This window comes from Tasmannia lanceolata, unplaced genomic scaffold, assembly GCF_043159265.1.
Source record: "Tasmannia lanceolata isolate RefF3 unplaced genomic scaffold, GAP_Taslan_0.1 ptg000018l, whole genome shotgun sequence".
Taxonomy (NCBI): domain Eukaryota; kingdom Viridiplantae; phylum Streptophyta; class Magnoliopsida; order Canellales; family Winteraceae; genus Tasmannia; species Tasmannia lanceolata.
Genome location: NW_027518695.1, coordinates 11,515,237 through 11,649,129, shown reverse-complemented (window position 1 = coordinate 11,649,129; position 133,893 = coordinate 11,515,237). Strand labels below are relative to the sequence as shown.

At 39.3% G+C, this 133,893-nt stretch overlaps 5 protein-coding genes, 2 long non-coding RNA genes and 5 pseudogenes across 12 annotated transcripts; 6 read left to right on the top strand and 6 right to left on the bottom strand.

Moving 5' to 3' along the window:
* Positions 1 to 9,340: 9,340 nt before the first annotated feature.
* Positions 9,341 to 11,143, bottom strand: LOC143850052 (L-type lectin-domain containing receptor kinase IV.1 pseudogene; annotated as a pseudogene).
* A 2,405-nt stretch (positions 11,144 to 13,548) lies between these two features.
* On the bottom strand, positions 13,549 to 18,421 carry LOC143849509 (uncharacterized). The gene is made up of 2 exons (XR_013235687.1): positions 18,224 to 18,421; positions 13,549 to 13,918 (listed from the first exon to the last, which is right to left on the bottom strand). It is a non-coding gene; the product is annotated as an uncharacterized LOC143849509 (long non-coding RNA).
* A 5,051-nt stretch (positions 18,422 to 23,472) lies between these two features.
* LOC143851026 (uncharacterized) lies at positions 23,473 to 24,211 on the bottom strand. Its single transcript, XR_013236170.1, has 2 exons — positions 23,740 to 24,211; positions 23,473 to 23,627 (listed from the first exon to the last, which is right to left on the bottom strand). It is a non-coding gene; the product is annotated as an uncharacterized LOC143851026 (long non-coding RNA).
* A 2,952-nt stretch (positions 24,212 to 27,163) lies between these two features.
* LOC143851047 (L-type lectin-domain containing receptor kinase IV.1 pseudogene) lies at positions 27,164 to 31,384 on the top strand (annotated as a pseudogene). Its single transcript, XR_013236193.1, has 2 exons — positions 27,164 to 27,281; positions 29,329 to 31,384. The product of XR_013236193.1 is annotated as an L-type lectin-domain containing receptor kinase IV.1 pseudogene (transcript).
* A 4,453-nt stretch (positions 31,385 to 35,837) lies between these two features.
* Positions 35,838 to 38,680, top strand: LOC143850477 (L-type lectin-domain containing receptor kinase SIT2 pseudogene; annotated as a pseudogene).
* A 14,673-nt stretch (positions 38,681 to 53,353) lies between these two features.
* Positions 53,354 to 55,659, bottom strand: LOC143851104 (L-type lectin-domain containing receptor kinase IV.1 pseudogene; annotated as a pseudogene).
* Positions 55,660 to 58,566: 2,907 nt separating this feature from the next.
* Positions 58,567 to 60,817, top strand: LOC143851001 (L-type lectin-domain containing receptor kinase SIT2 pseudogene; annotated as a pseudogene).
* A 3,331-nt stretch (positions 60,818 to 64,148) lies between these two features.
* On the top strand, positions 64,149 to 84,242 carry LOC143851002 (ankyrin repeat domain-containing protein 2B-like). The gene is made up of 8 exons (XM_077360316.1): positions 64,149 to 64,369; positions 71,680 to 71,831; positions 76,452 to 76,661; positions 76,760 to 76,908; positions 77,015 to 77,186; positions 79,009 to 79,101; positions 83,736 to 83,875; positions 83,961 to 84,242. The coding sequence occupies exons 1-8, from the start codon at positions 64,354 to 64,356 to the stop codon at positions 84,058 to 84,060; spliced, it is 1,032 nt and encodes a 343-aa protein (XP_077216431.1). The 5' UTR covers positions 64,149 to 64,353; the 3' UTR covers positions 84,061 to 84,242.
* A 2,805-nt stretch (positions 84,243 to 87,047) lies between these two features.
* LOC143851834 (uncharacterized) lies at positions 87,048 to 103,643 on the top strand. Of its 4 annotated transcripts, XM_077361328.1 has the most exons (5): positions 87,048 to 87,862; positions 88,272 to 89,159; positions 94,465 to 95,556; positions 100,473 to 102,583; positions 102,710 to 103,643. In XM_077361328.1, exons 1-5 carry the CDS (start codon positions 87,703 to 87,705, stop codon positions 103,442 to 103,444), a joined length of 4,986 nt encoding a protein of 1,661 aa, XP_077217443.1. In that variant the 5' UTR covers positions 87,048 to 87,702; the 3' UTR covers positions 103,445 to 103,643. The 4 variants fall into 4 exon arrangements, with proteins under 4 accessions (XP_077217443.1, XP_077217441.1, XP_077217442.1 ...); XM_077361326.1 differs by having other exon boundaries at positions 87,050 to 87,862; positions 100,476 to 103,643; XM_077361327.1 differs by having other exon boundaries at positions 87,051 to 87,862; positions 88,286 to 89,159; positions 100,473 to 103,643.
* A 197-nt stretch (positions 103,644 to 103,840) lies between these two features.
* LOC143851837 (methylenetetrahydrofolate reductase (NADH) 1-like) lies at positions 103,841 to 112,176 on the top strand. Of its 2 annotated transcripts, XM_077361330.1 has the most exons (12): positions 103,851 to 104,372; positions 104,814 to 104,996; positions 105,422 to 105,482; positions 105,581 to 105,663; positions 106,702 to 106,875; positions 107,434 to 107,607; positions 107,714 to 107,814; positions 107,925 to 108,036; positions 109,801 to 109,881; positions 109,994 to 110,171; positions 110,615 to 110,949; positions 111,638 to 112,176. In XM_077361330.1, the coding sequence occupies exons 1-12, from the start codon at positions 103,980 to 103,982 to the stop codon at positions 111,719 to 111,721; spliced, it is 1,959 nt and encodes a 652-aa protein (XP_077217445.1). In that variant the 5' UTR covers positions 103,851 to 103,979; the 3' UTR covers positions 111,722 to 112,176. The 2 variants fall into 2 exon arrangements, with proteins under 2 accessions (XP_077217447.1, XP_077217445.1); XM_077361332.1 differs by lacking the exon at positions 104,814 to 104,996 and having other exon boundaries at positions 103,841 to 104,372.
* Positions 112,177 to 113,569: 1,393 nt separating this feature from the next.
* LOC143850051 (uncharacterized) lies at positions 113,570 to 113,983 on the bottom strand. The gene has a single exon (XM_077359373.1). It carries the CDS (start codon positions 113,981 to 113,983, stop codon positions 113,570 to 113,572), a length of 414 nt encoding a protein of 137 aa, XP_077215488.1.
* Positions 113,984 to 114,537: 554 nt separating this feature from the next.
* On the bottom strand, positions 114,538 to 124,244 carry LOC143851836 (leucine-rich repeat receptor protein kinase HPCA1-like). Its single transcript, XM_077361329.1, has 19 exons — positions 123,879 to 124,244; positions 121,853 to 121,976; positions 121,672 to 121,743; positions 120,950 to 121,021; positions 120,746 to 120,817; positions 120,477 to 120,638; positions 120,256 to 120,330; positions 120,104 to 120,175; positions 119,937 to 120,008; positions 119,781 to 119,849; positions 118,467 to 118,541; positions 118,305 to 118,376; positions 118,070 to 118,204; positions 117,487 to 117,947; positions 117,253 to 117,402; positions 116,670 to 116,809; positions 116,359 to 116,578; positions 116,023 to 116,258; positions 114,538 to 115,215 (listed from the first exon to the last, which is right to left on the bottom strand). Exons 1-19 carry the CDS (start codon positions 123,967 to 123,969, stop codon positions 114,712 to 114,714), a joined length of 2,874 nt encoding a protein of 957 aa, XP_077217444.1. The 5' UTR covers positions 123,970 to 124,244; the 3' UTR covers positions 114,538 to 114,711.
* Between the last annotated feature and the right edge of the window lie 9,649 nt (positions 124,245 to 133,893).

Here is a 133,893-nt window from a genome sequence, read left to right as displayed (position 1 = left end):
TGATGTATAACGCCAGCACACCCAGCATTATACAAAGTATGTTCATTGCTCATCGGCTGCTGTAGAACACCAGCACACCCAGTGTCTACGGCTGCAGCTCCGGCGCATAGCTCGGAAATAGATACAACGGTTCCCATCTGGTACGCGTCATATCTATTCCCTGAGGCCAATAATGAAAATGATGAAAGAAATAAAGAATATGACAATGTATGATGTGCGATGTGTGAATCCCTTGTTTTATTTACGCGCCTACTTGGTGCCCCTGGATTTCTAACGATAAAGTTCCCATTTAACTCGATTTTGGCCCAAATTTCCTCAAAATTAGTAACAATGGCATTTTTACAGAGTTAGGCAATGTTTCAAGAAATCCCCAGCAGAGTCGCCAGTCTGTGGAACCAGATCCGGGACGGGCGTGGAGGGACGTGCCCCCACGCGAGTCTCAGGAGATCGTCCACGTGAAGGAGAGCCCCACCAAGGAACTCTCGAAAGAGTGCCCCTCACAGCATGAGCGGCGATGTAAAGTGAGATACCTCTCGATTCGGGGACTAGCCCAGATTCGAGGCGTACCTTAAACAAAGAAGAGTCGCCATCCAAGGAAGTGGGCCCTGGATCCCATGCTGTGCTCTGTTGCAACGGATAACCAGAGATATAAAATAGGGTTCGTGCCTGATGACGAATGGGGAAGGGATTAGGCGCCCCCAATTCGCCCAAGTGCTAGCACCTGGTCTCTTATGCCATTTATTATTAATTTTGAAGAGTTTTGGGCGAAAATCATGCGAAATGGGAACGAATATCTCCGAGATAACGTCTAGCTAATCATGCATGTCTCGGAGATGAATAAGAAGCACACACAAAAGAAATGAAAGATATGTCGCCTAAGAATAGCTAGGTTATGAGTGTCATGCCTAATTGGTGTCTAAGTTCTGGTGGACAAGCACATGCATGTTACAGCTAAAGGTATAGGATCTGTACATAAAAATAAGAGAAACACAACAAAATACATAACACAAATAAACTATATATATAACAGGAAAACAAATCCTAACTCTAATGCAAGACTTGACTCGGACCAAGATGGCCGTCCATCTTAGCTGCTCTACGTATCCCGGCCTCGGGAAGAATCGGAGTCAACGTAGTTCAATGCCCTATTCTAAACTACGATGCCTAAAACTCTAGGACCGCTATCCTAGACTCGATCCACTAGACTCGACTGATTTTTAAAGCTTTTTGTGCGATTGCTTAAATTCAAGTGGATTGTAATTTTTAGGACTCTATATGCCCTAACTAATGCAAGTTGATTAGCCTTAGGCTAATGCAGGTGGGCCCTACATCCTATGTGTACCTAGGCTGTGCATTCTAAGGAAAACCATGGGTTGACTATATGCTTCCTAGTCTAGCCATCGATTCGACTAAATGTCTAACCGATCAACTTGAGGCCTCCTAACTCTAGGGACACTCACACGACAGGACACACCATATCAATACAAATCAGGACCGACTCCTAACTCTAAAACACCCTAAATATCTAGGACAGACTCCTAACTCTAGGGGAAGATCTTTTTGAAAAGGTTTTGAAGTTTTTTGTATTTTGAGAATATTTGAAATGTTTATTTTTAAAGGTTTGGCTGGACCTGGGATGTGGATCCCAAGCTGCACTACGTACCCTGTTGAAAGGGATCAAGCCAACGTAGTTCGGACATAATTCCTAACTACTCTGCACATGACTCAAGATTTTTTGAGATTTTTGATTTTTCAGATGTTTTTGAATTTTTAAGTGTTTTTGAAATGTTTTTGTTGTTTTCAAGTATTTTTGAAATGTTTTTGTTGTTTTTTGACACCAGAGAATAAAATCCTATCATCATACGGGTAGGGAGACTTCTGGAATCCCGCAAAGGTTGGACCGCATCCTATGCTTTGCGGGGGAACGAACAGGAAAATAACTCGGCAAGGGTTGGACAACATCCTATACCTTGCAGGAGCGGGTAAAGATCACGACTTGATGAGAGGATGGACAGAATCCTAACCCCTATGATGATAGAAAAAATTCCTGGACTGACTGAAGGACTGACTCTCAAACTGGAAATTCTAAAAAAAGATATGCTAATGAGACAAGGCATGTCTCTTAAAGAGATGGAGGACAATTATGACCAATGAAACAAAGTTGTCTCCAAACGGGTTGAATTTTATCACATGAGACATAGCCTGTCTCCCTGAGGATAAGCTTTTCTACGAAACAAAGCATGTCTCTCTAAAAGAATGTGACTTTGCTTACCTGAGACATAGCTTGTCTCCCTAAATTGGGGCTCTAAATGACAACGTTTAAGGGTTTCCAAAAGACTGGGCAAGTCTTGAAACAAATGAGGGGAGGTCTACTCGGACTAAGAGAGTCCCCTAAGGATGGGCTTGGGCTAACGCCTTCATCGCCCTTGCAAGGATAAAAAGATTAGGCAACTGACAGACCAAGTTGGTCTTCAACTGTAAAAAGGATTTTATAAAATGAGGCTCAATGGAATTTAAAAGGTCTAGACATGATTTAGAAGTGATTCTAGAAGTTTAGATGTCTAGGTTGACATATAAAACGGGTTCCACTCATTTAGGATAAAAATATATATATATGTATATATATTGAAAGCACTATGCACAACATGCAATTTTCGCAAATAAGGCTCTAAAATATAAAGTGAATGATGAAAATTGATCAATATATGATTTGTGACTTGATAGCATGCTCATCATATCCCAATACAAGCATTAGAATCAATATAGGCTCAAACAATCTAAAAAAAAAAGAAAAGGTGAAATTTTCACCCAACATGTAATTTTCACCACAAATGGTCAAAAATACCAAACAAATCATGGGAATGATTCAATATATGATTTAAAACTTGCTACCAGGCTCTAAACATCCAAAACAATCATTAAAATTGAATTGAGCTCAAGTTATTCATGATTTTCAAGAAATAGCACAATTATGACATATAGTGTGAAAAATGCAACTTTGCACTGACTTTTAGACCCCCCAAACATCAAAACCATCAAAAACTCTACTGATCAAAATTGTAGATCTCAGCATAAGAAACATTCTCTCAGTTGACCATTTCGCTTGGATCTGGCCAGAAGCGGCCGGAAAATGGCCTCTTCCGATCCATCGCCATTAAAAGACATATTAGCACTTTTACTGAAAGTTCGGGCTCAGTTTTGACACTTAAAACATCGTTTCTGGAAACATTCACTCATTGACAAAGTATTAGAAAATCTTGTGAAGAACACTTTTTCTTTGTATGATTTCGGACGAAACAGACCTGGAATAGCCTAAAAATGGCCCACAAGCTGATGTTGCAGAAATGACAGTTTTTTCAGAAAGTCCGAAGCTTGTAAGTATTTTTTGACATATTAAAAAGCCTTTATGGAAACATTTGCTCAAGAAGACAGTTTTAGGAAATATTATAGCGAACACTTTTCCAGCTGACAATTTCGAACAATTCTGAGCAAAAGCACCCCAAAAATTACTCGACATGATAATTTCTAAAAAACTTGGACCGAAAACATCATTATGAACTGAAAACTTTAAACGAGCATAACTCTCTCGTCTTTTGGCGAAATTTGGGCCGCCATATGTCGAACTGACCGGCTCGCCGAGATCTACAAGATTGAAATGTATATTTTTGAAAGTTTTGAGCATTTGAGGTCAAAAACTGAAAAATTCGGAACTGGACAGTGTAAGGATCACCATACCTAGGAGAATACACACATACACTCACTCACACTCACATACACACACGCACACGCACACACACACACACATGTATACGCATAGACCTATGTTCACAGACATACACAACTCACTCACACACACAGACATACATACATCAGCCACTGAGAAAAATGAATTGCTAAATGCATGCAAAACCATTCCACAATTCTCAATTAAAGGCAAAGCATGAGACCCGAAACTCATTTGACAACACCGTGGAAATCACAAAGTGAATCACTCAAGGACAAGCACAATATAATTTTCTAGATGGACCAACCTTGATTTTGATTTTCAGTTCAAGCACAATGGAAAGGAGATACAATACTTGTCAGTTTAAGATAATGAAGATGAAGCATAATGAAGACGAGCCATAACATGTTAAGACAGGGGCTGAAATGTGCTTAAAAATGTGACTGAAATGTGCTTAGGAATGTGCATAAAACCGAGGCTGAACTATGGGACAGATTCGTGCCAAAACTGGGATTGAAACACGGAATGAATTTATGCCAAAACAGGGGCAGCAACATGGACTGAACTGGGGACAGAATTTGTGCTAAAACAGGGGTGAATTGTGAACAGATTTTTGTGCTAAACATGGCTGAATATAGGGACAGATTTGTGCTAAAACTGGGGCAGCAACAAGGACTGGACCATGGACAGAAACGTACCTGAAACAGGGGCAGCAATGAGGAGTGGACCATGGACAGAAACATACCTGAAACCGGGGCAGCAATGGGGCTGAAATGGGGACAGAATCGGTGTTGAAACAGGGGCAGCAGTGGGGCTGACATGGGGGTTTCTGAAAAATGGAGGTGGGTTTGGGAGTGGCTGTCGGAGATGGGGGTGGTGATGGGGGTTTGGATGGTGGAAGATAGAGGGGATAGAATGGGGGGAGATGGTGGCTTGGATTTCGGTGGGTTGGTGGCCGGGAGTGGGTTTGGCCTCGCCGGATTCCGGCTGGCCGTGGTGGTGGAGAGGGTGAAGATGGGGGTGGCAGCTCGGTGGAGGAGGATGGACGGCTGTGGAGGTGGATGATGGTGGAGGTGGAATTGCAGAGGTGTTGGCGAAATGGGTTTGGAGAGGGTGGTGGTTCGGTGGTGTTTTTTTTGTTTTTTTTTTATGGGTTTTGATGTGGTGGCTGTGGAGGAGGGTGGTTTGGGTTTTGGGTTTGGAGGGAGGTGAGGGTGGAGATGGAGGAGGATTTTCGAAGTGGTGGGTGGTGGTGGCTGGAGGTGGTGGTGGCTGGTGGAGAGAAAAAAATAAATAAGACGAAGGAGGTGGTCGGTGGTGGTGGAAAAAAAATGGGTTTTGATGTGGTGGCTGTGGAGGATGGTGGTTTGGGTTTTGGGTTTGGAGGGAGGTGAGGGTGGAGATGGAGGAGGATTTTCGAAGTGGTGGGTGGTGGTGGCTGGTGGAGAGAAAAACAGAAATAAGACGAAGGAGGTGGTCGGTGGTGGTGGAAAAATAATGGGTTTCGGTAGAGGGTTTTGTAGGGAGGGAGATGGAGGTGGGGATTGTGGGTGAAAGGGGAAGATGGAGGTGGAGATTGAAAGGTGGCCGGTGGTGGTGGCTCAAGATAGGCTTGCCGGATTCCGGCAAGCTCGCCGGAGAAGATGGTGGTGACTTCTTTTTTTTTTTTTTTTTTTTTGAAATGGGTTTTGCTGATGGAGGCTAGGGTTCGAGTTTGCAGAGGTGGAGGTGGCTAGCAATGGTGGTGCGGGTGGAGGAGGAAATGGTGGTGCGGGTGGAGGAGGAAGATGGAGAGGTTGTGGACTTGCCGGATTCCGGCAAGCTCGCCGGAGAAGGCGGCGGCTGTGGTTTTTTTTTTTTCTTTCTTTTTTTTCTTTTCTTGAAAATGGATGAGCTCCTCCTCTTTCATGCAAGAACTCCCCTTTGCTATATACTTAGGGTTAAAACCCTAAGTCTAATCCTAGCCATCTATGTGGTATCTTCCCTTCCTTGGGTGATCCCCACCCTTGATCTACTCCTTTGCCTTCACAAACCCTAGAAAATCTCTTTCTCACCTCATCCTATCCACACCTTTTTCCTTGTTGATCCTATGGCTTAGACTCATTGCTTCTCAAGCAAGCAATGTGAACATCCAAGAATACCCTCAAAGATGGGTTGATTTCCCCTTTGCCCAAACCCCTATTTTGGAGAATGACATGCTTGGCCCCCCCTTTTTTGCTCTAGACAGCCCCATCTAGTGTATTTTAGCTACTCTATCTTTACAGGGGGTGGCTCGGGTAGAAACAGGGGGCGGAATAAAAATCTTTTTTTTTTCTTTTTTTTTTGATTGGCCTATGATAAGCCAGTATTGGCACACCCATGCCCTGCTAATTCATACTCCCTTTTACATTTCTTTAAACTACGCCCGGCTCGAGCTCGAGACACGGGTTGGGATTTTGTTCAAACATTGGAGGGTCAAGGTACAGTCAAAATGGGGTGTCTACACTCTCAAAACGGATGACACCCTCATAGCATAGCACGAGTGGCGATATAAAAAGAAATAGATATGTCTTGATTCGGAGCCAAGGCTCGAAACCTAGACATACCTAAAATAAACTCAGAGTCGCCATCCATGGATACGCCATGGAACCCCAAAATCAAATCCTCTGTGCAATGGATAACCAGAAATATATATGGGTTTGTGCCTGATTACGAATGGTGAAGGTCCGAAGAGCACCCCCAATTCGCCCTAGTGCGAACACTTGGTCTCTTATGCCATTTTTTATTAACTCCAAAGAAGTTTGGGTAAAAATCATGTGAAATTGGAACAAATATCTCCGAGTGAACGTCTACCTAATCATGCATGACTAGGGGATGAAGTAATAAGGACACATAAAGTAAGATAAAAGATGTGTCGCCTAATGACAACTAGATTGTGAGTGACATGCCTAACTGGTGTCTAAGTTCTAGTGGACATACACATGCAAGCTACAGCTAAAGGTATAGGATCAGTACAAGAAAGTAAGAAAACACATCAAAACATACAATAACAACACAACAAATCCTAAGACCCTAAACCATTTAGCCCAAGTTCTCGGATGGTCTGGTATTCATCCAAAGAAGCCTACGCATCCCCGCCTCCGCAAGAATCAGAGCAATGTAGTTCTTCGCGCCTATTCTAAGCTATGATGCCTAAGACACCTAGACCTCTATCCTAGACTTGATCTAAAAGACCGGACCAGTTATTAAAGTTTCTTGTATGATTATTTAAATTTCAGTGAATTGTGGATTTTAGGACACCCTATATGCCCTAACTAAATGCAGATTAGCCCTAAGCTAATGCAGGTGGTTCCTACAACCTATGTGTAACTAGGCTGTGTTTCCTAAGGAAAACAATGGGATCAATGACCGACCAATACAAGCATAATTTCTGCACTTTTTGGATTTGCGACAGAACTCGTGATCAATCTTTATCATCATTCTCGTTTCATTCTCAGATGGATCTTGATCTTGGTTTTTGAAAGAGGAAATTTCAAAGGGTAAACTTATCATGTATTGGTTTACCCTTTAATTAATTTCTATTGTTCTAATGTGCAGGGTAAACGTACGAAGTATTTGATTTCCAGCATTCCACTGACCACACATTGTAGGGCGTAAATGTATCTTTTCTAAACAGCCCATTTAACACCAATTAGATCAAAGGGCTAGAATCATAATCTCAAAAAGCTTTTTTCACGACAACTTATCTGTGATGGAGACCACTAAAAGAATGGTTTAGATCTCAGAATAATTAAGTCCCACTATATGATCCATTTTATAGCAATATTTAAGACCATTTGAGTAGTTTTGCACATAATTCTTCGGTTTCCAATTAATTCCACCTGATAACCAAATGGAGCATTAGGTTTGATATCTCATAAAGATTATTCATTTACATTATCTGTAGAGATGAACCACTAAGCCAAGGTGAAAAAAGTCAAGACTTGCTCCCAATGGCTTAACAGCCCAATTTCTTCATTGACTAATGAGGACCTTTATTGACTCCATTGAAGGGAAAAGGTCATCCATACACCTTTATGGTAGTCCTCAATGAATAAACTATCACAAACTAAAAAAGACACTGAATACTTTAACCATGTTAACTGCTTGCTAATAAAATTCAGTACTGAAATGAGAAAACAGTGCAATACTAATGACAATCTAACCATGATAAACCGCTTGCTAATAAAATTCATCCTGAAATGAGAAAATCATGCAATACAAATTAAAATCAAGAACGAAAGGGGACAGACGTAATAAAAGAAAAACACTGGAATACTGCTATTTTTATTAGCACGTCGAGGATACTAAACAAAACTTTACCTATGCTCCTGGCATATGTAAAGTTTACATACTGCTATTCTTATTAGCAGTATAAAAAAAAATGTAAAGTTTACATACTGCTATTTTTATTAGCACATCCGAGGATACTAAAGAAAACGTTACATATCCAACCAAAAGGAAGGGATATCACCTTCCAACAGAATTTTTGAATTTTTTTGAATATATATTGATACAACAGGTACATCTACAACGTAAAGTCAGGCAAGCATCTGGGGGGATTCTAAGCTGAAATTTCGACACCCGAGAAAGTAATTTGTTGCACTGATTCTTTGCGTAACAACTTGGCAAATCTGGGGTTAGGAGGTTGGAGTTGGAGTGGTTTGACTTCCTTCCTCCTTGAGAATTGTATTGTTTTTTGTTTTTTTGTTTTGTTTTCTTGTAATTTTGGTTGTGGTCCATCTCGGCCATTTTCCTTTTTTAATGAACTCATCCTGCCATTTCAAAAAAAAAAACCAACAACTTGGCAAATCTGGTCTACAAGAAATGAAGTTCCAAATTCCAATTAGGCCCTGTTTGTTTTGGATTTTGATAACCGATTGTGAGATCCGATTATTAGACTCTAAATCTAAATGTAATTTTGAGTCCAATAATGAGTTTGCCACTCACAATCGGTTGTCAAACAGGGCCTAAAGCATCCAAGCATAAAATTACTCAAAAAATCACAAAAAGGATTGCTAAGATTGCCACTAATTTCCAACAAAATTGGGTGAAATAACCCAAGTTATATTCTTTCATATTTAGCAAATTTGGAGTTATCATTTAGGCACCGACCCCCAAGCTAATCCAAGTCAATTGGATGCTTCTCCCTCTTGGTTTATATATACTGAACATTGATAGAGCATACAATGTTCACTCGAACATGTCTGAATGCGGTAGAATTATCAAATCCAGACTGTTGATTTCTTCATTGGATACTCTTTCATGGCATAAAATCTCTACTTAGGTTGTGGAGATATTGGTTATCTTTCATGGCATAAAACTGGTGAAGAATCGTTTCCCTTGCTGTCCCATTTGGACTGACAATGACTCCTAGAAAATAAAAAGAACCCTAGATCAACTGCATTCCCTACCAAATAAACCCAACATCGACGAATAAAACCTAAAAATAGTACTAGATAGCAAAACCATGATTTCTTCAAATTGTAAGAAAGAAGAATCACAGGTTAACAAGCTTCCAACCTTCTTAGGAGCTTCAATTTTGTGTGGGGCTGAGAAAATGTACAAGAGTCATATAAGTTCTTGCCATGTATGTATTCAACGGCCTCTGGAAAGGAGTGACTCGACCGTTGATGAAGTGGCCACAGACATATTGTCCGGAGAACGTTTACTCTGGCCTTGTGATAAAACACTACTATTCAAACCATCCGAAGAAAGTTCAAACAGAGTAAAACCGTTTAAAATCTGCATTACTTGTCGCATGCTTGGCCTAGCCTCTGCCATGGGGTGAGAGCAACGCAACCCGAGCTTCAACACCAACTCCATTTCCTCCACTACATAATCATTTTCCAATTTTGGATCACTCGCTTCTAGTATCGCCCCTGTCCTCCACGACTGTGACACCCAATCAACCAGAGTAGGCTGCTCTGTTGATGCTCGAAGTGCTATAGGCCTCCTTCCACAGGCAACCTCAAGCATTAAAACCCCACAATACGGTGGGGTTTGAGGATCGGTGCCATGATCATATAATCTTGCTAAGCCAAAATCGCCTAATCTTCCATTAAAATCACTATCTAGCAAAACATTGCTAGCTTTGACATCCCTATGAAGCACAACCTGCTCCCATTCTTCGTGTAAGTACAAAAGCCCTGAAGCCACTCCTCTAATGATCCGAAATCTCTGATCCCAATTGAGCAGCGTCTTGGGTTGGTAGAAGAGGAATTTGTCTAGACTTCCATTAGGCATGAAGTCATAGACCAAGAGAAGCTCTCCTTTACGACGACAATAGCCAAGTAGCTGTGTCAAATTCCGGTGCCGGAGTCGACCGAGGCTCACAATTTCGGCGACAAACTCTTTCATTCCTTGTTTAGAATCATGAGAAACTCTCTTCACTGCAACTTCAATTTCAGAATTGGGTAAGATACCTTTGTACACCCTACCAAAACCTCCAATCCCCAAACACTCTCTGTCTTGAAACCCCTTTGTGGCCGTGAATAAGTCCCTGTAGGTGAATCTGTGAGGCCCGTATTCGTGCTCCCAATCTTCTAATAATTCTGCAAATTTGATCTTCCACCGAACTATAAGAATGACCGTAGAGATGGCCGTTAACACTAGAAAAACCAAAATTAAAGGCAATCCAATTGTCAAAACTTTCGATTTCTCTTTAGGACCAGTACGAGGAAGCGAGGGAAGGCGAGAGAGATGAAGGGCTGGAGCGTCTCCATTCATCTTAAAACTCCATCCCAGAACATAATGAGATTGCATAAGTGTCCCTGTGGATGAAGAGAAACCCACATACATGGAATCTAAGATGATTGATGAAAGATCAATGTTCAAAGACAAGAGTGGCAAGCTGGGTTTAGCTATATCAATCGGTGATAGTGTTACATTAAATTGCTTTTCCAAATCATTATATTCTACCCAAACTAGCATCACTTTTCCACTTGAAAGGCTAATGTTATTAACTCCACCATTAGAAAAATAAGCTGCAGGGGAGGATTTTGTAGACACTAGGCTGTTAATATCAATTCCAACATGGTTGCCATTTATATCCAGGACATCTAAATTTTGTAGTGTGTCGAGCTCAACAGCAATAATATGACTTGAAGAATCACCGTTGTTGGTAAAATTGAAGAGGCCTAAGTATTGAGCAGATAGAGAAGTGGGGATATTCCCAGAAGGAGAGATGAAAAAAGAAATTCCATGACCGTTTGTATGAGCATACTTGGGTACGATTGCAAAGGCAAAAACTGTAGAGAAAGAGAGTGCGTTACCGTTGGAAGTGTTCTTGAAATGAAGAGGAATGGAGTGGAAAGCATGGGCCTTGTCCTGTAGGCTTGTGTTGTTGGTCAGCCTCAAGAGGCCATTGGGCATGATCTCAGCTATGCCCTCCAAGCTCATGTTAGCATTAAGAAATCCATTATAAGTGAATGAAACGTCCTCCTGATTAGAGAGTCCTACCTTCAGAAGGAGAAACAATAACAGAATCCTGAACAACATAGTTGGAATCTGAATGTAACATCAAACACCTTTGCAATTTAAGAAGAAAACATTGTGACCAAGTTGTTGAATGAGGCCTACAGCAGGTCCACCGACGAACACCAAAAATAGGAAATTCACTCTTGAATGGGACCCATGTGGAAGGCACCAATCGTGTATCATACGTTTTCTTCAGTCAAACTAGTATGAGAAAAACGTTTTTGGAATGGGAACTGATATCCCCCCGCGCCCCTCGGGATTTTATCGGGCGGCATTTTTGGAATGCATGTTACATTAAACTTGCATGAGAAAGACCATCAAGAATGCTCTCTCTCTCTCTCTCTCTCTCTCTCTCTCTCTCTCTCTCTCTCTCTCTCTCTCTCTCTCTCTCTCTCTCTCTCTCTCTCTCTCTCTCTCTCTCTCTCTCTCTCTCTCTCTGAACGGGTCCATCTGATCACGGGCCACTAACGGTGTCAATTTTGGCTCGGGCTCGGGCTCGGAAGCTCGCTCGAGCTCGGCTCGAAAAAAGCTCGGCTCGTTAAGGGCTCGTTAAGCTTAACGAGCCGAGCCCGAGTTAAGCCAGGCTCGGCTCGGCTCGTTAAGAATTTAATATATTTATATATATATATATATATATATATACACTAAAAGGGTTGTCTAGGGAGTGAAAGGGGGAGGCAAAATATGTCACTTCTTTTTTGGAACCCCATTTGTTACGTGGACCACCCCCTAGTGTAAAAAGAGTAGTAAAAAAACACTAAATAGGGCTGTCCAGGGAAGATGAGGGGTGTAAAATTAATATAATTCGAGCTCGATAAGGCTCGTGAGCCTGGCCGAGCCGAGCCTGGTTTGAGCCCGAGCCCACCTTTTGAGCTTAACGAGCCGAGCCGAGCCTGGCCAAGCTCGGCTCGGCTCGGCTCGTTTACACCCCTACGGGCCACAACATAAACAAATCTGGCCAAAACCCGAAACTAATATTTTATTTGAAATTTCGGTCGAAAGACCGAAATTTTGGTGAAATATTAAATTAATATTAAAAAAAACAGATTTTTTGGGTCAAATTTCGGAAAAACCAAAATTTCGGCCGAAATAAATGACTGTTTCGGTTTTAATCGATTTCGGTGTCGGTCTACACCGAAATCCGAAATTTAAAACCATGAACATAAATAGGTTGTGCCCCAAAAATCATTTCCATTGGATAATCCCAGCCTTCCGATCTATAGAGGTTTCCATAATATATAGTTCCTCTCCAGATCGGAGAGCTAGGATCATCCTATTGAAAAGATATTTTTTTATCACAACGTATTTTTCTTTTTTCCAGTAGTTAACCTAATTTTCTTGTGACCCATCAAAATGGACAGTCTGGATCATCCTATAGTGGATGCCATACACTTACTTTTTGACCACTTAATTCAAAAAGATTTTGAAATTACCAGTCATGTTCTAACCTTTAACCAATTCCATCAAACCTGAAACTTGAACCCCATCATTTGCTACAATTTTTCATATTCACCTTTTCTCTACTCTACGAATCTTGAAACTTGGCATCACAATTCGGAGGTTGCTTCTTCCTCTTCCTTTCTCTCTCTTTTCCTTTCTTTACTTAAACTTCGTCCTCCTTTTCTCCGAGAAACGGAGTAGTGAGGGGTTGTTCTTTCTGGCCATGATTGGCTTCCCTAAGTTCATCCAGTGGGTTATCGAAATGCAGAATTGGAAATTCTAGAAAATGGATGGATGTGAACCAAATTATGGAAAAACAAAATACAGAAAGAAAAAACTCAAAACAATTAAATAGTATTTTCCTTAATTTACTTTTCCGAATATCCAAACATGCCCTATATAATCTAATGGGGTTATTATGGAATGGATTGGGTGTGAGGCTTTTTATTAGTTTTGGAAAAATTGTGATGGTTGGACACTTGAAGGAGATAAATCAGTTAAGATATCTTTCCTTTTTTTTTCATTGCTTGGATGCCTAAATATAGGAACAAATTTTTGATGTATCTAAAGAAGCCCTAATGTCATTGGTAAAACAATTTTATTATTTAAAGGCCTCTTTCAATAGTGTTCGAAATTATTTGTATATAGTTTTATGGGAAGTGCCATATTCGCCCTCTAGTGTTTTTGTGAGTTATGACTACCCTTTTACACTTGAGTGGCCTTGCTTAATTAGGCATATTTCATTGCAGAATCCAAAGACTTTCATCGAGATACACTCATTTCTGGTGTAGAAAGCTTATTTGGTTTGGTTTTACAATTACCTGAGCAAATTGTGACAAACAAGAGTAATTTTATATAAAGCGCAGTATCATGTTCAAAACAAGGTGGAAAAAGAACAAGCCAAGGAAATTAACATTAAACAACTTCAATAATACAGACACAATAATAGGATGGCAATAGTAATCCATACAAACCAAATACTATGATTATAAAGAAAAAATTAACCTATTCCAGGAGGGTAATTGACCTTGCCGGAGTAATCCACGTGTATTCGGACGCGCTGTATGTTATAGTCAAAGCTAATACTATAGTCAGGCGGAACCACCTCAGTGCGAGCATTTGGCATATCTTCTCTAATCCTTTTCTCTGCTTCTTCTACGGTGAGCCCCACAACTTCCGGCCATGACTTTTTTGAAGCTGTGTTCACTTTAATTAAATTTGCATTTTTTCCTGCATCTACGCCATTGGGCACCGATGCTGCGCTAGCAAGAAAAGTGTTGTATAAGATCCAATGAAAAGTTCAGTAATCTGAAAAGTTCTTAAGGTGTAGATGGGGAACCTGTCCAGGCTATGCTAGCTGCAAGGAGATAGCATGATTAATGATCGAGGACAATAGTGCCAACAATATATGAAACTACGACATTGATTACTTTTTGGTTTTCCTACATAGTAAGGAAAGTGATGCGGACAAAATGATCGAGAACGTGCGGCGTGAGATAAGTCCCATATTCTTCAATTTCTATTTTCGTCATCTAGAAAATACTTTCGTAGGGGCCAATCCTAGCAATCCAAAAGTTCTCAAAGAACTTCTAAAGGTAAATTTTCATTCAATAACTCAAGGAGGTCCATTATTATAATGATTTGATAACATGCATTTATAAGAAAATAAACTCTAAAAGCTAACTTAAAACATAAGCAACTAATCTCAACCATCCATCTAAACTAACTTAAATAAAAGCTAAAACTTGACTAAAATAAAATTCCCTGGTAAAAATATATTACCTTCCTATAACGATCATAACTTCCTCAAACTATATCCAAATCACGTGATATTTGGCTCGTTAGATAGGTAATCAAAAAATCTTTCCAATGATACCAAAATCAAGTCAAACAAACACAATTCGATACTTAAAATGTAAGACACAAATAAGACTGAAAATAAAAATTGAAGAATAATGAACTTGTTTCACGCCGCACGTGATGAACGGCTACGATTAGTTTTTTTTTTTTTTGGTGGGTAAGATTAGTTGCTTAGGTTCATGTTAGCTTTGAGGTTTTCTTTTGTTATAAATACGTGTTATCAAATCATTGTAATGGACTTCCTTGAGTTATTGAATGGAACTTTGCCTTTAGGCTTTTGAGCTCTTTGAGAACTTTTGGATTGCTAAGATTAACACTTGCTGGAGTATTTTCTCTACTTCAACTTGAACGAAGTAAATCTCAATCCTTTCAGCGGCGCTCAAATTCCCTACAACAGTGATCAAAGGGTCATTTTCTTTTTTATTTTTATCTACTTTGCCTCCATTGCTATGCAACAAGATCCCTCAAAATTTTAGACTACATCAGTTGGGATCAGAACATATACTTTCCTTGAGTTAAAAAAGTAGTTTGTTAGCAATGTTTACGTGGATTCGAGATGGCTACAAATTATATCCGAGAGTTGTTGAATGTCAAAATTGGTAGGTAATATAGAACTTAAAATCATTTTTATTATTACTTAGAGCATGAAATCATAAAATGAGAGTCACCACCAATATATGATGAATATTAAGATGGTGGATATTTAATCTTTGCTAAAATTTCAAATGTGAATCGTTGACTTTTGATGGTGGCAAAGTGATCAATGATTCACTTGAAGCGATGGTTGACGTGCTTTGTAAAATAATAGATGAAGAACGAAAAGAAATTGGATCTGACAGCACATAGGTGGGCCAACAGAAATTGAAAAGATAGGTCGATGGAAAAAAAATTACATCTATTTTTTAATCACTTTCTATCCATCCATTTTTATTATATCCTATGTTGAATCCTACAATGGATATTCATGGCTTCATGTCTGTTCAAGATCAAAATGAATTATCCCTTCGTCTTGGAGATTATGAAGCAGTGTTTGATCCTTGAGAGTTTCATTTGATGAATGGTCTTCGATACTTCAAAACTTGAGGACAAGTTTTTGAACCAAAGGAGGTTGATGCATATGAGAATGATAAAGAACATGTGGCGTGAAAGTAAGATTTGAATCTTATTTGTGGCTTACGTTTTAGGGATTAAATCGTATCTGTTTGACTTGATTTTGGTATGATAAGTAAGATTTGTTTATTACCTATCTAATGAGTGTAAGAATGTTTTATGAAAACTACTTTGTTAATTGTATTTCCTTGGTTTTAGAACTATGAAAACTGATTGAAACAGGTTTATGGATGTGAATAAACAAGTTTTCGAAATATGTTTTGACCCCGATGATGAATCACCTGTGAAATTTCAATGAACTAGTTTTGTACTGTCAGTCTTGGTATGGAGTGTTGGACTACCAGTAACGTTGACTTCTAGCGAGGATTTTGTACCCACACCTTCTAGTGGGGAGGGACACTAGCCGTGATCACGTAGACCATGGTTGAAATTAGATTGCTCACAACAGACGTTGGGCCATCCTTAGCCGCCCGTGTGTTCCGGGCTAGCCGTCAACCATGCGTAGCGGGCCAGCGGTATTGATTTGCTAATGTGGATGTTGATATTGATTAGTGTGCGCCTTTTAGACTTGCGAGTCTGTGCGAACGTGTGTTCGCTTTGGGTACACTACTTGCTGATAGGGTGTGATATTGGCCTCAGAGAAGACTGGCGAATAATTAGTAATGTACTGATCGATTTCAAGTTCTAATGATTCTACATTTTTCAAATGATAGAAGATGTATTGATTGATTTCGATTTCCGATGATTATCTATTTTGAAATGATAGAAATAACTTGAAATGTATTTCATTTTGAACTTAATCTCGTCAGATAAATTTGCGAAACTGATTTTTATTTTGCTGATTATCGAACAAATTTTATTATCAATGCATGTTCATATTACTTTATTTCAAGTAATTCCTTCGAACTTCTATTTGATAAATGATCTCAAGCACGTTTAGCACGTTACCCAAATTATATACATTATTTTCATGTTAGCTGATCAAGCCGTTGGGATTCGTATTGGGATTTTGTGCTCATGATGTGGTTAACAATTTTTAGATCAAGAGGAACATTAGGTGATCCGTCGTGGAGTTAGCGGTGCACATTAGGAGATTGGTGATTAGGCGAGGATTGTTCCCAGTTTAAACCTTCTAGTTCTTTATTTCATTTCCGGTCATAGACTTATCATTCCTTATTAAGAACTTAGCTTAGTTGGAATATTATCAGAACCCTTTATTTTGTTTAGAATCAATGACAGCTCTATTTATGTTGGTTTTAATTAATAAGTTTCCCGTAGAGTACATTTATGGGTAGTGACTTGTGGAGAATAATTTTATAGATTAATTATGGTTTAATTCATGTTACCCTTTTAGCTGCTCTGCATATTTATTGTACAGGCGGTTGTTCGATTGTCATCCTTGCGTGCCCGCAAGGTTGAGCTACAGGTGGGCAGCACGCTGTCACGTGTGATGGGCCGGGGATCTTGGGTTCGGGGCGTGACAACATCCAAAGAGTGTGATCATGGGCTTATTAGATAGGTAATGAAAAAGCTTTCTAATGATACCAAAATCAAGTGCATGATTTGATGAATAAATCGTAAGCTACAAATAAAATGACGAAAATAGAAATTGAAGAATATGGGACTTGTTTCCCGTCTTTGCCTTTAGGCTTTTGAGTTATTTGAGTACTTTTGGATTGCTAGAATTAGACCTTGTAGGACTATATTCTACTTTGCCTCCGCTACTAGGCAATGAGATTCCTTGGATTTTTTGACTGCAACAGAAAAGCTTTATTAAAATGTCATAGAAAACAAGATCACACAGGGAACATATATTGCCTCACATATTGGTTGAGAAGAAAGGGAAAGGGTTAAGAAGGAAGGGAAAGGGTTGCAATTTGCAGGTTTTAGGTTCTCATTGTAATACTTGTTTTGTGTTTTCTCATAATGATAGAATGTGTTCTGGCCTGTGGACGTAGGCATCCTAACCGAACCACGTGAAATCTTGGTACTTGCATCTTGTGGTTTGTCTGTTTCAACTATTCTGTTTCTCTGCGTACAATCGAATCAGATTTTGCTTGATGGATTTCTCAACAATATTTTTTTTAGGGGTGATCCAAGACCTTCAATATGGGCACAGATTACAAGGACCCCTGTTGGGATCAAGATATAACTCACCCTTAAAAGCTAGCCGTTAAGGGGAGGGTGCGCAGGCCCTTATAAGCCAATCCAAGATGTGGGATCTTTTGCTTTTGCGTGGAACCCCCAACAGCCCCCCCATATGACAAAGTATTAGAATTGTTTGTAGGATTATAACTTGAGACATAAATATAAAACTATTCATTGCGGTAAAATAACATAAGAAACAGATGCCAAGCAATGGATCAAATTTTAAATTCAGATGGTTTGTTGTGTATATTGGTCACACCATATTTAGATGTAGCATATGGTGTGGATCTGACTCATCACTTCATCTCAATCGATTAGGTGCATCAGGTTCTCCTTTTTTATCTAAGCATTGGTATTGAATTCTCTTATGCTGTATTTTTTCAGCCATGACAAGAAAGAAAATAGAGATAGAAGAGGGGAGAACAAAGAACGAAAGGAACTTACTCTGTTGGTTTGGTTGCACTTGGGGGACATCCGTATGCTTGTTTTTCTCAGCCATGATATGAAAGAAAAAGAATAAGAAGACCAGGGAGAAGAAGGGTGAGAGATTGCAGATACCCTCGTGTCCTTTCAACTATATATCAATCTCTTTATCAGTTTTGGGGTTCCCAAAGTCGCCCTTAAAACCTTGTTAAGATTATAGACTCTTCCATGTGCAACAAGAAAGGTCGTTGGCTTCTAGATGCTGTCGTCCATAAGTAGACAAAGTCCTCTATCAAGAGGTAGTGTCGTTTCTAAAGCTAGAAGAAATCCCCATTTCTTTATGAGAATGACTAGGTATTTACCAGACCATATGTATTCATCTTGAATTCTTGACTTCTTCAGCTTGCTAGGGACCATTGCAGAAGGCATTTCTCAGGCCCGCTGTTGCATGAGATCAGCCGTGTAGGCTTACTTTTCGATAGATTTTGTCTTATTCATATAATTCATATGAGGTGGCTGCTCTCTCATGCAACAGCCGGCACGCGAAATGCTGTCTGGATTGGTCCCTAGCAAATCCTCATCTTTTTAAACAATACTTCAAGGGTGTATAGAATTTGATAATCCAATAACGAGTTTTTATACAGTGGAGGGCTGACCATGCAAGTGCAGAAAAGAAAATATAGGGTCCCACAATATTAGATGTTTTTTTTTTAAAGATGACAAATATTTTCATTGATACTATGAAAGGTACATTGGGGACCTGAGGACAATATTAGATGATTTAAACCACTGTATTAGATGATTTAAACCATTCATTTTTATATGGACCTTGTAGAAAATGCTTGAGAAGACAGATGTACTAGGTGCATCCAGGTGGATATATGTGATTGGTTCCATTGATTCCACCTATCACCATAAATGTGGCCCACCCCAACCATGTGGATTTTGTTCACTGCGTTTTATAACATCAATGGTCTAGATTGCACATATAAGTCTTGTGGGGCCCAAAGATTTGCGTTTAATTTTGAGTCCAATAATCAGTTTTGGACTCACAATCGGTTCTCAAAATCCAACGGCCCTATTCGTTTGAGAATCTCACCATCAGTTGTCATAATCTCAAACTAGCAGGCCAAACAGGGCCTTGGATGTCAGATCATCAGTTGTAATAGCTAAAAGTTATGAAAATTTCATGCCTCAGGTATATTTCATTGCAGAATCCGAAGATTTTCATCGAGATACACTCATCTTTGGTGCAGAAAACTATTTTGGTTTGTTACTACAATTCCTTGAGCTATTGTGACAAACAAGAGTGCTCTAAAATAAGATGCGTTGCATGTTCAAAACGAGGTCCGAAAAGAACAGGCCAAACAAATCAACACTAAACTACTATAATAATACAAACGAAATAATCTGATGGCAATACAAATCCATACAAACCAGAAAGTATGATTACCCTAAAAACTTTAACCGATTCTGGGAGGCCTAGAGACCTTGCCAGAGGCATCCACGTATATTCGGACGCGCTGTCGGTTATAGTCCATAGTAACAAAACTGTCTTGTGGAACCACATGAATGAGAGCGATTTGCATATTTTCTTTAATCCTTCTCTCTGCTTCTTCTGCGGTGAGCCCAACAACTTCCGGCCACGATGTTTTTGGAGCTCTAGTCACTTCAATTAAATTTGCATTTTCTCCTCCATCTACTCCATTGGACACCAACGCTGTCATAGAAAGAAAAGTGTTGTGTCAGGTCTAATCTGAAGAATTTTTTAAGGAGGAGGTGAGATACCTGTCCATGGTCAAAAAAAGAAATGATATATGAAATGAATGGTTGCAATTAGGTGAACTGCTCTTCCTTTTCTACGACTGTACATCTTATAGTAGTTAGTGGAATAGAGTATCCACACCTTCAGAGTCTGAGGATCATATACAATCTGACTTCAAAGACAGATGGACAATACAGGCAACTATATGGAATGAGGATGTAATTGTATATTGTTTTCCTTATACAATAAGAAAACAAGATTACACAGGGGACAGATATTTCCTCGCATATATGGACTACCTAGACACTCCGCCCTTAGCAAGATGATCAGCCACAAATATTAAACGAGGATGTACTTGTTTCAGTCATTGTTATAAATGAATTTTGGAATTTAACTAGAATTGTGTCCTTTTAGCAATTCAATGTTTTAACCGATCATGTAAACTCTTATCGAGCGAATTATGCCTAGGTTGTCTAGATTACAAAAAAAAAAAAAGGATGAACCAGAACTAGTCGAGTGCTACTGGTAAATACCTTGATCTAACTTGAACTGGCCGATCCTAAGAAAAGCAGTGTCGGGATAAAGACTAATGGCTGAAGAAGGTTTCAGGGTGATATGAGAAATATTTGCAACAAGATCCAAAATGCATGTTTCACATTGATGAGTGGGTGTCTTTTCTGTTTGTTAGATGAATAGAAATTTATTAAAAGGAGTACCGAAATGATACAGCTACAGAGACAGAAGGAAATGGGCAAGTAGAGGTATTCTAAATAAATATTGACAAAAACCTTCATATTGTAATCAATGAAACAACCAATTCTTGGAGGGATGAAAAATTTTCCAATTCCTGTAGTTGTTTGATATTTGTCATCAGAGATTGAAGAGAATAACATTGTTTTGTTGTTAATGGCTCTGAATGTTAAAGGTCAATCTTTAACAGAAGGCAGCTACATGGTTGGATTCATGGCTACTGGAGTGGGTAATACTTTGCTTTTCAATCAGATATATGGCTACAAAATTAAACACTAATTCAGATCGGCTCGTGTTAAATCACGCAAAATAGCGAAAATACTTTAAGTGTGAAGTGTTTATAAACTCCTTCAATCTATCATATGGGACAATTAACAACTTCTCTGTATTCAAGACAACTAAATTCGACAGCAGTACATTCAAATGTACCTTCATGTGGAAGATAAAAAAAGGATATCGTTTGATGGATTCACTCATTCTCGAGTCAATTTTCACATAAATTAGCATAGAAAGTTGTGTAAGAATTTGAATATGTCCGAGGGAGCCTGCTTCTACTAGTTTGCGAGTAGGAGGTTACCAGGCTCGATCCAAGATCAGGGTTTTCTTATGGTAAAGATGTTATTGTAAGTTGCAAACTGAGAGATTACATTCATTCATTCTTAAAGATCGGAATAGAGATATTAATGAGAAATACCGTTACAATTTTCCTAGAAGCCCAAGATCTAAGTTGTAGTATATATGCATATACATATACATATACATGCCATATAGATATAATCAATGAATAAATTAAACGGATCAGATGTCTCATGATCAAGATCAAAACCATGATTTCTCTACTTGCTCTACTCCTTGCCAAGATCCGAATCTTCTCAAGATTTTATCCCAATAGATTTGAATTAGTAGCTTCCTCAGATGCATTCCACGATGGACGATGGAAATTACGTTCAATGTATTATCAGTCCCTTATATGAAACTCCTTTGCAAAAACAAGATCCTTAGAGAGGAGAAAAATTCTTCCAGGAGAAGAGAGGAGTGAAATACTTTTAACCCTTATTCCATTTTATAGAACCCATCTTTTTTCTTTTTCTTTTAAATAAAAACATCAAGGAATCTCGATTACCAATATATGAAGAGAGAAAGTTTAAGTAAGGGGAGAACTAATTGAGGAGCATCTTCAGATGGCGATCCTATGGATAAAATCGTAGGGGAAGTACAAAGGTAGATGGACCATCCAAAGAAGATCCAATGCCTCAAGAGACTGAAGAAGCTTCTTAGGTAAAATGTGCTATCACATGTGCTGTTACATGACTTGAGGTAGTTTAATTAGTTACATATTCAGTTGTAAAAGGGCTGAGTATATAAAGCCCTTTCCCGCTCTTTTCTTTAGTTTTTGAATTGATTTTGATGAGATTTAAATTGGAAAAAACAGATTTGAGATCTGGATGGATTTCTTGTGGACGGAACACTTCGGCCAGAAAGATTTTCTGCTGAGATTTCTCTTGAGAAAGAGAGTTGTTCGCATTGGAGATTACTATTCTCTTATTCACTTTATAATTTCCTTGTTTTTTGCAAGGAATTTGATTTGTCTCATAGGATTTTGCTTCTCCTCACAAATCCATTCGAAATTTAATTCAAGAAGCTCCGTGAGAGATTCAAATTTCCACAAGTTCTTTTCTCATCGCTATTTTTGATTGAAGGTTGGATTTCCTAGAAATTTTTGTATGGAATTTCCATTATACTCATTAGTTCTATAAGTCTAACTCATAATTATCACTTCTTTTATCAGTTTTGGTAATGAAATTTCTTGGAGTTCAATTGAATTTGACAAAAAATCAGCAGAACTCGTAATCTTGGTTTGCACACCTGAGAATTGCACAAACTGAGAACTAGATCTAAGTTCCAGGATAGTTTCTTCGTAGATTTGAATGCAGGCAACTCATTATACTATTTTGGATTTGAATTTCATGAGATTTATGAGAATTTGATGAGTGTTAGCCTCGGATCTCACCAAACCGAGAGTTAGTGAACTCTGCATAGCAGATTTCTGCTACAACACTTGCCAATTTTCACTACTTTGAAGCCATTCTCAGATCTACATTAATCTTTGTTTCACCTGAGTATTAAAGTGAAAATCATACTAGAACTGAAGGAGATCAAGCAACTCTCAGATCTTGAAGTTTTTAACTGATAATTTGTCATACAATTCATTCTTAGCCTAGAGCTAGTTAAAGGCCTGAGAATTGGTTTCCAAGTCTCTGTTACAACCAGAATTACTAGTTCTTGAAGGTGTTTCCTACTTTCCGTTGAATGTTTGAATTGGTTCTCTCTAGATATTGGAATTTTTGGTCCAGATTTATATTAGTAACTCACGAAAATTTCTCTATCGAAATCCTTCAGTAGGCCTGAGAATTGTGAATGCTCAAGTTTATTGTTGCCAGTTTTTAATGTTAACCGAGAGCTACCTATGACCTGATAATTGTGGTGAATTTGAGTTTTCTCTCATTGAAACTTCAATTAGACTGTTAGTGATTTCTCTTGAGAATTAGTTAGGTCTGGCTTTGAGTTTTGGTGCCCATAGCTTTAACCTAGAGCTACGTTGTGACTAAGAATAAGTGAATTCCTGCTTGTTTTCAAATCCACTACTAGTTGGAAAAAGTGCAGAAAGTTCAGTACTCTGAACTTGAGTAAAAATTGGACATTTGTGATTCAATTTGGAAATGTTTTCACAAGGAATTCACCAGCCTTATTTCCATTTTTAGAGTAATGATCTCTGACAGTTCCTAGTTGCTTCTCTATGAATGAACATGCTTCAATAAACTGTCATATATTTTGCATCTACCAACTCTTCTGAAACAGTGCGAACCATTTCTGCCTACCTCAACCAACAACACTTCCGGTGTTCCGCACCTGCATCAAAAGTGGTATCAGATCTTTCAAAAAAGTTTCTTAGCTTTGTCATCTTGGCCGGGAATAATTCAGTGACATTGGGCAGAGACATTTCAGACTTGTTGTGATTTACCTTCTATTGAGAAGAGAAGTTCAGATTTTGTGTGCTGGCTAAGTTTGCTTTCATATTAGCTTCTCAGTGCATTTGGGAAAGCAATTGAGTTTGAACCCATGACATCTACATCGATACATGGAATGTGAATTGTGCGCATCTTACATAGATTTTGCAACAGTGGCAAGAAGAAAGTGACAGTAGACAGGATGTCATGATGGTTGGGATACAGAATTTGATTCAGAAAGTTGATAGGCTAAATCTTCCGCAAAATAATCCGGTTCTAGAATTAAAATACCTACAAATGGAACTTGAAGAGCCGACGATTAGATCATAGACAGGTAAAGAGGGAAGAACCAAGAACCTCGATTATAGATACAGATTACAAAGAACATGATACCCGAGAGCACAAAGGATTATAATTGTTCGTAGAATTAGAATTCAAGATATAAATAATAAATGTACAAACTACCTATATCCATAGGGGTAAAATAACTTAAGAAAGAAATGCCAAGAAATGCATCAAAATTTAAATTCTGAAGATTTGATGTGTATATTGATTGCTCACACCATATTTAAATGTAGCATAACCCAATTGATTTGGTGCTTCAGGTTCTCTTTTCTGACATAACCGCATGTCATTGTTTTTAAGCATTGCACTTGAATACTAGGAGAACAAAGGGAACTTACGCTGTTGGTTCGGTTGCACTTGGGGGACATCGGTTTGCTTGCTCTCCTCAGCCATCATATGAAAGAAGACAAATAACAAGAGCAGGGATAAGAAGATGAAGGATCGAGAGATTGCGGATACCTTCATCTCCTTTCGACTATATATCAATCTCCTTTTCAGTTTCGATGTTCCCAGAGCTGTGCTTAAAAGTTAAAACCGTATTAAAGAGTATTATCTCTTCCATGTGGCAACAAGAACCTAGTCTGGCTTCTGGATGCTGCCGTCCATTAGCAGACAAGATGTCAATCAAGGGTGGGGTCATTTCCAAGGCTAGAAGAGAACCAAACTGCCTGGAAATTATATATTCGCCCATTTTATCTGTTTGTCAACAGTTCCCTCCGGTGTAAAATAGGGATGATTATATCACTTTCAGGCGGTGATAAATTCACCCCCTTCTAAGATAACTTCACCCACTGTACTGGTTGGAAAGCTACAGCCGGTACAACACTAAGTCCAACCTTGTCTCTCTTCCCAAACATGAACATTTGGTGGGGCATAACATTTGAATTGTTTAGATCTTGAACAAGGTAGGCTTCACCTGTACTTACTCTCTCTCTCTCTAGAGTCATCGTGACACAACTAGTAGTCTCGATCGAGAGCCATCTCTCTTTCAGAATCAGGCTCTCCAAGATGATGATCCATGAGATGTCTGAGGAGAAGCGGAAGATTAACAACTGTTCCTATACATTTGTTGTGGGCAATCTGATGTACGCATTGATGTGTAATAAGCCGGATGTGTCTCACTCTGTAAGGATCAATAGATATTGGTTTGACCCTGGTCGTGAGCATTGGATGGTGGTGAAGCATATTTCTATGTACCTTAAGGAGAACTGGGCATTGGTTCTTGGTCTTTGGTGGAAATGATTGGATCAGAGTCTTACTTTAGTGACATGAAAGGGTTTCGTGTTTGATCTAGCTAAAGGAACAGTGAGTCGAATCCCACGATTGAGGCGGCATGACGAACTCGGGTTTATTCTCCATGTTGAAAGGCCCTTCACTAAGTTGTATAACTATTTTGGGGCAAAAGTGCAAATAAAGGAACTAAGATCTCACCCGAAGTTGAAGCACGTCCTTCAGTAATATCATGGGAAATGTGAGATCATAAAAAGAAAAGATGTAGCCATCACAGTAGCTTCAGCAGATAACGTGGTTGATCCATTGACCAAAGCTCGCGGAAGATATTTGGGAAACATCTGGAGGGCATGGGTCTTAGATATGTACATAATTGGCTTTGAGTGCAAGTGGGAGATTGTTAAAGTGTATGCCCTAAAAGCCAATCGTATTGAAACTTCAATTTATTGGTACATGACATTTATTAGGTATTTATTGGAGTGTATGATGTGCTTCCATACACATGTTTATCCTTAGGCAGCATCGTAGGGTTGATCATGTACATAGAGATTATGTGGCAGGGAGATATGACCATCTGATCCAATCACTACACCCATTCCACCTACTTAGGGTCAACTACCCCAGAGATCGAGATAGGCCACTTTAATGCGTGTATGGTGGCAAGATCGATACATGTTGTGTACAGGTACGAGATGTCCAATCTTAACCCAATGGTCATATCTCCCTGCCACATAATCTCTATATTCATGACAGATCCTACGATGCTACCTGAGAATAAAAGTGTGTCTAAAGCACATCACACACTCCAATAAATACTCAATAGATGTCATGAATGAATAAATTATCATTAATTACTACTTTCAATGACCGGATTTTATGGCATACATAGCACACCCTCATCTTGAAACACCACCTAAAGGCGCTGATGTGAGTCGGTCTCTTCAGCTTCCACATGAGATAAGCAAAGCAGACAAGTGCCCACCATACATTTGGGACGGTTTGCCCCAAATTAACCCTGTAGACCTTACAAACCTCTAAGAAGAATAGAGGGAGGGAAACCCACATTTGAGCACGTCATCATATATAGCCAAACCATTACTTTCTTCATGCTCCTCGACCGAGTCTGACAAATAAAAAGAGCCCCCCTCCCACCACATGAGACTATTTGGTCCCAATAGGGACTTTTGCTGAAGGTCGCGAGTCCATCAGATTTCATTTTCCCCACCTTTAACCTTTTTTTTTATCCTCGCCGGACGCAGCAGGCCACTCCGGTCAGTCATTGTCGAAAAGACATCGCCTGATGCACCGAGTCTACTTCTTCGACCTGTACCAATCAAAGAAGTGGATGCATTATGTAGGGTTTAAAATCTAACAACTGGCCAGATGGCGACATGTGGCATTGGACCTTCAGAAGCGCAAAGCCCTAGATCTCCACACATAGAGAGATATTCTCAATGTCAAGACCCGTGGCCGGATGCAGTCACTTGGCCCCCCGTCGTCCCCCTGAGGGAAAGCAGGCCCTCAGCCGGCTAGGACCCTATTATCTCCAACCTAGTGCTTGACCCTCAGCAGGGGAGAGCCCATCACCATCATCCAACATATTGTCTACATAATCACAAGCACGCCGGGTCATCATCACCTGCCCGTACACTGATAGTGCAACGCTACCGAGGGCCATACGGGACCTCTCATTGCATGCCAACTCACTAGCGCAGGCTGCTTCTCAGGGACCGCCACCTATTCAAGGAAAGCACATTGCCAGTACTTCACAATCACCCTCATTCCTTGTACCAGCCACTGCTAATAGCCATATCACGTTCCAAAAGTCTCCAATCACCCTCCCCTAATGTTCGCGATGCGCAAGGTGTCAGCACCTTTTTACCAACGATTAACACCACACCACACCACGTCGCCAGCACATCACTCCCCGGAAAAAAGAAACCTCCGTCTATAAAAGGGAACTCTCCACTCCAAACCCAAGGTAATGCACAAATCCCAGTACTAAGTTCTCATTATGTTTGCCTCCTATATAACCTGAGTGTCTAAGGGTTCTCCTGAATTTCCAAACCACGGGTGCCCCTAACTGTTTGGCCGTTAGGGTCACAGGTCGGAGCCAACCTTCTTGCAGTCGAGGCTGAATAGAATGTGGGACCTATACAGCCGGGCCATTCACTCACTTGGCCAGATTTGAGCAGCAGCGTTACCGATCCACTTTCTTGTGGTGCCCACAGCCAAATGGGAAACCGAGGAAGAACAAACGGCTAGACCTGTTCCTTACGTGAGAGAGAGCATTATCTATTGTCTTTCTCATCCAATTGCCATAGAAGACTTTGCGTTCCAAAAACGTCATGCCATCCAACTGCCGTAGAAGACCGGCATTTCAAAGCCCGCATTCGCAGCTATTTTAATCGTCTACCCAGGAAAAAATGGTGGGAGCTGGGAAGTGATATATTCGTCCCTTTCTTTTACTTGAGACAGCCCCCTCTAGTGTATTCATTACTACTCTCTTACACTATAAGGGGCTATCCCAACAAAAAAATGGGGGCGAGTGTATTATTTTCCGAACATAGGCTCCTCGATTCATGTCTTCAAGATGGGTCCCATTCACATTGACCTTAGGCCCTTTATTTTCTTTTGTTTGATGGGTGCAGCATCATTGAATATCTGGCTGCACCCCTGCAGACAATTAAATTAACATCACATGTGTTCTTCTTTAATAAGCAGCGGCCACGTCAACGTCTATCTCTCTCCCTAGTTTACATGATACAGAAACCAAGGTCTTTGAGTTTACATTGAGATTCAAACCATGTTTTCCAGGATCCTATTATTGTTTCTCCTCATGAACTTAGGACTCTCTAATCAGGACAAAGATGCGTGCATTCACCTACAATGGATTTCTAAATGCTAACATGAGCCTCGAGGGCATAGCAATGATTAGGGGTGGACATGGTTCCGGTTCGAACCGAGGAACTGAACCGAACCGGCACATTTGGTTCGGTTCGGTTCCATTTCTATATGGTTCGGTTCCGGTTCCAAAATCCAGGAACCGGTGAAAATTCGGTTCGGTTCTGGGTTTGGGATCCCGGAACCGAGAATCGAACCGAGAACCGAGTTGGTTTAATGAGGGCCTGTTTGCTTTGGATATTAGGGCCTGATTATTTCCCAAATTTCTAGTTCATGGCTTCATGCATTGCCAAAATTTGTGCAAGATTATCCCACCTGTTTGTACTTCTTCATACTTCATATAAGTTTTGCATTGCCCAAATTTGTGCCTGTTACTGTTACTGTTAGTGCTTGTAATTCATATATAAACAGGGCCATTGGTGAAGGTTGGATAAACCCAGAACCGAACCGAACCGATTATATATGGTTCTGGTTCGGTTCGGCTCCACAGATATATGGTTCGATTCTGGTTCCAATTTCAGGGAACCGATTATACATGGTTCGGTTCTGGGTTTAGCCCAAAACCGAACCGAACCGAACCATGTCCACCCCTAGCAATGATCATGCCCAACGGCCATAGAAGATTTTTTTCGACATCTCATCCAACCACCGCAGAAGACCGGCATTTCAAAAACCCGCATTCTCGGCTCTCACTCTAGAAAACATAGGGGGAAGTGAAATATTCGCCACTTTCTTTTACTTTTGATAGCCTCCTCTGGTGTATTTCTGATTACTCTTTCACACTAGAAGGGGCTATCCCAATTAAATACTGGGGACGAATGTATTAGCTTTCCAAACATAAGCTCCTTGATGAGTCCCTTTCACATTGGCCTTAGGACCTTTATTTTCGTTGTTTGTGGGTGCGGCGTCACTCAATATTTGGGTGGGTGCGCCCCTCACGACAACAAAAATGGCATCATTTGTTTTCTTCTTTAATAAGCACCCGCCACGTCAACGTCCATCTCTCTCCCTAGTTTACATGATACAGAGGTTGTGACTAGAAAAGCTAAGGTCCTTGAGTTTCCATTTAGAGATTCCAACTATGTTTTCTAGGATCTTATTATTGTTTCTCCTCATGAACTTAGGACTCTCTATTCAGGAGAACGGTGCATTCACCTATAACGGATTTCTAAATGCTAACATGAGCCTGGAGGGCATAGCAGAGATCATGCCCAATGGCCTCTTGAGGCTCACCAACTACACAACTCTTCCCGACAAAGCCCATGCTTTTCATTCGATTCCCTTTCAATTCAAGAACAATTCCAACGGTAACGCTCTCTCATTCTCTACAGTTTTTGCCTTTGCAAGTGTCCCCAAATATGCTCATACAAATGGTCACGGAATGGCTTTTTATATCTCTCCTTCGGGGGCTCTCCCCACTTCTCTATCTGCTCAATATTTAGGCCTTTTCAATTTGACCGATAACGGTGATTCTTCCAATCATGTTGTTGCCGTTGAGCTTGACACACTCCAAAACTCAGAATTCGGGGATATAAATGGCAACCATGTTGGAATTGATATTAACAGCCTAAGGTCCACACAATCCTCCCCTACAGCTTATTTTTCTAATGGTGGTGTTAATAACATTAGCCTTTCAAGTGGAAAAGTGATGCTAGTTTGGGTAGAATATAGTGGTTTGAACAAGCAATTAAATGTAACAATATCTCCCATAGAAATATCTAAGCCTAGCCTGCCACTGTTGTCTTTGAACATTGATCTTTCATCAATCATCTTAGATTCTATGTATGTGGGGTTCTCTTCTGGCACGGGGACACTTATAGCATCTCATTATGTTTTGGGATGGAGCTTTAGTATGAACGGGGTCACGCAAGCCCTTGACCTGTCTCGTCTCCCGTCACTTCCTCGGACAGGTCCTAAAGACAAATCAAAGGTTTTGACAATTGGGTTGCCTTTAATTTCTGTTTTTTTAGCACTGACAACCATCTCTAGCATCATTTTTATAGTTAGAAGGAAGATCAAATTTGCAGAATTAGTAGAAGATTGGGAGCGTGAATATGGGCCTCACAGATTCTCCTACAAGGACTTATTCGTGGCCACAAAGGGCTTTCGAGACAAAGAATGTTTAGGAATTGGGGGTTTTGGTAGGGTGTACAAAGGCATATTACCAAACTCCGAAATTGAAGTTGCAGTGAAGAGAGTCTCTCATGATTCTACACAAGGAATGCAAGAGTTTGTAGCCGAAATTGTGAGCCTTGGCCGGCTCAGGCACCGGAACTTGGTACGACTACTTGGCTATTGCCGGCGTAAAGGAGAGCTTCTCTTGGTCTATGACTTCATGCCTAATGGGAGTCTTGACAAGTTCCTCTTCGACCAAACTAAGATTCCTCTCAATTGGGGCCAAAGATTTCGAATTATTAAAGGAGTGGTTTCAGGGCTTTTGTACTTGCACGAAGAATGGGAGCAGGTTGTGCTACATAGGGATGTCAAAGCAAGCAATGTTTTGCTAGATGGTGAATTCAATGGAAGATTAGGCGATTTTGGCTTAGCAAGATTATACGATCATGGGGCCAATCCTCGAACTACCCGTGTTGTGGGGACCCCAGGTTATATTGCTCCAGAGCTTTCTAGAACTGGAAAGGCAAGTACAAAAACTGATGTGTTCTCATTTGGGGCTTTTATGCTTGAAGTTGCCTGTGGAAGGAGGCCGATATCACTTCGAGCAGCCCCAGAGCAGCCTACATTGGTGGATTGGGTGTCACAATTGTGGAGAAAAGGCGCAATACTAGAGGCAAGTGATCCAAAATTGGGAAATGATTATGTGGTGGAAGAAATGGAGTTGGTGTTGAAACTTGGCTTGCTTTGCTCGCACCCCATGCCAGAGGCTAGGCCAAGCATTCGACAAGTAATGCAGATCTTAAATGGATTTAGTCTGTTTGAACTTTCCGCTGATGGTTTGACTGGTAGTGTTTTATTACGAGAGCAGAGCAAAAGTTCTTTCGGTCATGGCTTGCCATATCCTTCTTCGGATGATACCGTTGTGGCAACATCATCGATGGTAGAGTCACTCCTTACTAGTGGCCGCTGAATACTTACGTGGAATAAATAGTATATTATTCGTGTGCATTTCCTTTGCCCCACACAAAGTAAAGCTTTTAAATTTAGTGAAGGTTGCCACCCGCATCATTTTTTATTTTTTTTTGTGTGTGTAGAAAAACCCACAGAGGAGCAAGGCTAGAATATTGTGCAATTAATAATTCCATTAACTCCAAAATTAGTTAACTCAAACCAACATTCAATTTCCAATAAAAGAGTAAATAGTCTGACTAATTATTAGATTCATCTCACCCCCTCGATAAATTTAATACAAGAAGGTCTGCAAATGAAGAGTAAATAGTCAGACTAACACAGAAGGTCTGCAAATGAAGCTGCGGATAGTTTGGCTATAGAGGGTGTTACGCGGGAGGCAATGAGCATTTGTACAAGAACGGAGGCCACGGGGATTGGAATTACATGAACTATTTGTATTGATTTGGACTCTTGTGTACTACTACTGAACCAATGTTTGTATGGGCCATGGGTCACCCGGGGACAACTTGTCCCCTGTTTCCTTCGCTACTTAATATAAGTTAATTTTCAAAAAAAAATTAATAGAAAATAAAATACCAAAACAAGGTTACTCCATCTATCAGAACTACTCACTGAATCCTAAGGAAAATAGTAACGAACTACAACTCAACTGTCCCTGTCCGTCCGCAGAGAAACTCAACCTACGCAAGGTTAGTACTAGGGATCTGTAAAAATGTAACAACGGAGGGAGCTAATGCTCAGTATGTCATATGGGGATCCTTAGCAAGTCTAGGCATTCCATAAAAAAATTGGGAGGCCAATGCATTGTTACCATGATGAATAACCAATATGTAAACGATAAAATTCAAATGATGTATAAATAAGTGAGCAATAGCAAGACATCAGAACCCTTATTTTCCATAGCTGGTAAAACAAGCTCTAACACATTCAGCAATGATCGTGCAATGAAAACCACATTACTGGTACATGTGCCAATAGCCTGTCATCGAAATCTCCAGTTTTCAAAAACCAGGAACATCAAAACGTATGATGCATTATCTTTGTTCCTTCAGGACCACCTCGGTTCTGTTTTTACATATATATATATATATTCTGTTGCCCATTTCAAAAAAAAAAAAACATATGATGCAACCCATTAATAACTATGCAGAGGAATATCTCATGTACCTAAGTTGTTAGTCTTATGAACCCCCTACTTGTATGGTCCCCGGTTTTCAGGAGGAATTTCTTTGATAGGGAGTTAGAGTCGGTATCCCGTTTTCTTGAGCTTCTTGATGGGTGTTACATTAAGAGGAATGGTGTGGATAAAAGAATATGGACTGCGGAATCTTCAGGTATCTTCTCTGTCAAATCTTTCTATTTTCTCTTGGTGCCTGGTGATGTATCCTCTATATCAGCCAAGGTATGGAAATTTCATTGTCCGCCTAGTGTTTGTATCTTCGGTTGGGCAGTATGTCGCGATCGGATTCAAACGATTAACTTTCTACGAAAGCGTGGTATGTTGCTCATTGACCATTGCCCTCTATGCTTGAATGAGGGGGAATCTGTGGGTCATCTTTTCATGCATTGTTCCTTCACTCGTCAGCTATGGAGTCTCATACTTTCGAGGTTTGGTATTGCTTGGGTCTTTCCATCATCTATTCCGAATTTGGTAGATCAATGGGGTTTTGTGCCTTGGAGGAAGAAAGGAAAAATATTATGGAATATTTGTTTGCTTGCGACGTGGTGGGTGATTTGGAAAGAGAGAAACTCTCGTGTTTTTGAAGGGATAGCCAAATCTCCGTATTGGCTTTACATAAAAATCATTGCACTATCAATATCTTGGGCGAGATGTCTTTCGGCTTTCCGTTTTGTTTCGGCTTATGACCTTTGGGAGGGGTGGAAGGAAGTTTGTTTTAGTTCGGATAATAGGCCTCGGATTGCTCAACGGTGGGAGACTCCTCCTTGTGGAATGCTTAAAATGAATTTTGATGGTTCGAGTCTTGGAAACCCGGGACCGGCCGGGGTTGGAGGTGTGTTTCGCAATGATTGTGGTGGAGTTGTGTGGGCTTATTCTGGCCCTCTTGGAATATGTGATGCTTCGGAGGCCGAAATAAAGGCGGCTTATCAAGGTATCAAAAGAATTGATAGAGAGAACATGGACAAAACTATTGTGGAGGGTGATTCTCTCAATGTGATTCGGTGGTTAAGTAGGGCGGTGTTGCCTCCATGGAGATTCTATTCTATTTTTGATGAAATAGAGGATTTAATCTCGGGTTCGAGTATTGTGTTTAATCATGTGCGGAGGTCCGCTAATGGAGAGGCGGATGGTTTGGCTAGGGGTGGAGTTAGTCGTTCGGAATTGGAATGGTTTGATTTTCTCCCTCCGTGAGTATTATTTTGTAATTTTTCTTTCTTTTTCTTGTTTCCTGTATTCTCGGGTGTGGTCCATCTCGGTCCCCCCCCCCCCCCCCCCCTGTTCTTTTTATGATATTTTTCACCATTTCAAAAAAAAAAAATGAACCCCCTACTTTAACTGGCGGTGTGAGAGGCTCCCTATAGAAGTTGCCATTCCTACATTTCTTATCTTTCATCCTCTTTTCCCAGTAGCTAGGAATACCGAAGTATCAAACATTTGCTATCTTTCAACCATTTTACCCTTTAATTGAGAACATTGAAATATCAAATATGGAAAACCACTGCAGATCACCGGTGGACTGGTCATCGGTATCGGAGGCACGTACTTCTCAGGATGCAAGTCAACAGGACCAACGTTTTACCTGCCATTGGCGGGAGTAGTTCATACTCCAGCCTTATGAGATACAGTCCCCAAACAGATGACTTTCCTTTCCATTCATTACGTAAACCCCATGGGGTAAGCCGGTGTGAAAGTAAATTCCATGCATGACACAGCATGATGATCAAAACCATAATTTCCACGCATAATGCAGGGTGACAATACAAATCCCATCCGTAAGCAGCATGATAGGAATTCCCATGGATAATGCAATATGTTAAAGAACCCAATCATAACATAGCATGAACAATACAGTCATTTTGCTAGCCGAAAGACAATTGAGCATTCAAATTCATCACGAACAAGATCAATAATTTCCAAGCCTCATGCATCTTTACAAGTGAAAGTCCAGGAAAACACGAAAGCGGGCATGCCAGACCCTAGTTCTTTAAATACAGGGATCCTACACTATCAACTTGGTTTTCAAGAATTCACGACTATCAACACCAAAAACATTTGTTCCAAATCTCATTCACAAGAAATCCAATATAACTTTGGTTATTTCTAAGAAATAAATCCTAAAGATCCGTCATAGATTGATTGAAGACAGATGCATATGCACTCTGTTTATGGACAAAAAATTCATCGATCTTAGTTCATTAATCATCTATCCAGAATGCTTCTAAAAAAAAAAAAGAAAAAAAAAAGAAAGGAAAACAACATCCAATATAAGTCATTCCATATCCTTTGCTCCCATTTCTATATGAGAATGGGAACAAAAAATTAGGGAAAAATTCACCCAAACAACAATGATCTATTCAAGTTTCCGGCCTCTATAGATTGGAGGGATAGGATCATCCTATGGAAATGACTTTTTTGGGCACAACCTATAACATTGAGGCCCAAGAGAAATTTTATCGGGTGGCCATGCAAACACGTGATTTTTAAAAAGTACGGTACGGCCAACTCCATATGATGATCCAAACCGTCCATTTGTTGGGGCACAAAGGAAATAGGTTGTGCCCCAAAAATCAATTACATAGGATGATCTCAACCCTCTGATCTATAGAAGATTCATTAAATGATTTTTGGGTAACAACTTATCTGCATTGTGGCCCAACAAATGGATAGTTTGGATCATCGTATGGAGCGGGTCGTACCGTACTTTTTAAAAGTCACGTGCTTGCACAGCCACCCATGATATAATTTCTCGTGCCCCAACGAATGGACGGTTTGGATCATCTTATCTTATGGTGTGGGTCGTACTGTATTTAGACGCGGCAAAAAAGTGACCCGGACCTACGGGTCCACCCTGCCCACCCGTACGGGCAAGGTCTGGCCGTCTGGGTCACTGAATCACTGACGCGTAGAAATTTCACCCGGCCTGAACGGGTCACATCGAAATTGAACCGGGCCGGGTGGACCTGGGGGTGCCCGTAAAAACCAAAACGATCAAAGATTTTATATGCCAGTAAAAACCAAGCTGATCAAGATTTCCTGATTATAATATTGAAAAGTCTGATAGAGTAGAGATATAGGATGGGACAGCAATCAGGAAAACACTTCACCTCTCAGTCTCTCTCATTATGGCTTCTGTACAAACTGTACAAAATGGGTGCAGAACCAGATGCCTTGTGTGGGTGGAGTTCTTTTTTCCTGCTACTGAATCACTCTATCTTCCTCGCCTTCTCCATCTACTTTGCGTCTGTCTTTCTTCACAATGTTCTTCACATCTTTCAAAACTTCAACTTTTGATTTTTTCTTTTTTTTTTGTCCTTATTTTTTTTAGTTCGTCCCATGTGAGGTAGGCATAGGAGTTGAAGGTTTGTTTGTTTTCTTTTTTTCCCTAATTTTTTTGTTCGCCCAAAACCAAAAAAACACAAAAAATTAAAAAAAAGGGTGTCTCGTTGGTCGACCAGGCCCGCATGGGCAGGGTGCGGGTGCAAGAATCGTGACGTGACCTGTAAATTTTCCACCGTCATTTTTACGTCGCCCGTTTGACTCCCCTTTGCCAGTCTAACTGTATTTATTGCAAAAATAGAGGTAGGTTTGTATCAATCAATCGTATAGTTTCCCCAAAAAGGAAAATCTAATAAAAAATAAGCGGCTGCTCGTAGTGAAAGAGAGAGCATTTTCGATTATCTTTCTCATCCAGCCGCCATAGAAGACCTGCGTTCCAAAAAACGTCATCACATCCCACTGCCCGCCGTAGGAGACCTGCATTTCTAAACCCACATTCTCTGACTACTTTCTTCGTTTGTGGCCTGTGGGTGGGGAGTGGTTCGACCCACCTGAGAATAAAAGTGAAGTCACATGTTTTCTTCTTTAACGTCTGTATCCCTCTCTCCCATTTACATGATATAGAGACTGTGAGACTAAAAGGAACTAGGTTCCAACTATGTTTTCCAAGATTCTATTATTAGTTCTCCTGATGAAGTTAGGACCCTCTAATCAGGAGGATAATTCATTCACCTATAATGGATTTCTAAATGCCAGCATGACCTTGGAGGGCATAGCCGAGATCATGCCCAATGGCCTCTTGAGTCTCACCAACGATACAACCCTTCCCGACAAAGCCCATGCTTTTCATCCGATTCCGCTTCATTTCAAGAACACTTCCAATGGTAATGCTCTCTCATTCTCTACAATTTTTGCCTTTGCAATCGTCCCCAAGTATGCTAATACAAACGGTCACGGAATGACTTTTTACATCTCTCCTTCGGGGACTCTCCCCACTGCTTTATCTGCTCAATACTTAGGCCTTTTCAATTTGAGTGATAACGGTGATTCTTCAAATCATGTTGTTGCTGTTGAGCTTGACACAGCCCCTAACTCAGAATTCGGGGATATAAATGGTAACCATGTGGGAATTGATATTAACAGCCTAAGGTCTACAGAATCCTCCCCTACAGCTTATTTTTCTAATGCTGGGGTTAATAACATTAGCCTTTCAAGTGGAAAAGTTATGCTAGTTTGGGTAGAATATAGTGGTTTGGACAAGCAATTAAATGTAACAATATCTCCTATAGACATATCTAAGCCTAGCCTGCCACTGTTGTCTTTGAACATTGATCTTTCATCAATCATTTTAGATTCCATGTACGTGGGGTTCTCTTCTGGCACGGGAACACTTATAGCATCTCATTATGTTTTGGGATGGAGCTTTAAGATGAACGGAGATGCGCAACCCCTTGATCTGTCTCATCTTCCATCACTTCCTAGGACAGGTCCTAAAGAGAAATCGAAGGTTTTGACAATTGGGTTGCCTTTAATTTCGGCTTTTTTAGCGTTAACGGTGATCTCTAGTGTTGTTTTTATAGTTAGAAGGAAGATGAAATTTGCAGAATTGTTAGAAGATTGGGAGCGTGAATACGGGCCTCACAGATTTTCCTACAGGGACTTATACGCAGCCACGAAGGGCTTTCGAGACGGAGAATGTTTGGGGATTGGAGGTTTTGGTAGGGTGTACAAAGGCATATTACCAAACTCTGAAATTCAAGTTGCAGTGAAGAAAGTCTCACATGATTCTACACAAGGAATGCGAGAGTTTGTTGCGGAAATTGTGACCCTTGGCCGGCTCCGGCACCGGAACTTGGTACAGCTACTAGGCTATTGCCGTCGCAAAGGAGAGCTTCTCTTGGTCTATGACTTCATGCCTAATGGGAGTCTAGACAAGCTCCTCTTCGATCAAAACAAGATGCTTCTCAATTGGGGCCAAAGATTTCGAATCCTAAAAGGAGTAGCTTCAGGGCTTTTGTACTTGCACGAAGAATGGGAGCAGGTTGTGCTCCATAGAGATGTCAAAGCTAGCAATGTTTTGCTAGATGGTGAATTCAATGGAAGATTAGGCGATTTTGGCTTAGCGAGATTATACGATCATGGGACCGATCCTCGAACGACCCGTATTGTGGGGACCCCGGGTTATATAGCTCCAGAGCTTTCTAGAACTGGCAAGGCAACTACAAAAACTGATGTGTTCTCATTTGGGGCTTTTATGCTTGAGGTTGCATGTGGAAGGAGGCCTTTATCACTTCGAGCGGCCCCAGAGCAGCCTACACTGGTAGATTGGGTGTCACAGTCGTGGAGAAAAGGGGCGATCCTAGAGGCGAGTGATCCAAAATTGGGGACTGATTATGTGGTGGAGGAAATGGAGTTGGTGTTGAAACTTGGCCTTCTTTGCTCGCACCCCATGGCAGAGGCTAGGCCAAGCATGCGACAAGTAATGCAGATTTTAAACGGTTTTACAATGTTTGAACTTTCGTCTGATGGTTTGAATGGTAGTGTTTTATCACGAGGGCAGAGCAAAAATTCTTTCGATCATGGCTTGCCATATCCTTCTTCGGAAGATACGTTTGTGGCTACATCATCTATGTTAGAGTCACTCCTTTCTAGTGGCCGCTGACTGCATACAAGAGAATAACTTGTGTATGAGTAAAGTACATTTCTTGAATGGTAGAGAGACGCATTATATGTTTTATGTGTAGAATCATACAAATTTCTTGAATTCTAGCTGCAAATGCAAGGGCTGCAAGGGCATGTTAAACACTTGCACATGTCCTACATTTCCCTTGATGAGGGTACACCATATTTAGAGGCTGTGATTTGGTAAATTACCAAATCACCTCCCAACATTACTTCTTTCATATTATATATCTTCCCCTTTATGTTGTGTATTTTCCTTTTTAATTGGCAGTTGCCTCTTCATATAAAGATGTAAATGGGTGGTATAGCAACAAGGACGAAAGCAAATTCATTACCCTGGATGTAGGCAAAATTGCTGAACCACGCATCGGTTTGAGTTCTCCTTTCGTCTTCCTTTTGTTTCTTTTTTTCATTGATTCAACTTTACTTGGTATCAGAGCCTACCATGGATCACTGATTTGTTTTGTTCATCAAGTTGTTGTGGACCTTTCATTGAGTTTCAGCATTTGCTTTCGAATTCTTTGTACCCCATCACCAGTAAGTTTTATTTTATCATACTCTCTCATCCGCTTCCCATTTTTACGGCTAGATTGTATTTGCCCGCGGATTCATTCACCGTGGCAAGTGAATCAAATGGACCCGATTCCAACTCTCCATATTATTTACATCCTTCCAACAGCCTCGACGTCATAATCTTTTCCCAACTCTTAAATGGCAATGACTATCCCACTTGGTGTCGTCCCATGAGAATAGTCCTTTCGGTTAAAAATAAATTGTGATTTCTTTATGGCACTCAGCTCAGTGGGAACAATATGGTTCTTTCTTGGTTGCTCAATTCTGTCTCTTCGGTCATTGCCAATAGTGTCATTTATGCCGAAACAGCCAAAGAGGTTTGGGATGATCTGGAAGCAAGATTCTCCCAAGGAAACCCTCTGAGGGTTTTTCAAAACAAGTGCTCCATATGTGCTCATTTTCAAGGCCAATCATCAATTACAATATATTTTACCAAACTGAAATCTCTTTGGGATGAGCTCACCTCTTATACCACCATTCCAGATTGGACATGTGGTGCCTCAGAGACACTCTTAGAGTACCAACAACAGGAACATGTTTACCAATTTTTGATGGGCCTGAATGAATCGTATGCTGCTCTTCCCAGTTAGCAAAGTTTATTCTCCTATCCTTCAAGAAAAAAGAAGTAAAGAGAGCTTCATATCACAACCCCTATGCAGTCGGATGCTACAACACTTGTCGTGGCCAAAGACGGTTCTGTGGGTACCCAGAATGCTAATACATTGAATAGGGGACGAAGCCGTGCCCGATGTGATCATTGCAAGCAAGTGGTAAGCATGAAGGCTAGATGTTATAAATTAATTGGTTAGCCACCAAGAGGAGCCAATGCTGCCTCTACCTCTATTGAAAACACCAAGGGAAATAAAGATATTGCATCATCATTTTTCCTCATTACTCCTCAGCATATGGCTGAAGATTACACACGGCTACTATCTATGCTCCTCAGCCTATAGTTAATCTCACACGTATGTCTTCGTGTTGTTCAATTTTATCATCATCATCATCTTATAGGGTAATTGATACTAGTGCATCAGATCACATCACTTTTTCCACTCAATCATTCTCCAGTATTAATACCATCCCCACAAATAAGCTTATTAGTCTCCCAAATAGTTTATTCTTTCTCCCACACTATTCTTGACAGTGTTTTGTGTCTTCCTGCATTTGCCTTCAATCTTATATCTGTCAGTAAGCTCACAATGACTTTAAATTGTGCTGTTATATTTTTTTTGGAATTCTGTGTCTTTCAAGACCTTGCCATGAAGAAGATGATTCGACTCGATAAGGAACATGGCGGACTTTACCATTATTGTCACGCTTCCAAGCCACACATACACATACATATTCACAACACAAGGCTTAATGGTGCGACAGCGCCGTACACCTGCAAAGCAAGCTTCACAAGCGTACAAGACTAGCAAAGCAAGTATCAAAAACCACCTGCAATAATCTAAATAATCAAATTTAAATGTTTTACATTCATCCAATGATCATATCTCAATTTCTTTCCAAATCTCTCATCCAACCCAATATCCCATAAATCAAAGTAACAGAATCAAATAACACAGTCTCAATAATCTTAACAATACTCATTGTCTAAATAATGCAAAGCACTAAAATAACAAAATAAAAAATCAGGGTCACTCCTGCGCCTCCATGCCCGTTCCATGAGGATCAAACTCTGAAATGATAATATAATCACAGCCAACTGAAAAGCTCAGTACATAATAACGCACTACAAAAGTGAGATCATTGCATGCTACAAAAGAAGGGGGTTCACAACCATAGGAAAGGTACAAGTCATAAGTGAAATGATTAACACAAGTTCAATATTGAGGAGTAAGGTTCATAAAGACACAGGTCAAAGTGTCACAACTAAAGAGTCACACTGTTTGAAAGATCGAAGGCCAATAATGAATAAAGTAGACACAAGCTACACAAGAGCAATAGCTTAGAAGCAAAGTTCATAAAAGATGTCTCATAATGTCACAACAAAGGGAGTTACAGGTTCTGAGGGTCACAAAAGAAAAACTCATATAGGTACGATAACACCCCGAGATCATCGGCTTAGTCCAAAAAGCAAGTTATTGTAACCCCGACTGCCAACGGGTCCAAAAAGCGAGTTATTGACCGCCCACGGTGTCAGAACTAGTTCCTAGGTTCATATACCTGTCGACGGGGCCAACGTTTATCCCCCATTGGCGGAATCATAGTTTTTATGTTCATATATAGGCCAAAGCCTGTGCCCCTCCGACGGGGTCTTTTTCTGAGTTCATATAATCTAAGCCTCTCAATAGGTGTTCAAAGTTCACACATTTCGAAAAAAGGTGTTCAAAGTTCACATTGTCCAAAAGGAAGTGTTCACAGTTCAAAGTGAGTGTTTCACATAAGTTCCAAAGTGGATTCATATAGAGAGAATGTCTGATAGCTCAAAGATTCATATAGTTAGAAAAACTGAAAGGGGTTTCACAAATCCAAATTATTCCATCTGAAATATGTACTAGATAACAGGGTTCAATAGAGTTCATATGACATTCAAATATAGTAATTCACATGGGTTTTTCATAAGATTAATCAAGGGGTACACTTTGACTCCGGCTAAAAAGGGAAAGGTTTTTTTCAAATCCAAGTTTGACTCTGAATCCTTAGATCCTTAGCGCAAGCGCTAAGTAAGCAAGTCAATGTAGATGGTCACACAGTGGTCAAAGTTCATAAGTATGAAGGAATCACAAATGGGTTTTCATAAAAGTTTCATATATTGGGAAAAGCATTCAATGTCAGTCTCTTTGTCTTAAGATTCAATAGATTTCAGACAATAAAGGAATTAGCATGCAAGACCCAAGTTAAGTCTAAAGCTTATCAATGGCTCCAAAGATTCAGAGAGTTTGGGATTCACAAGCAACAATGGCATAGTGTTCGAAAGGTAAATCGCAACACTAAAGTAGTACGAAATTACGTACCCTAAAATCGAACTACTTCCCTTTTTATAATCACCTACAATCAAAAGTAAGAATATTTCCATGAGTCTTATCGCTACTTTCACTCCCATTAAACACATGCATATTCCTACTAACATGAGACACCCTTTGGTGCTTCTTCGGAAAAAAATCAGCAAACCGTCCTAGGGTTCTTCTTAGTATTTTGGGATTATCATCATTATAAAGTTTTCAAAACCCCTTGGAACTATTTTTAACAGAAAGCACTCATTCCCGGCATGTCCGTAGAGTACAAGAGTGTCGAAAACGGACAAGAAACGAATATGTTATGAATTTTTGAAGTTTTGGAGAAATTATCGCGCCAGACGTCCGGGAATCTACTGTTGCCAAACCTGGACGTCCGCCATTTTTCCGGACGTCCGCCATTTTTCCGGACGTCCGCCCCATGCGCGGACGCAGATTTCTCTGAAACGCGATTTTTCACGATTTTTACACTAAAACAGCCATAACTCCTTCGTTTGACATCCGATTTGCGCGAGGTTGGATCTGTTGGATTCGTATCGACAAGAGGAATCCATAGAACCCAATTTCAAGCTCTAAAATTCTCAAATCTAATTACCATATTTAATCTAAGCTTTTAGGACATAACCCAAACCTAGATTCTTAGAATTTCAAAACTAAATTCTTAGTTTCATAGTGATCCATAAATCTATACATAAATTCTTATATGATTCTTTACATCAAACCTAACAATCTAAATTATAATAACAAGTCTAATTAGATCCTCGTTTTAGGGTTCTTTTTATTCATCTAATCAATAAAGATCATAAGTCTTACCTCGATCCGAGATCTCTCTTTCCAAATCGCATTCTTCTTCTTCTTCTTCTGCACGCAAATCTCTTCCTACGTCTGGAGCAAATGGTTTAGGGTTTCTTAATGGTTGTGAAATTCTCCTTAAGAGGTTATTTATAGGCTTTCTAAAGAGGTCCTAATTCTAATTAAATTCTTAATGACCGAAATACCCTTGATTAAAAAGGGGGGGCGAATTTTAAAGGAAGGGGTAAATTCGAGTATTTACAATTAGGGTAAATTACATTTACACCCGCTCTAGTTTCTGACACATCCGCTTCAACCCCTATAGTTTAAAACGTGACAAAGACATCCCCTCTAATTTTTTGGGTTTTTTTCACTGGACAGTGCAAACGACGCGCGTGAAATGACTCATTTGCCCTCTGTTTTAAGTCGACTGAAAATGAAGAAAACAACAGTTGGGTTTTTTATCTTTGGGTTTTTACTCGGCGGAACTAGGGTTTTCACTGTGTGGAAGACAAACGACGATTTCCTGTCATCTTCAACCTTGGAACCATCGATTCGAGGGTTTCTAAAACATTCGTCTTCTCCAAGCGTTTCAGGTTTGGAAGATTTCTGTCTTTTAATGTCGATTTGTGGGAATATTGTAGAAAATGATTGGTAGGTGTTAAAATATTTTACAAACCCTTTTGTCTCTAAATATTTTATGAAGTTTTAAAGGCTTGATTCCAAAGTTCCCACTTAAAACAAAGTTTCTGTGATTTTTTAATGAAAAATTGTCGGGTTAGGTGTTCTTTCGATGTAAACTGTAATATTAGTTAGGGTTTATGAGTATTTTATTAGTTTTTGTGGAATGTCAAATTTGTTTGTGAAGAAACGCTATGTTGTGGTCCCAATTTGTGAGAAAGATGTCATTTTGCCCCTTTTTTAGGGCTTTTTGTGCTATCTGTCTTGCATATGGTGTTACTGTGGTCCCACTTAGATTGTTGTGGTATCTGTGTTGCATATTTGTGTTCACATTAAGCATGTTGGGTTCCCCCACTGGAGATTCAGTGTTTTTTTTGCTTTGAAAGTAGGGTGCATATGTTGTGGTCCCCCCTGGAGAATCCATGTATTTTGGATTGAAAATAGGGGTCTGCCACTGCAGATGTGCAAATGTTGTGGTCCCCCCACTGGAAATTCTATGATTTATGCTTTGAAAGAGGGTCTCCCTCTGCGCAATGAGTGAATGTTGTGGTCCCCCCTTTGCAAAGTTAATGTTTTTTGCTTTCTAATTAGGGGTCTAACAGTGCAATTGGGTATATATTGTGCTCTCCCACTGTAAGGGAGTGTATGTTGTGCTCCCCCTTTGCAAAGTCAATGCTTTTGCTTTAAAATTAGGGTTGTCCCCATGCAAATTAGTATATGTAGTGGTCCCCTACTGGAAATGATTATATGTTGATTTGAAATGATTATATGATGCTTTGAAATTGTCCCCTTCTATCACTATTGAGTCAAATGCAATGCGTATATGTTGTCCCTTTCAGTGTATTTTAACTTTGTTCTTTACCTTTTATATGACAGTGATGGCCCCTGGGTATCTCACTTTCGAGGTGCATCATGGTGGAAAATTTGACAGTAAAAAGAGGGGGTATAAAGGGGGACCTGTGAAGCACATCGATGACATCGACCCAGATTTGTTTTCATTGTTTGAAATGCAAGACATGGTGGGAGAGATAGTTGGTGTTCCTATCCATTTGTTTATGTACCATAGGGTCCCAGGGAGAGGTAAGCATTGCGGTTTTCGAATGATTGATTCAGACAGAGATGTCCTAGAAATGATAGACCTTCATAAAGGGAAGTCTACAATTCAGATATATCTTGACACTCCCCCATTGCCAGCAAGTGTAGCTGATGTCTTGGGAGGGACATCACAAGGACATGTTCTGGGAGGTGATGGAGGTTTGCATGGGCAAGTTGTGGCCCCCATGCCAACAGGTGGTAGCACCTCAATTCCAACAGGTGGTAGCACTTCCATTCCAACAGGTGGTAGTGAGAGGCATGGTGAAGCTGTCGATGATGAAGAGCAAACCCCCCTTCCAACAGGTGGTAGCACCTCCATTCCAATAGGTGGTAGCTCCTCCATTCCAACAGGTGGTAGTGAGAGGCATGGTGAAGCTGTCGATGATGAAGAGCACACCCCCATTCCATCAGATAGTAGTGATGAACATTGTGAGGATTTTGAAGACTCTGATTCAGAGGATGAAGATTTTGTTGCCTCTAGAATGTCAGATTACAGTGGGAGTAGTTGTGGACTAGGCAGTGAGTCTGATTATGTCGATGAATCTGCTGATATTTTGGGAGGAGCTGAATTTGTGGGAGATGATGTACATGAAGAGGAAGATGTGGTTGGGGCATGTGCAGAGGAGGTTATACCTGATGATCCTCTGTGGTCAAATGCATGTGAAGATGAGGAAGATGAGTATTACCTTAGAAGTCCAATATCTTCTTCAGATGAAAGAGAACCCAAGATAGAGTTCAATGAGCATGTGGACATGGAGAAGCTATTGTTGGCCGTGAGGATGATTTTCAGCTCCCACAAAGTGTTTAGAGCTGCATTGAAAGAGTATGCAATTCAGTATGGATTTGACTACATGTATGTCAAGAATGAGCCTTCCAGAGTTACTGCAGAATGCAAGAGCAAATGTAGTTGGAGAATACATACATCTCATATGCAACAGGGAGAAGGATTTCAAATAAAAACTTTCAATTCCATTCATAAGTGCCCTAGATCATGTAACAACCACCATGTTTCTTCTACTTGGTTGTCGTCAAAATATCTTGAGAAGATCAGGGATGATCCCAAATGAAATGTTCATGCAATACGGAAGAGTTTTAAGAGAGATTTCAAGGTTGATGTACCTAAGTCAAAGATTTATAGGGCCAAGAGGAAGGCTTTAGAATGCATTGAAGGAGGGTATGTTGAGCAATATGCTAGAATTTGGGACTACTGTGATCTTGTCAGGGTTAAAAACCCAGGTTGCTGTTTGAAGTTGAAGGTTGAGAGGCCTACTTTGGATGTGTTTCCAACCTTTCAAAGGCTATATATCAGTCTCCATGCTATGAGGTCGGGATTCTTGGCCGGTTGTAGGCCTTTTATAGGCTTGGATGGCTGTCATTTAAGTGCAGTTGGGAATGATGCAAATGATCAGATGTTCCCAATAGCCTATGCAATAATGGAGGCTGAATTGAAAGTGTCATGGACTTGGTTTCTGAAAACACTCCTCAATGACATTGGTCAAATTGAGACTCATGGTTGGACCTTCATTTCTGACAGACAGAAGGTATACATCATTTACTTACAGTTTCAAGTGTTTATATGGTAATGTAGTTGTCTTTTAATTCTAGAATTCTATAATTGTACCTATCACCTTGTTATTGCAGGGATTGGTTGAAACTTTTGAAGATATCTTGCTAAATGCGGACCACAAGTTTTGTGTCAGGCATATGTATAGCAACTTTAAGGCGGAGTTTAAGGGTAAGATTTTGAAGGATACTATGTGGGCAGCAGCATATGCTAGCACTCCGATTGAATTTCAGAGGCACATGGCAGAGATGGAGAAGCTTGATAAGCAAGTTCATGCATATCTTACGAAAATTCATCCTACATTGTGGTCAAGATCAGCATTTAGCCCTAGGCCAAAATGCAATCTTCTAGTGAACAACCTGTCGGATACATTCAATGCCTTTATTCTACCTGCTAGGGACAAGCCCATTCTAACGATGTTGGAAACCATAAGAAGGCTTCTTATGGGGAGATTCCAGAAGCAGAGATCGGATATGGAGAGTTATGGGGGACCTATCTGCCCGAAAATACAAGAGAAGTTGGAGAAGGCAAAGGTTGCGGCTTGTGATTGCCATGTCGAATGGTCTGGTGTGGAGGAGTATGAGGTCCAAAGGTATGGAAAGCAATATGTTGTTAACTTAGGGCAAAAGACTTGTGGATGTAGGAGTTGGGACTTGAGTGGTATCTCATGCATGCATGCTATTGCAGCCATCTTCTACCAGCATGAGACTGTAGAGAAATATGTCGACCCCTGCTACCAAAAAGATGCCTTCCAGATGAGTTACAAAGAACTGATTCACCCCATGCTTAGTATGGAGCAGTGGCCATCTTTAAACATGGACCCGGTCCTCCCACCTCCAATAAGAAGGCCCCCAGGAAGGCCAAAGAAGCTGAGGAGGAGGAGGGATGCAGATGAACCCAGAAGACCTACAAATCCATTCAAGTTAGTAAGAAAGCATGGGTCACCTCGCAAATTAAGTGCACCTGGTGCTACTAGTAGTACTTCTGATGTTGGAAGTACTTCTGTACCTTATTTTGGGACCCAACAGTCTTCAGCTCCAGGTGGGAAGTGATGTTTGGATTCTCTTCATAGATGTCTTCAGCTCCAGGTGGAGGGTTTTTGATGGGCATGCTTACTTTCAAGTTGAAGATGGCCAATGTTTTGGAAGTTTATTGCAGGGATTAGTTATGTTATGTTAACAATGTTATGTAAACACTATTTTTTCTATGTTCTTCATGAATACTTGGGGGGTCAATACAGAATGTTGCTTGTTCATGACTGTTTGTGGGCCGACTGGTTGTCTTCTTCTTGCATGTTGAGGGTTTTGGGTTTTTGTAATGAACAGGTGTAATTTGACATTGGTTTCAGATGGTATACGTTTCTTTGTAATGCAAATGACAGACATGTATTTCTCCATGGCTTGTATTAAATGAACAGGTGGTCTATACTTCTATTGAATGAACAAGTGATCTATGCTTGTATTGAATGGATATTTTTCCATGGGTTGTATTAAATGAACAGGTGCTCTATGCTTGTATTGAATGGAATTTGCTTCATGCTTATATTCAATCAACATGTGCTCTATGCTTGTAATGAATGGGATCTGCTTCATGCTTGTATTCAATGAACATATTCTACATGCTTGTATTCAATGAACATGTGCTACATGCTTGTATTGAATGAACAGGTGCTCTGCAGCAGAATCATTGAATGAACAGGTGCTTCATGCTTGTATTGAATGAACAGGTGCTTCATGTTTCTATTCAATGAACATGTGCTTCATGCTTGTATTCAATGGACAGGTGCTTCAAATGGGTTGTATTCAATGAACAGGTGCTCTATGCTTCTATTGAATGGTATCTGCTTCTTATGGTTTGTATGGAATGGCATAGGGTTCAGATGGGTTGTAATGCTTACCGTACAATTCACATGTGTTATATTGAATGGCAATGGTTGAGGTGGTATATGGTTTGTCTTCTTATATGGTCTAGGTCTGTCTTCTTATATGGTTCAGATGGGTTGAGATGGTATATGCTATGGTAATTGAACATGGTAATTCAACTTGGTAATTCAAAATGGTAGTTCAACATGGTAATTCAACCAGCTCATTCAACCTGATAATTGAACATGGTAATTCACAGTGGTTATTGAAGGTGCTGGCAATTGATGTTGATTACATTCAATCATTATTAATGTTGGTTGAATTCCTTTCATAGTTGGTAAGTCAACATGGTAATTGAACCTAGTAATTCAGACCAACCATTATGAAGTATTCAGACCTCCCAATTAAGAAGTAAAAACCGAAATTAGACCAAGCATCTTGATAAGAAATAGATTAAAATCCACTTTCATTTCTTTAACACATTTCCTACATAGATAGAGTTAGATTAGAAGTCTTTCAAAACATCATTTCAATACAGACAAATCCATGGGTATTACATTTCTTCCCACTCACAATCACATTCCAATAAACTACACCCACTAAGAAAACAGCACATAGAAGAGCAGCACCCCATGACATGGCAAGTAAGGTCCGCAAAATCTTTTCTCTGCGACGATACTTGTCGACTTCAGCGTCCAACCTTTCAAGCTCCGCCAGCACATTTGAGAACTTCTGTATAACCTTCAGTACGATAGCACTTCCTCGAACACATATCGGTGGATCCACCCATTCGAAAAAACCACAAGAAGCATCCATCTGAAATCATACAAGCTCATTTAGAGTTACCCCATAATTCATATCCAAAGTATGACTATTCACAAAAGATTGCTCACCTCATACCCAGAACACCCCAAAAACCTTCGCCCGAAGTTAGTGCTAGTCCATGATGTCCTTAGTGGCGCTCGTTATCCACAATGGCATGGTATGAAGGCAGAACCTTGTGAGTGCTTACCACTCAAAGAGGAACCAGCTGATGCCATCTACCTAGGCCAAAAAATTACCCAACTGTCATTTTTTCCAAATTAGGCAAACCCTTATAATGCACTTATAAGGGTTTCTTACTTGTAAATTAACCAACATTAACAGTAGAGTTTCTATTAATAAAACTCATTCCAAACCCTAACTTACAAGGGTTTTTGACAAATAAATCACAGCCACAAATCAAATATTAGAAAACCCCCAGAACTCAAATACAAAAAAAAAAACCCCACAAATCAAACACAAGAAAACCCCCAACAAATCACAGCCAAGTAAACAACAAACATTAGGATTTTTTAAAAAGTAACATTAGGTTTACAGAACAACAAAAAATATATTGGATAAAATGACAAACTTTTCTGCCTCAAATAGTAACAAATTTCACCACACAGACGTGATTAACAGTATATTACTTCGTTTGCACAAAGGGAAATGATGAAATACATAGATGTAGTATAAAATCACAAAACATACCTGTAAACACGTGGGAGGTGTGTCCAGACAAAAACCCTTACCCTTCGAAGTTCCCTCTTCCACAACGAAGCTCTGTTTTAGATATTAAAAAAAAAAAACGGTATGTAAATGCCTTATACAAAGAGAACACAATACGGGGGTATTTTGGTCCATAAAATATCAACCTTGGTTACTTTCTGTGGTTCCGTCGGGTTAACGTAACGGCCAGTTGAGGGAAGGGGTATACTTATAACAAAACGAAACTAGACGGGATGTCTTTGTCACGTTTTAAACTATAGGGGTTGAAGTGGATGTGTCAGAAACTAGAGGGGGTGTAAATGTAATTTACCCTTACAATTATCATCCTACTTCTGATTTTATTGTTTGGCTGCACAACATTGCACTCCTATTGACCTATGGCACTGGCGTTTAGGACATCCCCTCCATGATTAAGCTTTTATATTTATCAAAAGCTTTTGATGAACTGTCAAGTTGTTGTTCTTCTTCGTGTCTTGTTTGTCCTCTTGCTAAGCACAGATGTTTGCCCTTTCCTCATGAAAATAATAGATGTTCCTTAATTCATGTTGATATATTTGGGATGATTTTTCAATCACTTCGCTATCGGATGCTCATTGTTTTTTACTATTGTGGATGATTTTTCTCGTTGCCCCTGGTATTTTTTTGAAGAAAAATAAATCTAACACTCAACCCCTGTTGATTTTTTTATTCTTTTTTTGTTATTCTAAAGAGAATTGGGAAACAACAAAGAGAATCATACTTACTCATTGACCTCTCCCATCTGGCAAAGTTCCGATCGCTTGCAAATGGGTTTATAAAATCAAATATCATATAAGTGACTCCATTGAGAGAACAATGCTTTCTTCGTGGCTAAGAGCTACAGTCAACAAGAGGGCCTTGACTACCATGAGATTTTTGCTCCCGTCACCAAATTAATTATTGTCCATTGCTTGCTTGCCCTTACTGCTGTCAAAACAATGGCCACTATAACAACTTGATGATGTTAATAATACATTTTTACATGAAGAATTTTATATGACTCTTCCACCAAGTTTTCGTAGCATGGGGGAGCATTTGGTTTGTCGTTTGCACTAATCCCTTATGGCCTCAAACAAGCCTCGCGAAACTGGTTTAAAAATTCTCTTTCGGCCCTTCAATATGCTGATTTTAAACAATCTGCAGCTGACCACTCCCTATTTACATCCACGGATGGCTCCACCACTACGGTCGTCCCACAGGTAACAAAAGCACAGCCATTCAAGCTCTCAAGAACTTTCTCAACGATCGGTTCCAAAATATTTCTTAGGCATTGATGGTGCTTGTTCAAAAAAAAAGGATATAGGCGTGGGCTTTCTTGGTCCCCCCAGCCACATACATTCCACCCGTTTCTCCAAAGTCAGGATTGGTTTGCTATTTGGCTTCCAAAAATCAATAGACTGGGTCAATCCTTCATGATGAGAGAAGCACAAAAAAATTGTCTAATTACCGTCCTATACCGTCGTCTTAAACAAACAAACAAAAAAGAAGATGAAGAATTATCCGTCCTGAGATCTGAGAGATTGATCAAAAGTCATCAATTTAGTCTGTTCTAATAATTCTTTGGTTCACCAATTCAAAACACATGCTCTACTTGATTTACAGACCAAAGATGGTTTCCACAACCTGAATCGGTTGATTATATATATAGGCTATAAATGGGGATAGTCAATATGATCTCACCTGGATTTCTTCATTAATATCATTTAAATTTTAAAAAATCATTGATATGATTTCATTAAGATTAAAATAATATGATCTTTTAACATTAAAATTTTTAAGAAGATCTGATTGCACATATAGTAAAGAAAGAGACCCACGAGCAAGAGGATCAGGTATTAAGAAGATCAAATGCTCAGCGTTGAATATTGCTTTTTCAATACTATTTACACCCGTTTTTTTTTTTTAATTAGGATGTAGGTCTTGTGAGTAATGGAGAGGCACATAGCTGAAGCTGTGATGCCAATTAATGATACACCCGTATATTACAATGATCAATGTTTCTTCTTCAGTCGGTTCCCAAATCAGCAATTCTAGGGAAAAGGAAAAAATCGGTAAAATTAGGTACTAAATCATAAGAAAAAGTAAAAATCAGCAATATTAGGTTCACATGTAAAAATATAAAATCATCAACAGTAGGCCCTGAATAATATACAACTCAACTCAACAAAGCCTTTGTCTCAAACTAGTTGGGGTCGACTAATGAATCCTTTAGAAAATTTTCATGAAGAAGGTGAATTCATCTAACCTGCACAAATTGACTAAGTCTAATCTTGACAGTAGTTGAGTTTAGGGCTGCAACGAGCCGAACATTGGGGGGTTCATGCTCGGCTCGCTTAGTTTGAGGCTCGGCTCATGTTCGTGATGAGCTTTTTTTTGGGGCTCGTGTTCGGTTCCCCCAAAATTCAACAAAGCTCGAGCTCAGATCGGCTCGGCTCGTTTAGTAAACGAACGAGCCCGAGCCGAGCTCTTAATGAGCCGACCCGAGCCAGGCTCGAGCTTGGTTGGGTTCAGGTTCAGCTTGTTTAGTAAACACATCAAATAAATACCATATATATATATATATATATATATATATATATATATATATATATATATATATATATATAAGAAAACGGTTCCTACACATATGTGTAGAGAGTTCTCTACACACTAGCTTAAAATACAGTGGGGGCCCACATTGTTTGGGTGATCCAAGCCATCCATTTTAAAGGCCCTCACATAGATAGGGTGTCTACAAAAAATCAGATCCATAGGATCATCCCAACCCTACGATTTGTGGAGGTAAAATGGATGTCTTTAAACCTTCACAAATTAGTCCATTCTTTGCCTCCACAATTCGAATGGTTAGGATGATCCTATGGATCTGATTTTTTGTGGACACCCTATCTATGTGAGGGCCTTAAAAATGGATGGTTTGGATCACCCAAACAATGTGGGCCCCCATTGTATTTTAAGCTAGTGTGTAGAGAACTTATCTACACATATGTGTAGGAACCGTTTTCTATATATATATATATATATATATAATGAACATAATCCGAGCTTTAAAGCTCGGCTCGGCTTTATGAACCGAGCCTAAAATGTTCACAAGCTTGTCCAAGCCGAACTATACAAAGCTCGAGTTCGGCTCGTTTATTTGACGAGCCTAATTTTTTGGCTCGGGTTCGGCTCGTTTAGTAAACAAACAAGCCCAAGCCAAGCTTTTAATGAGCCGAACCCAAACATGTTCGTGATCCAGCTCGGTTCATTTGGCCCTAGTTGAGTTCGTCTACCTGGATCAATCCTCACACTAGGCCCTGAATAATATACAAGAAGAAAAAATCGACAATAAATCGGGCCTAACGAGAAAAAATTGTGTTGAATCCATAAAAATATTTAAATTACCAATTATCAGGTTGAATCGTCAAGAAATTAAGTTGAATTGCTATAAGTCGGGTTAAATCAGCAAAAATTAGGTCGAACTGAAGAAGAAGAAAAGATTCAAATCCTTAAAAAACAGATTAAAATGTCAAGAAATAAGGTTGAACTGTAATAATTGCTGAAATCAAACAAAATAGTGATTCAACTCGAATTTTACCGATCTGATCCAATTTTTTGGAAATCCAACTCATATTTTTTTTCTTCAACCGCTTTGGACGACTCAATAAGAATTTTTTTTCTAATTTTCTCCTTTTACATATGATTTTTTGCCAATTCAAGCGGATTGTTTCCGACTCAATCCGATTTTTAATCTTTTCTGTCGTATTTTTGCTAGATCAACCCGATTTGAAATGATTCACAACAACTTTTGACAGTATCAAATGAATCTGAATAGTTTCTGATTGTTTGGAGTCTTGACTGTATATAGATAGAAGGTTTCCAAAGTGTGTAACATGCGTTTGAAGACCTTCCACCTACAGCTAGCATTCATGTACAAATTTATATCATTCAACACAAAAAATATCTAATGAAGCTTTACAAGCTTCCACACAAAAAATAGACATTCTCTACAATCAGGAGCTTTATTCTGTGTGGGTCAGAAAAAAATGTACACTACTCAAATGTAAGTATTCTGTTGTATGCAATCAACGGCCACAAGAAAGGACTGACTCTACCATTGATGAAGTGGCCACAAACTTATCGTCCGGAGAAGGATATAACAAGCCATTATCTAAAGAACTTTTGCTCTGCACTCGTGATAAAACACTTCCTTTCAAATCACCCCATGAAAGTTCAAGTAGAGTAAAACCATTTAAAATCTGCGTTACTTGTTGCATGCTTGGTCTAGCCTGTGACAATGGGTGCGAGCAGAGCAAGCCGAGTTTCAACACCAATTCCATTTCCTCCACTACATAATCATTTTCCAATTTTGGATCACTTGCCTCTAAAATCGCCTCTTTTCTCCACGACTCTGACACCCAATCCACCAATGTCGGTTGCTCCGTTGATGCTTGAACTGCTATAGGCCTCCTTCCACAAGCAACCTCAAGCATAAAAACCCCAAATGAGAACACATCAGTTCTTGTGGTTGCCTTGCCAGTTCTAGAGAGCTCTGGTGCAATATAACCTGGGGTACCCACAATACGGGTAATTCGAGGATCGGACCCATGATCGTATAATCTTGCTAAGCCAAAATCGCCTAATCTTCCGTTGAATTCGGCATCAAGCAAAACATTGCTAGCTTTGACATCCCTATGAAGCACAACCTGCTCCCATTCTTCATGCAAGTACAGAAGCCCTGATGCTACACCTTTAAGGATTCGAAATCTTTGATTCCAATTGAGCAGCATCTTGGGTTGATCGAAGAGGAACTTGTCAAGACTCCTATTATGCATGAAGTCATAGACCAAGAGAAGCTCTCCTTTACAACGGCAATAGCCAAGTAGCTGTACCAAGTTACGATGCCGGAGACGACCCAGGCTCACAATTTCTGCAACAAACTCCTGTATTCCTTGTGTAGAATCATGAGAGACTCTCTTCACTGCAACTTCAATTTCAGAGTTGGGTAAAATGCCTTTGTACACCTTACCAAAACCTCCAATCCCCAAACACTCTCTGTCTCCAAAGCCCTTTGTGGCAGCAAATAAGTCCCTGTACGAGAATCTGTGAGGCCCGTATTCTTGCTCCCAATCTTCTAATAACTCTGCAGATTTGTTCTTCCTTCTACTCATAAGAATGACAGTAGAGATTGCCGCCAATGCTAAAAAAGCTGAAATTAAAGGCAACCCAATTGTCAAAACCTTGGACTTCTGTTTAAGATCAGTCCGAGGAATCAAGGGAAAGCGAGAGAGATCAAGGGGTTGAGAGTCTCCGTTCATCTTAAAGCTCCAACCTAGAACATAATGAGATTCTTCAAGCACTCCCGTGGATGAAGAGAAGCCAACATACATGGAATCTAGAAAGATTGACGAAAGATCAATGTTCAAAGACAAGAGTGGCAAGCTGGGCTTAGGTACGTCTATCGGCGATATTGTTACATTTAATTGGTTTTCCAAACCATTATATTCTACCCAAACTTGCATTACTTTTCCACTTGAAAGGCTAATGTTATTAAGCCCACCATTTCCATTAGAAAAATAAGCTGCAGGGGAGGATTTTGTAGACCTTAAGCTGTTAATATCAATCCCTACATGGTTGTCATTGATATCATAGAATTCTATGTTTGGGGCTGTGTCAAGCTCAACAGCAACAACATGATTTGATGGATCCCCGTTGCTTGTCACATTGAAGAGGCCCAGAAATTGAGAATCTCGAGCGGTGGGGAGAGACCCAGAAGGAGAGATGACAAAGGCCATTCCATGACCACGTGTATCAGAATGCTTGGGAACGATTGCAAAGGCAAAAACTGTAGAGAATGAGAGAGCGTTACCGTTGGAAGTGTTCTTGAAATGAAGAGGAATGGAGTGGAAAGCATGTCCCTTCTTCTTGACGTTTGTATCGTTGGTGAGCCTCAATAGGCCGTTGGGCATGATCTCGGCTATGCCCTCCAGGCTCATGTTAGCATTTAGGAATCCATTGTATGTGAATGAAACGCCCTCCTGATTAGAGGGTCCTAACTTCATAAGGAGAAACAATAATAGAATCCTTGAAAACATAGTAGGAATCTCAAAGTAACATCAAACACCTTTGCTTTTCTTGTATTACATTCTCCACACATCGATACTGAATGCCGCCTGTAAAAGGTCTACTGACGAGCAACGAAAATAAATGAAGTCATCCTTCATGGGACCCATCTTGAAGGCACTGATGAAGTAGCACATGTTTTTCTTCAGTTTGACTAGTCACCTTGGCTTATTCCAGGGAAGGACGGATCAGAAGTCGTTTTTGAAATGCAGGTCTTACACGGCAGTAGACCTGGCAAACGGGTGGGTCGGGTCGGGTTACCCGCGTGTCACACAGGTGCGGGTCAAAATGACCCGTATTCCTACAGGTTAGCAACCAAGTGACCCGACCCAGTGTGGGTGGGTTGGGTCGACCTGCGGGTTACCTGCATTTTTTGCCAAAACAGTGTTTTTTTTTGGGCAGTGATAAATTCACCGCCTTCTTTGTATTAATTCACCTCCTAATTATCAAAATGGACGGTACAGCCTACACCATAGGATGATCCAAACCGTCCGTTTGATGGGCCACAACGTAAATAGATTGTTCCCCAAAAATCATTCTCGTCGGAGGGTTAGAATCATCTTATGGCAATGATTTTTCGACAAAACCTATTTACATCATGGCCCATCAAATGCACGGTTTGGATCATCCTATGGTGTAGGCTGTACCGTCCATTTTGAAAAATATTCATGCTTAGTAATGCCCTCTTTTTAAATAAAAATATTTAAAAATCCGAAAACCCTGGGGTTGCCCGTGGGTTGACCCGACCCGACCCATGTTTTTGCGGGTTGGGTGACCCGTGGTTCGATTTTGGCGGGTCATTAAAACCCCGACCCGTGCCCGCAAATTTGCGGGTGGGTTGGGTCGACCCGCGGGCACGAGTAGTTTTTGCCAGGTCTACTCGGCAGTTGCAATCCCGGCCCCATGAAGAATTCTAAGGACATTTTTGGTTGTACAACATGGAGACTTTTCCTAGCAAAGTTGGGGCTCTAATAATTATGCTCGTTAAGTTCAGGGAAATGACATCACCACTACACTATTTTGATGATCGCACTCTCACTTTATTAAAAAGTATGGTATTTTGATGATCTCACTCACTTTATTAAAATGTACGGTATGGCCCGCACCATTGGATGATCCAAACCGCTATTAGATGGGCCACAGCCTAAATAGGTTGTGCCCCAAAAATCATTTACCTAGGTTGATCCTAACCCTCCCATCTATAGAGTGAGGAGTTTGGATCAACCTATGGTGCTGGGCCATACCGTACTTTTTAACGAAGTGAGGAGTGCCATCATGCATCTAAATACAGTAGTGGTGATGTCATTTCCCTAAGTTTATGATTTACTTATATCATATTGGGTAGACTAAGAACCAACATTTTTCCACTGGTGATAATTTATATTCTTTTGTTTTCTTGGCATGCAAGCTAGAATCGACCTCAAGGTTTAGAAACAAAGCCTCAACCATTGAGTTACAGGCCCAAATATATTCTCTTATTTCTACTACTTATTAGGGAAAACTACTATAACCCCCCTGCATGAAAAAGTATCTATAAGAATGCCCTAAAAAATTTCTTAATTACCAATATTATTGACATCTACCTTTAATTTAGCTTTTAATTTTTTTCTTTACCAAATTCATCCTTGATTCAAGATAAAGTTACTTTTGATGGGTTGAGCCATCAACTGTGCCTTGCATTGGCATGGGGCCCACCATTTTACTCCATGTTTTGATGGGTAGTGTACCATCAACTCTCCTCAAACCCATGCATCAAGGGGGGCTAACCATTTTACTTCATGTTTTGATGTGGTGGTCTCATATCTCCACCCGTCCATGAATTAGGTGGGGCCCACCATTTTACACCTCATGTTTTGATTGCGTGGGGCCTTCTATTTTACACTTATGCATAGCATGGGCCAAGAATGTTAATTGTTGGAAAGTTGCCTTATTTCCCACCCACCGTAGGTGGCTTGGGTGGGAAGGCAAGAGGCAAAGATAGAAATCCTCTTATTTGGATTTCTTGGAAACAACTAAAAAGAGGAAGTGACTTTCTTCTTTGGAGGGTGGAAAAATCAAGAGAGGGAAAGAGAGAAAGAGAAAAAGAAAAAGAGAAGTGAAGAGAGATAGACAAAGGGAGAATAAGAAGAATAGAGGGTTTTCTATCTGGGTTTTCTTCTTGGCATTCTATTGGGTTTCTCTCGGGGTTTTCTCTCAGGTTTTCTCTTAGGTACGATCTTAGGTTTGAGAAGCAAGGAAAGGGTTGCGGGTTTGTGATTAATCCATTTTAATCCTTGTATATTGGTTTTTCTCATATTGAAAGATCGTGTTTCTCGCCCGTGGAGTAGGCTTTGCTGAGCCAGGTAAAATCTTGGTGTTCATCTTATGGCTTGATTTGCTTGTTTATTTTACTTTTCCGTTATATTTGTGCATGATCGGATCGGATTGTCCGACGGATTTTCTCAACACTAATAAACTTAAGCATTAATCAATAATCATTTAAGTGAGGCTTTTCAACAAAATTTTCCAATCATTTTTCACATTGTTTGAGAATTTTACAAATGTTTTGAATTATTTTTATCAAAACATGTGTAAAATTCCTTTCCCAATGCACACTTGTTAACAAAACCCAACTTTATTTATTATTAAGGCCATTGGTAGCTAAAAAATTTAAAATTATTTAACGCAGTGGACATAAGTGTTCATGATTAAGAAAATTTTATGGGTATTCTGGTAGATTATTTATGATGTAGGGGTTTTTAGTAGTTTTACCAAAATAAACTAAAAGGCAGCGTCAAAGCCCTTCTATTGATACAAAAGTCCTCAAATTTGATTATTTCCACGAAACTGTTCTCCTTCGTTACAATAATAATGAGCGCGGTCCCCCAAAGTTGATAACTTTTGCTTGAGTGCGATCACCTTTGAAATTCTTCATTAATATCTTATAAAATAAAATAAATAGTCAATGATAAGATTTCGTCTGCGGACTGCGTTCTTCATTAATATTATTTAAAATCAAAATTTTTGAGAAGATTATACTGCACAGTGGCGGCTGAATTCGCGAGGGTCCCGCCCTGGATTTCTTTGCAGAGATTATAGTGGGAAAGAAACCAAAGTATTTTGAGGCTAATATTCAGAGATTTCCACCATGATTGTAAAGATTTTGCTTCTGTTTCTCCTTATTATTGAATTGGGAGCCTCCAGGGATGAAGATGGTTTTACCTACAATGGATTTCTGGGTGCTAACATGATTGTGGACGGCACGGCCGAGATCATGTCCAATGGCCTCTTAAAGCTTACCAACAAGACAGAGATGCGAAAAGGTCATGCCTTCTACTCTATCCCTTTTCACTTCAAGAACTCTTCCAAAAGTAATTTTCTTTCTTTCTCTACTGTTTTCGTCTGTGGAATTGTCCCTGTGTATCCTGATAGGTCTGGCCATGGTTTGGCCTTCACCATTTCCCCTTCCTTTTCGCTCTCTAACGCTGCAGCTGCCCAATTTCTGGGCCTATTCAATTTGAGCAACATTGGAAATTCATCGAATCATATATTCGCAGTGGAGCTCGATACGATCTTAAACCCCGAATTCGGAGAGACCAATGACAACCATGTGGGAATCGATGTCAATAGCTTGAACTCTTCGATGTCCTCTCCGGCGGCTTATTACACAAATGGGGCAGATGGGTTTAAGAACATTAGTCTTAAAAGTGAAAAATTGATTCAGGTTTGGGTGGAATATGATGGGATTGAAAAGCAAATTAATGTAACATTATCGCCGATCAACGTGTCTAAACCCAATCTTCCTCTTTTGTCTATGGATGTTGATCTTTCGCCGATCATCTTAGACTCCATGTATGTTGGCTTTTCTTCGTCTACCGGTACAATTGTATCGTCACATTATGTTCTCGGATGGAGCTTTAAGATGAACGGGGAAGCCCCAGCTTTGGATCTCTCTAGCCTTCCTTCACTCCCTCATACAGGAGCGAAAAAGTCGTCTAGAATTTTGACAATTGGGTTGCCCTTAATTGGGGTGGTGTTAGTACTAACCACCATCTTAGTAGGTGTTAAACTAAGAAGGAAGAGGAAATTTGCAGAAATACGTGAAGATTGGGAGCTCGAATACGGGCCTCACAGGTTCTCATATGAGGATCTTTTTCGAGCCACCAACGGATTCACCGACAAACAACTATTGGGAAGGGGAGGTTTCGGTCAGGTTTATAGAGGTGTCTTACCATCAACCAAAAATGAAGTCGCGGTGAAGAGAGTCTCTCATGAATCGAAACAAGGGATGCGAGAGTTTGTGGCAGAGATTGTATGCCTTGGTCAGCTCCGGCACCGAAACTTGGTGCAGCTCCTTGGGTATTGCCGGCGTAAAGGAGAGCTACTTTTGGTCTACGACTTCATGCCCAATGGAAGTCTTGACAAATTCCTCTTTGATGAACCAGAAACAACGCTTAATTGGAACCAAAGGTTCCAAATAATCAAAGGAGTAGCTTCTGGGATAATATATTTGCATGAAAAAAGCGAGCAAGTCGTCCTTCACAGAGACATCAAAGCTAGCAATATATTAATAGACCGCGAGATGAATGGAAGATTAGGCGATTTTGGCCTCGCAAGGTTATATAATCATGGTTCGGATCCTGGAACTACGCACGTAGTTGGAACTCTGGGTTATATCGCACCGGAGCTCACACAAACAGGCAAAGCGACGATGAAAACCGATGTGTTCGCCTTTGGGGCTTTCATGCTTGAGGTTACTTGTGGGAGGAGGCCGATTGAGCTTCGAATATTGTTAGAGGAGCCAGTTCTAGTGGATTGGGTAATGCAATGCTGGAGAAGAGGGGTGATTAGTGAGGCAAGGGATCCAAAATTGGGGTCTGAATTTGTGGAGGAGGAAATTGAGCTGGTGTTGAAGATTGGTTTGCTTTGCTCGCACCCGGAGTCAGTGGCCCGACCGAGCATGCAGCAAGTGATGCAATTTTTGGAGGGTGATGCTCCTTTGCCTGAAGTTTGTGTAGATAATTTCAGTGGTACTATCTTAGCAATAGGACAAGAAGGAGGTTCTCCTGAGGTTGGCATCAATGGCATGTCATATTACTCTTTAGAAGAAAGTTTGCTTGTAAATTCGTCATCCTCGGTAAATAGTTGATCTATTTCTCCATGACATTAAGATTATTGTTTTCGTTACGTTAACAATAATGTATGTACCTGACTGTTAATGCCAACCCTTTTTCGTCAAGTTCTTTTAAGTTATTTTTAGGGATTTATTTTCTTAGTCCTCAGGCCTTTGTGTTGCCTCTTTCTTGTTGGAAATTTTCAAATTAAAAAAAAAAGATTTTTGAAAATAAAAAGATTTTATTTTGGGAAAATGGATGTTTTGAAAGAGATGTAGAAAAAGGCTTACGGAAGACTAAGAGCACGCTCTGGCTACCATAGAATTTTTTCCCCTGGAATATTAGCTATTTATTCAGAGGTGAGGGGAGGGTGGGAGAATGATAGATAAGAGAGGGCTGAGTGACGAGAGGGTAAGAAAAACTTGAAACCAGGACCCCAGTCAAAATATGATCAACCTTTTCTTGGTTTTTAAGCCACTACGCTCAATCATGCCCTCTCAAGTCTCTCCTTCTCCCCCCCCCCCCCCCCCCCCTATTCCTCTCTCACCACTATAGGAGAAACCAATTTACCGTAAAAGAAATTCCCGGTTGCCAGACATGGACTAAAAAGTGGAGAGGCAGTATCCCTCTACTTTTCTCTCTTTATTTGAAATTAAAAAGTTTTGCAAATGGCGAGACCGCGGGATGGTGCCTGCAAGTGGCGTGGGATGTAGAGTGCTAGTGACACTGTTTGGCACACTTTGCACTTGGATTGTTACTTCAACCAACAATCAAATCACAATCTGGTGTGATTTAACGGTCAAATAAGTAGCCCACATGATGAGGTGTCACCAAAAAGGTGCAATTCAATGTGAAAGGCAATAAGAAGGCCTATAAATAGACCAAAAACTCACCATTTGCAGTTTATTCCGAAAAATCCAAGTAGGACTACCAACGTCTGAATTTTTTAAGCCGTCTTCCTCTTATCTATAGTTTTCTTTTTTTTTGAAAAGGGCAACAGAATATATATATATATATATATATATATATATATATATATATATATATATATATATGTAAAAACAGAACCGAGGTGGTCCTGAAGGAACCGAGGTGGTCCTATCTATAGTTTTCTGAACTCTTTTTATTGTTTTATCTCTGGTTATATGTTTATCACAGAAACAGATACCAATATCTCACTGACTTGCCAAATCCAAGTCTGTTTTTGTTAGCATTTTCGTCAACATTTGCATCATTCCACTCGTTGGGTGGTAAATGTTGCCCCATCTGGTTTTCATGTAGAAAAAAGAGAAGAAATATAATAAAATTTAACAATAGGATTCCACCTAATAGTTGCACATAGTTATGATTTTGATTGGTTTTGGAATGTGGGTACCATATAGCAGTGGAATAGGGGTCTCATCCCAATAGTTGGAAGCATTGAGGTAACAATTCTGGTGAAGGAATTCTTTCTCGTGATGAATTTGTGGGCACATTTTTTTCACCACGGGTAGAGCTTTTGTTCACATCTTTATTTTTTTTGGACAGGCAAAAGGAAGGTTGTGGCATCTGAATAGGGCCGTTGGTAGCAATTTGTCTAGTGGCATTCTTTTCTTGATGAATCGGTGGATGCTCTCGACTCGCCCTTGGTGGAGCTCTTCCTCACATCGAGGGGCGGAGGCAGATATAGCATGAGGGGGGCCATGGCCCCCCCAATGACTAGCATAGTCCCTTTTATTTGCATGGCTGTACATGCATGATTGGCTAGTTTAGGGGGCATGGCCCCCCAATGACCAATGCTTAGCAGGTGTAAATTAGTCCGGCCCCCCAAGTGTAAATTCCTGGCTCCGCCCCTGCTCACATCGTTCTTCTCTAATAGAGATCCCACCTAGATTCGTTTGATGAAGTAAATTTATAAAGTTAGCAAACAAGAATGTAGGAAGGAGAGCAGAAAGCAAGAGTTCAAATGTTGATAGAATTTATAAAGCAAAACCTGATTGCTGAGAACTTCTCCCGATGTTCCCATCCATTCTAAAACCAAAATTCTGCAAATGGGAATATCCAAGTATGGGAATTATCAAACTGAACTCAGATGCGTCTCTTACTGATAAAATCGCCGGGATTGGGGATATACTTCGAGATTGTCAAAGCAATATAATAGGATTCTATTCCATGAATACTCAACTTGCTCCCATACACTTGCTGGAAATGGAAGCCATTCACCAAGGTCTGCTTCTTGCAAATCTCAAGAATGTCACAAAGATATGGGTTGAATCAGATTCAATGCTGGTTGTTAAATTCATAACTGGAGAGTTTGAATGCCCATGGCGTGCTCGACCCTTATGGGCAGAAATTAGAGGCCTCCTCAACGCCTTCATTCACTGGAAAGTTTCTCACACATGGAGGGAAGCCAATGAAGCTGCTGATTACTTGTCTAAAACCGATTGCTCATGTAAAGGGATGGATATTAGTTTGGTAGCCATTAATCCTCTTGATCTCTTAGATATTGTGTCTAAGGATTCCAATGCAGACCCTTCATACTCGATTGTAATTTTTATTCCTTTAAAATTCTAGTAGGGGTCTTGCCTGACCCAGTTCGCCCACCAAAAAAAAATGAGGAACCGACTAGAGAGAACCTTCTCTAGTCTGCGGGCCAAAAACACAGTGGACCCACGTTGTTTGGATGATCCAAAGCATTTATTTGATAGGCCCTGACATATGTAGGGTGTGCCCAAAAAACAACTCCATATGATCATCCTAGCCCTTCGATTTGTGGAGCTAAAAAATGGACAGATTTGTGTAGTTTTATAGCCGTCCATTTTAACCTCCACAAATTGTAAAGTTGGGATGATCCTATGGAGCTGATTTTTTGGGCACACCCTATCTATGTAAGGAGATTATCATTTCCCTATTTTTATTAGGTTTGTTATGGTTGATGCTATGAGAAATTCCTAGGAGATTTTTCCATATAATTTTCCTAGCAACAAAGAACCCTAAAAACTGAAGAAAAATGTACCCATTGAACTTCCTCTTCAAATTTAAAGAAAACAAGAGGTGATGCTAGATGCGCTTCCAAGTTCCAAGTAGGTTGGATTTCGGTTTGTGTTCATCATGTGGGAGAAGAGAAAGGGTGTTTCGGAAATTATTCAATTTTTTTTTTTTTTTGATTGGGTAAATTATTCATTTAATTCCAACATTTTAAGAAAAAAGTGATTTATAATGATTAACTAGAGGATGTTTTCCAAAGTAAAATGATATCAGCCCAAAAAGGTATCACAAACCCATTTGAAAAGAAAAGACAAGCTCAGTAAGTGCAATTATCAAAACATGGTCGTGCTGATATCATTTCCGTCTATAAAATAGGGACTTTCTGGTTAAAAATCTCACACAGTCACACACCCCTCATTTTTATTTGATTACTTTGGCCCCATACGTGTGGCTCTTAAACTTTCGCCCCATACACCTCTCTCCCGATCTTATCCGTGGCATTACATAATTCGTCGGTATTACTCGCTCTACAAATATCAAGCAGGGTAGCGGCTAAAGAGCGTCTCGGGTTTAGGCGATAGGAAAATACTTTCCCAGACGGATCTAGGGTTTGTCTGATTGGAAAATCTCTTGATTTTCCTTTTCTTTTCCTAAAAGGTTACCTGTAGTTCTCGATTTCAAGCAATCATGTCTGGAAATCAAGGTGAGTTTTTCTTTTCTTTTCTTACTGAAGAAAATATTGATTTAGCTTAAGATCTGCAGAAACGAATCGGATTTTGTGAGTTGTTTTTGGGTTCTGTTAATTTTGCTTATTTTACTTTGAAAAGATATCGATTTTAGGGATTTTATTGCCATTGAAAGAAGTACTGACACTATTTTTGGATTAATTTTGTTTCTCTGGTCTCTGGACAATTTACCACCATATAGAAACTCCTCTACTATGACTTGTGTTATTGAGAGAGGCCTTGATAATAATAAGAATTCATGATGCCTCAATTAATTTCTGGGTGCTAATAACACTTTTTAGTATCAGTTTAGATGATTTCCTGTGGCTCTTGGGCGTGATGAAAATGTAGTCGTAGATGGTGAACCTGCCTCTCTTACCGAGGCACGGATCTATCTACGATTTATAATATGTGTGTGTGTGGAGAGAGAGAGAGAGAGAGAGAGAGAGAGAGAGAGAGAGAGAGAGAGAGAGAGAGAGAGAGAGCTTTAAAACCCTAAACTAAAAACTTCTCACTTTTGACAAGAACCCCACTTAAATCTCCCTACAAAACCCTGTTAATAGTATTGTGAACAATTACTTTAATAATGTGTGGCAGTGTGGTGTGCCCTTTTTTACTCTAGTTCACTTAATTTACTTAAGTGTAACTTGAAGAAAATACGTATTATACCCCTATGACTTAAAACCATCCGTGTCGAACGATCCTACATTGAATTGAGCCTCATCTACATCACAATTTCTCTCACCAACATTCCCCACAACTCTTTTCTTTTTTCTCATACTACCTGCCCATTTCTTGGTTAGAAACAGTTGGTTTTTTATACCTCTTTCGCTCATGCTTTGGCTCCAATCCCTGGTCAAAATCTGGGTTGCGAGCAAAATCTGTACTGATTCAGTTTCTGAATGTATCTATTTATTATCTTATATTGTTTGGGATTGCAACCTAGGTTCTTGAAAACTTGGATATGTAATACCCGGCCCCTTGATAGGGAAGCTTTTCTAAAAAGAGTGTCGCTATCAAAATTAAAGTATGAGTAAATTTTTTTATAGGCTGCCTTTATCATAAGAGGCTACGATTGTATTTTGTATGTTTAATTTTGAATCTAATAATTAGTTTAGACACAAAATAATTCCCAAAATCTATAATAAACAGTGGCTTAGCTTTTCTATTATAAGTTAGGAAAACAATTACTAATGAGGTGTTGGAAATATGGCTTGCGTTGCTAGGTTCCCCATGAACCCGATGGGGGCTATCTATGTAATTATCCAGAACTGAACCTGACTTTCTCCTCTCAGAGCCCCCTTCCCCAAATCAATGTTTGAGACAGAACGTATCCAACTATATGTAAGAATTATGGTGATTGCAGCTAAAGATTAATTTTAATGAATCTTAATTGGCTTTGATTTGTAAACAAATTCTAAATCTTGATAGCTAGAGTTCATGTGCAGATTCTTTAAGAAGTTACTTGTTTTAGAAATTATCCTAGTTAAGAAGTTATATGGTTTAAATGCCAACTTTTTTTTAATGCTTTTAGTAAGGATCTCATCTAGCCACTAATTCAAGGATATATGACGTCCATCATTAGTCCATTAGTTTTTAGGTAAAATCGTGTAAAGGTGTGTCATTACCAAAATGACAGTTGTTTTAGAATTGTTTACAAGCATAATCTGGGCATCCAAAGTATGGGAGGAAGTGATCTGAACCTCTAGGATTCTTTCCTAATTTTTAGGAGTTTCAAAATCACATTTATGTTGTCTTCTTTTGGTTCCTTATTCTTAGGAAATTGGGTCGTTGAGAAGAATGGGAGAGAGATCCCATTTGATAAGTTTTGACACATCCTTTAGGAAGTTGGGATTCTACGAGATTGGTGCTAGTCGTGGGTTAGTAGGAGGGATTAGTTGAGTTAATTTAGGAGTAGAACCGTCCCAATCATGATCCTATTTTAGAAAGTCATTGCTTAAGAATTATTAAAAATTCTATTGGATAAAGGTGTCTCTTGATTTGCTTTGGGAAATTTTATTAGAATAGGCCAATCACAACCTCATTACGATATTGCTCATCAAATGGACGGTTGGATCAGCATATGGTGTAAGCCGTACAATAGTAGTTTTGAGAACTACTAAACTATAGGGGTTTTCACCATATAAAATCTTATATGGAGAGAGATGGGTATGTATAGAAATCAATATCCATGTGGCCCCATTGTGTCTGTTGTGATGAGTTTAATTGTTGGGTATTAAATTCCAGTTACATAGATGGGTCAGCCAACATGGTTGTTTACATTAGGATGATCAACAAGTTATAGATTGTTGGGTTAAGTAGATAAGAGGAGGTTTCTATTTCTGATTTGATGGGCTAAAGAATTATGCCCTGCAAATTCCATTGTGATAAGTCAGTTAGAATATTTTCATAAAATTTGCCGGTGGATGAGCCAATGATAGCTCATTTTTCCAAACCGTTCACTTGCATGCCATTAATTGAGTGATGGGATTTTCTCCACCAGCCCAACCGAATAAAGGGTCTGGATAATTCTAATGTCAATTGTGGGTTGGATCAAGCTTCTCATATGATACTATTTAAACACCTCTTGTGACACGATTCATTCTCTTTTTGTGGGACCCTCAAAGCCCAGATTTTATAGAAGTCTATTCCTATATCTTCTCTTAGTGGGCGGGGGTTGTTTTAACGGATCGCTTGCCATTGGCTATGAGGTGGAAGCGTGCTTCTTATCATTCAAAGAAAAAAATTCCAAATTTGAAAGAAAACGAGATCACCTGTAACTATTGGAAAGAAGAAAACAAAAAACTACTGTTGATAAAAAAAGGGAGAATAAGAAGAAGGAGAAGAGGTAGGTGAAAATTCACGTTTTATGTCCTTGAATTACATGAAGGTTATTTTTCTATATCATTAAAGTTATTTTTTTTATCATTTTAAAAGCCTGTTAGTAATATCTATATAAGCCCTTTTTCGTGTTATGATAAAACGAAGTAGATTGGATTTAATCTTAAGTTGAAGTTATTAGGTTGATCTTTGGTATTTGCTTCTTGTATAAAAAAAAGAAGAAGAAGAGGGGATAATGGGTCAAGAGAAATATGTAATATTATATTATATAGTAAATTTAGGGTACTTGTATTGTAGTAGCTTTCCACAGTTGGTAAGGCAATGTGTGTTACCCCATCATCAAAACATGATATAGCCAACATCAATAGCCTGAATTCACAAGTCATATGTAAAATCTTATTTAGATGTTAAATAGCTTGTTAATATCAAATACCTATATCTAGTATCTCAAAGAAAAAGGATATGAAGAAGAAAAGGTTTCCCTCACACACCTTCAATTGTTGCCAAAGTGTACGTACTCAATAGGGACATGTTTGTCATTCATTAAAAGATGGGTTCACTTTTATTAAAAAAAAAGAAAAGAAAAGAGAAAAGAAAAGCTATAGAAGTCTATCCATACATGGAAGCACAAAATGATAGAACTTTTTCCAAGTTAACTGATGAATTAATGATGGATCAAAAGAAAATGGGAGAAAATGGGAGTAATACGATATTATATATAATCATGTGGGAAAGGACATGCTATCCTAAAAATAAAATCCTGCACTTGAATAACTATTGTTAGAACATGGAATAAGAACGATCCTCAACTCTAAGATAGGCTATTTTAGTCCACCGCATTAATTTTGATATTGACATGCATATGTAGTAGTTGATAAAATGCGATTTTTATTTTATTTGATCCGCCCATAAAGTTGGACATTTTATTTTGATCCCTTTATTTTAATGTTGAAGCATATGATTAAAAGAATGATAAGGGGTGTATGTAATGTGGGTTTTGGCCTTGCATCATGGGTCTTCAAGAACATCACACATAGTTTTGCAAATCAAGATCCTATGTATATGTCATATTTTAACATTTTTGCAAAACAAGAAAGAAATGTTTTAAGAGCTATTAGCACTATGGAATGCCGTATAGCTATGAAAAGGGCAGGTTCATTCCGCGTCCTTAGGGTGGAACCCTTAAACCAAGTATATGAGGGCCTGCGCAGTGTCCGCCTAAGTCGCTTCCGGTAAATTGGCTGGACTAGGCACCCCCTTTCGCACACCGGTAAATCGGGTGGACTGGGTATGTTATGATGATGATGATGATATGTTTATGACCTTCTCGTACCACTGTCTTGATGGGCCTTAGGCGTGGATATTATGAGGGGTGGGTATTGGCATTCATACCTTTCTCGACTAAGCCCATCTCGTCTATGTGCACAACTTTAAGATGAGATATTCAAATGATGCGTTTTTGCATAAGTTTACTTTCCTAAAAAAATGGTTTTATTCCATGTATGGATCATGTTATTTTAAAGTGAAAATGATAAAAGAAGACCCACTTTAAGATATGATGTAGTAATGTTATACCATGTTTTAATAAGTAGTAATATATGTTAATGTTATGGAGAAAATGAATTAAAGTATATATTATCACTGTTCTTTTCATGGTTTTAGATGATATAGAACTTTCTTTTCCCTACTGAGTTTCTGTGGTTGAAACTTACACCAAAAATAAAAATTTCAGATATGGATACTTGTAAAATTCAAAAGGACCCACGGAGAGGATGTGAACTAGCGAAGAAGCGACGCCTTAGTAATTTTTGGTTTAGTTTCCCTTTATTCATTGTTTTAAATTTCTACTTCCATGTTCTGTAAGTCTTAAATTATTTTATTCAATGGTTGAGATTACTTTTATGTTGGTTTTTACTTTATATATATATATATATATATATATATATATATATATATATATTATGAGAATAGAGTTCCTAAGGTGTCACCTCATATAGCTTATATGAGGTGGCGCTCACAAAACATAAGGGGCCCACATTTTTGGGGTGATCCAAACCACTCATTTGAAAGGCCCTTAGATGGATATGGTGCCTACAAAAAATCAGGTCCATAGGATCATCCTAACCCTTCCATTTGTGGAGGTTAAAAATAGGCAAATTTATGGAGGTTTATACCCATCCATTTCAACCTCCACAAATGGACGGGTTAGGATGATCCTATGAAGTTCATTTTTTGGGCACACCCTATCTATGTGAGGGCCTATCAAATGAATGCTTTGGATCATCCAAACAAAGTAGGCCCCTTATGTTTTTAAGCGCCACCTCATATAAGCTATATGAGGTGACACCTTAGGAACTCTATTCTCATATATTATATGTATACTGATGTCTTTTAGCTAACGGGCCGTGTTTCGGGACTCCGAAATCCGGGTTGTTACAGGATATGCTATAAATAAATTTGCTTTCGAATGGAAACACTTAGTTCAAAAGGCCCACCTTGAAATTTGTCACTGTTGTGTTTGTTCAAAAGGGATTGTGACCTTGGAACTAAAGATATTAAAGTGTTAAACTCTACTATATTGGAAAAATGGTGGCGGAGACTCTCCATTAATAAAGGACTCTAAGGAAAGACTTGTAAATTAAATTTTAATAGAAGGAAGGCCTTGTTGGGTTATGTGGGTAGAACTCTTCTTGCTCATCTACATAGAATAACGTAAAGGAGGTGCTTTCTCTTCTTATTAAGGGATTTTAATTCAAGAATCAAGATATAGGATGGGAAAAGTATCTTGTTTTAGTTAGATGAATGGTGTGTAGATATTTCTTTTGTGTGAGGTTCCCCAAAGGCAGTGAACTTGAAGGTTCTTGCCGAGGATTACCTCCATGGTTTTGATGGGTTGATCAAAGCCTATGATTTATCAGGAGAGCTCTCAGTTAAATCATATTACTTTAAGAGTTTACCTAGAAGAGATCTCTGTAATTTTCCATTTATTTGGGAATCCAATAGTCTCCACGCGCTATAGATTTTTTATAACAAGTGTTTTGTGGATACAATTTAATAGAGGAATCTACAATTAATGATTGGACTGGGGTTTGCATGCAGGGAATATGCCAAACCAAGCAGAGAAATAGCTACATGATCAAACTAATGAGAACTTCTGAAGAAAATTTACCATTGAAAAAACCTTGAAGAAAAGTTTGATGTTGCTTAAATGGATTGATAAACTATAGGAACATACGTTAAACACTTCACGCTAACGTAGACGCTTGAATGTGCCATCCTCATCTTTAGTTTCAACCATAGTTACCGGATTCGTCGTCCGCCCTCCGACCCGCGATCCGAGATCGCACAATCCCAAGCATGGTCGCTAGCAACCTGGATTGTCAAAAATGACGACCCGCAGTGACCCGCTGGAGAGAAAGAGAGAGATGCATATAGACTAAGGGAGAGATGGAGAGAGAGCTAGAAATTTTATATATTTTGGATTGGATTAGAACTAGAGCTTTCTTTTTGAAAAAAATGTATGGCATACATGAGGTTTTTTTTAATTTTGTTTATTAGATGGATGTTGTATGGACTATGGAAGGATATTCATATATTCCAATGAGAACTTTCTTTATGAAAAAAATATGTATGACATACATGAGGTTTTTATATTTTGTGTATTAAATGTATGTAGTATGTACTATGGAATAATATTATTGTAAATATATATGAAATTATATATATGTGTGTGTATGTGCGCGCGCGTGAGTCCGAATTAGCGCTCCAAACCAAGGTTGCCAGAGCGGGAATCGAAAGCGGGAATCAAAGCGGGAATCGAAGGCTCCCAGGGAGGAATCCTGCTTCCTTGCTCCAAACTGACTTGCGACCCCGAATAGCAAACCAACACAGCATACCTCATCATACCCTGTACCGGGCTACCATCGTACCGTACCCCGTACCATGTACCGGAATGAACCGTGTTCCAAGTAATCAAATATTTGTTACTCTCATTATGTAGAATAGGAAGTTCAACTATTAGCCCGACCTTTCTTTAGATATTTTTCTGTAATTGTCCTTTTGGTTGGGCGAAGGGGTGGTGGGTTTGTCTCTTGGTAGTCATGTGTGTAGAGTTAGGCATTTTCATTATTTAAGTAGAAAGAGACTATTATTGTGCATTAGTAAGTTCTACTCCCAGTTATTTATGCACATTTTGGCTATTTTCTTGTTGGTCAGAATCTAATTTCTGTTCATGCATTTTTTATGTTGATGCAAAGAATTGTATTCTTTGGATGGTTCATTTGTTGTATTTTCATTATTATTTTTGTATAAGAAGGGTCAAGGATTCTGTTAATGCATTTTTTATGTTGATGCAAAGAAAGAAATGCTTTGGATGGTTCATCCGTATTTTCATTATTATTTTTTATTTTTGAATTATCTTCTTAACAATATATCATTTGTCTTTCAGATGAGAAGTCATCTTCAACGGAGAACAAGAGTTCCAAAACCGAGGCATCTTCTGTTGACCCACAGACAGGACGAAGAAGGGCTGCCTCCGGGGCAGGACCAGGGTTTCCTGCAAATCCTTTTGACTTTTCTGCCATGTCTGGTCTGCTCAATGTATTCCTCTCCCCCCCCCCCCCCAACCACCCTTCTCTCAACATTATAAACTATTAGAATATTAACATTGTAATTATTTGGTTAAAAATGTTTATCTGACTTTGCATGAGTAATGTAAATCAAGATTCATTCATGTCAAACCTTATTAGGTACATTCTCATTAGTGGTTTTTCTGATTAAGTAATGGCATCATTGCATCTTTTGCAGCATATCAGCTCTAAGTCATCGTGAAATTCATATGACATATGAAACATATTTTTATCCTCGTTGTTGAATGATTTATAAATACTTAAATACTGCAGTATTGTATAATTTGACCTCAATGTCTATTTTGGTGTTGAAACATCAGGGATGTCTTTATCTTTTTTCATTTATTGGTTCTTCGACTTCGTGGAAAATGCATCATTTTTTTTTTTTGTAATAATAACAAATTATATTTATGAAAACACAATTATTTCAGCCTATTGATAACTAGAGTCTTCGATGGTGTTGCAAAAACTCTACATTTTTGTTTATTAAAGTAATTGCTCTCTCAACCGCTTGGGTGAAGGTTACTCCGCCAGTTAGATTCGTTTCCGCCTATGAATTATGGGAAGGGTGGAGAGTGGTGTGTTCTAGTGGAGAGGTTAGAAGAATTGTGGTGCAAGAATGGGCTCCCACCGAACACGGTTTCTTAAATCTTAACTTTGACGGATCAAGTTTGGGGAATCCGGGTCCGGCCGGAATTGGAGGTTTCTTGAGGGATGAGAATGGAGATGTTCTATGGGCTTTTGCGGGGCCTATTGGAGTGGCGGACTCCTCGGAGGCTGAGGTGAGAGCAGTTCATCAAGGCATAAAGCTGATAGCTAGAGATCATCAGGTTAATGTGATCGTAGAAGGGGACTCTTTAAATGTCATCTGTTGGCTAAAGGTCTCTTTGAATCAATCATGGAGGTTTGATCGGTTTTTTTACGAGATCCTCGATTGGTTGGGGTCCTCACCATTGATTTTCCATCACGTTCGCAGATTGGCCAATTTAGTTGCCGATGCTCCTGCTAGAGATGTTGTATTCATGGACGAATTAGCGCTGTTTGATTCTCTTCCACCTTAATGTTTTGCTTTGTTAGTTTTCAAATATGTCTGTCTAATTTCTCATCTCTGTGTAATTCGACCACCTCGGTCTTTTCTTCTCAATAAAATCGCTATTATAAAAAAAAAATGTTTAAGTGGCGCAAATAAACAATTAGCTCGTCAGTAAGTACCGTTGGTTGGTTCTTTGACTTTGTGGAAAATGCATCATTTGTTTTCTAATAATAGCGAATTTTCTTTACGAAAACACAATTATTTCAACCTACTTATAATTATTTGATTTGTTATGTTTAAGTGGCTCAAATAAACAATTAGCTCGCTAGTAAGAACCATTGGCCTCACCATTCCCTAAGCACTATTGGCCTTGCCATTTCGTTTCTGGTTAACACGTCCACCTTTCAATTAGCCCACCAATGCACATGATGAGAGGACACTTGAAGCATGGCTTGTAATAATTTAGATTATGAGATTTTATGCCTAATGTGTGATTTTCTCCCCACTTGATTATTTGTATAATTTTGGGATTCTTTAATTAGGGGATTTCCTTAAAAGACAAGCTCCTAATTAGTATGTTAAGGACAAAGTTAAGATGAGAGTTTCCTATTTGTAGTCTAAATTTAGCATTCCCAGTCAAGTAATTAGGATTAGTTTAGGCCCTACTATGTCCACGGCATCCTTCCTCCTCGCCTTAAGCCTCTCGAGCAAGCCAGAAACCAACCTGCTGCCTTTCAATCATCGCAAAACTCTATTCTCCCCCCCAGTAACCTTATTTGTTCCACAAGAACCAGAACCAATCCCTACCCGTTGCCTAAGCTTAATCCATTTGCCTATCTGCCCAGAACCTTTAAACTCTATTATCCTTACTCGTTGTATCACATATAGTCCATACTTTTGACCCTCACATCCCATGAGTCATTATAGTCTTACAGCTTGTCTTGATCCACCTTAAACCCTGTTTTTTTAACCCCGCTGTACCAGAATTATACTAAATCTGTTATAGATTCGTCTGCTGCAGATTTAGATCCAGACCCCAACTCAACTCGACTCAACTCAACTAAGCCTTTGTCCCAAACTAGTTGGGATCGACTAAGATTTAGATCCAGACCTATTCAGTTTAATTACAAACCTGTTAGAGATTTTGAAAATTATGTCCCGCATTAAGTGTCCAGATTCTCCGTTCTGTCCTTGATAATACTTCCGTCACAGGTTTATTGCCTATCTGACTTGTTCATAGACCTGTTCAAGAACTAATTTCTTTCAACCTGAAATGGATTTTGAAATTTGTGTGTTAAAACAGTCCTTGACTGCGAAGTGTTCCTTGTTCAAAACCATCCCACCCGTCCTTTTTTTTTCAACGGAGGCCATTTCGGAATATTCATTATTATCGCCCATAATTTATTTAATGCTGATGCTGATATATAAACATGCTGCTTATATCTGTAACAATTCGATTTTTACCGTAACAGCCCTGAAACTTTCAGATTACAGCCCCTTTATCTGATATCAAACCTACATATGTGAGATCATATATTGATATCGAACCTACTTTCAGATTACATTCCTCCTCCCATCATGAATAACACTGTTGTCAAACTTCCATGGTCTACCCCTCTCTGCTGGGCATATCATTTCAGTCAATGCTTTATACTGTTTTTTCCTTGTTTGTGCTGTTGCCGGACAATCTTAAGTGGATTATAGGTTTATAATTATAACTATTCAATACAATTCGCCAAGATAGGGAGTGTGCTATAGTTATATTGGACGTAAGTGTGGACTGTGCATTGGAGTTTCTACCTGATCAGCTGAATGTAGGCATAGTTGTCAAACTCGTTTGACTTGTACGAGTCGACTCGCGAGTCGAGTAGTCGGATCCATTTCGAGTTGACTCGGAAAGTTGACTTGATAGTGTTGGAAACTCTTACGAGTTGTGTAGTGACTCGTACGAGTCACCTTGACTCAACTCGAAATGGGCCAACTCGTACGAGTGATGCCATAGTTGTAAATTTATTCTTGGTTCTCTTATCTTCTCCTTTCCTCTTCTTAATAAATACATGTAAAGTCATTTAAGTAAATGTCTTTACTATTTTATTGTCCATTTAAAACCCTAGTTGTAAATTTCTACTTGGTTCCCTTCTCCACCTTTCCTCTTCTTAGTATTTACATGTAAGATTTACATGTAAATAAGGGAATACCCTCCATTTGAATGTATTAAAAATAGTTTCAAGCCCAAAATCTAAAAGGATAAAAAGTCAACTTTCCAGCTTTAGTACAAAATTCGAAAAAACGGGTCGGGTCAAAATCTTAACTTCCAAATGATGGGTATATTTCCAGTTTTAAAAATTCATAAATTCTATCATGTCCAAACATTATTAAATCCCAAAAGTCCGATAAAAAAATCTCATAATTTGGTCTCTAAAAACTATTCATCTTGTTAGACGCTGGTCAACACAAGCATTTCAGCTGATAGTGATTTCCTTTTACGTAAATGTTGTATCTTCTACATATTTGGTTCGTTTAATTGTTATATTTTTCTAACAATTTCTAATTTTTTCATATTTTATAAACTTTAAGTTTAAGCTTGTAAAATCTAGAATTTTACAAAGGAAGTGATATCAGCATAACCATGGATCAATAATTGCGCAGACTCATCTTATCTTCTCTGTTTTAATTGTCTTGTGAGAACTTATTCGAACTTGTAATAGCCTTTTGATACCTCTTTAAAAGCTAAAGACAAGATGACTTAGTGAAAATATCAAACATGGTTGTGCTGATATCATTTCCCTTTTACAAATTACAAATTTACAAGGGAAATGTTATCAGCACAACTATATTTTGATATTTGATACCTCTTTAAAAGCTAAAGACAAGATGACTTAGTGAAAATATCAAACATGGTTGTGCTGATATCATTTCCCTTTTACAAATTACAAATTTACAAGGGAAATGTTATCAGCACAACTATATTTTGATATTTCCACAAACCCAGCTATCTTTTTCTTCTTTAATTGGCTCCTGAGAGCTTTTTGGTAAATGTAATAACCTTTTCACAGCTCTTTTATGTGTTTCATGCCTCCATCTTTTCATATATAATATAATTATATTTTTTCAACTAAATTTTTGTTCTTGTCAAAAAACTCTTACGAGTCACGAGTAAGAAAATTAAGAAATCGAGCCACGAGTTGAGTCACGGGTTGACAACCATGAATGTAGGAAAAACTACCAAGCAGGTTCTTAAATTGTGATATTATGAATATCTTCCAAGGACACAAGTATCATATTTATTACTTATTTTTCTGAAGTATGAGAACCGCACCTACAACATTGGCATTCATGGATAGTATCGTCTTCAGAATAAGCGGTAATAATTTTCATATCTATATTATCAACTCTTTTCTGCACACACTGATCATCACAATCTTGTACTTTTGGTAGTTCTCTGGGCTCGTAACTGGGATTATGTTTTCAATTTATCTACCTTCTAATTTTTTGTAATATTCTATTTCTTAAACATATTGGATAATATACTTATATGAAAACTTTTCATAAACATAGGACCCTACCATAAAGGAATTAGCGGAACAAATAGCAAAAGATCCTGCATTTAACCAGATGGCCGAGCAGCTCCAAAGGGGTGTTCAAGGTGCAGGCCAAGATGGTATCCCTGAGTTGGATACACAGCAATATCTCTCTACAATGCAACAGGTCATGCAAAATCCTCAATTCATGACCATGGCTGAGCGCCTTGGCAATGCTCTTATACAGGTATTAATGTTCTTTCAGTTAGACATTCCTGTACTACATATAATGAAAGGATTATATAGATTTATGTTTCATGGGAATTTATTCTCGTGTTCTTACAGGATCCTTCCATGTCTGCCGTTCTAGAGAATTTCACTAATCCATCCCACAAAGAGGAGCTTGAAGAACGAATGGCACGCGTCAAGGAAGATCCATCTCTAAAGCCTATTCTAGATGAGATTGAGAGTGGGGGCCCATCTGCAATGATGAGGTTCAGGATACTATTATAGTATTGGATTATTGCCCTCATAACATTTTAAATGTCGCCCTTAAAAATGCACTCTTTAGTTTTTTCACTTCCCTTTCTTTGGATTTAGGTACTGGAATGATCCTGAGGTTTTACAAAAGTTAGGCCAGGCTATGGGCCTTCCTACTTCAGGGGAGGCAGCAACTTCAACTGAACTTTCTGGACCAGAAGAAGCAGAAGAAGAAACTGGGTATGAGGATGAATCTACTGTTCATCACACTGCCAGTGTTGGTGATGTGGAGGTATACTTTTTGTTCCTTATGTTTTGAACTTTGCACTATGCATTAATTTGCTCCCTTTGTTCAAAACAAATTTTGGCATCGACCATTGAGCTATGTGGCAAGGAGGATACTCTTCTTTCGAAAAATAAATTGACATGGTGGAAAGTATGAGTGAATGACAGCAGACACCCAACACTTGTTGGGGTGGTTATTTGAATCAAAGATTGAATGTATCTCATTTTTTGTCTTCTGTAGATAATATAATATGTACATTGTTTTGATGAATTTTTCATTTTTTTTTTCCTTCTGGAGATAATATAATATGTACATTATTTTGATGAATTTCTATTTAAATAAATTTATGAATTTCTATTTAAATAAATTTAATTGTTTTCTTTTATTCTTTTCTGTTATTAGCTAATATCGCAGAATAACATATCTTCTAACGCTAATGACATAACTGTATGGATATCTCAGCATGTCAGATTATATGGTTGCAAACTTCCCTCAGATTATATGGTTGCAAACTTTCAAAAAAAAATACTGAAGAAAATAAGGTAGAGATTATCTAGGAAGAAATAATTGCTTATTCTAAAGGCAAAGAATGCCCTGTATGTAGTCGAGAAAATCCCTCTTCAAGGTGAACACGATAGAAAGTAGTAGCCATGCCATTAGTAATAATGCCTACTGCGTTAACATTTCCCCAGATAATGGTAGGAGCTGAACTGTAGGGGTATAAAGTAGTAACAAATTTTCTGTTAATTTTCCATTTCTAATTGGAGTTTATTGCTATTTCATTGGGAATACTATCATGTATTATTTTGTGCTGCTTTGGTAAGTTCAACTCTTTGTCAAGCCGATGGTTCATTTGTGTAGGTAGTGTCTGGATATAGCAATTTCAAATAACTGTTACTTGAAAAGACGCAATTTGAGTGGCAACTTTTAAGTGTATGATGTAACTTTGCCCATTAATGGCCTAATTTAGTTGCAATTATTTTTTTTAGGAAAGGAAGGAGAATATGAAAATGTTGAGAAGACTAATTACTTTGGTTTTTAACAGAAAAAATTGAGGGGCATTTTGTCCATTTTTCTTTCTCCTTTCTGTTTTTTTTTGTTCGAAGGCCCATTTCAACCCTAATCTTCTCCAACCGAATTCCCAGTGACAACCCATTCTTCTGTTTGGAATGAATCCTAGATAAATCGCCAATACAGGTTGAAGTTCATTAATTCTTCACCTTGAAGTCCTGATTGGTGTTAAACTGCATTTCATTACTCAACTTTATCAATCGCCTTGATATTGCGGTCATGATCCAATAGACTCGTACGTTTATTGTAATGTGGGTGTACATCCATATGCACTCTTAAGTATTATCTTCCAATTTTCTCAGTAATTCGAAACTTTGTGGTGTTTGGATTCTGTGTTCTTTGTTCGAAGACCCGTCGTAACCCTCATTTTCTCCAACCAAATTTCCAGCAATATGGGATAATTTATCAATAAGATAAAGTCTCGTGCATTATTCCCTTTCCCCGATTGATATTAAATTGGATTGCGGTAGCCAAATTTGTCAAGCACCTTAATATTTCTGTCATGATCTATTAGATTCATACCTAAATTGCAGTTTGGGTGTACATCTGCATGCACCATAAAGTACTATCTCTCCCAAAATTTTCTAAGTATTAGGAAACTTTGAACATCTATCTTTCTTTTTCTTTTCTGTGATGAGACATGTCAGCTTGTGTATGAAATTTGTGTTATTTATATCTTGATATAGTTCGAATCTGATTGTCTACCTTTGTTCTCTACACAAAGCTTCTAAAGTTCATTTACATGTGCCTTAATTAGGGTCTGAAGAATACACTGGGTTCTGGAGCAGACAAGGATGAAAAAGATTCAGAGGGAAGGACTGCATTGCATTTTGCATGCGGTTATGGTGAGGTATGGTTTTTTTTTTTCTGGGAGAAAAAATAACTATTATTTCTGCAAACTATCATATCTTCTTGGATAAAATGGTTTTTTCACGCAATGTAGCAACCAAGGTTTTAAATTTCGACCGAAATCTGAAATTTCGGATTTCGGTCAGCACCGAACGCAAAATCATGAATACCCAAAATGATACTTTATTTCGGCTGAAATTTTGAAATTTCGGCGAAATTTCAATCAATTTCGGCCAAAATTTCGATTGAAATATCCGAAAGCACTTCGCTCTTAGCAATGATTGCAAAACCCTAAGTCTTAGGATACGTGGAAGACGTGTAGAGACACGTAGAGAGAAAGGGGATACGTGGAAGAGGCGTAGAGAGTAGTTACGCGTGTTTGAGAGAGAGAATCTTCCTACCTTCCTTTGCCAAAACCCACAAAATCCTCCCATCCCCTAAAATTTCTCTGCAAATAACGCAATCCCCCGAAGCTGAAATTCTATGTGGAGAGAGAGATGAGAGAGAGAAAGGTTAGACGATTTATAGAAATCCCGGATTTTGTGGTAATTTCAGAATTTCAGCCGAAAAATCTCTGATTTATTTAATTATTTAATATTTTTCGTTCGAAATTTCATATTAAATATATTATTAAATTAATTGGCATGTTAGATTTCGACCGAAATTACGGTTTCGGTGAGGACCGAAATGCATTCCAAAACCGAAATTTAAAACCTTGCTAGCAACAAGGCTTTGTATATATGTAATGTAGTTATGTACCAAACTGGGAAATATTCATGGTTGCAATGTAGAATTACATTCAATCAGTCAAAACTAGTTCACTATCTACAATTAGATGTCTCAAATACATAATCTAATTCTGAATACATCTTTTGAGTAAACTATCTAATGTTCTACCCTAAGAGACCTAGATCTAGATATTTTGACAATTGTAGTCGGAGCTCACAATATCTGGTGAAAGAGGAGAACACATATGAGGAAACATAGTTGGGAAAGGACCGCTTTGATGCAATAGGAAAGTATGATTTGTTTTCATACATTCTCATAACGTGCTTGACCCTCTTCAATTATTTCCTATAGGCTCTCATCTTTCTTTGAATAAATTTTAAGGAATAGTAGAATATCTCGACAATTCCATGAGTGAACTTTCAACATTTGCTTTTGCCAGGATCTTCAAGATAGAGATTGAAGAGAGTAAAACAAAACTATAGAACATTTACTTTTACTATAGAACATTGCTTTTGCGAGGATCTTCAAGCTACATATGAGGAAACCGTTGTGTGTCGAGGCGGGAGAGTCGGTTGACCATATATTTATTCATTGCAGAGTAGCTAGAGAGGTTTGGGGTGGCATATTGTCAAGATTTGGGATAGAGTGGGTGTTCCCGGCGATTATTAAAGAGCTGTTTGAAGGATGGACTTTGACTCCTTGGGAAGAAAAAAAGAAAGGTCCTTTGGTCACTCTCTTTTCTTGCAGTTTTGTGGGTGCTATGGAAAGAGAGAAATGACAGAGTATTTGAAGGTGTGGCAAAGTCTTTCTATTTTCTCTTCACAAAAGTTATTGCTTTAACCATTGCCTGGCCAAATCCATTCCTCTTTTCTGCTTTGGTTCGGCGTTTGAGTTATGGGAGGGATGGAAGGTGGTATGCAATAGTATGGAGTCCGGGCCACTAGTTATCTAGAAGTGGCATCCCCTCCCACCAAATGGAATGTTGAAACTTAATTTTGATGGGTCGAGTGTCGAAAACCCGGGACCCTCTGGCATTAGGGGTGTTCTAAGAGATTCAAGGGGGGAGGTCTCTTGGGCTTTTTCAGGACCGATTGGGGTAGTGGATGCTAGTGAGGTGGAGGTTAGGGCTGCTCATAAAAGAATCACCTCTGTGCATAGAAATAGCCTAGACCGATTGATAGTGGAGGGTGATTCTCTCACTGTCATACGATGGCTCAAGGGCTCTTTTGTTCCCCTATCCCCACCAAATGGAATGTTGAAACTTAATTTTGATGGGTCGAGTGTCGAAAACCCGGGACCCTCTGGCATTAGGGGTGTTCTAAGAGATTCAAGGGGGGGGGGGGTCTCTTGGGCTTTTTCAGGACCGATTGGGGTAGTGGATGCTAGTGAGGTGGAGGTTAGGACTGCTCATAAAAGAATCGCCTCTGTGGATAGAAATAGCCTAGACCGATTGATAGTGGAGGGTGATTCTCTCATTGTCATATGATGGCTCAAGGGCTCTTTTGTTCCCCTATGGAGGTTTGCTCATCTGTTTGATGAGATCAGAGATAGAGTGGAGTGCTCCTTGGTTACCTTTGGTCATGTTAGAAGATCAACAAATGGGATTGCAGGCTAGCCAGGGAAGGATTAAATAGTCAGGACCTTCAAATGTTTGATTTCTTGCCCCCATAGGATGGTTGTTTGTTTGTTTTGTCTCTTTATTTTTGTTCATTTTTCTCTTTTCTATATTTGGGTGGACCTCCTCGGTTCTCCTTTTTTTATTAATGAAATGCTTGTCATTAAAAAAAAAACAAAAAACAATAGCCATAGTTGCAAATGTTATTATCTTCAGGTGCAGTGTGGCTCTCATGTCTGTAAATGGTTGTTAACCCTTTTATCATTCATAGCCTTTGGTCCCTATAACACTGGAATAACTCTCAAAATTTAACTCCAAAATTAACCTCAACACAAACAAAAGGTTCATTAGAATACCTACATTAAATATGCTACAACACTTGAGTTGGGTACCCAAACACACGCATTCGTGCATTCCTATTACAAATACAGCTATGAATTTGCACTTGGAGACCTTTTCCATTCAGTTACTATTTGGGTTATAAGACCGATATTAGTTTGAAATTGAAACATAAAATAGCTCATCCGAAGTAAGACACCACTGAGAAACACGCTATGTATTTATGGAGTCTGAGGATGTACACAATCACTGTCGGGATCAATCCTAATGATCATTTTCGTACTTTGTACAACCGTGACCTACTCCCCCCATCAAACTCACAACTCACCTTTGTCTTGTGCTTATGATCCTTTATAGACCCTTTGCACCGATCACCTAGATAACCCTGCCAGCTCTTCCAATCCAATGGTTTTACCTAAAGCAAGAGGCATCAAAGTCTGTTCTTCCCATCTGTGATTGCCAGCCCCTTAGCCTCGGCTACGCTTCACCCATTCGGTCAATTTTCCGCTCAAACCCTTTCATCTGCACTAGAGCCCTATTAAAGAGCTCTTGCTGACCTACCCGACACTTTGGATGGTTGCCTCACATGGGACACTGAGAAGAGAAGCACAATGAAATGAAAACAAGGGCATTCTGCTAATACAAATAGAAAGTGAAGCACCATTCCGCCTCTTTATTTTTCTGACCTTAACCAGTGGGGTGCTGGAATGGAAGTGCATATACAATCAAGCATCTCAAATGCAGTTTTTTCAGAGTTCTTCTGATCAACAAGCCTCCCTCTTTGGTTTTACATCTCCTTTGTTTGATTTACAATTTTGAGAACATGCATTTGGTATTATAGGTTCTGCTTGACCATAGTTTGTTCACTTTGACTTTTCCGAACAGCAATGTTATCCTACTGACAACAAGATTTAAGTTGCTCAACACGAAAATTAGTGTTGTAGAAGCATTCTCATTTCAATTTTTATTATGAAAACCATAATTGCAATGTACTCTCTGCTCTAGTACTATTGAATATGCAATCATCAGTTTTAGATTTTTCACCAAGTTTGGAGGGATTATCATATCTACATGGTTTGGTGAAGTACAATTTGCCAATGAAATCCTAGGCATAACCCATCATGTTGATGTGGATTGCATGGATACTTATGCTGATCTTAGATAGCAATTTCATTCATTTATTGGCATATGGTGATCATATCTGATCAAGTTCTGTTGGCATGTTATCCAATTGAATCCATGTGTTAGTCAAATTGCATGCATATTGAACAGTGGATTGTGATTACATGTACATTTCAACTGGCTTTGTCTGAATTATTTGGTATTTTACTATTTTTTAAAATTGGATTAAGAAGAATGAAAAGTTGAAACTATCAGTATTAGTATGTAATTTCTTTGAATGGAAGTAAGCATTGGCTAAAGAAGCTGTTGATTGGTAAAAATGTGGTACCTTTCATGGGCCATTTTAGTGCTGCCGATTTGTTATCTTATTTAGTTTTTGGCTGCTGTCATATATATTTATAAAGGACCCTTGTCTATTACCTGTTTTGGGTCAACTCGACCCTGTGAATTTTTTTGGGCACGTCTGGCAGCCATGAATTTTTTTTTTTCATGATAAATTGGTCACTCCAAAGTGGTTGGGTGAAGCGGCTAAAAATCCAAAAAAATAAAATACAGGAAATCGCCTCTCCAAGTGGTAGAAGGGGCTAAAAATCAGGAAACGGCCAATCGGATTTTGAGTAGAATTTTTTGTTTTGTGATTTTTTGCCACTCGTCATCACTGGAAACACTACTTTCTTTTTTTTTGTTTCCTGATTTTTAGCGGCTTCATCCCCATCTCCACTTGGAGACACTGATTTATCATGAAAAAAATTCATGGTAGCCAAACGTGCCCTTCATGTTAAAGAAAAAAACAAACATGGAAGTGAACAGTTTGAACTGGTGTTACTCAGGTGAAATGTGCTCAGATACTCCTTGAGGCTGGAGCAACTGTGGATGCTTTGGACAGCAACAAAAACACTGCTCTTCATTACGCTTCTGGTTATGGCAGGAAGGAGTGTGTGGCTCTTTTATTGGATCATGGGGCTGCTGTGTAAGTCACTGACCCACTAGTTGGTAGTGATTTACTTGTCTGTTTTCAAACATTATTTTTTTATTTTTTATTTTTTTTCCTGCAGTACTCTTCAAAACTTGGATGGAAAGACCCCCATCGACGTTGCGAAGCTAAACGACCAGCAGGAGGTATTGAAATTGCTAGAGAAGGATGCATTCGTGTAAGAACTTTTTTAAGTCATGTTGATGATACCTCTCTTCTTGACTGAATGGTTGAACTCGTTACCTCATACTTGATTCTTGCTTGCTCTTGGTGTTTGTTTAATATATATTTGTGATTCTATGTTTATTACATGTTGGGGTTTCCTTGGCTCCAAAAGCATAAAAGTTTCCTGTTTTGGGATGCAGTGACCCTTTTTTATGCAATGTTGGATGGCCTAATGTATGCTCATGCTTGATATTTTTCCTTCCTGTTTGGATTGCAAGATAAACATTTCTGATGGAAAATTAATCGTGGAAATTTTTTTCTTTCTACCATCAAGAGGAAAATGATATGATTTTGGTTTATGTATAGGAACATAAATTGAAGGCCCTCCCAAGTAAAAATTGAGTAGGGTTGGTTAAATCATCTTTTTTTTTTTTGGGGAAAAAAGTAGGAAAATTTAGAAATATTCTTCCACTTCAAACTTTTTTCACAAAATTCCTGCAATTCAAGCAGGGCCTGAGTGAAAGTTTTACCCAGAGAGGAAAACAAAAAAATAAAGAAAGAAACGTGCCCCAGAGCTTATAGGAGAGATGGGCTGCCTGGTCGAATAACAGGCAATTTAAACTTGCGTTTATTTTTTGCTTACGCAAGAAAAAAAATTCTTTAGCAGAATGCCATTCAAATAAGAAAGGGATTGGCTTGTGACCTTTGCAGAAAGGCAATTTGCGGCTTGCTGTTGCATGCGAGAGCAACCACGTAGGTTTTCATTTCGGCAGATTCTGTCTTATTCATTTAATTCATCGGAGGTGGCTGCTCTCACATGCAATAGCCAGTCGCGAAATGCCTTTCTGTGATGGTCCCTAACAAATCCCATCAAAAAAGTAAAAAAATAAAAATCCTACAGAGATAATTTTTGGATTTTTTTTGGTTAAAAAAGTCCCCTAGTGGATTTTTGTTTTTTACTAGCAACCAAACGTAAACGGATAAAATCCCCCCTCCCCCTCCAGCTAACGGTTTATGTGAGAGGGGATCACTGCTTGAGGATAAATTCTCCCCCTTTAACATTTTTTTTGCCTTTAAAACTTAAGGGATAACGTCCTTCGAACCCGGACCTCAAGGTCTTCTTTGGGGTTCTCAAGGTAGGAAGAAGGCAAAGCCTTTACCATTGAGCTAGAGGCTCAACAATCGAGTATGTTACTTTAGAGGAAAACGAGACAAAACCCAGCTTCAAGGGCGCCTCTTTGGATTGTAGAGCCTTCATTGCCTTCATTATGAAGGCTAGACCATGGTTCAAAATTTCTGATTTCGGTTGAAACTGAAACCGGGATTTCACGAAATCCGAAATTTCAAGTTTACCAAATTTTGGAAATTTCGGGTTTACCAAATTTCAGCCGATATTTCAGGATTTTGGCTGAAATTTTATTTTCGGGAAGGCCAAAATTGGGACCAAAACCGAAATTTAAAACCACGGGCTAGATTTTAATTCCAACAATGATTTCGTATCCAAGCCTCACTCTTCCTTTGGTTTTGCTATTTGTTGCCAATCCATGACGTCTCGTTCCTTTCTCATCTTCTCCCCTACAAAAGTTTGCTAGTAGAGTGTCAGTTCTTCTAATTGGAGGATTCTACTCTCCAATTTGTTGAGGGTTTCTTGATGAATACATAGGGCACTTTTGGCTACCATGATTTAAAAAAAAATTTGTTTTTTTTTTCATGATAAACAAGTTTCTCCAAGTGATGAAGTGGCTAAAAATCAGGAAACAAAAATAAAAATGAACTAAAAAACGGAAAACAAAAAAAAGTCTACTCAAAATAAGATCAACTTTTTCCTGATTTTTGCCCAACATCCTGTTAGAGGAATTAGGTCAAGCAAGAGGTTGCTTGAACCATTACACCCAAGGTATCTAGTTTGGAATACCAAGTTGGTTGTCTCCAACCCGTATATATAGAGATACACCAGGGTTAATGACTGATTAATGGACTCTAGCCCATGTAGACCCACTACACCGGTCCATAATCTTATTGGGCTTATATTAGAACATATATGGGTTATATTATATACCCAACACATCCTACCCTTATTGCAATAGTTCCCTCTCAAATCTCTCCTCCTTCCACCCGCCCTTTCCTCTTTCATCACTTAGAGACACTAATTTATCATGAAAAAAAATAAAAATTCCCTGCTAGCATGGCCACGGAGTTGTTTATTTTCCTCACAAACTGAGGGTTTGAATTGTCTGAGATGAATTTTGCTCGTTGACCCAACCATATCAAATGCATAAGAAATGAATCTTTAGTTCATCGAGAAAGTGATCCTCGCTCAAATTTTTACTTCAAAGTAATATAAACATTTCCATCATAGGTATAAAATAGGGAGTGCCTATATAAAATAGGGAGTGCCAAATTTTTAATTCATCTGATGTAGCTGCTCCCTCATGCAATAGTCAGCGCGCAAAATAGGGTTGGCAACGGGGGCGGAACCCCTACCCCCGCCCCGCCTGTCACTAAAAAGCAAAGGCCAAATGGCAGATTTGGAATTTTAAAAATATAATTTTTTTATGATGCAAATTACATATTGATAATGGCATAATGCAAGATATTGAATCATGACGAGGCCAAAGCCATCCCCGTCCCTGCTTCGGAGAATTTTTAAAATCCTTGTCCCTGTCCAAATTAGGGAATCTCTGCCCTGCGCGGTGCGGGGGAGGATCCTCGTTTTTATGGGTGAAATTGCCAGCCCTAGAAACTGCGAAATGACCTGAGATGGTCCCTAGCAATTGCCTAGAAATATAGAGTATGTATAAAAAATAGGGAGAGTGCCACTATAAAAACAAGGGAGTGTGGATATTATATCTCAAGTAGGACAAAGCGCACCCGTGAGGGAGGGGTATCCGTAATTTCTCCCGTAACTCAAGGGCCATTTGCAGAAACAAAAGCTTTTAATTAAAGAGGGGGGTCCGAGTTTAGTAAAAAGAAAGAGAGGTGAGTTGCAAAAAGAAAAAGATAAAATTTAGCGGACACGAGAGAAGATTTAATTCCGGTTTATTGGCGCCCTGGTAGATACTAGATACACCTCTCGGTCTCTCTCTCCCTCTCTATCTCTCTCTATTCAATTCCAGCCTGTGTTGTCTTTTATCCTCTCACGTTTGAGAGATTAAAAAAAAAAGAAAAAAAATAGAGAGAGAGAGAGAGAGAGAGACCAGATCGCAAGGAACGGACGGCCTAGATTTATCTGTGCTTTCTTTTGCAATTTCATCTTGCCCTAGCACAGAAAAAGCTTATATTCCTCGCCCCCACTCCTCTTTCCTTTTCTTCTCATCTTGTTCGTTTAGATTCTTGTGCTCTTAAAACCCTAGATTTTTGCAGAGAAGATATCGTTTGTTATTTTCTTATGTTTCTGGATCTGGTTCGAGAAAGAGATCATTAATAGCCGTTTTTTACGGGATTTTGTGTTCTGAAACCCTAGATTTTTCGGAGAAGCGGCCGATTTTTATGTTCTTATGTTTCTGGATCTGGTTCTGCATCACGGAGGGGAAAGGTCTCCATCGATGGGCGTTTTTGTTTGGGATTTTGTGTTTTGAAACCCTAGATTTTTCAGAGAAGCGGTTTTTTGGGGTTTTGGTTTGTTATTCTTCTTGGCCGATGCTCTTTACTGGTTTTTCATGCCGCCGGAACCCTTGCCTTGGGATCGGAAAGATTTCTTCAAGGAGAAGAAGCACGAGAGATCTGATGCCCTAGCTCCCGTTGCTAGATGGAGGGACGCGTACCATGGATCTCGCGATTTCGTTCGCGGAGGCTCCGAAGATCTTCGCCGGCCTCCAGGTAACCTCTATAATCCATCTCTCTGTCCTTTTTCATGATTATTAGGGTTAGGTTTTTGGTATTTCTTTCTATCTCTGTTTTCTCCATGATTAGGGTTAGGGTTAGGGTTTAGCTATTTCTCTCTTTATTCATGACGGTGCCCCCTGTGATTTTGGGATGACCATCGCTTTTTCGTCTTTGTGGCTTTTCCATTCTCTACAAAGCAGGGGCAATCGTTTTTCGGATCGGATTTTGAGCAATATATTCTTTTTTCTTTTTCTGCCTGTAGATCTTAGGGTTTCTTCCTTTGTGCTGAATCATTTTTTTTTTATTTGTTTGTTTGGTTGCTGTTTTGGGCAAGATCTGTAAAATTTGCCGCAGTCTTGATTTGTTGTGATTTTCTTTTCTGTTAAAATATTTTCTGCTGAAGGTCCTGGTAAGCAGGGAAATTATCAGCACTTTCCTGAAGAATCTGGTCATGGGTGTACATCGTCTCGATCCAGTGAGAGGATGGTGGAAGATGAGAGCTTCAGGCCATCTGTGTCCCGCTCAGAAGGGAGATACATCAGGAACAGCAGGGAAAACAAGGGATCTTTCAGTATCCAGAAGGATTGGAAAGGGTATCACCATCAGCAACATCATTCTTGGGAGGCTGGTGATGCCCTTGCCCTTAACTCATCCGCACGACATCACGATGTAACTGCTCAGAGGTCAGTTGATGATCTGCAAACACATACATCTCGTCTTCATTCTGATATTGAAAACCTATCATGGAATCAACCCCACTTGAAAGATCAGCATGATAAGTTGGGTAGTGTGGATGGCTTGGGGAATGGCCGTATATATGGTAAAGACCACTCGCTGGGTTCGATTGCATGGAAGCCTCTGAAATGGACACGTTCTGGTAGTTTATCTTCTCGTAGCTCTGGTTTCAGCCATTCAACCAGCTCCAAGAGTATCAGAGCTGATTCCGATGACATGAGGCCCGAGTTATTGCCTAGAAAATCGACTCCGGCTCAGTCCCCTTCTGGGGATCCAGCTGTAGGTTTAACAACGGCCGCACAGTTTGAAGAATCATGTCCCCGGAAGAAACAACGCCTTGGATGGGGCCAAGGGCTGGCAAAGTATGAAAAAGAGAAGGTTGAAGGCCCCGAGGAAATAACCAGCAAGAGTGGATTGGTCCAATTCACTAACAGCACAAAAATTGTTCAGAATAACGGTAGTATGATCTTGCCCGATAGAAGTCCGAAAGTCACGGGTCTCTCGGAATGCACATCGCCAACAAGTCCCTGCTCTGTTGCCTGCAGTTCGTCACCAGGTTAGTTGTGTTGCTCCTTTCCTGTGACTGCTGAAAATGCGTATTTCTGCAATTCCTTGGTTGTGCAGATTATTTACTTATTGCTTCTATTTATATTCATGTTGGTTCCATCTATAATTGGTTGGATTGACTTCTGGGTTTTTGGCCTGAATCCGAGATTTGGGTCATTAGCATGTTGCTTTCAGATTCTATTCACCTTACTTCGTCCTTTGCTATGTTATGCAGGGGAAAATTCCAGCTATGTAGTAAAATTAAAAAAAAACTATAAGACCTTCTTACGGAGGTTTTTTAACTCAAAATTCAGTGTAGGATTCCAGCAAAAAATACTCACTAGAAAAGAAGCCTATATTCAAAGTTGAATCTGAGACAGCATCACAACATTCCTTTTTTTTTTAATGATAAGGCAGCATTACAACATTCTGGTCTTGTAGGATCACTCCACAAGGATTGCAGAATCACACTGTGGCCATATCTTTGTGCTTATTCTAGCATTTCTCAATGTTTCATCTTAACAATTTATTATTTGTATATGTTTCCATGATTTTACAAGATTTCCATAGAAATTTCCAGCTAAAACCGAAATTTTTTTTTTTTCGTTTCCGCGCTGACCAAAACTGAAAATGAAATTTAAAACCTTGCTTAAAAGACTTAAATGACACTTGAAAAAAGAAATACCCCTTTAATGCTGGGGATGCTCCCCATCATTCTATCCTTGCTTGGAAGAAAGCATAGTAGCAGTCATGGGAGTCATTATTGAGTTACTAGAAGTGATGCTGTTGCCAGTAGAGAAGTGATGTCTTATCCACCGAACAAGAACGCTTTGACAACTTAATCTTTTGGCAAATATAATCTTGCCGTCGAACGCATTTCCGATGTAAATTAAAGTTTGGAACCGGTGGCCGGCAAAAGTTGTCTCATGGGTCTATGTAGACTCATCAGCTTCGTCCTTGTCGTTTTCGATATTACAGTAGAGATTCAGAAGGTCCATTGAACATGTGTTGTGAATGAAGTTAATGGCTTCACGGGCCTGTTCTACCCACTCCTTTTAGCTTCTTTCTCCTTTATCAATTGTGGCAGTTTCCTTGAATTGACATTGCATCTCTTGTATTGCAAATCACAATCGTTCATTTTCTTTCGTTCAGGCTTTCTCCAAGTCAATTCTCATTCTCTCTCTCTCTCTCTCTCTCTCTCTCTCTCTCTCTCTCTTTGAATGATATAGTCGCCATGTAAGTTCTTCAACTTACCTTTCTAGTTTATTCTCCTTGTTTCAATTATTTAGATTCGATCTGTTTTGGATTTTGAGAGCTGATTGTCATTTGAACATGGAAATTATTTCAATATGCTTTGTTTATTGTTGACACTTCTTTGTATGATGATTAATTGTATAATGATTATTATAGAATTAAGTATGTGTTTTGGTTACTATTGTGATAAATTATACGACTGTTTATTGTATGGTGAATATAGTTTGTGCTTTGTTTAGTGATTTATTGTTTGATGAATACAGTTTGTGCTTTGGATTACTAGTCATGGAATTTTATATTTAATTTAATAATTTTGAATGAAAATAGATAATTACTCATTTTATTCTTATTTTGACTTTTTTTAATATTTTAATATTTTTTAATATTTTTCTAATATATGTAAAACTGAAATATCTTATAATTTGCGATCCGAAATGATTCGAAACCTGTTACGATCTACGATTTGATACCGATTTTCAGAACCTTGTGTGCGCGAACCTCCTTAACAAGTTTGGAGTTGATATAGGAAATGGTCAACTGATCCCTTGCATGCCATGCCTCTATTTCAGATTCATCTCTCACTCTACTATCCTTGGGGTCCTTGTTATCAAACATCTTTTTCATATAAATATCAGGTGGTATTATAATCTGTCCCTGAAGATGTGGAATAATACCCTCCACACAAGTAATAGGTAGAATCTGACTCTTCAAGAGAAGGTAGCTGTCATTGGTAACCTTAATGTGGACTAGCTGAGAGAGAATCGGGGAAGAAAGAAGATGGTGATGGCTTGAGAAAGGATGGCATGATATAAGAAAATCGACAAAAATGTTGTTTACCAAAGAAGATTGTTGGGAGAGAGAAAATTAGCAGAGCTTCAGATCTAGGGATTTGGGTTTGTGAGGGTATCAGAGATGGTTTTGGATTTTCAAGGTTGCAAAGTGATGAGTGAGAGTTTGAGATCAATGAAGGAAGGATAAGGATAAGGTTCTGGCTTGATAAGTGGTGTTCTTCTGACGTAAGTCTGATAGAAGAAAGGGGATGCTCTCTTTTCAAGGTCGCATTCACAGGGGATGCTCCTACACCATCTTCTCAACCGCTGGAAGTTCTATTCCTAGAGTTGTTTGTACTAGCTATAAACAAAAGCAGCGTTGTGATGGAAATCATGGAGAGGAGGGAGGGTGGTGTGGAAGCCTCAATTTAGAAGGAACTTTTTTTGACAGAGAACTTCTGTCTATTGCAAGATTTTTGGAAATGCTAGAAGACGATTATATAAAAAAGGATGGGGAGGACAAAAGGGTTTGGATCTGGGATTCATCTGGTATCTTCTCCGTCAAATCCTTCTACCATCACCTCATGGTAAGCTCTGAATTTCCCAATGTTGCTAGATCCAGGCTCCACCAAGGGTATGCACCTTTGAGTGGGCTGCTCTTATTGAAAGGATCCAAACTGACAACTTCTTGTACAAAAGGAAGATGATCATCATTGACCACTATGCCCTTTGCCTGGAAGATGGGGAGAGTGTTAACCACTTATTTATACATTACAAGCTCGCAAGAGAGATTTAGAGAAAATTATTGAGTAGGCTCGGTATCTCATGGGTGTTTCCTGCAAAGCTCATAGACGCCTTTTCTGTATGGTCCTCTGTGCCGTGGAAAAAGAAAGGAAAAGTGTTGTGGGAGGTACCTTTTCTAGCAACTATTTGGGTTCGATGGAAAGAAAGGAAATGATGGGGTATCCAAAAGTTATAGCTTCCTCTTTATTAAAGTCATTTGTATGGGTAAAATGTCTCCCGATCTTTAAGTTCGTCTCAGCCTATGACTTATGGAACGGGTAGAGAGAGGTGTGCTACAGCGCGGAGATCAAGAATAAAATCGTGCAGGACTGGGTCCCTCCTCTCCCCGGGGTTCTTGAAACTCAACTTTGATGATTCAAGTCGTGGGAATCCCGGTCCCGTTGGTGTTGGTGGTGTGTTGTGGAATGACCTCAGTGAGGTCATTTGGGTCTTTGTGGGTCCCATTGGAGTGGTCGATTCTCAAGAGACCGAGGTGAGAGCGATTCAACAAGGCATAAAGCTGTCGGATAGAAGCCAAATGGATAAAGTGGCGATTGAAGGGGATTCTCTTAATGTCATCCGGTGGCTCAAAGGCACCCATTCCCATCCTTGGAGATTTGATTGTTACTTTGACGAGATGCTAGACAGGGTGGGAGTTTCCTCTATTGCTTTTCACCTTATTCGTCGCTCAGCTATTGTGATTGCTGATAGCCTTGCCAGAGATGGTGTTTCTAGGGAAGAGCTAGCTCTTTTTTATTCTCTCCCTCCCTGATTTTCATCTTGTATTTTCTTTTTCCTTCTTTTTGTTGTTTATCTTGCTTTATGTATTGACCATCTTGGTCCCCCTTTTTTATTCGAATATTATCGGCTACCATTCAAAAAAAAAAGAGGAAGGAGAGTGGATTTCCACGAAGGGCAGTGCTTGGTGTTTGAAAAATACTTAGAAGTGAGCTAGGTGGGGGTGTGAGGATCCATGAGGCCTCTTGAGAGTTTTAAGGACTCACGAATAGGAGAGATTGGGTTGGAGCATCATGAAGGGAAGCGAATTAGGGGTTTTGGCTTTTTGTGGTTGACAAAGGGTGGAGGTTACATTTCTTATGTTTGTGAAGGATAAGAATGGGGTGTTGAAGAGATGAGGTTAGGACTCTCGAACATGAGAAGAGGAGGAAGTGAGATTCGACTAGGGGATGAGCATTGCGTTTAGGGTTTTCGAATGTAGAAAGAAGAAGGAACTAATTAGATTTTAGTTGAAAGAACATGAAGAAAAGATGCTGAGCTTTAGTGGAGAGTAAGATCAGAAGTCAACTATGCTCAGCTACAAGTTGGATTGTGCGGAAGTCATCAACTTGATGGAGTTATTGGAAACTATGCACTGCCAGCCACATTCTTCAATTTGCTTTGGTATTAATTGTTACTTTTTAATCACTAAAGTTGGAATTGCTTTCAGATGATCCAAACATTTGTCTATTCTATACCTCAGATTTTCTGTTCAAGTTTCTGTGCATATTTCTTCATGTCGTCTTTTCTATTTTAGATATATCATGTTTGGTATGTTGTGGGTTGAACTTTGCTTCACTTTCTGAGGCTGTATCATTCACCCCATGTTTTTTGTGGCATTTTGTCTAGAAATTTCTACATCTGATGTTTTTTCTATTCTACACGTGATAAATTATATGTTTGGTACTGAGTCCCCATCTGTCTTGTTTTTGCAACTGTTGTTATTTTGCACTTGCATTATCACTCCAATTTTGTAAAAAGGTGGGGGTGGCACTAAATGAGGAGAAGATGAGAGAGCACCGCTTAAGATGGTTTGGGCATATCCAACGTGGCCTTTGGATGCTCCAGTGAGAAGAAGTGACTCATGCCAAGTGGATGGATTAAAAACAGGAAGGGGCAGGACCGAAAACAACTTGGGTAGAAACAGTGAAGAAAGACTTGATGGCTAGGAACATAATAGAGAACATGACCTTGGATAGGAGAGAATGGAAGAAAATGATCCATGTAGACGAACCCAACTATTGTCAGGATTAGACTTACTCAATTTGACCCGGGTAGATTCTTTCACCTTCTTCATGAAAATTTTCTGAAGGATTCATTAGCCAACCCCAACTAGTTTGGGACAAAGACTTAGTTGAGTTGAGTTGAGTATTATCATTCCAGTTTTCTATTATTTAGAAAACTTCTATTATTTAATTTTAAATTTAATACAAATTGTTTTCTTGGAGGCATATCTTTTAAGGGCTTTCCCTCCTGTTTAGCTTATTCCTATACAAGCTAAACAGTCGATATTTGGTACATGTCGTTTCTCTGGGAAAAAAATCTCTTGCAATTTGAATCCCTCCAACTTGTACCAACTTTCGTGAGATGTATTGTGACTACTCTGCTTGTTTATGGGTGTTTTGATTATGAAATTGCAATATTGATCACGACTTAATAATATGATGATGGCATTTCTCCTTAAACTGTTGAATGTCATTATTAATCATTCTGATTGTTGGTATGCAACAGGTGTGGAAGATAAGCCTTATTTCAAGGTTTCTAATAATGATATCTATATGAGTCATTTCACGGATTCGCCTGGTCATGGGTTTCCAAATTGTCCTGATAGAGACTATTTTAGTCTAGAACATTTAGAGCTTGATTCAATTAGTAGTATGAGTTCTCGGCTTGCCAACTTGCTACAAATGGAGGATGCAAGCTCTGGGGACTCTAATTTTGTGAGATCTACCGATTTGACTAAGTTGCTGTTGATAAAGAATGATATTTCGAAGGCATTGGAGAAGACTGAATGTGAGATTGATTTGCTTGAAAATGAACTGAAGTCTTTGCATGCAGAATCCGAAACCAATGGTACATGTCCAACTCCATCCTTGTTGTTACAAGCTGACAGCATCTCAAAACCTTGTAAAGAGCAACCAGATTCTGCCGCACATTTGTTTCTGGGGGCCCCATCTTTATGCAATGATCCCACGGAAGTTCACGGTGAAGTTAAGAACGTGGATATTGATAGCCCAGGAACGGTTACATCTAAATGTAGTGAAGTATTACCTGTGGAGAAGGGAGTTTCTTCATCTGATATGGTGAAATTGGATGATTATTCTGCCGGAGGACATTGTTTTGATAGGAGAAATTCAGCTGATTTAGGTGGTGAGGTTGGTGCTACCTGCTTAAGTGAGAGATGTGATAAAGCTAATGTTTCTTTTCTCATAAGTTTATACGTGGAAGCAGATTGCACTTCATCAATTTTGGCTTCTAATAAGGATTCTGCGAGAAAAGCAAATGAAGCATTTGATAAACTTCTGCCCGCGGATTTACCCCAGTTTGACATTTGGGGGGCAACAGACAATGCATCATACATGCAAAACAATTTGCGCATTAGGGAAATGCTTGCTATGCATAACTCTCTCCGAAGATTCAAAGAACGAGCTCTTACGCTTAAGTTCAGGGCATTCCACCACATGTGGAAGGAAGATTTGCGATTACTGTCTGTGAGGAAGCAGCGGGCAAAATCACAGAAACGATTTGAGCTAAGTTGTCGTTCATCTCAAAATGTGTATCAAAAGCACCGTTCCTCCATCCGCTCTCGATTTACTTCACCTGGTGAGTTTTTCTTTTAAGGTTTCAGTTCAACTTTGCTATTATTATTTTTAGATCAAATGCAAATGGAAGTATATTAAAATAGTTACTAATTGGGGAACTCATAACTGGACTAGTACAAAAAACAAATACTGAAGGTTTACTGCTGCAGTTTTGTCTTTCTGTTGCAATCACAGTTTCTGCATCTCAATTGGTGGTTAAGTGTGTTAAGTCTTCATTTATTCCATATTACTGTTCTTCTGGTATGGTTGCTCCATTGTGACCTGGCGGTCATGGGTTCGAGTCACGGAAACAGCCTCTCTGCAAACGTACATCTAGCCCTCCCCAGACCCTGCAATGGCTGGAGCCTCGTGCACTGGGCCGCCTTTTTTATTGCTCTTCTCCATTCTACCGGTGTCTTAAATTCTGAAACATTCCTTTCATTATTTGATAAGCACTATGGGATTCAATTGTAGATGTTCTGAAGTGTGTGGTCGGCTATGTTGTATTTCCACTATATGAATATTCAAGTGTTAGTATTACATCGGTATGGGGTCCGGTGAAAGGTTTCAATAGGGTCCAGGTTGGGGCCACAGTGGGTGAAAAAAGGTTTCAATAGGGGCCAGGTTGGGGCCACAGTGGGTGAAATAAAAAAGAACCGGCTTCGTTCTGCCCCGTCCTAATTACAAGATATTTTTGCCCATACATGTCTGTCCAGCCTGTTGACACCCCTAGGTTGTTGCACTCTTAGCAGTCAAATGTCTACTCTATCATATGTGGTCCAGGGGATAACCCCTAAAAACAGTTCTTTTCTTCATGCTGCTGACAATTTTCATGAATGAGTGGACATGGAGGAAGATTAGTAATTGCATCTGTGGAGCCATCACCAAGTGTATTTGTACAGGCTTCTCAATGGTGGGATGTTGCTTTTTTCTCATAGTTGATAATGTTATTGATATCATATGTTGGATGATGACAGATGTAACAATAATATATCGAAGTTGAATGCTCCTGCTTGGTTTGACCAATTGGCTTGGACAAGTATGATTGTTGTGCAATAGCATTTGAAGATCCAAATGATGCGAATCAAAATCCTTCTGGTAGGAATTAGTGAAGTGCAAATCAGGCAGAGATTTGCCATGAAGGAAGCTAAACTTTTAGATTCATGTCTTTTGCACGGGGTTGGCCATGTATGATTACAGAGGCATTTTCAAAAAACAAAAAAAAAATGATTACAGAGGAGATTTGTGAAGAACCCCCGGAGCTGTAATGACAAATCAAATCCTCTATAAATGCAACCAGAGAGTGAATCCCAATGCAAGAAGAGATATTTTCAGGTTCATCTATGCCCTTAGCACGTGTTAGTACTTCCATTTTTTTGAAATTCACCTCTCACAAAAAGATTTACTTGAAATATTTGAATTCATAAGGATCTGTTTGGTTAGGCATTGACCTATACTTTTTTTATTTTAATAAAAGAAGCCTGTAATAGCTTCACGTATCTATTCCTGGTTTTAAGAAAATTGCTAGACACAATGATGAGCATTAGAGAAACTAATTTAATGTGTTTTTTGGACAGTGAAATGTTTCTAGAAGGCTCGCCTTTCTAGTTAAACTTTTAGCTAAACATTTTATTTGACTCAGAAATGCTGGTAGATTTAGATATCTACAGCTGGTTCGAGAAAGAATTGGTAGAAATAAGGTGTGATTTTGAAAAATAAGTCGATAATAATAGAAGTGCCACTGCTACGAAGTGAGCTTAGAATGATATCTTCTACAACTTTAGTGCAGGAGAATATTAGTAGTCAATGTTTAAATTTCGATTTTGGTTTCAGTTTCAGTCGGCACGGAAACGGAAACATTTCGGATGGTAATTTTGGTGGAAATCATGTAATATCATGAAAACATATGGTAACATGTGTAAATTATAGAATTTAAGGATGAAACATCGGGAAATGCTAGAATAAGCTCAAATACACACTTAAAAACGATCGCATAAGCAAGACATCCATCCAAATGGTTTAAAAATATCGAACACCTAGTGACATGTATTGTTGCGCTTGTCTGATAATTGAGTACATTCCAAATTCCACATTAATTCATATAAATATTTATACATAATACATGCACTGATGCACCACATTTCGCATGCAATTCATATAAATATAATTATGCTATACGTAATCATATAGTACTATTAGGTTTATTCATGTCAGTCATTTCAGTTTCAGTGCGAATAGAAGTGGAAACATTTCGGTTGTTTTGTGTCGGTTTTGGTGGAAATTTAAAACCATATTAGTAGTTCTTTTTAAGAAACAGTACACTAGTTTTCTCTCTTGTTTTCATCTCTTGGCCGATCCTACAGTCTTTATGGCGGTTTGAGGTTTAGATAGGGACTGTTCATATCAAACAGTCACCTCCCACCACCAATCATCACTTCTTGTTGATCCATTTCATCTTGTTGATTCTCCCTTTACCCACTTTTCCTCACCTTGCTGGAATCGATATTCTGCTTTGATTAGCTTGCACTTCGGGGGTTTGCACGTGCTGATTGTCTCATTATTTTCCTCTCTGGACACTATGTGGTGCTAGTTGACGACTTGACGCTACCTTGGCAATTTGGACCTTCCGAGCTTCTCCACCTCTCTCTTGGGCCTCCATTGCATGAGATTCTAGGTTGATGGGCTGATCTACTCGGGTGAGATCCTTCCTTTTACCATACTGATCACACTTTATGTTCTTCTATCCACCATTAGCTTCACCCATAGTATTGCTACTCTTACATACCCTTACCCATTGAGACCCATTTTCCTACATAGGTGGTGATTTTTGGCCTTGGATTTATTTTCTGTCTTATTATCAGATTGCATTCAGACCCTTATGGTTATTGCAACAATTTATATGCATCTTCTTTCCTTTAATGAGAATTGTTATTGTCCATGTCTGCTTGAGATTAGTCTATAAGTTCACTTGTTGAGTTATCTTAACAGCTAACAAAAAGTAGGCGTACTTGGCCTGTTTGAATATTCCTGAATGTTTTAATTTGTTTAAGATATAGTTTGTATTACTTTAATTGCAAGACTTACCTATTAAGCTCCGAAGGTTTTACAGGAATCACCCGCTACCACCGGTTTTGCACCAGTTTGTACCATATTGGTATTGTTCAATTACTTTTAGACCTCCGAGTGTTCGGTAGACGTTCCAATAGAGTCACCCTTAATTGTAGGTTTTAGGTAGCTCATCTATTGCACACATTTGTTCTATCAAATTTCCCTGAAAGTCTAGATTAGTCGATCTTGTCTGTTGGGGGCTTGGGGCATCTTTAGATTTTAGTTATGTTGATTAGTGTTGCCCTAGGTCTTAAGAGTTGATCCAAATCCTGTAGGTGTTGAATGCTTTGTGTTTTGTCTTTCTATATTTGTTTTGGTGTCTTAATATCTTTCTAGGTGGTAAGGTGTTTGCCCAGTTAACTAGCTGATTATAGAAAGAGTAAACCGAGAAGATGAATGGTTAGGCTGATTCAGTGATTCATCATCCTTTTACCATTCTAGACATGGATGGTCATCATAATATTATCTAAGGCCAGATGAAGTAAAGTCTTCGGGAAGAGAAGTGCAAACAGTGCATGTCCTATGTGTCTACTACTTACGGGATATAATTTGTAGCAGAGGCTTCTTGTGAAAGTCTCAGTAATATTTGGTAAGCCCCAACGAATATAATTTAGAAAGCCAACTAGACCTTCTACTGCTCTTCTCAGTAGTTGTTCTTTGTCCTGATTTATCTTCAAGTGCTTTTAACAACGGCTTCTGCTTTAGAAGGACGAAGCAATCAGGTCGAAGGACTCCCAAGATATCGTGTGGGCAAAACATCTCATGCCTTGAAGCTTAACATATTTTTTTCCATCATGGGTGAAGGGATGTCCCAAAACATGAATGGCTACTCCGGTCCCGTCTCCTCTGTGCATGTGGATGAACCAGCACTGATTAGATAATTCTAGGTTCTAACCTTCAAGTCAAATGCACTTATGCTCTTTGAATGTGGATTGTTGGACAGCTTTTATTTTAACCAGCCTTTTGCAAATCACTGCTGGTATGGCTAGGATTGTTTGATTGATGAGATCCCATCCTTAGTGGGCCTATATATAGATGGTGATTGAGGTGGACTTTCTGGAAGATAAAAGGAGCTGTAGTTGGGTCTATCTGAGTGTGCTTGAGGGACTCGGTCCCATGCTGCTCAGGGGAGTTTTTTCTCCCCTAGATAACCACCTACCCATGAAGTCTAATCTACCAAGGTGGGTGAAAAAAATGCTTTAGGTTCTTGATGTATTTCAAGGCATATAAATTCCTTGGGTTCTTTGTTAGAATGCTTGTTGTGGGAACTACATGGTGCGTCAATTGATGGATGTTTCTGAGAGCATAGTTCAGGGTCGCTGGTAGAATTGATATGCAAGGAAGTTCAGATGTTGAAGGAGTTTTGTGAATTGTTTGGAGGAAGTTCATATGCAGTCTTTTATGTTTCTTCTTTTGGGGTCCAGAATTATGCTCCCCTGGATCTTCATACTATGTAATGTCTAGTGGGACTACTGGTCCCCATGTATATTTCATGGTATAAATATAAAAAAGTCACTTTTCAAAAAAAAAAAAAAAGGTTAATCCAAGGACGACCAAACTGGGCGTAAAAAATGTCTCTCTGGATTACCCTCAGAACTTCCCTTGGTGTAGGCCCCTTGCAATCTAGTAGGGGGTAGCTGATAATTTTGAATTTATGATCCGATACTTATGACAACCTTTTATTAGTGTGTCACTTTATTGTTCAACCATTCTCTGATTGCCTAATTTTAAATTCCAATGGTCAGGGACACAGATATTAAATAATTAATATTTCATCATACCTGTGGTATCTTGTGGTCTCATCCCATTTACATGTTTGTCTTATTGCAGCAGGTAATTTAACCCTGGTTCCTACTACGGAGATAGTAGATTTCACTAGAAAACTGCTTTTGGATTCCCAGATTAAGCTTTACAGGAATAATTTGAAGATGCCAGCTTTAATCTTGGATGAGAATGATAAGAGGCATTCAAGGTTTATGACAAGTAATGGATTTGTTTATGATCCTTGTATAGTTGAGAAAGAAAGGGCAATGATAAACCCATGGACACCAGAGGAGAAGGAAATTTTCATGGACGTGCTCGCCACATTTGGGAAGGACTTCTCAAAAATTGCTTCTTTTCTCAACCATAAGACAACAGCAGATTGTGTTGAGTTTTACTACAAATACCATAAATCAGAAAGTTTTGAGAAAATAAGGGAAAGATTGGATCTCAAAAAGCAAGGGAGGTGCTTCCCTACTAATAATTACCTTGTACCTACAGGAAAGAAGTGGAATCGTGAGAGGAATGCTGCATCACTTCCTATATTGGGGGTAGCAGCCCATGCCTATGAGAGTAAAAGAACTCAGCTTACTTATGCTGGTAGGCCCATTTTGGGTGGCTATTATCAGTGTAAAATGTCACGCAGGGAGGATGGCATTTTAGAAAGAACAAGTAGTGCCAATATTCCTGGGAATGAGTACGAAACTGCTGCGGCTGATGTATTGGCTGGTATCTGTGGTGGTCTATCTTCAGAAGCAATGAGTTCTTGTATTACAAGTTCTGTCGACCCTGGGGAGGGTTTTCAAGAATGGAAAGGCCAGAAAATGAACTATATGATAATAGATCGACCTTTCACACCTGAACTTTCACAGAGTATTGATGAAGAGGATACTTGTTCAGATGAAAGCTGTGGGGAATTTGATTCTGTTGATTGGACAGATGAGGAGAAGTCTAGTTTTATCATGGCCCTGAGATCTTACGGCAGGGATTTTGCTAGCATCTCACAATGTGTCAAGACAAGAACGAGGGATCAATGCAAGGTGTTTTTCAGTAAGGCTCGAAAATCTCTTGGTCTGGATGTGATCCATCCAGGGCCTGTCAATGAAGGAACACCAATAAGCAATGCCAATGGAGGTAGGAGTGACGCAGAGGATGCTTGTGTGGTGGAGATTGATTCTGCAATCTGCAGCACACAATCTTGTTCCCTAGTGGATGTGAATTTGCCTGAGCCTTTGATGGACAGAGGTGGATCAAATTTGGAAGTTGGCAATGTGGTAGAAAAAGTAGTTCCAGATGACGACCATGCAGGGATTAAGCAGGTGTTGGCTTTTAATGGTGAAAACAATTTACTGAAGGGAGAGGATGATCATTCCTGTTTAATTCCCGAGGTTATAGTGGGGGATAGAGCAGCATTTGCATCAGATGGTCCATCTGATTGTAACCTCACCATGCAGCTCCATGAAGGCGCAGATATGTTTGTTGATACTGAAGCAAAAGAAAATGGAACTTGTGAGGCAGTCACTCCAGCTATCAGAGTTTCTGGAGAAGGGCAGATGGAACAATCAAGCAATTGTGACATGGAGCTTAAAACTGAATCAGAGCCACAACAATTTGCGGTGCTTGATGAAGCTAAGTTGGATGGCAGAAGGGATGGAAAAACTTGTTCATATGCAAATAAGTCCAGTAGCACTTGTTGCTCAATATCACATTCAGGAGGGAACAGAAATTCTTCACCACCTGGAGTGAATGTCCAGCCAGGTTTGAGCTTCATTTCCAATCACCGGCATCAGATGTCGCTCGAACCGTTATCCTGTAATCTCAAGTCTCAGATTATTTCATGGGAACAGAAGGTGAATGGTCATTCTGAGCCCGGAAACTTGGCGTTGTCGGATTCATCTGGCATCCATCATTATGAGGACCATCTTCATCAATCTACACAATCAACTCTTAACTTTGACAAGAATGGGCACAAACAGCATCAGAAGTATATAGATACAGAATTTTATCAGCAGTACCTGTTGGGCAATCGGTCTTTGAATCGGGGTGATCAGTCGTTGCAGATACTCAAAGGCTATCCATTGCAAGTGTTGAACAAGAATGGTGATGCAGATTTAATTAGTCAAATGCTGGTTGTACCCCATAACATCTCAAAGGTCAACCGGAATTCCCAATCTACACAGGTATTTACACCGGACTTAAATCATGAAAAATGTAATGGCACAAAATCCCCCCAGTTAGTATCTGAGGTTTCATTTCTTCCGAAGAGTGACGAACAAACAAATGACCAGCTAAGATCTTGTCATCAGATTTTGGACAAGCAGGTGAGAAGCTCCAGCGAGATTGAAGAGCAATCACTCAGGACTGGTGATTTCAAACTTTTTGGCCGGATTGTTAGCAATCTGTCGTCTTCACATAAAATGGGTTCACCACAAGAAAATAATGAAAAGGCTGCATCTCCTAAATCAAACCAGTCATTCAGCTTGAAGTTCTCGGAACACAAAAGAGATGCAACTTCGATTACAACGAAGCTAGAGTCAAGTGGTCAGTTGGGCCGAGAGGAATTCCCAATGACAAGTCATGGTTTCTGGGACGGGAACCGAATACAAACCGGGCTCTCTTCATTGCCGGATTCTGCTATTTCGTGTGCTAAATATCCATCATCAATTAGTGATTATCCAGCAACCATGTGTCGAATAGAGCAGCAGCCAATGTCAGCTGTTGTGAGGAGAAATGTTAATAGTAATGGTGGATTGGCAGATTATCAGGTATATAGAAGCTATGAGGGGACAAACATGCGGCCCTTCTCAGTGGATGTAAACAGGCAAGAAGTCTTCTCGGAGCTGCCGAAACAGAATGGGTTTGAAACAGTGTTGGATTTCCAACAGCAAGGCAGGGGGGTGGTTGGGATGAATGTTGCTGGGGGAGGGATCCTCGTAGAAGGTTGTAATGGTGTTTCAGACCCTGTGGCAGCCATAAAGATGCATTTTGCGACCGAGAAACATTTTGGCGAGGACTCTAATGGAGGAGACAAGGGCAGCTAACGAAAGGACCCTATTTAGTGGTAGAGATGGCGGTGGGGAGGGGGCGGGGCGGCCTAGGATCACGGCATATACATATGTTTGTTGCCGTCTTGTATAGTAATTTTTTTTCCTTTTTTGTAACCTCTCAATGAAATGTAAGGGAAATGGATGGCTTTCTGTCCAGTCTTAGAGCTTGTAATTCTCTTGTTTTGTATTGTTATTATTGTTGTATTGATGAATGCAGAAATAACCTGCGTGCCTGCCTGCGTCTTGGAATTGGAGCCCATCGACTGAAGACAATCGATGGTTCAGTTTTTTCTTGGTGGGACACTATACGAGTCTTGATGGATCAACAGCCTATGATCATCTGATCAAGGTGTTCTAAATTTTATTTGGTCGAACTTACGACTTTCCTTTGGTTCAACAGATCAGATGACATGGATGATGCAGAAGTGGGACCCAATGAATAACTTTTATTTGTGGAATGATAGAATGAAGCGAGGGGCGCCCTGGCAAAAACCAACTTCAAGGGCGCCCTAATTGGTCAATTTCGTTTATGATGGCCCCTAAAAGAGTGGATGACACCCATAAAAAAACCAATTTCAAGTTGGTTTTGCCCCTTCATTCTATCATTGCTCCTTTTATAGGAAGCGACGAAGGAATAAATTTCATTCTAATATACGAATACACACCCGCCGAGAGAGAGAGAGAGAGAGCGCGAGAGAGGATGAAGGTGATAGAGAAGATTAGAGAGGCGTCAGAGGTAGAAGGAAAGGTAGTATTCTCGTTCGAATTCTTCCCACCAAAGACGGAAGATGGGATCGAGAATATGTTGGAGAGGATGGATCGTATGGTGTCTCACAACCCTTCTTTCTGCGACATTACTTGGGGAGCCGGTGGTTCTACCGCAGATCTCACCCTAGATATCTCCAACAAGATGCAGAACATGGTAATCATCATCTCTCATCACTACACAATTCCTTTCTCTGGATTGGAACTCACACTGCATTTTTACCCTCTCATTTCTCCATATCCTCCCTTCCATCCATCGGATCTTACTATCTTAGATTTGTTCCTTCCTTTTTCCTGTTACTTAATTGCTTGAATATTGTCTTAAGACCCTCTGCATTGGTGTTCCGGACTGATTGCGTTGTGAGATCTGTATTTGTTTTTTCTTTTTTTGGAAATTAATGATTTGCAGCTTTGCTTATTTAGAAATATACTTTTAGAGTTGGAGATCTGATTTTCCTCCCTCTCACATTTTCAGCAATTTATGGTTATATCCGTTCGGATCTCTGTTGAGCTACTCTCTCTCTCTCTCTCTCTCTCTCTCTCTCTCTCTCTCTCATATGTGTCTGTTTTGGCTTCTGTTGCCTCTTTCTAATCACAGATCTGTGTAGAGACGATGATGCATTTGACATGCACGAACATGCCCGTGGAGAAGATCGACCATGCTCTGGATACCATCAAGTCTAATGGCATTCAAAATGTTTTGGCCCTTCGGGGGGATCCTCCTCATGGACATGATAAGTTTGTTCAAGTAGAGGGTGGATTCGCCTGTGCCCTCGACCTGGTATTGTTCTTTATTTTGTCCTTTTTTTTCTCAATTTTTGGAAACCTCTCTATCCTTCTCTATCTTTAGAGCAAAATTGTGAGCGCTATATAAGGGAACAGGGGTCGTATTTGCTTCTTGAGAATTGTCCTTCCATGAGAGAATCATTGCTTCTCTATTGATGAGATTCTTTATCAGGCTAATCCTTATATTTACCTTATAAATTCTTCAGGCGATGCACATTGATCTACTGTTCATTCATTTTGCCTTTTCAATGCTTCTATGCCGCTCCACAAATTTCTTATATGCAAAACAGTAATCTTTTGAGCACAATTGTCTGGGATTTGAGCACCTATAGAAATTTCAAGTCCTTGTGTCTAGTGATGGTTTCTACTTCCTACTATGTTTTCCTCAATATAAACTTGGCTACTATACTTGATGTGCAGGTGAAGCATATGCGAGCCAAATACGGTGATTACTTTGGCATAACTGTTGCAGGTTATCCAGGTCAGTTTAAATTGCTGCATTTGAAACATGCACTCCCATTGCCTTTTGAGATCCATTCCTCAGCTGTTGCGTGTCTTGAAATTTTTATTTCATCCCAGAGGCACATCCTGACATGATACAAGGTGAAGGCAGGGCTACTTTAGAAGCATACCAAAATGATCTTGCTTATTTGAAGAGGAAGGTATGTCCAAGTGCTCTTTCTTGTCAAATTCATTGGTGGGGATTCTTGGTTTATATACCAAACAGATCTGGTGCTTTGTTCAGGCACTTCTCTAATGCTCATACTGCAAAAAACCATGTTTTGCTGAAAAGATACATGGTGTAGAGAGTTCAACATGTGATCAGATTAATTTATTTCACTCTTGATTTATGAGGCTAACCCACTAGCTATTGACTGGAAAAAGTTTTAGAAGTTGAAACTGAATATTGTGTCAGAATGAGCAGATAATCCTTTGAGGACTTTTGTTTAACTGGTGTAAAAAAACAAAAAACAAAACCCATTCTATGAATCTGCAATCACCACAAGAATCTAAAAACTCAGGTACTAATAGAGAAAAGAAAGTATAGGAGAGCTAGCAGAAACAAAATAAAGGCTCCTGAGAATCTGAGGTTCTGTGGAATTCCATAACCAAGACATCACCATAGGTTATTGGATTCCCAACCAATGTATTTGGGATCTTCATGTTTAAGAGCTATAATCAAACCATTTTGTTTTCCTCCAATAAATAGTTTTACAGCACTTGTCCACTCTAAAAAATGCATAACATTTAGTGGAATGGTAGTGATTTGCAAACTAGGGTTTTCCATATGCTTAGAACTGATGATCTCCATGTTCGGAGACACACTGGTTAAACTGATAGATTTATCAGTTGCCATCTTTGATCAAAACAGTCCACCACACACCTTGAAAATAATGCTCAACACTACATATACTATTGGAAAGCTGTTCTGCAACTCAGCGAACAAAGGCACGCTGCAGAGCCCAGTTCTTGTACTCTTAACGCATCAATTGACATTCTTATCTTTGTTCTATTTTTCTTATTAAATGTAGAAGGTTTTCCTAATTTAGCTCACCTCACTTCAAGCAATGCTTCTGTATTCTTTATGGTACTTGGAACTTGGACAGTGTTTTGGTATTTGTATTGCTGCTCTTTTGTGCTGATTATATCCTCTGCCCCATACTTATAGTGGTTTTCTTTTCTTTTTCTTTTTCAAATAGGTTGATGCCGGTGCAGATCTTATTATCACTCAGCTGTTTTATGATACTGATGTTTTCCTGAAGTTTGTGAATGATTGCCGACAAGTTGGAATAACATGCCCTATCGTTCCGGGCATTATGCCCATTAATAACTATAGGGGCTTCTTGCGCATGACTGGGTTTTGCAAAACTAGGGTATGTTACCTTCTGCACCATAACTTTATTGGAAAGATGCATGCAGGGATTCTTGTTGGATTTCATGGGGCTGTAGATTAGGTTAATTGTTGAATGAAACATCGTTCAATTTCTCAATGAGTATTGTGACAAGGTAAATACCATTCTGGAATCAACCTTTTTTGGATATTCTTTATTCCTGTCTTTATATTATTTTCTTCTGATTAAAGTTCGGGAACTCAAACTTGGTGCAAATTTAGCCAAGTCACTTGAGTCAGAGAGAAGTCTGTAAAATTAGCAGAAACTCAGCCAAGCCAGGGATAAGACAACCGAAAAAAAACCTAATTGGTTCTCGGCAGAATCCTCTGTTTTTCTTAAGTCCAGTTTCCCAGTGGGTAAGTCGAGCCAACTCCGCTGAGACCAAAGCCAACTAGGTTTTAAACTCTTCCAGCATGCTATCTAAATCATTCAGTACTTGAGACGACCTCTTGACGATGTAGATAACACATGTTAGAGATCGTTTAGGTGGTATGAGTATTTTGTTAACATGTGGTGTTTGTATAAATGCTCATATTGTAGGTACCTTTTGATATTATGGCTGCCTTAGAGCCTATTAAAGACAATGAGGAGGCTGTCAAGGCCTATGGAATACACCTTGGAACTGAAATGTGCAAGAAGATTTTAGCTCATGGGATCAAGACTCTGCATCTTTACACGCTGAACATGGAAAAATCAGCCTTAGCTATATTAAAGGTGATTCTTAATTTGGCATTAAATTGTTTCAGTAAGAAGTTATAGTATTTTCATACTGTGTCTCTTATTTGGCTGTGTATCTATCTGAGAGGCTTACATTTTTCAGAATCTTGGGCTAATAGATGAGAGTAGGATCTCGAGGTCCTTACCATGGAGGCGCCCTACAAACATCTTCCGTGTTAAAGAAGATGTTCGGCCTATTTTTTGGTATTCTATCCTTCTAACAAGCATACTTTTGGCCCACATGAATATCAAATTGCAATTAGGATTTACTTTATTATAAACAGAATTTGATTTTCTTTGAAAAATGACGGCAGGGCTAATCGTCCAAAAAGCTACATATCTAGGACCCTTGGTTGGGAGCAATACCCGCGTGGTCGCTGGGGTGATTCTGGTAATCCATCATATGGAGCACTTACTGACCATCAGGTAATCTGTAATTGGACTCTACCCCGCTTGTATCTCTTGTTCAGATTTCAATACCACTTTGGTCCTACTCCTAATCATTTTATATGCTTAAGACATACTCAGGCAATAGCTGTAGTCCAGTACATAGTAGTTGTAGAAATTCAGGAAAAGATCAGGAAACATTTCTTTTTTTATCTAAAAATATATTTATATAATCCCTCTTTCTCTTTCTCGCTCTCTCTCTCTCTCTCTCTCTCTCTCTCTCTCTCTCTATATATATATATATATATATATATATATTATATGTACATGAGTAATGATAATTCCACCCCTCTACTAACCATTCCTCCCCCAATTTTTGTTGTTTCATTTGTAAATGACAAGGTAAATGGCATCAGTCGGTAATGCATTAAGAACCCAACCCCCCCCCCCCCCCCCCCCCTTTCGTTCTCCATCCTTGCTGTAACCACAGGCAGCAAACTTGTTTGAATCATTGGTGCAACTGTCATCTTCTCCCTTGCCACCGTAATTCTTACGGGGATATTTATACAACATGAAACACTTCTCTGGACAGGTCAGCTTCTTCTTGTATCCTGGCCCCTACTCCGTATACACGACCAATGGTGATACGATCCTATCATTATAGTGGCCACTGATTGGGCTTCCGTAATTGGTGCGATAACCGCCACCGGTAGGGATCTCGTTCTCAAAATCCCACGAAGAATGTAGAAATAGAAAAACAATTAACTTCGTGAAATTGGGGATTCTTTTCACCTTCGGCTATTGGGTCTTGAATTCTTGATAATGGCTTCGAAGATAATAGTTTCCAAACATAAGGTGTCGATAAAAATGATTTGGAAGATGCAAGTGTGGAGGTGTGCTTGCTTGGATAATATAGGAGCAGGTGTCAAGTGGCACTCTAAGAGGTTTTGTTTTTTTTTGTCAGTCTCTTTCATGGAGTCATTCTTGGACCAAGTGCCTGTATTTCTGAGCTGTAAGCATGGTTTTAAATTTCGGTCGAAACGAAACGAAATGGTCGAAATATTTCGGTTTCGGCCAAGGCCGAAATGAATTCACATGAAGTCGTTTCTTTCCTTTTTGTTTTTACAAAATTTCCACTGAAAACTTAAAAATGTCCACCAAAATGTTATAATTTCCACCGAAATTTAAGAAATTTCCATCAAAATAGCCGAAATTTCAACTGAAATCACCAAAATTTACACTGAAATTTTAGACATTTCGGTTGAAATAAAATAAAAATAAAAACGAAATCATAACATATTTTTACATGATTTCGTCCGGAACTGAAATATTTCGGTTTCGGTGGTGGCCGAAACCGACACCGAAACCGAAATTTAAAACCTTGGCTGTAAGCCAGGTATTCCTTTTAATCAACAATGAATTTGCATGAGCCGGCCAAAGTGGAGTCCCTGTTAAGTATCACTCGTACTTTTCTACAAAACCGAAGATATATGTTTGGAAATATTTGGGTTCCTTTTCTTGGTTCTTATTTTTGGGCTGCAGGCTGATCTCCAACTATTTCTATTTGATGGCCTTTATGGCTCATTTTGTCTCTACACAAATGTCTTGTTTGTCTCTCAGTTTCCAACACACCTGGGAATGTGCTTGCACAAATCATTTGTATATTTTCTACCATTTTTTGTTTCTTTTTCTCTGGTAATAGCATTTGAATAATTACTTGAGAACTTTTACACCTGTGTCCCATTTTCTTATGATTTGTACTTTTAGGAAGCATTTGACACTAATTGACAACCCTCATGGCAGTTCATGCGGCCACGTTCTCGCAATAAGAAACTTCAGGAAGAATGGGTTGTCCCATTGAATTCGATTGAAGATATCCATGAGGTAATATTTTCAATTCTTTTGCCATAGAAACATATTCTTTAGCTTTGAATGACCCGTCTATGGAATACCTTACACGGATTGTGCAATTCTTGTCCGCATCTTGATATGTTAGAGATTCATGAACTACTGCCTTGGGAAACTTAAAAGCAGTCCGTGGTCAGAGTTAGATGGGCTCCAACCAGAGTCGAAGATCATTAATGAACAATTGGGACAAGTTAACTTGAAGGGTTTTCTTACCATCAATAGCCAACCAGCAGTCAATGGGGAGAAATCTGTCTCTCCCTCTGTTGGTAAGTGAAATATTTTTTTTTTTTTTTTTTGGAATGGTAAGTGAAATATTTGTATAACTGATCTGCCAATGTTATCCGCCACTATCATTTTGCAATTTGTATATGCTCCACTAATACTGTCTTCACAATCAATATTAAAAAATACCTGGAATTGATTTGGAATTCTGAGTTATTGAAAATTGAAAATTGAAAAATACCTGCAATTTGTATATCCAGGTACAGTTCAACCCCGTCTTGTCAATTGAAAATTTTTTCGATTCACAAAACTTGAGTTGGGCCTATTAAGGAGTTTGACCCAAGTCAACAGGGGCAGCTGCCCCCCTCATGCTACATGTAGCTCTGCAACTGTACCTGGATAGAAACTCAGATAGAAGTTATATCAGAGATTTTTTTTTCTATTCTACGGAAACAACTGACCTCTCTCTTTTTATCATGCTTGGCAGGATGGGGTGGACCGGCTGGGTATGTTTATCAGAAGGCCTATCTAGAGTTCTTCTGCTCCAAAGACAAGTTAAATGTACTGGTTGAGAAATGCATGACTTTGCCATCTCTCACCTATATTGCTGTGAACAAAGAAGGGAAATGTGTGTCAAATGTTGGCTTGAATGATGTGAATGCAGTGACATGGGGAGTTTTCCCTGCTAAGGAGATCATTCAACCAACAGTCGTGGATCCTGCGAGCTTTATGGTATGGAAGGATGAAGCATTTGAGATCTGGACGAAGGGATGGGGATGCTTGTTTCCAGACGGTGACCCCTCCAGCAAAATACTGCAGCAGGTAGTGTGTGATCTCTCTCTCTCTCTCTCTCTCTCATGCAATTCAGAACTCTTCCTCGCGTTTTCATTCCTTTTTGTTTCTTCAAGAATTAAAATATTTCAACCTAGCCTCATTAGTGAAATTATGTTTGGCAACCTTGAAAAAATATTTTATGGTTGGTTATATTTGTTGAATCACTTGTGAGAGATAGGTAGGCATTAAGTAGGTATTTTTTCAGTATTTTTTTAGGGATTGATGATGCTCTCAACACCCCCACCTACTCAAATCTTTCTCGGTCCCTCGGATGGAATATTTTTTCAAGGTTGCCAAACATGGCCTAAAAGAATTGTTTATGCATATTGAATGGAGCTTTTCCCAAACAACTCTAAAATTCACTTGAAGGTCAGTTGAAGAAACAAATAAAACAATAAATTTTTTTTATAAAATGAAAACTCTATCCATAATAAAAATTTGTTTTCTCGACCTTGAGGCCTTAGGTTCAAACCCAGCTTACCTATCTAAAAAAAATGAAAAAAAAAATTGTTATCTTTCTTTGTTGCTTTTTCATTGTTTCTCCTATTTATTATTTAAATGAGTGCAATTCTTATTTTGATTCATAGTATAATAAGAGCCGTCTCTCATTTGTCCTAACCTCTTTGAGGCTTACTTGAATTGTCTAACCTCCCCTTTTTCCAATTCTCATTTACAGGTAGAATGCAGTTACTATTTGGTGAGCCTGGTTGATAATGATTATATTCATGGAGATCTGTTCGCGGCATTTAAGGATATTTGAGGCTTAAACCATTATGTTTCTGCATCTGAGCCTATCTTGGCCTCGGATGACATTTGTTTTCATGCAATGGGACTGGACCGGATGCAGCTATGAGAAAGTATTAAGTAAGCTATCTTAGCATCGGAGGCATCACTAGATTCTCAAGAAGATATGCCTTCTGATTCTCTAGTGCTAGTTACAGCTTAGTTATTGGAAACGGGTTTTATGTTTTTTAATTGATTAAGTAATGGGACGTGTAAGCAATCAATTGCTTGTTGTGATCCCCTTTTCTTTTATTTTTTTCTCTTGTTTCCTTCTCTGGAACTGATTGGAGGAGAAAGAAAAAGCTGTTGTTGTTTACTTCATTCAGAGCGAACCAAGGAATTTATGAATTGTTCGTGTATGCCTTCTTGAGGAGAATTTATTAAACTGATTATATGTTGGGAAAAATGAGAAGTTTTTTTATGGTTTTGACACTTGTGGACGACTCAAGGGAAGAGTTGCAGTCAGCGTTGATAGGATTTCTATTCTTCAACTGATGATATTTTGCCTATAGAAAGAGAAGAAGGCCCTGTTTGTTCTGGATTTTGAGAACCGATTGTGAGTCCAAAATTGATTATTGGACTCAAATTTACGTTTAATTATGAGTCTAATAAACAGTTTTGGACTCACAATTCTTCTCAAAATAAAAAACAAGTAGGGCCGAAGCTAGCTGGGGGTTATGCGGTTGCACCCAGCTGGTTTTTATGTTTTTTGTCGGTTTGGTTGTACATTTTAGAAAACTTTACTAAGTAGTTTTCTACTTAGTGGCCCCCTCTCTCTACTTGCTGATTATTCTACTTGTGAATCCTTTGTCTGCTGAGGTGGCCCCCTTTTAACTCTATAATGAATAAACTTTTAAAAATATAGTTCTTTGGTAGTAGAGTTGTGGTATTTATCGCCTCTCTCTCTCTGTCTCTCTCTTCTACAAAAGACTACTAATCCACCATTGACAACCAACATTTGTCAAAAGAGTCCATATTATGTCATTCATCTCTGCCTGTAACAAGTATTTAGTGGCCTGAAATGTTTTGGAACCCAAAATGGTGTTAGGGAGCAGAATTGTTGAAGGGAGCCAAGCAGATGATGAAATCAGTTGACTACTTACCACACTATTATACCAGCTGACTACTAACCCACTACTCTACTAGGACACCGTGGTGCATCCAAACAGGGGCGGTGTTGAATTTGATCAATCCAAGTCCTTATGGACTGAATTTTCTATCCTAAACTTGGTACCACATAGCCCTGATCTCCCTTGGATCACGAAGAGGGACAAGAGTGGCTGCAATTCTAGTTCTCTCAATGCACAATGGATAGCAAATCAATGAAGTAAAGTTGACTTTTGACATGTATCTGCCTAATAATTTTACAAATTCTTCTCCTGTTAATCCCTATTTAATTCTGTCTGCTCAGGGGCAATTCACCATCAAAAGCAGTAGAAAATGCTGAGAGAGTGTGCAATGGTATTCCCTGAAGTTTTCTGATGGAGTTTTGACAAAACAGAGCTACCACTTCTACCATTAGAGTTCAGTAGAAAGGGGATGGAACTAGACATTAGATGAGTCATGGTATAGCAGAATTGGTTTCAGAAGGGAAAATGTGGCATTGCATGGTTGGATTATTTGTGTAGAAATATTAAGACTAGGGCAGTCTCTTCTCCTTTAAAAAATTTAGAATTTTTAATGGCTTGAGATTTTTTTTTTGAAGAGGTAACGAAAATTGCATTATATGAGAGAGAGTACAAAGGGACGAGACATCCCCAAGATCAACAATGACAAAGCGAAAAGGCCCCACCCATAAGAGGGCCACAAAAACCCAAAAAAATATTTACAACACTGTATTAGAGGAGAGTAGCAAAGAGTCGCGATCCACTCCATCCTTGGCAAGCCCATCCGCAATATCATTACCCGATTTACGAGTATGCTTGAGCACAGGTCGAATAGATGCCACAAAATCCTTGATCTCATCAATCTTGAAAGCGAGACACCAAGGGCCACAAGCTTTGTTACCAGCCCACGCAATGGTATTAGATGAGTCTCCTTCAGCAATGAGGGGTCCGAGATCATTCAGGGCGTACCACTGCAAACCAAACAAGAGAGCCGACACCTCCGCTTCATTCGCGTCGCAGTCCTCCAGTGGCCCCGAGAAAGTCATAAAGATATTCGCGAAATGGTCCCGGATAACACCCCCGATACCAGCCCTTCCAGGGTTACCACGCAATGGTATTAGATGAGTCTCCATTCGCGTCGCTTGAGATCATTTTGCTCAAGTCAAAATCTTTTTCGTCTTAGAAAAGCATTACAGAATGTTAATTGTTTTCAAGCATTACAACTGCCAATTGGATGCTTTGGATTGATTGACATGTACAGAGAAGAACACATGTTCTTAAATTATAGAAAAAAGTTGTGCGATACTGATGATTACTCCAACTATTTCTTGGAAATTTTACTGTTATAAAATGCAAAGGCAGTAGAAAAAGGGACAGAGATTGCTTATTTCATGACATCATCCCTGTTCTTTTAATAGTCCTGTTTAGATCCCCTGATGTTGTTGATTCATGTCATAGGCAGTTGTGACTGGTGACATATTTGTTGAAGAAAAATAAAGACTAAAAAGCACATTAAATGGTGAAATTAAGCCATGTAAACAGCGCCAAAGAATCGGCCTGTTCTTCTTCGTATCCATATCCTTCCTTGTTAAAGTATAAAAGATTAAATAACGCCATCTCCATCAGCTTAAGCTTTTGGAGTAACTGGTTGTTTCACATTCCTGATAGGATCACATGTCATACGGGATTATGGTAAACAGAAATTAGCTTTTTATGAGGGGCACGAAAATACAATAGAGCGGCATTTTCGGCTTGCTCAGTCTTCATTCAGCAGTAGAATTCAACAAATATTACAGATATTGAGTAAAATAAAAAGGAAAACAACTGAAATTGAAAATGACAAAAAAAATGTGTAAAAATCCTACTTGGGTTCAATGCTGGATGGAAATGTGTAACCACCACTATAGTCGAAGGGATCACTTTTTTCATCCTTTCTTGGCAAAGGTTCATTGTAAGGATGGGGTAGAGGCCCCTTTGAAGATCCAAAGTCCGTAGCTGATGAAGAGGCAGAAGTGTTGTTTGAGTTCATCCCATCGTTCTGCAATATAGTTTCAATTTCCTTCACGAGATCACTCATTGTAGGACGGTCGGCAGCTGATTCTTCAACACATTGCATGGCCAACTCTAAAAACCTACCAAATCCTATGAGATTGGTTGCGTTGCGGATGGCAGGATCCATTATCTCCTTCAAGCCATAAAGTTCTTCATTTTTATTCATTACCATTCGCACCTCACGGACAATATACTTTCCCTTCTCTATCGGTTGCTTAGCAGTTATCAGCTCGAGCATAACCACCCCGAAGCTATAGACATCACTCTTTTCTGTCAGTTGTTGAGTCATGTAATATTCAGGATCCAGATAACCCTGCAACCAGATCGGCATAGACAGAACAATAAATCAGGTGGAAGTTCGCAGTCCTAGATAATATATATTTTTTCAAAGGAAATGAGATTTCATTCAGAGGAAACCAACCAGAAGTTCACAGAGGGAGTCCTAGATAATATTTAGAATGTGATCAAATGCCCAACTGGTTAAGAATTCTACTTAACTAGAGAGAAATAGGCCAGGTCAACTTGACTTGATCATGATCTTGGTTAATTTTTTTGTCATGATCATGTAACGAAAAACACTTGATCAGGTACTCAGCTATGTTGCATGAGGACGAGGATGAGTACCAGTGTCGGAATCGGACATGAGTAATGAGTGTAGGATTTGGCTAACCTCAAAAAAAAAAAAAAAAAAGGATTCGTGGGTTCACCAATTTATTTTAATAATTGTTATAACGGGTAATGTATTGAGAATTTTAGTAGGTTTAATCAATATAATGTTTTATTTCCATACAAAAAATTACGCTTAAAATCGATAAACTCAAAACATATGATAATTGTAAAATTGTTACAGTAGCAATTTAAAAAAAAAACAAGATAAAAGAGATTTACAAGTGTCGTAGTGAATCCTAAAGTATTGGAATTTTGAGGATGAAAACTTTCCAGATTACTGACTCATGTCGTGCTCTATTGATTAAGAAATCTGTGATTAAGATTCGCCAAGAACAATAAGAGTTCGGTGATAAAACTTCGGCAACACTCCATGGGGAGACCACACAGAATGAGTACTGTTTGCCAGCAGTAAATAACGGCGAGGTTTGATGAGTTTGGCTGAAATTCTTACCAATGTGCCTTTAACTTGAGTAGAAACGTGTCCCTTTCCGCTGTCTGATACAAGCTTTGACAGGCCAAAATCAGCAACCTTGGCAGTTAGATTTTCATCTAAAAGAATGTTGGTAGTCTTGACGTCTCTATGAATTATCGGAGGATTAGCGAGCTCATGGAGATAAGATAGACCTCTAGCTGAGCTTAGAGCAATCCTAAGTCTCTTCTTCCAGTCCAGATAGATGCCACTTCTCCCTACAATCAACGATTTAAGCAACATTGCTGAACCACTCAAGACAAAGATGAAAGCTGAGAAGGAAAATTTTCTCTTTTAAACGTGTTAAAGATTACTCACCAGACAAGCTCTCCCTAAGTGTTCCATTTGGGATAAATTCATAGACCAGCATCTGCTCCCCTTGCTCAAAGCAAAAGCCTATAAGACTAACAAGGTTCTTGTGATGAACCCTAGAAAGCAATTCAATTTCATTCTTAAACTCGGATACGCCTTGCATGGCTCCTTGCTGTGATCTTTTGATTGCCACCATTTGACCCCCCGGAACCATTCCTCTATAAACCTAATGACAAAAGAAAACAAGCCATACTAATAAGAACTTGAAGAATTATTTCATAAGCTGTTAAGCAAGGATTTGCAAAGAAAAGGATCACCTTGCCGTAACCTCCAGAACCAATCTCATTGTTTTCTGAGAAACTGTTGGTGCATTTTTTGAGTTCATCAAAAGAAAACCATCTGGCTCCCTTTAATTGCGGTGCACCTCCACTGTCTTTACCAGTTGGCCCCCAAGATGCTGGAATGCCATAACAGTTTAAAAGCAAAGTTTAGTTTTGAAGAAATCACCAACATGTCAGTTAATGTGAAAGCTCAAAGAAAACCAAATTGGGTACTCTAGAACTCTAACAAAGTCGAATTTCAGCTTGGAATTTTTGAACTCATAAAAAGAAAATACTGTTCGATTCCAGTGTTTAGAAACTCCTCAGGTCAATCATTGACCCACCCAAATCTGTGCCTTAAGTCAGCTCAGTTTAAACTTGGGTGAATTCTTGTTTGAGTATGAATTTTTAATTCTCTTCTCATGAATATTCAACTCACTTTTGAGCCCATTCAAGACTTAAAGGAAACAAACTCTTTAGGTTGCTGTGACCCATTAAAACATATGTTGATGTATCAGACGATATAAATTGTAATCATAATATTTCCTTCAAGTTTTTTTTTTTTTTTTGTAGACATTACCAAAAGGTTTGCTTAGTTCGATTGCTCTTTCTGCCCGCTTCTTTTGACGGAGTGCATAGATTCCTACACCCAGGAGCCCGAGGACCAAAAGAGCACAACCAATTGCTATCCCAATAATAACGCCTGTACTTATTGAAGTTACTTTTCTTCCTGTTGAAAAGAAACAATAATATGTTATGAGAAATGGGAATCATTCAAATTCTCTTACTTCGAAAAGAAAGGAGTATAAAGTACCTTGAAAAACATACGGAGATGCAATGAAAATGCAAGGTCCAAACTCGTTGGGAGGCTTAAAATTTTGAGAGGTTAGATCAAACCCAATTCTCCCTATTTCTGTATAGTTAAAGTATTGACCACTGGCAGGGAAGAGTTTCAGCTGAACCTGAAGATAGCCATCGCTGTTGAAAACGATGTTCTGAAGCGACACCGAACCAGGACTTAGACCAAGTGCTGTCCACAGTTTCTGTTCCAGTAATTTGAATCTGGTGGAGTTGGACAAGTCACTGAAAAAAGGTGCTCTGAAAATCATTTGTCCTTCATATGGATAGGCACATTCACAGTTCTCAGGGTTAACACTCTGCTCTGTGGAACATGATCCGGAACCACAATTAATTGGGGTTGAATATGCACTTTGTTGTTGTTGTTGAAGGTGGCAGTACTGAATGAGCTGACTACAAACTGGGTTACCACGAAGTCTGCAATCCATTGATTGAAATTGAAAGAAACATAACATACATATGAGCAAAAGAAGAACACAACCAATATGCTTAAACCTCACATACACATACGAAAAGCTGGTTTGTAAATATGCTCTCACTCTAAAGTGTTTGTGTATCCAGTACCCACGGTAACAGATGAGATACTGTTGTCTCTCAAATCAACAAGTGTCAGCTGTGGGCTGATGTTATTGCCCATGTCAAGAGTGCCATTGAATGAGTTGCCCATTAGTTGCCTGTTACAAATTTATTAGAATCAAATTAGCATACGATTTGATAAACTGGAAGTGTTATTCAATCGTTTTATCGTTGTTTTTTTCCATTACACTAACTTACACTTGCTCTAGTTGTGGAGAGTTGAACAGATTTTGCGGTATCTGTCCACTAAGTTTCCCATTTTCCATGACCCTGCACCATCCAGCAATAAGAGGGTGAGGTGGGTTAGTATGTACAAATTCTGCCATCCCAAAATTCTAAATGCGCAAGTTGAAAACTCACAGAGTAGTGAGAGATGGTATGGTTGAAAACCAGGTAGGAGCTTCTGATGCATCGAATGAATTGTTGCTCAAGTCCCTGGAGAAGAGTCCATGGCATCAGTCTAATGATTAGAGAAGAACTAGCAGACACTGTTCAAATTGTCAGATTTTAAGTGTTTAAAAACCCGGTGAGTCCGGGCCGAGTCGGGCTGGGTTTGGCCAAATCGAAGACTTATCTCGAGTAAATGCAATCTGACTTGCTTTATTATACGTGTAAGATGTGGAGAAAGAATAGAGTAAACTTAAAGCTAAGTAGGAGGAATAGGTGGGGTACAACTGGCATGCTTTATCACATCCTCTCTCTCACCTGCCATCATTAACCTATTGGGAAGTGATATATTCACCCCCTTTTCTTTCCTGGGCCAGACTCCTCTACAGTATTTATGGCTATCATTTTACACTACAAGGGGGTGGACCAAAGAAGGAAAGGGGCCAGATGTATCATTTCCCTATATCTTTTAGGCTACTGATAATGACTCATCCTGTGTTTTATTAAATAACAGATGTCAAAATGTTATTACATTTCCAAAAAACTCTCACAAGCAAATTAAAAAAGAAAAGGCAAGCTGGGTTAGTGCAATTATCAAAACCGTCCATTGATTTGATAGACTTATATTTGGGTCTCCTTACACACTGGAAAATAACTCCAAACATACAATCATAGTACCCAATAATGTGTAATATTTTGTGGTTCAATGTTTAATATTGCCTATATATGTTTTTCACCATCCATGATAAAAATAATATAAGTGATATACCCGCCCCTGTTTCTTCCTTGGGCCAGCCCACTCTAGTGCATTTATGATTACTCTTTTACACTACAAGGGGGTGGCCCGGGGAAGAAAAATGGTTGAATGCATCATGTCCCTAAATGTATTACTTTTTTTGCAGAAATATATGATTCATATCACTAAAGATTTAGTTTACGATGATAATTATAAATGTTGTTTCTTTGATACTTATTCTTTTCGTTATATATATATATATATATATATATATATATATATATATATATATATATATATATATATATATATATATATATATATATATATAACGTCCGCGCCGAGTCAACAAGGATTTTTCTCGGCCGCGTTCCGCGTCGTATCCGCATTTTAAACACGACGAGATTTGATTTATGGGAGCTGTTAGAGCTCCTTATCTATGAAACAACCAATTACTCCAAAATCTTAAGCTGTTAGAGTTGGAATTATTTTTTTTCTTTTTGAATAACATAGAGTTGATGTTATTTAATCATTTATAAACATTATCTTACACATAATTTAGGGAGCTCAGTGTGGTCAGGTTTGGTACCGGGCCTATCAGCTGATTGTTCGCCAAATGCCTGAAAGAGATATGAAAGAGGCATTAGTAAAGCCGACATTGAAAAGCATAGCATGTACAGATGGTGACTGTTCAAAGGAATGCTCACAGTTCGTTGATCCTCGTAAGGTTGCTAATGGTGGAAGGGACTACACCACTAAGAGAATTCCTATCAAGCCGACTGTTGCAACAAGGGAAAGTTACATGTAATTACCCAGTTCGTAGAACCAAAATTGAGTGAGTTGGTTAAGTAAACAGATATGGTAGGTCACTCACATAATCTCAAGGGTTTGTACAAGTCCCACTGTGGTTGGGATCTCCCCACTTAATTGATTCGAATCAAATAGTCTGCCAGCAGAGAAACAAAAGTATCCAAGTGAGATAGTGAAAAACGAAAGCAGGAGAACAATTTGTCTGTAGCAACTCACATGTGTAGCAGCACCATTTCGGTGCTAAAAAGCTTGGCTGAAATGTTGCCGGACAGCTGGTTCTTGTTGAAATGGCTGGACAAAGCATAAATTCAAAAAATCATTTGTATAAATGTAAGTAGTTTCATTGTGTTTGCTCCAAATACTAATAATTGTGCAATGATACCCAGATGGAATTACTCCTTTTTCGTGAGGGGCGTGAACAAACTTAGAACACTTACAAGTGATTTGCCATATGAAGTTGGTCCAAGCCGGGGGTGGTTGGTGTCGATACAGGGATAGTTCCAGTTAGCTGATTCTCGGCCAGGTCCAGCCAGTAAAGATTAGAAAGCGAACCCAAAGTTGCAGGTATTTCTCCGGTGAAGCTGTTTGAATTTAGAGCCCTGAGATAGAGTTCAATCAAGGTAATTAGATCTCTGTTAGATGGGTCAAGGCTTCTATCATATGATATATTATGCATTACAGAGACTGCAATGTTTCAAGGTCTTACAAGAATGTGAGATTTGATAGTTGGCCTATTTCTTGTGGGATTTTACCAGTGAATCCGCAACCCACCAGGATCCTGCAAGAGAAAATAAATTGATTCAAGTTGTGTCAGTAAGTTTCATTAATGATTAAACATGGGGAGATGCCATTTGCCCATATATTGATTGGCATTGTGTAATCAATACATTGACTGGAATCAGGATCTTACAGGATAGTTAGCTCCTTTAGATTCCCTATTGCTGGAGTGAGAGTACCAGTGAATTTGTTGAAAGACAGGTCCCTGCAGTGCAGAGAGATTCAGTATAGCAGGCACAGATCAAATAAGAACATACTAATGAGGGCATCAAAAGAGAGCTAAAATCACAAACGCAACTAATATTTCTGCTTCCACTATTAGTTATAGTTGCATGCAGTTTTGTTAACATCAAATGATTTTTATTCCAATCCTACCGAAATATATTCACTACTGACTTGAAACTTATTTGGTAAAAATATGCATTAATAATGGTCATTTTTTTTTGCATTGTAGTTAAGGGATATGACTGAAATATTGAGTGAAGTTAGAATACTAAGAATTCTTTTCCATCTTACATACACCAAAATTTAGTATGTTCCATCAAGACCAAGTAATCAAATCTTATTTGGTCTTGTGCTTTTAAACTAAGACCAGGAAATCTTATGATTTATGATTCAATCTGGTCATTTTATCTTCCTGATTCTTATTCAAAATGTTTTCACAGATCTTCCTATTTTGTGCTTCAAACCTAATATTTTGGACTAAAATACCCTCTAATGACTTAATGGTTTAAAATTTTCGTAATACATATGTGGACCCTATTTAAAACAGCACCACTCAAAGTCCTAGAAACTCTTGCATCCTAAAGCAGCAGCAATAGTATTTAGAACTAATAGAAGAAGAACCAAACTCACAAGGATGTCAATTGGTCCAGTTGTCCAATGTCTCCACTCAAAACCCCTTTGATGCCCATGTTTGGTAGTGTCCTGTAAACACCAAAAAGTAGTTTTATTGGGGAGAGGAATAGACAGGCCAAGAGAATAACACAACACATCAATGAATTGAAACATATAAACAAACACAAAAGATACCCACAATCCAATCACCCTGGAATTGCTGCAGTTGACTCCTGTCCATGCCCCACCGCAAGGATCATTTGAATTTCCCCAACTCGGTGGTGTGTTCTGCCATGGTTGCTTCAGAGAATTGAGTGCAGCAGCTGCAAAAGTTATCCGTTTATTAGTTCATTGTATCAGAATATTATTATTATTATTATTATTATTATAGAATAGAGATAAACAGGTAAACTCATGTTTGTTCCTCTTCCATTCACTCTCAAGGCCTTACAATCGAAATGGGTTGCAGAATTGCTTATAAATTTGGAGGCAAAACTGTGCAATAGAATGATATGATGTTGGGACTTTCCATGATTTTTGTTGAGTGGGTTGTCTTGAATTCAAACCGGTTGGGGTCCGAAATGTTGTGTGCAACCCGGATGTGGTGTGTTTATTCACCACCAACCATTTGGCCCGGCCCATTTTAAAGTGATTTCGGCCCGAATAGAATAAGTTTTGGCCCGCTTTAGATAAAGGGGTTTTAGGGATTATTTTCGTTTTCTTCTCTTTGTGAAGAGGGTTGAGAGCTCGGGGAAAAAGGTGTATTAGGGTTTCTTGTGGGTTTGGTGAGAGATACTGATCTTCTCTTGTAATCTCTTGTTCTTATAGTGGATTTTCTCATCGCCTCTGCCGTGGATGTAGGCTTTGAACCACATAAACCTTTGTGTCTTTGTATGTTTGCTTGTGTTTGGTTCTTCCGTTTTGCCTTGCCATTGAAATTGCAGATCACCATTGAAGAGGGGTTTTTCATAACAATTTTGAATAAGATAAACACTCATGGCTAATGAAGCTTGTCAGAACCAGACCAATCCAACGACTCTTCTATCAGAGAGATCTGCCTAGAGGCAAAAAGGAGTAACGAGATAGCCTACTCTGTTTGGTTACTTATTTTTGAGAAAAATATGGGGGAATGATCTTCTCCTAATTTGCCGAAGGTTGTTTGGTCGCCATTTTAGCTATTTTGGGGTCTTTGACCACCGGGGTTGTCGGGAGCCGGTCAGGTGATGTGGCGCCCTCTAAATTCGCTCCCCAAATTTTACCAAAACGTAGAAATTTGAGGAGAAAATATTGGGGAGATAGAGTTGAGAAGACGTCTGGGAGATCACCCACAAATCTTAAGCAACCAAACAACCTTCCCTACATCCTCTCCTAATCTCCCCGTTGACTGATCTTCTTTTAATCTCCTTTTGATCTCCCATTGACTTCTTCTTCTCCTAATCTCCCACCCATCCACAAGCAACCAAACAGAGCTGGGATTCCCTGTCTTCATTCTTAAGGATAGATTGTTTCTTAGAATTTTTCTGTTCTTTGTCTTGTGAGCCTGTTTGGGTCCTTCTCCATTGGATTTCTCTAATAAAATCATCGGGTCTGAACCAAGGCCTCAGTGCCAAATTCATGGCTCTTTTTTTCTTCTTTTTTTTTTGGGTTTCAATTCTGATTCTCCTTGGCCTACTTTTTGTTGTAACACTATGGATGATCCAAGGTTCCTCTTAGCTTGATAAACAAAGAAATTCGGGTTTTGCGTTGGCTTTGTGCAAACAGATGGGATTCATTTGTCCTTGTTTTGTTCTACATGCAAAATTCTACTAGACTACTAGTAGTAGATGAGACATGGGCATTTGCAAACAGATTGAGAGAACAAAACTAACTGAATACTCATCCCAAAATAGCAGTATGTGGGTTGGATTAGATCAATCAAAAGAGAAAAGAAAAGAAAAGATCATCTCTTCTGTATTTCTTGCAGACAGAGAGATACCCATTTAAAAAGAGAAAGGCTAACTAAATCAAAAGAGAACAGAATCTCTCGTGTCTGTTACACAGAGGGAGATACCCAATTAGATAGAGAAAGACTAACTAAATTGAAAGAGAAATAATAAGAAAACAGTAAAAAAACAGAAACATATGTTTCTTCTATAAAAAAAAAAAGGAAGAGAAACAAAAACCCAATTTCATTAAATCATAGAGAAGAAAGGAAGTGTGAAGAAATTAAAGCACGTCAAGTTTACCATCTTTGGGGTTGGTATTGCCAGAGACAAGGTGAGCACTGAGTATACAAAGCCACAACCACACAAACAGGCGTGTCCATGGGATCGGCATGACAAAAGCTGAAGTCTTGTGCTATAGAAGAGCACTATCTAACCATAGTTCCATGCAACTCTTCTTCTTTTTCTTCTTCTTGTTGTTGTTGTTCTGTAAATGAATGAATGGGAATTGTTTGGATTGAAGAGGTTACAGGTTTTTGCCGCCTGTGGTGAGATTAACAAGAAAAGTATCTATCTGGGTCAGACCTCACAAATTTGCCGGATTCAACGATGTTGTATTAAGAGTTTAAGACTAATTCCTGCACTAGTAATAATTACTGATATCATAAAATTTAGTTAATTATTCATTTTAAATAATAATATATCAAGCGGTTGGGTGGGTTGAAGACTCTCTCTCTCTCTCCAACGACCATACCAACCTCAATTGTGTCGACTAAGTCTCTACATACAGCATAGATACCCCTTGAAGCATTGGATTTTCCTGGAGCTTACCTTGGAGAATTAGTATTAAGTGGTGTTTGGTTGTCAACAGCTCAGCCTGCTAGAGCTCACAAACCATATATATAATAGTTGGTTGGGATCCAACTCATTAATTTTATAGGTTATAGTTATGGTTATGGTTTATGTTTAGGGTTATGATTTGTGGACGTTTAAAATGAGTGGCTAGAAATTACGCTCCTATAGATCGAATGGTTAGGATTATGGTTTGGAGATGGTTTCTTAAGAATACCATATTGATGTGAGGTGTTATAGAATGAATGGGTTGGATGAGTCAAACAACTATGGGAGATGGGGTATTCTAAGCTCTAGCGCACGCTGAGCTCTAGCTCATATGAGGAAAGTGAAGCTACACCGCCGGTGTAGCTAACTTAGCTACACCACCGGCTTAAAATATAGTGGGCCCACATTGTTTTGGTGATCCAAACCATTCATTTGATTGGCCCTCACATAGATAGGGTGTCCACCAAAAATCAGCTCCATAGGATCATCCCAACCCTTCAAACTGTGGAGGCAAAAATGGACAAATTTGTGAAGGTTTTTACACATTCATTTTTGCCTCCACAAATCGTAGGGTTGGGATGATCCTATGGATCTGATTTTTTGTGGACACCCTATCTATGTGAGGGCCAATCAAATGAATTCTTTGGATCACCAAAACAATGTGGGCCCATTGTATTTTAAGCCGGTGGTGTAGCTAAGTTAGCTACACCGGCGGTGTAGCTTCACTTTCCTCTCTCTCTCTCTCTCTCTCTCTCTCTCTCTCTCTATATATATATATATATATATATATATATATATATAGAGAGAGAGAGAGAGAGAGAGAGAGAGAGAGAGAGAGAGAGAGAATCCGAGAAAAATTCCACCAGTTTGTGGATCTTGACTTAAATATCCTAAGGAGAGGACAAGGGAGACACCATACATTATTAGCTAAGAGACACCTCTGGGAGTCTCCTGGGATGTCAATGCTATCAATTGGTTTGAGCATTGCTAACATTTTGGTTCTTCTTCTCTCGTTGTATTCTTGAGTTCTAATTTTTTTTCTTCCTCCCTCTTAAGCACCCACATCAGCAATCAAACAAGGGATTTTGGTGATGTGCACCCAAATGCCAAGTAAAGCCCCTAATCCATCCTATATTTTGTGCAACCAAGCACGCTATAGTTTGGTCATTTAAAACCTTCCTTTTTATTTCTAGGATCATCACTTTACAAAAAATGAAGTCGTCTCTAGGATGGGATTTGCTAGGGACCATCGTAGACGGCATTTTGCAGACCAGTTGTTGCATGAGAGAGCAGCCACATGGGCTCACTTTTCAACAGATTTCATCTTACTCTCTGAGGTGTCCGCTCTCTCATACAACAGCTGGTCCGTGAAATACCTTCGGCGATGGTCCCTAGCAAATCCCTAATAGTAATTACTATTACTAGTATTATGATAATTACAATGTGACATTTGACAATTGTGTCGTTTTATCCTATCTGATTTGCTTGTGCTTCGTTTACAATGATACATTTGCCGATTGTGTCATTTGCAATGTCTTGTTTCTTCGAGTAGAGTTAAGATATGGCGATAGAAAAAAAAAAGTTTGAAAGAATTTTAAAATGTTATAAAGATTTCCTTGAAGTATATGTATGTCCATCCACATCCATTCACTTTTCCAATGTGGGATCTTTTATTTTCGCATGGAACCCCAACAATCTCTCCCTCCTCAAGGATTTTACTCTGATACCACTTGTTGGGACCCATGTAGAACTCGCTCTTAAAAATTAACTGTTAAGAGGAGGGTGCCCAAGGACTTATAAGTCCATCCGGATCCATTAACTTTTCCAATGTGGGATCTTTGGGTGCCCCGTGGTAATTTTCAATTTGGTTTCAAAGTAACGGTATTTTGGGATAATTGTTTTTTGTTTTGTTTTTGGAAATGATATCAGCACTCCCATGTTTTGATATCGTGCAGTCCTAGCTTGTCGTTTAGTATTTAATTTGCTTGTGAGAGCTTTTTGGGAACTGTAATAATCTTTTGACAGCCCTTTAAATACAAAAATACAAGCTAGGACCGTGTGAATATCAAAACATGGCAGTGCTGATATCATTTCCCTTCTTTTTGTGTGCTGTTGTAAGAGCCGACTAGACGAGGGACTCTAGAGACAAGGTGATTTTTTTATTTTATTTTATTTTTTACAGATTTAAGAGAGAAGATGGTGAGTAATTGCACTTCCACGCTTTTGTTCCTCCTTTCCCAAATGAGTGTCATCTCTTTAATTGTTAGCATAGATGTAAAGTTATTGCAATGAGTGACGTGGATCCAATGGGACACTCTTGCAGCTTGTTTTCTTAAGGGCGCCCTTTACTTTAGCCTTCCTCTAATACTAAATTGACTAAAGATATTTAAGGGGGCGTGACTTTAGTACATCAACAATACTCTTGTGACGAAGGCATTTGTAACTTAACCCTTACATAAGGTCATTTTAGACTTTTTAGCTATCGTTTATATCTCTTATTTCTTGGACGATTTCAGTTTTGAAAGACTTTTTCATTATTTCCACGCCCTTTTGTTTGACTAATTCCTAGGAAAATATTTTTTAAGAAAAGTAAAAAAATTGGGTAGAAATTGAGAGGAATGGGGTGTGAAAATATCATTTCCCATTGTATAAACATCTTGTTAATAGACAGTTGAAAGAAAGAAAGAAAGAGAGAGTCTTATTTACGTGCTACAACTGGGTCAGCCAACAGAAGTCTAATAAACTACATTAAAACCCCATGAGGAGTACAATTTGCAACGTTTCCTTTTTTATTTATTCATAAAACTATTTAGTTGCTAATTAATTGCATTTTATAGTTAATTAATTCCTCCTCCCCCTACCTTAACTCTTTGGGCAATGCTCTCTTCCGACTTTCTTTATTTTTCATTGCCTCCTTCTGCTGATTAGTCTATGACAAGTATAAAATGGGCTTTGAGACTCTTTCCCAACGGTCGCTAATTTAGCCTCACACGTGTTATGTGAATGTTGACTGGGTCTATTATTTTGACCAGAAAACACAAATCCCATTGGCTTCTCCTTAATCGGATGATGCTGGCCTCATGACCTGATAGGCCTCATTTAGGATTCCACGGAGATCAATGGTCCCGATTACACCCACCCACATTTTCCTATGTGGGACCCAATGTGGTCCATAGATTGATCTAAGGGGCATTTTGGTTTGAAAGAAAGAGGTGGAAAGAGATGAAATGAAACTCTTTTCCTACCTGCTGTTTTGTAGTAGAAGGAAAGGGAGTCCAAGGTGGAATAGCACTTTCCATATTCGCATATTCCCACACCGAAAATCTTTCCAGCTAAAAAGGTCAGATGCAGCTTTCTTTTCCACGCATGGAAAGAAATTTTGATTTTCAAAATCTTATTTTTGGTCAAAAGATAGTATTTGGAAAAGGAAAAACTTTTCTTTGGAAAGAGTTGTTTTTTGCAAGAGAAAGAGAAAAGTGCAAAAGTAGTGTGAAAAAGATCGTCCCGTACCGACTCATAAGAAAGAAAAAGTTTGGCTTATAAAGCTTTACTCTTTTCTCTACTTAATTATGGTGTACAATGGGTCTTAGCCTTGGGTTGAACCGTGGGACGTTCGCACACGCGCACACGCGCGTGGGCAATGGGCTATAGGGCGCTTTATTAGCGCTTTTTTTAGGCGCACTTTGCATTGGGTAGACCGAATGGTTCGGTTGGGGTAGGCCTGAGTTCGGGCCCAACGGTTAGCCCAGCAGGCCTAGGGGCTCCAATGGATAGTGCGTGAGCGGTGCGATCCGAAGCGTCGGATCGTAGTGTAACGGCTAGTGGAAGATGACCGTTGGATGGTGTCTCATCTACTCAATGGTCAAAGGCCCAAAGGGTGCGATCTATACTATGGATGGGCAATCTAGCGGTTCGGAGTTGAAAGGATTTTTTAAACAAGCCAACGGTCACTCCAGGATTGATATGATCCGTAGAGTCGCGATTAGACACGATCTAATGGTCAGAATTCAAACCCATTAAAAGGATATCCAGAAAGGGTGTTTTCCAACGGGAAAAGCCACCAGAAGTTCTATAAAAACAGTAGAAAATACTCATTCTATATAGAATTCGGATTTCTACTTTGACATACCCAGAATTGCTTTTTCCAGCACAATTCTCTCTCTAAACCCCTACAAAGTTTATGTTTTTACTGTTTTAGAAGTTCTCTTCAAGTATTCTGTTTTCTGCAGAAATAGAACACTTGTGTATCAATTACTTAAAAAATTCAAAGGTGATTCAGGCTTGATTCCGGTCAGTGCAGAACGCCGTCAAGCAATCGGTTTGAAACTTGGCTTCATTGTATCTTGGAGGCGAGTTCGTGGTCCCCTTTGCACACTACTGGTGGGGGTGAATATCGTCTTAAGGAGAGCGTTTACGCGCCTTGAAGCATATTCTTATCTTCTTCTCAACCACTACACGGATTCTTTTCTAACAAGTCAGTCCTTCAAAAAAGTCTCCAACGAGGTATACACATCTCCATCTATTCCTCTCTGGTATCTAAAGATGAAAAAAACTTTGCTCGAGCACTTTGGAGGAAGTTCCTCCAAACCCTTGCAAATAGCTCTACTGGTGAGGGGTGTGGAAATATCAATTCCTTCTAAAACAAAAAAGTAAGCATGGAATTGATATTTTCACACCCCTTGCTATTAGAAGGGTTGGATGATGTTCCTTCAAACTGATCTGGAGCAAAGTTTTGTTCTCTAGAGATCATCTCCACAAGTAGCTACTCTCTCTCTCTATCTCTCTCTCTCTCTCTCTCTCTCTCTCTATTGTCAAAATCCCTCACTCTTTCTCCCTTTTCTCTAATCTCATTCCCCACTTTATTAAATACATTTTTGAATGGTTGTTAGGAGCTCTATCTGTTGAGAAAATCCGCAGGGAAAATCCTATCCTATCGTGCACAGATTAAACAGAAAAGTAAAATTATAAAACAAGTCACAAGATGAACACCAAGATTTACATGGTTTGGCCAAACCTCCACGGGTGAGAAACACGATCTTCCCCTATGAAAAAACAATATACTAGGATTACAATGGATTAAACCCAAAACCCACAAACCCGCAACCCTTTCCTGCTTTTCTTACTCGAGAATATCCCGAGAAAAAACCCGAAAGAAAACTCAAGAGAAACATCCCAAGAAGAAGACCCTAGAAGAAAACGCACAAAAGATACCCTCTCTTTCTATCTTTCTCTTTCTTCTCTCTATTCTCGTTTTCTCTCTTCCTTCTCTCTTTTTCTCTCTCTTCCCTTCCCTTGGGGCAGCCGACACACCCCAAGAGACTCCCATGCCTCTCTCGATGTTCATGCACAAGAGCCTTTTAAAGAATAGGTTCTCGCCGTTTTGCCTTCCCAGTTGAGCTTGGGAAGTAAGGAAACTTTCCTAACAATCTCTACCTTGGCTTTTTTCCAAGCCACCTAAAGATTTTCTGTTGATGTCGCTACCGGTCTATTGTCGCCGTAAACCACCATTGGCCTTCCAAAGTACTAGCTACACACCATCGAATCATCGTAGTTCAGATACTTCCCGATTCGATCAACACAACCAATGCATATGTGTAGCTGTCAACCCCGAAGAGGAATCTCGATCCATACTCCCCAACGCAGGTATTGTCATCCTCTCATCATCGTCTGAAACTGGAAAACCCGTCTATGCACCTAATGTGAAAGAGACCCTATGCGCGCTCACGCCATTATCCTGTTTTCACCCAGCCAATGAGATCTTGGGAACACTAGTCATCGTGTCCCCAACTAGATGATATAATCTACTACACTACTCTCCTTTTGTCAGAACCATGCAGCGGCCTGTGATTTTCTTGGCTCCACCTGCAGCTAAATACCTGCAACCCTTGGAGTCCAACCGGCCAAGAGACACTAGATTCTTACGCATCTTTGGGACATATACCACACCACCCAAAGTACAAACTACTCCATCGAACATCTTGATCTTCACCGTCGCAACTCCCGTGACCTCACAAGTAGACCCGTCACCCAAAGGCACAACACCTGCCCTTGTCTTTTGGAACATATCAAAATATTCCCTTATGGAGCATACATGAACAGAGAACCCTGGATCTAAAATCCACTCATCATGAGGAGAAATGTGATTACATGTGGAGACTATGAGAACGTCTCCAACCTCTTCGCTCTGCTCATTTATTACCGCGACCACCGCATTTGTAGCACCGTTGTCCGCCTGGTCAGCTCGCTTTGGACAATTCCACTTGATGTAGCCATATTCCTTGCAATGATAATATTGCACACCCTTTCCGATGACCTTAGATCTTAACATGTATTTTCCTGATCTTTTATCAGACGACATTCCTCTTTGATTCCCACCATGAACAAACAACCCATGCTCTTTACTTCCACTGCGTCTCATTCGATAAAAGCGATGCCGTAACTTCCTCTAGCTTTATCATATACATACCATACAATAAAGTTGTCACCAAGTTGTCATATGAATCAGGAAGTGAAGTAAGAATCAAAAGGACCTTGTCTTCTTCATTCAACTTTTCATCAACCTTGTGGAGCTGATCCACAAGCCTGTTGAATAACGTAATGTGTTCTCAAAGATTCCAGCCTTCCTGCATCTTCAGCCCGTATAATTATTGTTTCAGATACAACCGATTGGCCAAGCTTTTTGGCATATAAAGCTTTTCCAACTTCTCCAATAACTTAGGCGCATCTTCGTCTTCCATAACGTTATCCGCCAGACACAGTCGAATTATGCTGACCGCCTTTGACTCAATGTCTTCTCACTCGACATCCGTCATCATCATCAGCTTCCCATCCTTTCCCTTCGGCGCCTTAGCTAATCTCTGTTGAACTAAGATGTCCTTCATCCTCATTAACCATAGGATGAAACAGTCATTTCCGTTAAACTTGTCAATGTTGAATTGGGTAGAACTCGATTTACTGCCGTGTCAGATTACTTCGAACTTCTTGGACAATCTTTCCATTCCCGAAGATGGCTCTAACCTCGATCCAACTACAACATCCACAATCACTCCACTTGGCCTCGACGATCGCTCCAACCATAGCTCTGATATCGCTTGATGAGAAAATCTGCCTGGCAATTCCGATCCGATTGTGCACAAATTAAACAGAAAAGTAAGATATAAAACAAAGCCATATGATGAACACCAAAATTTATGTTTTTTGGCCAAGCCTACTTCCACGGGTGAGAAACACGATCTTCCACTATGAGAAAACATTATACAAGGATTACAATGGATAAACCCAAAGCCCACAAACCCGCAACCCTTTCCCTGCTTTTCTTACCCAAGACCGTACAAGAGAATAACCCAAGAAAAAACCTGAAAGAAAACCCAAGAGAAACATCCCAAGAAGAAGACCCGAGAAGAAAACCCAAAGAATCTCCTATTGTAAAGAGTCAAGTGTATGCAAATAATTCTTCAGGAAAGAAGACTATTGATTACGAGAACGGTTAGTTGATTGACTCTGGATGTTCGCACCACACGACGGGAAATCGAAACAAGTTTATATGGTTGTGGAAATATGATGGAAATCATGCGGTTGTCACGATGGATAATTCTATCCATGCTGTGAAGGATATAGGCGATGTGACGGTTACCTCACGGTGTGGTGAGGGAACTACAAACAATATTTCATTCTTTTCGCCTTTTGTCTTGATGATAATTCCCATCTCTAGCAAGTTTCTTCCCTCTTCCTCTCTTTACTCTAAGCCCAAACTGCGTACAATGTAAGTAGGAACGGATGGTCCGATTTGAAATTGATCATGACCTAGATTTAGAAAAGGTTCGACCGCTAAGGCCTTGTTTGTGAGTCCAAAACTAAATATTGGACCCAAATCTACGTTTAATCATGAGTCCAATAATCAGTTTTGGATTCATGATCGGCTCTCAAAATCCAAAACAAATAGGGCCTAATGGATCCGGATGGATTGTGGTTAAGAAATGTGGATCCGATCATAGATCCGAACCGGGTCCTTTGACATCCTTAGAGAAGTGCCAATTCATTGCATTCTTTAAGTTATTGCCAGTATTAATATCTCTTGTTTTTTTGCTATACCCCATCACCTAATCCAACTAAAGTTTTGTCTCGTTAGTTGAGGCCTTGACGACAACTTAAAACTCTGTTTTCTTATTGTGTAGTGGCAATCAATGAATGTTCGTGTAAGCACTCGGGCTGCTCATTTGGACACAGTTTTATGTGGGCCCCACTGATCCGTCAATGTCTCTCTGAGTCTGGGGACCTCATTCAAATTAATCCCTTTCCTTACTGCAATAAAAGCCATAGTAAATAACTTGATTGTAGAGAGAGCGCAATAAAAGCCCCAATAAATTAGACCAGACAGATTGTTGAGAGAGAGAGAGAGAGAGATTTTTATTGCCGGCCGAGAGTGGAAGAAACCTGACGGAGGAAGTAATGGAGCTTTGTTTGCATTCTAATGTCAATACCCAAAACTCGACAGGCTAAACACGACATCCTTCAATTGAATAATCGGCCTATATTGTAATGCATTTGAAAGAATCAATTAAAAAACATTTCTTCTTTTTTCTTCTTCTTCTTCTTCTTCTTTTTTCAATTTTACCACTTGCTCCTCAATCAATCTGACCCCTGATCAAATGTGCTCCACTTGGCAATGGCCCTGAATTTGATCAAATTATGCCGTTGGATTCGACTGTTACATAGGTATCTCTCATGATTAAATAGTTATCATGGGTCGATTAGATTGGTACTCGGGCCATTGTCCGTCGGAGTTGGGGCCTGTTAAATGGATGGTTTAAATCTGGCTTGGTAGGCATATATAGAATTGGGGCTAACTCTTTAATAGCTATGGAGGAGAGCTAAGCTTAATTGTTCATTAATCTTATGATGAATTTGTTCTAAAACATAAATTTACCCTTTGATGGAAACATAAGGGCAACGAGAAAACTCGGCCCAAAATGTAAAACCCAGCTATACTGAAAACACAACCAATTTACATCACTTGCTCAACAACGTCATGGGGTGCCCCAGCATACCACATGGTAAGGCTATCTAGTCATCTCCATTATATGGCCATGTTGCTCTCCAAACATGACAAGTCTTGAAGCGTAATATTAATGCTCACTGATGTGCTACTAGCTCGCTCTCCGGATTAAGATAAAATCTCGTGACACTTTTGCACAACTCCTTACTTGGATGTCACATATATGGCACGCTTTAATCACCCAAGTCGTACCACCCAAGTTGTACAACTTGGTCTTTTGAGGGATAAGGTCATGGTATGAACCAATCTACAGAACCATAGAGAAGCTAAAGTCAAACAATACCCACTCTGCCCAAGTCCTCATATCACAATCTTGAAGGACAGGGCTGTGACATGACCCAATAGGCAAGACTATATGTTGAATAATGATAGGGTTATCTATCTGGGGACCACGAGTGGAACCGAACAAAAAGCCTCCTAACA

Excerpts from the sequence above, each read along its gene's own strand:
- LOC143851002 (XM_077360316.1), top strand. Across the intron at positions 71,832-76,451 it reads CCATGTCTGGTCTGCTCAAT|GACCCTACCATAAAGGAATT; the intron begins GTATTCCTCTCC and ends TCATAAACATAG. Across the intron at positions 77,187-79,008 it reads CCAGTGTTGGTGATGTGGAG|GGTCTGAAGAATACACTGGG; the intron begins GTATACTTTTTG and ends TGCCTTAATTAG.
- LOC143851834 (XM_077361325.1), top strand. The coding sequence starts at position 87,703 with ATGCCGCCGGAACCCTTGCCTTGGGATCGGAAAGATTTCTTCAAGGAG. Across the intron at positions 87,863-88,271 it reads AGATCTTCGCCGGCCTCCAG|GTCCTGGTAAGCAGGGAAAT; the intron begins GTAACCTCTATA and ends TTTCTGCTGAAG. Across the intron at positions 89,160-94,464 it reads TGCCTGCAGTTCGTCACCAG|GTGTGGAAGATAAGCCTTAT; the intron begins GTTAGTTGTGTT and ends GGTATGCAACAG.
- LOC143851837 (XM_077361330.1), top strand. The coding sequence starts at position 103,980 with ATGATGGCCCCTAAAAGAGTGGATGACACCCATAAAAAAACCAATTTC. Across the intron at positions 107,608-107,713 it reads CAGCCTTAGCTATATTAAAG|AATCTTGGGCTAATAGATGA; the intron begins GTGATTCTTAAT and ends TACATTTTTCAG. Across the intron at positions 110,950-111,637 it reads CCAGCAAAATACTGCAGCAG|GTAGAATGCAGTTACTATTT; the intron begins GTAGTGTGTGAT and ends TCTCATTTACAG.
- LOC143850051 (XM_077359373.1), bottom strand. The coding sequence starts at position 113,983 with ATGGAGACTCATCTAATACCATTGCGTGGTAACCCTGGAAGGGCTGGT.
- LOC143851836 (XM_077361329.1), bottom strand. The coding sequence starts at position 123,969 with ATGCCGATCCCATGGACACGCCTGTTTGTGTGGTTGTGGCTTTGTATA. Across the intron at positions 118,205-118,304 it reads TCTCCACAACTAGAGCAAGT|GCAACTAATGGGCAACTCAT; the intron begins GTAAGTTAGTGT and ends AATTTGTAACAG. Across the intron at positions 115,216-116,022 it reads CTCAAGTTAAAGGCACATTG|GGTTATCTGGATCCTGAATA; the intron begins GTAAGAATTTCA and ends ATCTGGTTGCAG.